At 43.2% G+C, this 144,179-nt stretch overlaps 2 protein-coding genes and 2 long non-coding RNA genes across 9 annotated transcripts; 2 read left to right on the forward strand and 2 right to left on the reverse strand.

The window, feature by feature from the left end:
- Nucleotides 1-6,417: 6,417 nt before the first annotated feature.
- Nucleotides 6,418-14,562, reverse strand: LOC131914471 (uncharacterized). The gene is made up of 2 exons (XR_009380146.1): nucleotides 14,492-14,562; nucleotides 6,418-7,034 (listed from the first exon to the last, which is right to left on the reverse strand). It is a non-coding gene; the product is annotated as an uncharacterized LOC131914471 (long non-coding RNA).
- A 115-nt stretch (nucleotides 14,563-14,677) lies between these two features.
- Nucleotides 14,678-67,084, forward strand: Topbp1 (DNA topoisomerase II binding protein 1). The gene is made up of 28 exons (XM_059268482.1): nucleotides 14,678-14,779; nucleotides 15,505-15,595; nucleotides 18,272-18,406; nucleotides 20,036-20,179; nucleotides 22,077-22,258; nucleotides 23,712-23,908; nucleotides 26,544-26,726; nucleotides 29,429-29,595; nucleotides 31,824-31,987; nucleotides 32,134-32,381; nucleotides 34,056-34,399; nucleotides 35,319-35,491; nucleotides 37,644-37,855; nucleotides 40,118-40,404; nucleotides 47,607-47,780; nucleotides 47,871-47,980; nucleotides 49,191-49,314; nucleotides 50,297-50,443; nucleotides 50,542-50,644; nucleotides 52,840-53,032; nucleotides 54,772-54,992; nucleotides 55,715-55,866; nucleotides 56,090-56,201; nucleotides 57,740-57,903; nucleotides 58,661-58,798; nucleotides 60,670-60,759; nucleotides 60,938-61,099; nucleotides 66,811-67,084. Exons 2-28 carry the CDS (start codon nucleotides 15,512-15,514, stop codon nucleotides 66,943-66,945), a joined length of 4,545 nt encoding a protein of 1,514 aa, XP_059124465.1. The 5' UTR covers nucleotides 14,678-14,779; nucleotides 15,505-15,511; the 3' UTR covers nucleotides 66,946-67,084.
- Cdv3 (CDV3 homolog) lies at nucleotides 60,700-83,467 on the reverse strand. Of its 6 annotated transcripts, none has more exons than XM_059268480.1 (5): nucleotides 83,031-83,462; nucleotides 81,975-82,051; nucleotides 77,754-77,896; nucleotides 74,783-74,942; nucleotides 60,700-61,326 (listed from the first exon to the last, which is right to left on the reverse strand). In XM_059268480.1, exons 1-5 carry the CDS (start codon nucleotides 83,343-83,345, stop codon nucleotides 61,323-61,325), a joined length of 699 nt encoding a protein of 232 aa, XP_059124463.1. In that variant the 5' UTR covers nucleotides 83,346-83,462; the 3' UTR covers nucleotides 60,700-61,322. The 6 variants fall into 6 exon arrangements, with proteins under 6 accessions (XP_059124463.1, XP_059124460.1, XP_059124459.1 ...); XM_059268477.1 differs by lacking the exon at nucleotides 60,700-61,326 and adding an exon at nucleotides 71,525-73,750 and having other exon boundaries at nucleotides 74,783-74,936; nucleotides 83,031-83,467; XM_059268476.1 differs by lacking the exon at nucleotides 60,700-61,326 and adding an exon at nucleotides 71,525-73,750.
- Nucleotides 83,468-86,267: 2,800 nt separating this feature from the next.
- Nucleotides 86,268-100,161, forward strand: LOC131915333 (uncharacterized). Its single transcript, XR_009380318.1, has 2 exons — nucleotides 86,268-88,815; nucleotides 99,743-100,161. It is a non-coding gene; the product is annotated as an uncharacterized LOC131915333 (long non-coding RNA).
- Nucleotides 100,162-144,179: the final 44,018 nt, after the last annotated feature.

Here is a 144,179-nt window from a genome sequence, read left to right on the forward strand (position 1 = left end):
AGCCCTTCACTTTTGAGACATGATCTCATTATGAAGCAAAAACTAACCTCACATCTATAAGTCTCCTGCTTCAACCTTCCCAGTAGCTTAGAGATGTGCATCACCACACCCAGATTGATTTTATAGCTATACAAATATTCATGTTGTCTAATATTTTAAATCTGAGTATAGATAAGTATTGTCTTTTATTTATCTTTGTGTGTTTGAGTGTTTTGGCTATCTGTGTGTCTATGCACCACATACGAGCCTGTGGAGGTCATTGGATCCCCTGGAACTAGAGTTACTAATGGTTGTTAGCCACTTTGTGAGTGCTAGGAATCAAATCCGAGTCCTCTGGAACAGTGACCAGTGTTCTCTTAACTGCTAAGCCATCACTTCAGCCACATATGGTCTTTGAAGAAATTCATCTAGGGGCTGAGGAGATGACTCGTCAGTTAAGCACTTCCTGTGCAAGTGTGAGGTCCTGAGCTCAGATTCCTGGCATCCGACTTAGACACCCAGGCAGAGGGGCCAGAGAAGTGGCTCCGAGGGTAAGGACACTGGCTGCTCTTCCAGAGGACTCAAGTTCCACCCTCAGGGAAAGTTAGAAACGGAGATTTAAAAACACAGAATTCTCTTTAGCTGGGCATGGTGGTGCACGCCTTTAATTCCAGCACTTGGGAGATACATCTCTGAGTTCAAGGTCAGCCTGGTCTACAGAGTTCCAAGAAAGCCAGAGCTATATAGAGAAACACTGTCTTCAAAACAAAACAAACAAAAACCCAGGCATAGGGGAGACTGTGATTCCAGAGCTGGGGAGGCAGAGATCTCCGGCTCCAGCCAATCCCTGGCTCAGTGAGAGACACTGTCTCAAAAAAATTAGGTGGAGAGCTACTGAGAAAGACAGCCAGTGTTGATCTCTGGCCTCCACAAGCACATGCACCTCACTCGTGTACACACACACACACACACACACACACACACTTTACACATATGCACACATACAAACATACATCACACATACACACACAAGTAATCACCTACATTTCAAAGTTGCTGAAGCAAAGTCACTCACTGTATTCTCTTGAACTGTCATTTGGTTTTGTGAGCTGGGGATTGGATCCAGGCACCCGATCTGTCACTGAGTTGTATCTTTAACTACCGCCCCCCTTTCAAATCACTTTTTGTTTTAACACAGGGTCACACGAAGTCACCCAGATTGGCCTGGAATGTATGATCCTCCCGCCTCAGCCTGCTGAGAGCTTTCGCTCACAGGCTTGTGGCACAAAACCTGGTAAATGACATTTTGAATGAAAGACAATTCCTTACTATACTATATTTTCCCATTGTTGACACTGGTAACTTCTGTTTATTCCTTTTCTTTGATTGATTAGTGTTGCCAAAGTTCTATTTTATTAATTTAAAAACACACATGAATCGGGTTGGGAGAGATGCTCAGTGGATAAGAGCACTTACTGTTCTTGCAGAGGACCCAGGTTTGGTTCCCAGCACTCCTATCAAACAGCTCACAAGTGTAGCCAGAAGTTTTCCTGTCCCGCCTGGTCCCAAGAAAACACACAAAGGCTTATATTAATTATAAACTGTTTGGTCTATGACTCAGGCTTTTTGTTAGCTAGCTCTTTCATCTTAAATTAATCCATTTCTATAATCTATGTTTTGCCACGTGGCTGGGGCGTTACCGGTCTGCTGACATGGTGCTCCATGAGCAGTGGCCTGGTGTCTCACGTCAACAGAATTCTAAGTTATTAAAACATTTACATGCCATATTCTGTAGGTCTATGAAGTGTTTGAAGATTACCTATCTATCCCACATATATTCCTGTATATCTAGAAAACCTAACTAACATGACTATAAATATGACAAGCATGGGTGACTATTAACCTATAATTCTTAGCAATCTAAATAACTTAAAGACTAAGGCTTCACATTATAAAAATAAACAATCTGTAAACAGATGTATAGTATAGGGACAATGACCTCGAAGTTGTGACAATATACAAAAATATCTTAATCAGAGGTAGAAATGTATAGTGCAATATGACAACAATATCCTTGATATGTATCAATATACAAAATATCCTAAACAGAGGTAGAACATATATACAGTATGACAAATATAATTTTACATTTGTATCAATATACAAAATATTTCAAACAGGAGTAGGAACATATGTACAATATGACATACAGTTTTGTATTTGTATCAATATACAAATTATCTTAAACAGCAATAGAAAAATAATTTCACATTTGTATCAATATACAAGAGTCCATACCAATGCAAATTATCTAAAGCTGATAGTTACTGATTAGTTTACAAGTAGATACAATAATCTACCTTATTCCCCTGTTTTCTTATTCAAAAGAGTATCCTGAGTCTAAACTTTATAGTTTCACCCCCAACCCTAATACAATTTATAACCAACCCCTAACAGATGACAATTATTCATAACTCTGAGAAAACAAAACCTTTTGGGAGAGGGGGTGTCGTTTTCTTAAAATTGCTTTCTGCTATCTAAGGGGAGACAGTATCTCTGTGGGATCCTGTAAGAAAAGTAAAACAATGGTTAAGTCTCATGAGGACTAGCTGTAACATTTGTAGCCAGTCTCAGAGTAGTGGGTAAAGCTTATGTGAAGTTCTGGCTAGGGGTGTAAGATGATGGATTATCTTAGCCACCTTGAAACAGTCCTGAACAGTTTGTAGTCCAGAGATGATCTATGAGTGGTGTTTGTCCGCTCAATGTCATCATTATGAACCAGGTAGAATCATTGTTGTGGGGCCCCATCTTCCTTCTGGAAATTTACTGTTAATTGTGGAAAACTTGAACATTACTAATATCAAAATGGAAAGTTTACATTTTAAGATGGCACGATATGTAAAGAAAGGCCCTAAAGAATCAAGAATAAGCATGGAGAGAAATAGAATCTTGACAACAATAGTCCCTACATTATTGGCTTTATTCTGTCCCATACCAGGTGGCTCTTCTTATATGAGGCAGAATCTCTTAATTTTTTCTTTTAACAATATGCTTGGGTTTAGAGGAGAAAGCCACATTCCAACTCCAAAACGAACTTGATTTATAATTGAGTCAGGACTACAACTTTTCTAGAGGTAAGAGATATTGATGTTTAGGCAGTGAGATATTGCCCTGTAGAGTATATTGGTACTAATAGGTCTGATTATTTTTTTGTTTGTAAATTTTTTATGGATATCCTTTCTTTCTTTTATAGACATCTAGAGGTCCAAGGCCTTTTGACTTCTTGAAGATGGGTATTTCTATTATCCTGAAAAGACAACAAACAGAACTCTGCCCTGACCCTTGTTTGGTGAGTTTTCCTTAAAACTTGTAGAATTGTCACATAGGTGGATGAGTGTAGCTAGAGTTTTCCTGCCTGGCCCACGGTCAGGGCAAATCTCTCTCACCCGCCAGTCCCACAGCCACTCAGACCCGATCAAGTAAACACAGAGACTTTTATTAGTTACAAACTGTATGGCCGTGGCAGGCTTCTTGCTAACTGTTCTTATATCTTAAATTAATCCATTTCCATTAATCTATACCTTGCCACATGGCTTGTGGCTTACCGGGATCTTACCATGCGGCTTGTCATGGTGGCGGCTGGCAGTGTCTCTATCTCAGCCTTCCACTTCCCAGAATTCTTCTCCTTGTCCCGCCTATACTTCCTGCCTAGCCAATGGCCAATCAGTGATTTATTTACTGACCAATCAGCAACACACTTGACATACAGACCATCCCACAGCAGATGAGCTATCACTTCTCTTTATCAAGAGGTTTCTTCTGTTCGAATTGAATTTTTATTAATTTTGATGGTATCCATAGTTTTTCTTCTCCTGTGGAAACAAAAGCTAAACCCCTTCGCCAACATAGCACATATCCTGGTTTCCATTCTGAGGTCCCACATCTTTGAAGTACACAGGCTGATTTAGCTCAGTTCTTTCTTTGGTTGGTTGGTTGGTTTTTTGTTTTTTATTGTCCAATGTCTCTCTGCAGCTGTTGCTCCTTTCTCATCAGCATTAAGAAAATTCAAGGTTAATAAGGTATTATCTTCGGAGGTTTTTGTTCCCCCTTTCTGTTTATAAAGCATTTCTTTTAAAGTGTGATAGATCTTGGGACTGAGCGGCTGCAGGACACAGGAAAACTTCCGGCTACACACAAGTGCCTGTAACTCCAGTTCTAGAGAATCTAATGCCGTCTTCTGTCCTCCACAGGCATTTATCTGCACTCACATAGTGTAAAATTCAAATAGGCCCACACACATACATGTAAATAAAAATAAAATAAATCTTTAAAACAACAGCCCCCCACACACACACACACGAAAAAAATTTTTGGCTTTATTGATTTTTCTGTATTGTATACTCATTCATGTTATTTTATTGATTTTTGCTTTATTGACTATCTTTGGATTTTATCCTTTCTCTAGTTTTCTTTTTTTGGGGGGGGCGAGGGAGGGGGTGACAGGATCTTGCTGTGCACTCAGTCTGGCTTGGAACTTTCTGTTCTCCTGATTTAACCCTGCTTTGAAGAAGTAACCTTCAATATTCTAATCCTGGATTGGATTACGGTGCCTGACTATGATGCCTGATACGGGACTCAAACATTTGTTGAAAAGGTGAATAAATGCACATCAATGTCCCAAAAGTAGGTTGAGCAATTTCTTCCACAGGCCTGTAAGCAAAAAACACATAGGTCCATGGGTGACCGTTCCTCCTAGAGTTAATGATCCACCTAAAGCTAATACACTCCAAATCCATAAGGGCCAAAGTACCTGCTAACCTGAGTAGAACATGCTCTGAAAATGTCTCACGTCCAGGGACAAACTCATATAGCAAAGGAAGGACATCCAAAGGGCTAAAGTCACTTCATGGGCACAGGCTGTCAGTCATCAAATGGAAGGTCAGAAAAGCTGGACATCGTGGCTTGTGTCTGTAATTGCAGTACTTGGGAGGCAAGAGAATTAAGAGTTCAAAGGCAGCCTTGACTACATAGTAAGTTGGAGGCCAGCCTGGATTATGTGAGACTCTCCAAAAAAAATGCCAAACCAAACAAAAACAAAATCTGGAAGGTTAAAAGAAGAAATAGTTTTAAAGATTTTGTGCCAAGGGTGATCTTTGGGAACGTGTTATTTGTGTGTACCAGGCACTATGATAAATGTTTTCTTTTCTTTTTTTTTTTTTTAAAGATTTATTTATGTATACAGCATGTATGACTGCAGGCCAGAAGAGGGCACCAGATCTCATTATAGATAGTTGTGAGCTACCATGTGGTTGCTGGGAATTGAACTTAGGACCTCTGGAAGAGCAGTCAGTGCTCTTAACCTCTGAGCCATCTCTCCAGCCCGATAAATGTTTTCTTAATGTTAATTTGTGATAAACGCATAAGCAGTATTTGATTTTTTTTTTTGCATCCAGGAGGAAAGGGAAGCAGAGAGGTTAAGTAATGTGTCCAAGGTTCAATGAGCAGTATGTCAAAGTGAGCACCTGCTTCCACAGTTCATGTTTTTGCACATGTGGTCTTGGGCATTTGTCCCAGGAACAATTGTACACCCTAACTCTAACTCTAATCCTAAAGGGAACCTGTTTCCAAAGTTCCTGAGGAATACTGACTTTTATCTAATCTCCAGAAATCCTCCTACCATCCAGCTTGAATTAAGCCAAGATTGTCATTTCTGAACATATGCAGTCCCTGAGAACTAACAGCAACCAATTCAGAATAGGTTACATTGGCACCAGCTGCCATAAGATTTGCCAAAACCTCAGTGGTTTAATGGAGCAGTTGACTTCTTACTGTATAGCTCAGTTGGCAGCCACGGTGGTGATTCTTGGGGGTGGAATCCTTTCAGTCACCTGGAGATCTAGACTCAGAAGTATGACATTAAAAAAATTAATGTGTGTGTGTGTGTGTGTGTACAACTTGTGAGAGTTGGTTCTCTCTCTCCAATCTATGGGTCTGGGGATTGAACTCAGATTATCGGGCATGGGCAACAAGTTGGCCTTACCTATACCTATTGAGCCATCTCACTAGTCCCAGCTTTTCCATTTTTAACATGCATCAGTGTGTTATCTAGAATAAATTAAAAAAATGTGGGAGATGATGCAAGAGCTTTTTGTGGATCTAGAAATGATAAACATGATTCCTACATGTGTTCTATTGGCAATAATTCAGTCATATGGCCTTCATTTAGACAAGCTATTCTCAACCTATGGGCTGTGACCCCTTTGGGGGTCAAACAATCTTTTCACAGGGGTTGCTATCAGATATTTACATTATGATTCATACCAGTAACAAAATTAGTTATGAAGTAGCAATAAAACTAATGTTATGGTTGGGGGGTCACCACAGCATGAGGAACTGTATTAAAGGGTCACCACATTAGAAAGGTTAAGAACCACTGACTGAGATGTAAAGTGGATTCATATTGCTTATTACCATCAAAAGTCCCTGCTAGCTCACTTAGGAAGTGAGTTTTCAGTTCCCTTTTCTAGCCACATCTGTACTCTTTAGAAATGGAGTCCCTGGCTGACAATCTCTTTCTGGCTCAGCACAATGTCATGAAATAGAAGCTGCTGAGTAGCAATTTCCTCTGTATTGAAATAGTCCTCCTGTAAGATGCAGGATGTTCATGAAACTTAGGAGTCTCAGAAAATGCACAAGACTTACAAGGCCCCTCCACATGATAATATAAGCTCCACATGATAATATAAGCAGTCGGCAATTGCTAGGGAGGAAAAGGCTCCTTGTAGTTGCCTGCAAGTTGGACAGTAAGCTCCAGTGGATTCATGAGTCATCACAATGGTGGGGTGGGCCTTTCAGTGATACATCATCTGCCTTTGAGTTGACTGTGTTTCTGCAAATAACCCCAAGTTTACCAGGCTAACTTGGGTGCATTCATTTCTTTGATCACCCCTTTCTCAGATAAATAGACTTTTTCTTTTTTCCTTTTTCACATTTCTCTGGGAGTAGTCACGTAAAAAGAGCACAGGTTTTGGATCTTTGTTTTAGTTCAGGTCCCCCTGCAAGAAAAAGAAAAGACAATAACTTTTTTTTTTTTAAAGACATGGTCTCCTATAAGCCCAGGCTGCCTTTGAATTCACTATGACACTGGATTTCTGCTCCTCCTTCCTTCATCTGCCACACCTGTGACGGTGTCGCCCGTGTGACAAATGCCGATCTGGTGGTCTCACAAGGAAGGCGGGCACGTGTCTCTCGAGGCTAGGCCCCTGGTGGTTCCCTGGCAATCAGCCTGAGCAATGGTTCCTGGATACACTGTTCCCTAAAGACCAGCCTTCCGTGGATGGTTGGCAAGACTCCTGCTTCTTTCTTCTTTCCTGACAATAACAACCTCCCTGTGCCTGGACTCCCGTAGACGCTCGCTTGACGTACCTAATAACTCCTCAACTGTTACACCGGCACTGCTCCCAGTGATTCAAGCCCTTGGGCAGATAACACAAAAAACCCCTACTTCAGTGAGGGCCCTCATGGATGGATTAGAACAGAAAGAGCTAATGATTCAGGTTCCCACAGATCCTAAGGAAGAAAATGTAAAAGTAAAAAGATTGTTAGGTAACCCTCACTCAGCTCATGCAAACTCACAAGAAAGAGAACTTAGGAAACTGGCAACCCCCACAAGAATGGTTGGAAAGTACATTCAATACCGTATTAATGGGAAATGGTGGACACCCCCTCGTTGAAATCCCAGAAGTAGAAATTACTTAGATCCACCCCCTTTTACAGGGGCTTATGACTATGAAGGGAATTGGTTGGGTAAATCATGGGGGAAAAGAATGTTGTGGAATCAGTTGCCTTTTATGGAAAGGCTGGTTAGAAGCAGAAAGGTATGGTGTACATATGATAGGCAGACAAGGTCAGCTATATTAAGGGGTATAGCACCTGTGCTAAAGAGGTGGGCTAAGGCTCTTGGCGAGGACTTTGTAACTGTCTTTAATAAATTACTAGAAATGAATTACCAGTGCGTAAATCTGGCTCTTAGGATTCAGGCCACAGCATGTCTCTGTCTGAAAGGATTAATCATTCTGAAAAACACATTGTATGACCACAAAAGATTGCGTCTATTCCTTTTGCCCCTGGACTTAGTTCCTTGTTAAGATTGTACAAAATCTCAGCCTGATGTTCAGTAAATTTGCAGCAGTTTCACAGCATACTCTGGTGTCTGTGTCTGTCTGTCATCGCCGAATCCCAATTATCCTGAAGACCTTCACCCCGTTCTCCCTTAGTCTGGTGGCCCTACTGAGACCCAGTCCGCGGCACTCATCTCCAAGTGCTGGGACTGCAGGTGTGCACCACCACAGAGGTTTAAGCGACGCTTTGAGTAGTCGAATCTGGGCTTTGTGCATGCTAGGCTACCAACTGGGTATACCCCCAGCCTCCAAACATACTTTTAACACGAGATTTGTGTGTTTGTTTTGTTTTTTGAGACAGGGTTTCTCTGCATAGCTCTGGCTGTCCTGGAATCTACTCTGTAGACCAGGCTGGGCTCAAACTCCGAGATCTGCCTGTCTCTGCCTCCCGAGTGGTGGGATTAAAGGTGTCTGCCACCATAAGATTTTTCTAGTGGTTAATTTGGTAAGTACAGAACCATAGGTTTAAAAAAAAAAATGGGGAAATGAGACAGGAGGAACGGCATCCAATGTGTTAACAAGTCAATTACCACTGTCAAGACTGAGGCTTAAGTCCACTGGGGAAACTCTAGGAACCAGAATAAGTAATCCCATTCAAGGGGCACACAGATAAAGGTTTTATACACCTCCCTGTCAGCTATTTCCCATAGGTCATACATCCTCCAGACATCTGCTTTGTCATGCAGGCAGCACCACAGACTCCTCATGCCAGAGAACATCTTCATGCAAAGACACACTTGCGGGCTGGTGGAAATTTCCTGACATGTATGGGAAGAGTGTGGTGGTCCAAATGAGAAATGCCTCTCACAGTCTTGGGCATTTGGGCAATTGGTCCCCAGTTGGTGGTTGTGTTAACTAGTTTTATGTCAAAAGGGAACCTCAGTTGAGGAAATGCCTTTACCAGATTCGCTTGTGGTCCATGTTCTTGATGATGATTGATGTAGGAGGGCCCCGCTCACTATGGGCTGGTAGTCCTGGGTGCTATAAGAAAACAGGCTGAGCCGGGCGGTAGTGGTGCATGCCTTTAATCCCAGAACTTGGGAGGCAGAGGCAAGTAGTTCTTTGTAAGTTCGAGGCCAGCCTGGTCTACAGAGCGAGATCCAGGAAAGGCGCAAAGCTACACAGAGAAACCCTGTCTTGAAAAATAAAAAAAATAAAAAAAAAGGAAACAGGCTGATATACCATGTTGGGGCCAGACCTAGCCCTTCCCTCCTGCATCAAGGCTAAGTAAGGCATTGCACCATAGGGAATGGGGCTACCCAAGGTTATGACTAACATAAGAAAAACTATATACAAAAGTACAATAACTATATACACTATATACAAGTAATAAATACCTAAACAATGTCTAGTCCATTTGTATTTGACAAATTCAGAGAAAATAATTCCATTATCTATCCTATTTTGGTAAGTCCAAAATGTATCTAATTCACTTTCTATCCTAATTAATCTTCAACTATAACTAACTAATCTTCAACTCCCTCAGAGATCCAAGAAGGAAAATAATATTACCTAACAAAAATAAAAACAGGAAGTGCATGCAAGCAACTTCCAAAAAATTTGTGAGTTGACAGAAACAGCCAGCTGCCTGGACAGTCACCTGAGGTTTCTCCACAGTGTTGGGGCATCATCTTCAGCCTATAGGCTTAGCGTATCTGACAGACTCATTTGTGAAGTAGGATGTACACAAGGTCAATAGTTCGACCTCACATTGGGTGAGAGCAGTCTATGTACCAGAAACACCTGAATTCCACTAGTGTCATGTCATGATTCAGGATTTTAAATTCTGGAAATTGTTGATGTTTTTTTAATTCAGCTGTCCATTCTTCTTGGCTGTGTATATGTGGCTTCATCTCAGCATCCCGTTCTTCTTCACATCCCTCTATTAAATGCCAGTCTACTATTGAGAGGCGTGAGCTTAGTTACTCTTCAAGCCTTACTCTCTATGAGGAGAGGACGGGGGTGGGATGGGGGTAGGTGGGAGAAGTGGGAGAAGAGGAGGGAGGGGGAACAGGGGGTGGTATATAAAAGGAAAATCTTTTTTAAATAAAAAATTATATATAAAAATTTTTTTTAAAAAAACTTTAAAAAAGCAAGAAAACAGGCTGAGTAAGTCACAGGGAGCAAGCCAGTAAGCAGCACCTCTCCATGGCCTCTGCTTCAGCTTTTGCCTCCAGTTCCTGCCTTGAATTCTTGGCCTGACTTCCCTGAATGATGGGCTACAAGATGTATGATTAAATAAACCTTTTCTTTTCCGAGTTGATTTTGGTCATGGTGTTTTATCACAGCAAGAGAAACCCTAAAAATGGGGGTGCGGTTGGGGGAGGTTTAAGTGGTGCCCTGTTGAGGGTCAGATCGACTGAGGCTTTCTCTGAGGCCATGATGTACAGAAAAGGAACACGCTTGGCAGGCCCAGTAATGCCCTGGGGCCAAGGCCATAAGGGGATCTGTGGCTTCAGTTCCTGAACCCAACTCTTCCCACTGTATGGGGCTATGGTTATCAGTCCAAGGCCACTGTGTACTCTGTAATGTTCTTGAGATACCCTGTGTTCCCCTTGTGCAACACTGTTTGATTAGCTTCCTGTTGACTTCATCCCTTGGTATGACAGTTTCTGCAGACTTCATCCCATTTCTTCCCTGGAAATAGTATATAAGACTCTGTACTTTTTAATAAGCTTGCTTTGCACAAGACATAGCTTGTGTGAGACCTCTTGACCCCAGATTTTCTATCTATCTTCTTTATCTTCTCATCTAATGGCCACCTCCCACTTAGGACCCTGTCACTGAAGAATGACCTTCTGGTCCAGGTTAATGCAGTCATGCTTGGATGAAGTATGCCACTGGGGTTTGGACTTTAAGAATAAAAAGACTTGGGTTGGGGATTTAGCTCAGTGGTAGAGCAATTGCCTAGCAAGCGTAAGGCCCTGGGTTCAATCTTCAGCTCAAAAAAAAAAAAAAAAAAAAAGAATAAAAATACTTGCCTGCATGCAGTTTGCTCTGTCTTGTGTTTAGAGTTCAAGATGTGAGTTCTCAGATGCCAGCTGCCATGTGTTCCTACCATTATGGACTTTAACCCTCTGGAACCATAAGTGCAAATAAATTCCTTTTGTAAATTGCCTTGTTTCTGTGTTTTCTCACAGGTAACAGAGAAGTAATACAGGGAGTAAGCATGGATCAATCATGGTGACTCATTACTGTGTCTAAGCACTTGCTAGGCTGAGATAGGAGGAACAGCATAGGTTCAAGGCCAGCCTGGATTACATAATGAGTTCCAACCCAGCCTGGCTATGGAGTGAAGCTGTATAACATACACCCACTATAAAAAAAAAATCAAAATGAGGAAGAAGAGGAGGAGGAGGAGGGGGAAGAGGAGAAGGGAGATCTGGAGAGGAGAGGAGGAGGAAGAGGAGAAAGAGGAAGTGGAAGAGAAGGAGGAGGAGGAGGAGAAGAAAATGATGATGATGACGATGATGATGATGATAGCAGTAATGGTAAAGGTAGAACATTAGGGTCTTCTCCATGGTCTCTTCCAGAATCCAAAAATAACAAAGACTAAAGCTATGTTTTGTGGGATGATTACAGGGATATACCTCACTTTTTACTCAGCTCAGAAAAGGGGCCCTTACTCTTCAACCATATCTTTCCTACAGACATAGGCTGTAATGGTCATTACTCAAAAACCTCTCAGGTTTCTCTTTTTAGGACCTAGATGCAATCAGCTTTTCTAACAATGCAACACTCCACATTTTTGGATTTTAAAATTCTAACTTATTTAGTTATTGCAAAGAAGCCTTTCTTTTCTGAGTGTGTCCCCTTCTTATAATACCCACTTAAGTACAGCCAGGAGCAATCCACACGTGCTGCTGGCATTCTACTCTACAGCCTTCTCCCTGGGGTTCTCATAATCAGTAGGCTGTGCTCTATGTCTCAGCTGGCTGAGGCCATCAGTTTAAATAGATGCTAAGCCACCCAAAGTTAGCTCTAGCAATAGAGGCTGTTTGCTAAGTTCACTTGTATTTATACATATTCACTTAGAACACTGGGAATTTAAATATAAAACCCCCGTAAGTAAAACAAACAAACTCCTTTTAGCTATGTGCACTCAAAAGTGCATGCATGGACAGAGGTCAAAAGTCAACTTCAGGTATCTTTTTTTTTTTTTTTTTTTTCCCCCCGAGACAGGATTTCTCTGTGTAGCTTTGCACTTCTCCTGGAACTCACTTGGTAGCCCAGGCTGGCCTCGAACTCACAGAGATCCGCCTGGCTCTGCCTCCCGAGTGCTGGGATTAAAGGCGTGCGCCACCACCGCCCGGCAACTTCAGGTATCTTTGCCTATCACTGTCTCTTTTGTTTTTTGAGACAAGTGTCCTGCTTGGTTTGTTTTGTTTTGCTGTCAACTTAACACAAGTTAGAGATATCTGTGTAAGAGGAATCTCAACTGAGAATTGTCTGTAGACAGGTCTCAATGGCATTTTTTTGATTCCTAATTGATATGGGAGGGCCTGGGGTGGTGCTACCCCAGGGCAGGTGGTCCTAGGTGGTCTAAGAAAGCAGGCTGCGTAAGCGATGGGGAGTGAACCAGTAATCCTGTTGTCCTTGGCCTCTGCTTCAGTTTCTGCCCCAACTTTCCTCAGTCCTTGGTGGGCTATCAAGTGTCTTATAGATAGGATGGCAGCTTCAGGACAAAAGCCCATTTTAACCATGAACTGTGGCTTTTTTTCAGCTCTAGTAACTGGAAGCGAGGTCTCATGTATCTCAGGATACTTCCTGCTTAGATAGGACACACCCAGTTTAATATGGTGCTGGAGATGGAACCTAGGGAATTGTGTATGCTAGGTAAGCACTCTACCAATTAAGCTATATCCTTAGCCCCTCAACTCTAATACTTTAAAAAAGTCTTCTTCTTCCCCTCTGAGCTTGTGTTACTAATTGCCATTCATCTTTGTTAATGAAAAAATGTAATGATACATCTAAAGCAGGACCATTAGGGTCACTACAGTGATTAGCAACCACAGGGATGGGATTTTGTACTGAGGGCAAGAATTTGGGCTCAACCCTGAATATTGTGTACTTAAAAGAATAGAGTTGGGTGGTGGCTAATAACTCAGCATTTTATCAGTAATTTCATCCTAGAGACTTTTAAGAGGTAACATGAGAAGTGGGTTGTAGCTAGAACTTAAGAGGATTCTTTTTTGTTTGTTTTGTTTTTCGAAACAGGGTTTCTCTGTGTAGCTTTGGTACCTTTCCTGGAACTCACTCTGTAGCCCAGGCGGGCCTCGAACTCAGAGATCCGCCTGCCTCTGCCTCCCAAGTACTGGGATTAAAGGCGTGCACCACCACCGCCCGGCTCCTAAGACGATGACAGGCCAGAGTGGTCAGACATCGCCTGGGGATGGTGGAAGATGAGAAGAGCCATCAGTTATCAAGAGTGGAGGGATCTAAATGGATTGTAGAGTGAAGTACACAGGTATGCCTAGAACCTACAATTTGGCTAAGTTAAGATTCTTTGTCACAAGATGCCAAAAATACACGTCAGAGAAAACACGTCTTCTTTAATAAAAGGTGTCGGGAAAACTCGATATTCTTCTGTAGAAGAATGAAACTAGATCCTTATCTCTTATCCTGCACAAAAATTAACTCAAAATGGATCAAAGACCTTAATGTCAGACCTGAAACTCTGAAACAAAAATAGGCAAGGACTTTCTGAATATGGAGGACCCTTGTTGCTCAGGAAATAATATCAACAACCGACAAATGAATGGGACCGCATGAAGTTAAAAGGCTCTGTATAGCAAAGAAAACAGTTAATCGAATGAAGCATACAGAATGAGAGAAAATCTTTGCCAGCTACACACCTGAGAGAGGACATCTAGAATACACAAATAAAAAGTCTGAACACGGAAATCAAACAACCCAAGCAATAAATGAGCGTGTCTTTCACCACCCTGCCTTCTTTCCGTTACAATTTTTGGCCATGGTAAGGAGTGACTGTATTCTCACGGAGCAGAGAAACCCAACCAATCAGAGGAATCAGAAAGACCTTGACCTATTCTAATTATCCCACTTACAAGCTGCGTGATAACGAACCTATCACTTCCCTTCCCTTGGCCTTAATTGGAACACTTCAAAAGTGGAGCAGCCGCTATTAGCTTCAGGAGTGTTTTCCCGTGCACTGCCCGGCACGCTGGGGAGCATTTGCCGCGGGACTCCGAGGCCCGCCCGTGGCCTTATTTCTGCACGTTCTGGACTTCTGCTCATCGGCCTGCAGCCCCTCGCCCCTCGCCTTCGGTTCCCGCCCGGCCGAGACCGCAGAAAACAAAGCCTAGGCTCACCGAGCCTGTCCCTGCAGACATCGCGTGGAACGCCCCCTTCCGACGGCGCCACTTCCCATCGCGGGCCCTGGTGACGTCACTTCCTCCGGAAGAGGTGTTGCGTCCGCCCGGTTGGCGCGAAAGTCGGTTCCCGGCTTTGGCGCTTCCGGGTTCTGCTGCGTTAGCTTGGTGCTGGGGGCGCCGCCGGGGGCGGGGGCTGCGCGCCGGGCTGGCGCCCGACCCCAGCCGCCGTCCTGCTGGCCGCGCGCCCCCCGACTTGGTGCCCGTGGGCCCTCAGGCTCCCCCGAGGTAAGCGAGCGCCCGCTCCTCCTGGCCGGCTGGGCGCCCGGCGTCTCTTGTGGCCTTCGCGGCCCTAGTAACCGGCGGGTGGGCCTCAGACCCCCGGGAAGCCCCGGCCTGGACGTTCCACGAGCCCGCCCTTTCCCTGGGAGCTGGGGACAGTCGCGTGGGCCCTTCGGGCGAGCGTGCATAATCTTCCACAGGGGCTGCTTGCGTTTCAAGTCCGTTGACTTAGGAGCAAATCTTGCGGGCCGTGGGTACCAGCCGCCGCCGCCCTCTCCGTCGTCTTTAAGTCCAGTGCAAATTAATGTCATTTCACTGAGGGGCCCACACCAAGGGCCTCACTATATTCAGTCAGGGACGTTAATCTTGTTAGCTGATTTGCAAAGATTCGTGTTGCTCCTCCTCAGCCTTGGACTTTGCCCACATTCTGGGGTCTTTTGCAAACGTCTTCAGTGAATCCATGAGCAAAGCCAGATGTCTATTTCTTAGGCACTTTTGCATGCAGAAGAAAATAGTTGATTTGCAGGCCTGGCTGTGGTGGTCCACGCCTTTAATCCCATCTCTAAGAGGCAGAGGCAGGGGGATCTCTGGGTTCGAGGCCATCCTCTCTGTAGATAGTCAGAGCCACATAGAGAAACCCTGTCTCAAAAAAAAAAAAAATTGATTTGATTTGAACATTTAATTTCCTACCTAATTTATTTTTGTTCTTATTGACTGCCTTATTCTCACAGTTCAGCAATGTCCAGAAATGACCAAGAACCGTTTTTTGTGAAGTTTTTAAAGTCTTCAGAAAATTCAGAATGTTTTTTTAAAGCTCTTGAGGTAAGAATAATTGGATATGTCTTATTTGATGATGTGAGCTCATTTTTCATGTTTCAAAAGTTTTTCATTTGTTGGATTTTATATCTTAGAAGTTGATATTTTAATGAAATTTTGCTACAGAATGTGCTTAATACAGATATATCATTGTTACTTAATTTTTAGCTAATGTAAGTATACCATTATGTATTTTGGGGGGCGGGGATTGAAATCTATTATGACAATTGAATGTTGACCTGCAGTTCTGTGTGTGTGTGTCTGCATTTATGTCTCGTCAAGGTTGTGTGGTTGTAGTGTACAGAATCAGAGGTGGGAAAGAGTGTTATGGAATGCTAAAGAAGTCATGTAGGTCCTTAGGTGCTGGTGTGAAGCCTGACTGTCAGTGAACGGGCTTTTATCTCCGTGCATCATATACATAATGGTACATAGAATTCAAAAACAAGAACAAAAAATCTGCTTCTCTTAAGGCTATGCACTAGTGTCCATCCCCTCTTGTGTGAATTGGGATGTGGAAGAAAGCAATTATTCATCCTAAAAGGAATACAAGAGAAATTCTGCACAGCTTTCTACACAACCTGGCTGTTTTGTTCTTTCGTTCTCCCCAGAGGCCTAAGGAGAAAATAGAAAGCCCCTACTATGTTTCAGTGATCCTCTTAGCAAATCAACTCTTTCACTTTTTCCTCAGTGTTTGCTGTGCCCACGGCCTTGCTTTAGGTACATTAGGAGATGCTTGCAGACAATCTACATCATTAAACATTCGTGTGTGTTTGTGTGTGTCCATCCATCTATCTGTGTCCGTGCCCCTGTCTGCCTGTACCTGCATGCCATAGTGCATGTGTGGAGGTCAGAGGACAACTTTAAGGAGTTGCTTCTCCTACCATGAGGTCCTCAGGATTGAACTCAGGTCCTCGGGCTGAATGGCAAGCACCTCAGGTAACTGCTGAGCCATCTAACAGGCTCAAAACATTCATTCTTACAGGGAAGAAATAAAAATATGCATACTTCTAAAAACACCAATGTTCTTTTCCTTCATAAAACAGATCCAGGGCTAGAGGAAGTGCTAGTTTTAGAAAGCAGGAAAGCACTTTAGAAAACGTGAGAGTTGTTTAGTGGTATAGTATTTGTGTGGTGCGCATAAAACCCTGTTTTTGGTCCTCAGTGCTGCAAAACCCACCATGATCACAAAAGGTATCTTTGAGGAAGTGACATTTAAGCAGACCTGATTGAAGAATTACTTCAGGTGAAAACCCAAAAGAAGAGTATTCCCTGCACCAGGACCCAGGGAGAACCTCTAAGTGAGGGCATTAGCCTGCCCCAGGTATAGGGTATGGGGCTGACTGGAATTAGCCGGGGAGGTAGACAGAAAAGAGAAGTCTGGGGAGATAGGTGAGGGCTAAGTTTTACGGTTTTGAAAACTCATAAGAAATGAAGATTTGGGTCTGATTCCCGAGACCTTTCTTTTGGCCATAGCAGTCAGTTTGCCATCATGACAAACACAAAGGGAAAGAGGAGAGGTACCTGGGATATGTTTTCTAGGTATTTTTCCAGAAACATGGAGTTGGGGACTGGAGATAAGGCTGAGGTCCCAGCCTTCAAGTCAGTAGCACACAACTGCTTTTAACTATAGCTGCAGGAATCCGAGTTTCTTGTCTAGCCTCTGAGGGCATCTGCACACATGTAGTTGACATACACACTTAAGTTTGTTTTTAAATAAGAAGAAAACATGGAATTGTTTCTTTACCATGGATTGGATTGAATCTGGGTTTTGTGCATGCTCCACAAATGTTACTGTGGCAAATTTAGAGGATCAGTCTACAGCATCGCTTACCATGCTGTTGGCCTTGTACACAAGCAAGTTAAGGGCAAGATTCTTGCTAAAAGGATGTGTTCGTAGAGAGCACATTCAGCACTCTTAATAGCTGAGACAGCTTACTGGGACCAGTGAAGGAAACCTATCAGCCAAAAGAAAGGGAAGCCAAAGAGAAAGGCACCAGGGTTGAATCTCCAGCCTGTTCCACTGGGAAGAAGCCAGTATTGCTGGAGCAGTTCCCTGTAACTTCATGGCTTAATGTACAAAAAGAAGCAAAAGACCTGAACTATTAAAGATGCAGATTTTATTCTGAGTATGGTGGAAAGTCATTAGAGAGCTTTGAACAGAGAGTAGCATGATGTGAATGTTGGTGTTGGAGGCATCAGATATGTGTATGTGTGTATATGTTAAGTGTCTGCCTGTGTGTGCACATGTGAATGATAGAGGTTGATGTCTGGTGTGTTAGTTGCATTCCACCTTATTTTTTGAGACAGGGTTTCTCACTGTTGTAGAGCTCAGTGATTTGCTAGGCTGGCTGACCAGGAACCCCCTGGAATCCTGTCCCTGCCTCCCAGTGTTGGGATTACAAGTACATTCCTCCACCAGGCTTTTTATATGGGTGCTGGGGATCTAAACTCAGATACCCATGCTTGTACAGTAAGCGTTTTACCCACTGAGCCATCTTTCACTAATTTCTGTGTGAAGAATAGATTTGAGAGAGGAGACCCATCCAGAGGTGTCTGCAGTGGTTTAGGTGAGAAATAATGCTGTAACAAGGAAAGGGCTGAATTTGAAATGGATTCTTAAGAGTTGGTAGGACTTACATGTAGGGAAGTAACTTCTATTACATTCTTCATTTTCTCTTTCAGTCAATAAAAGAATTACAATCAGAAGATTATCTTCAGATTATTACAGAAGAAGAAGCATTGAAGATAAAGGAGAATGACAGGTCACTTTATATCTGTGACCGTTTCAGTGGGGCTGTTTTTGATCACCTTAAACAGGTTTGCTGTTTCTAAGATGCTTACTTGGTGATGGTTTTGCTGCTTCTTCCTCACTCTTTTTTATATGTAGTGCGTGCATGCGTGGGTGTAGTGCTGGAAATTACCTGGTCTCATTGCTTTATGAATTCTTTACTGATCATGAGTACTATGAGTACATTGAGATTCCTCGGGCTTGGAGTTCTTAGATTCTGAACAGCTTTATTGGCTGGTGCTTTGTATGAAAAGCATACTTGAATGTTTCTCAGTTGTTACAGCATTAGATTATTGCATTAAGATCATATTTCTTGGGGCTGGAGAGATGGCCTAGTGGTTGAGAGCACATACTGGTCTTCAGGGGACCTGAATTTGATTCCAAGCACCATGTCAGATACAACTGCTTGTAATGCCAGCTCCAGGAGGACTCAGTACCTCCAACCTCCCAAGCGTACCTGCACAAAATGTGCATATACCTACATATAGACACACTACATATGATTAAAAATAATAAAAATAAATATTTAAAATATTTATTTTATATATTGTAGACGAATTTCTAAGCTGTCTTATTAAATAAAGAACATGGAGCCAAATACAGGGGTGAAAGCCTTAGAGATCAGGGAAATAGTGAGAGCCACCAACCACCTTACCTCACTAGCTCTGTAGCTTCTAAATGCCATGACTTCCTGCCTACACAGGCTTTTATTGCCTTGCTGTTCTGCCCTCTCATTGGCTCTTGGCCCAGCTACCTCACTTCCTTGTTACTGCCTGTCTGTACAGACCTCCAGGTATCTATGGTTGGTACTAGCATTAAAGACGTGTGTTAGCACGCTTGGCTCTGTTCCCTAGTGTGACTTTGAACACACAGAGACCCTGCCTGCCAAGTGATCGGGTTAAGGGCGTGTGCTACCACTGCCTGACTTTTGTGTTTACTTAAACCGGCTCTCTCTTTCCTCTGCTCTCCAGGCAAACTTTATTTATTAACATACACATAAAATATCACTACAGTATATAAAGGTTTTTACCTGCATGCATGTAAAATACCTGATGCCCTTGGAGGTCAGAAGAGGGCATTGGGTCCCCTGGAACTGGAGTTATAAATGGTTATGAACCACAATGTGGGGGCTGGGAATTGAACCCAGATCCTCTGGAAGAGCAGTTAGTGCTCTTAACTGCCGAGCCATCTCTCTAGCCCTAAAATATAATTTAAAAAAAAAAAAAAAAGATTAAGTTTGTTTTAGAGACTGAAATTTTAGGCAGTGGTGGCACATACCTTTAATCCCAGCACTCAGGAGGCAGAGACAGGTGGTTCTCTATGAATGAGTTTGGGACAGCCTGGTTAACAGAGTGAGTTCTAGGACAGCCAAGGCTACACAGAGAAACCCTGTCTTGAAACACCCCACCCCACCCCACCCAAAAAAAGAAAGAAATTTTGACAGCAGTTATGGATGAAGGGCTCTTGTGGTTTTGCTTTTGAGTGTGTGCATTAATTTAATGCTCGTTGTGCCTGAGAAATTGTGTGACGGTGTTTTTTTTTTCCCTTCAATTCCCAAACAATTGGCGGTTTCTGCAGTAGTGTCAGCCTCTATGAATAACTGGTAAATGTTCCAAATTTAATTTTGTGATGTTGGTGATCTTTTCTCTAATTTATAGCTTGGCTGCAGAATTGTTGGTCCTCAAGTAGTCACATTTTGTATGCACCACCAGCAGTGTGTCCCAAGAGCTGAGCATCCAGTTTACAATATGATTATGTCCAGTATAACTGTCTCTTGTACAAGCCTGGATAGAGACAAAAGGGTAAGTCCTGAGAGGAGCAGTGCTGGCTCCGGACCTGACTTCCCTGGGCTGGGAGGTCACTTAAAGACCGCATGCATGCATGGTTTTTACCACTTCACAGACATCAGTGCATGGTTCCCAATGGGTTTGGTTTGGTTTTGAGATTATAATATAATTACATTATTTCTTCATTCCCTTTCCTTCATATCTTCCTGTATACCACTACTTGTTCTCTTTCAAATTCATGACCTCTGTTTCTCATTGTTGTTATATGCATATATGTATATACGTATGTATTCCTAAATGTTACATGTATATTTTTAGAACTAACCATTTGGTATTAGATAACCAGTTGGTGTGCCCTTCCCTGGGGAAAGTGGAATATATTTTATAGAAAAGCTGGTTAATTGGAGTGTTTTGTTTTGATTTAAAAGAAAATTCACTTTTTCTTCTACAGTCAGTAAGCTTGGTTTTGAATCAAATTTTCCAGCACAGAAAATCTTTAAAGAAAGGATTCTGAGCCAGGTGGTGGTGGCGCACGCCTTTAATCCCAGCACTCGGGAGGCAGAGTCAGGCGGATCTCTGTGAGTTCGAGGCCAGCTTGGTCTCCAAAGCGAGTTCCAGGAAAGGCGCAAAGCTACACAGAGAAACCCTGTCTCGAAAAACAAAACAAAACAAAAAAAGGATTCTGATCTGGGTGTAGTGGTTCATGCCTTTAATCCCAACTTTTGAAAGGCAGAGTAATGAGTTCCAGGTCAGCCAGGGCTACATATAGTAAAGCTCTGTCTCAAAAAAAAAAACAAAAGAGAAGAAAAAGAAGAAAGGCTAGCTAGGCATAGTGGCTAACACCTGTAATCCCAGGACTTGTGAGCCTGAGGCAAGAGGACTTCTTCAAGTTTGAGGTTAGCCTGGGCTACATAGGTCAGCCTACTTCAGAAAACAGAAAAAGCCACACAAAGCATATTTTTGTATAGTACATAGAAATGTGAATATAGCATTTAAAAATGTAATGAGAAACAACATAGTTTTAAATTATGGAGTTTAAAAGAATAAATACAGTCACTTTTTAATGGTGATAATTCTTTTTTTTTTTTTTTTAGATTTATTTATTTGTTATGTATACAGAAGAGGGTGCTAGATCTCATCACAGATGGTTGTGAGCCACCATGTGGTTGCTGGGAATTGAACTCAGGACCTCTGGAAGAGCAGCCAGTGCTCTTAACCTCTGAGCCATCTCTCCAGCCCTAATGGTGATAATTCTATCTGAAAATGTTTCTCTAGGTGACTGTCATTGAGTGTACTTAAACTTAAGAAAGCTATGATGTTATTAGCAATATTAATCCGTAAGACCACATTGTTATAAATGTTGGTTGATTAAAGTATTGTTAAGCAGTATCTGACTGTTCAAGGAAACAGTTATTTTCAGGGTTCTTTTTTTTTTTTGTTTTAGGGAGAAGGCTATGGATTAAGCCCAGAGCCTTGTGCATGGTAGGCAAGCATTCTACTACTGAGCTACATCACCAGCCTACAAATTTTAAATTTAAAATTAATACATATCTTTTCAAAAATAATTTGGTTAACTGTTTAATTTTTTTTTAGTGGTAAAAACATTGGTATAGTCAGGCTAGCAACAGTTACTTATGGGGGGCTGGAGAGATGGTTCAGCACTGGCTGCTCTTCCAGAGGACCTGGGTTTGGTTCCTAGCACCCACTTGGTAACTCACAACCATCTGTTATTCCAGTTCCAGGGGATCTGATTCCCTCTTCTGACATCCAAGGGCACCAGGCATGCACATAGTACCTAGACACACATACAGGCAAAACATTCATACATATAAATTTTATACAAATTTTTGTATTTTTTAATAGAAGAGCTATTGTTTTCTTTCTCATTAATATATTTTCTTTGGGTCTATAGGAAGAAGTTCATAAATATGTACAGATGATGGGTGGACGAGTGTACAGAGACCTTAATGTGTCAGTCACTCACCTCATTGCAGGAGAAGTTGGGAGCAAAAAATATCTAGTTGCTGCTAATCTGAAGAAACCCATTTTGCTTCCTTCTTGGATAAAAACACTTTGGGAGAAGTCACAAGAGAAGTAAGACATATTTGTATGCTTTGTATATTTGAGGAAGCGATACATTTCGGTTAATTTGGCACACTCTTGGTTTTTCCTGGGGAACCTTTATAGTATCATCTCTGGGTTTATTACTGAGAGACAAAAATGGGATCATTGTTCATTTCTCTAGTGACAGTAGAAGAACAGAGTCTATAGGTGCTTACTATCACAGGATGCCACTATCAGGGAAGACAAGCTGTAGATTCAGTGGAGCAAGAGGGCAAATGCTTTGATAATGAAATTGTTTTCTGCAGCAAATGTGTCTAAAATAATTGAGGAAATCAGTTTGGCTTTTGTGTTACACTGTGCAATACTGTGCTCCAGTGTTAAGATGGAGGCTAAATTAGCTGCTTTGGCAGCCCTGTTCCCTCCTGTGGGGTGGAGGGGAGTAGAGATAAGATTGAATATATATAGATGTAAGCCATTAGCTGAGATGTGATCACTCATTGTAAAGTGAGCCTATTTTATGCACTGGCCTGGACATTAGATGTATGTAGGGATCAGAACAGGACAGGAGTTTCCTTTATGGAGTTCGGAGGTATAATTATGTTTTCTCTAAAATTTGGTTTATAGTTACAAGTCCAGGTATCTGAATTATATCAGCATTCTGTGGCATTTTTCTGCACTTTTTTTTGACACCATTCAGCATATATTCAGTATGTTTCCTAGCTAGTACTAGCCTGATGAAATGAGCATGTCTGTCTATTGTGACAACAAAATAGCTGTGACAATTTTGTTGGTGCTTTGCCAGAAATCATTACTTTTACCTATCAATGCCGGGCGGTGGTGGCACACACAACTCGTTTACAAAGTGAGTTCCAGAACAGGCTCCAAAAGCTACACAGAGAAATCCTGTCTCAAAAAACCGGAAAAAAAAAAAAAAAAAAAAAAAGTAATGAAAGAGCCAGTGGTGTTGATGGCGCATGCCTTTAATCCCAGCACTTGGGAGACAGAGACATACAGTTCTCTGTGAGTTTGAGGCCAGTCTGGTCTAAAGAATGAGTTCCAGAACAGGCAAGGATACATAGAGAAACCCTGTCTGGAGGCCACCTACCCATCCCCCCCCCCCAAAAAAAAAGGAATAATGGAAGAATTTAAGTGTGTTTTATATCAGGCATCCAGTGAACACTAGGTTTTTAAGTGGCGATTCAGTCTTACAGTTCTGCCAGATCTCCCCATTATTAGCAAGGACTTAGGGTTGATCGTGCTTTCTTTGAGAAGGTCTGCAGACTGTTGCTGAAATACAAGTGTTTATAGAGACATGGAAGTGAGCTGGATGAGCAGTTAGTGTAATCCTCAGTGTCAGTTTTTCTTTCTCAAAAAATGTTTGTAAATCCTAAAAAGAAAAAATGAAAAAGGAAAGCAATGATATTTAAAACTATGTGAATATTCATTATGTTTAATTTTCCTTTTTACCATTTATTTTCTCCAGGAAAATAACCAGATACACTGACATAAACATGGAAGACTTTAAGTGTCCTATTTTTCTTGGTTGCATTATCTGTGTGACTGGCTTAAATGGTGTACACAGAAAGACAGTTCAGCAACTCACAGCTAAGCATGGAGGCCAGTACATGGGGCAGCTGAAGATGAATGAGTGTACACACCTCATCGTGCAGGAACCGAAAGGTAAAACTGCTTTAGAAGCCGTCAAGTGTGGAATTCCCGTTTTACCACTTCAAATCTCCATAGACCACCTTGTGCTTCTGACATGTCATTGCCCTAGTTTATCTGTTTTTTAACCCCCTAAATTCTTGCAAAAAGATAGTTTGGGTCACAGTCTAGAAAAATTAAGCAGCTGTCCTTGTGTTTATCCAGGACATGGAATAAGTGTAAAATATCAAAAGCTTTTAGTGATGTTTCATCACCTGACTTTTAGACCTTGACTGACTCCACAGTTAACCAAATAATTAACCAAGTAATGAATGACAAGAAAGCTAATATGTATAATTAAGTGCTGTTTCTTTCTCGTGACTAACTTCAGAGGCTTGATTAGGTATTTAACTTAGTGGGATAAATTGGTTTGACTTAGTAACTAGGATTGGGGCAGAGGTAGGACTTCGGTAAGGATCAACCCAGGGCCTTATACATGTTAGACAAATGTTCTACCACTGTGCCACATTCCCAACTTGTCTATGAACTAGAATTTCTAACTTCAAGATATACTGTACAGATTATGAGGTAAGCAAAAGTATAAAAAACATTACTGATGAGAATTCTTTAAAGTTACTATGGTTTTTGATATTTCAAGAACTTTATTCTGGGGAATGGTTTTACTAATTCTGCTAAAATCCATATAAATGAATGAGAAGAGTTGATGGGTTTTATTAACCCCTATTGTATTTGTATTTTTACTATGCTACCTTGTTAAGTAGTAGCATTTGAGAATAATTGTTAGTTACTTGATTATTGTCATTTGGTCAGGAGGTTGGTGCAGCAATTATGACTAAATGGTTGCTGTGGCTTTTATCAATCTGAATTATCTGTTGACTGTTTCTTGAGGTAGGAGAGATTGAGCCTAGGGCCTTGTTTATGCTAAGCAAGTTCTCTTCCATTGAACTATGTCTCTAGTTCTTTTGTTAATTTCTGCTGGAGACAGGATATCATCAAGGTTACCTTAGATTTGCGATCTTCCTGTCTTATAGTCCTGAGTAGCTAGGATATAGACTTGTACCAACAAGCCTTGTTCCATTGACTCTGGAATACCAAAACAGAACTGGGTGTCATAGGTGGTGGAGGCAGGATGATCAAGAGTTTAAGGCTAGCCTGGGCTTCATGGTTTGTCTCAAAAAAAATCAAAATACAAACAAAAACACAACAAAAAAGTGAAAACAAAAACAAAAAAATGCCAAAATGTCCTTTGGCATTACATATTGACTTCAGTTTTTCTGTGATACTAATTAAAAATACATTGTAAAAGTTCTTTACTGGAGGCCGGGCGGTGGTGGCGCACGCCTTTAATCCCAGCACTCGGGAGGCAGAGTCAGGCGGATCTCTGTGAGTTCGAGGCCAGCCTGGACTACCAAGTGAGTTCCAGGAAAGGCGCAAAGCTACACAGAGAAACCCTGTCTCAAAAAAAAAAAAAAAAAAAAAGTTCTTTACTGGAGCCAGGCAGTGGTGGCGCACGCCTTTAATCCCAGCACTTGGGAGGCAGAGGCAGGCGGATCTTTGTGAGTTCGAGGCTAGCCTGGTCTACAGAGTGAGATCCAGGAAAGGTGCAAAGCTACACAGAGAAACCCTGTCTCAAAAAACCAAAAAAAAAAAAAAAGTTCTTTACTGGAAAAAAATTTCAAATCTCCCTGTTCTTGACTTTGGCACTTGTATAGTCTAGTTAAAGATAGTATTATATTGCATACACTTATAGTGTCTGCAGTAATATTATGTGGGTGTCTTTTTTGTTTGTTTGTTTGTTTTGTTTTTTTTTTGTTTTTCAAGACAGGTTTTCTCTGTGTAGTTTTGGTGCCTTTTCTGGAACTCATTCTGTAGACCAGGCTGGCCTCGAACTCACAGAGATCCGCCTGCCTCTGCCTCCCGAGTGCTAGGATTAAAGGCGTGTGCCACCACTAGCCCAGCATGTGTTCTTATAATGTGGAGCATGGTGGTGTACATCTTCAATCCCATCACTTGGGAGGCAGAGACAGGTGGATCTCTGTGAGTTCAATCTGATTTTGGGCCAGCCAAGCCTACGTAGTGAGGCCCTGTCTCCAAAGGGGGTTAGCTAGAAAGATGGCTCAGTGGTTAAGAGCACTGGCTGCTCTTTCAGAGGACCCTGGTCTGATTGCCAGCATTTACATGGCGGCTCACAACTGGCTATAATTCCAGCCCGAGGGGATCCAAGGCCCTCTTCTAACCTCCTTGGGCATCAGGCATGCGAGTAGTGCACAGACATAGATGCACATTTGACAAAACACCAGATAGATTAAAAAACAATTATTTATATTTTATTCATTCATTCATTCATTTATTTGTTTAGGATTTTTTTGAGGCAGGGTTTCTCTGTATAACCCTAACTGTCCCAGAACTTGCTCTGTACACCAGGCTGGCCTCAAACTCAGATCTCTCTGCCTCTACCTCCAAGTGCTGGGATTAAAGACATGAGCCACCACTGCCCAGCAAATGAATAATTTTTTTAAGGTAAAAGTGATTACTGATCATCTTTAATCATTACTTTTGTTTCAGTTAAGTTTTAAAAAAGAACTAATATATATGAACTAATATATATAATCTAAATATTTCTGTATTTCTCTTGTAATGAACACAACAGGACAAAAATATGAATGTGCCAAGAGATGGAATGTGCACTGTGTGACCCTGCAGTGGTTTCACGACAGTATTGAGAAAGGCTTTTGTCAAGATGAATCTATATACAAGGCTGGACCCAGAGCAGAAGTAAAGACAGTGCCTGATACTTCAACTCCCACTGCTCAGAGTAATGCAGCAGCCGAAAGTAAGTCTCCTCAAGATTAAAATAAACAGTTATTTGTCCACGTGACAGTTGATGTATTGGACTGGGGATGTAGTTTGGTGGGAAAGCTTTTGTCTTCTGAATGCAAGCCTGGGGTCTTAGTCCTAGGAAAAAGTGAAGAAGTTGATTTGCTAAGAGGACCATTGAAATGTAGTGTGGACTTTCTATTTTCTTCCTGTGCCTCTGGGTAGAACTAAATAACAAAATAGCCAGGTTGTGTACAAAGTGGTGCAGAACTTCTTTTGTGTTCCTTTTAGAATGAGGGATTGTGTTGGTTGTTTTCACTCTTTGCTCTTTTGGGGGATCTGCCACCCAGCTCCCAAATAAACACACATAGAGGCTTATTCTTTCTTATAAATGCCTGGCCTTAGCTTGGCTTGTTTCTTGCCAGGTTTTCTTAACTTTTAAATTATCCCATCTACCTTTTGCCTCTGGGCTTTTACTTTTCTCTATTTCTGTATATCTTTTCTTTCCTTCTTATTCCATGTCTGGCTGGGTGGCTGTGTGGTGGGCTCCTGGAGTCCTCCTCTCCTCCTTTTCTCATTCCTTGATCTTTTTTCTCCTATTTATTCTCTTCCCCATCTATCCTTTCTCCTGCCTTGCTATTGGCCGTTCAGCTCTTTATTAAACCAGTCAGGTGTTTTAGACAGGCAAAGTAACACAGCTTCACAGAGTTAAAATGCAACATAAAAGAATGAAACACACCTTTGCATCATTAAGCAAATGTTCCACAGCATAAACAAATGTAACACATCTTAAAATAATATTCCACAACAGAATTGCTTTCTTCTACATCTTAATTCACACAAGAGAGGAATTAAGAACACCAGTGAAGCTGGGTGGTGGTGGCACACCCCTTTAATTCCAGTACTTGGGAGGCAGAGGCAGGCCGATCTCTTGAGTTTGAGGCCAGCTTGGTCTACAGAGTGAGTTCCAGGACTGTTACGCAGTGAAGACCTATCTTGAAAAGCAAAAAAAAAAAAAAAAAAAAAAAAAAGAAGAAGAAGAAAAGAAAAAAAAACTACTAGTGAATAAATAGCCTTAGGAGAAATGGGTTTTTCTGTTTGGTGGGTTGGTTGTTTTTCAAGAAAGGGTTTCTCTGTGTAGCCCTGGATGTCCTAGAACTCCCTCTATAGACCAGGCTGACCTGGACTTTAGAGATCTGCTTGCTTCGGCCTCCTGGGTGCTGGGATTAAAGGAATGTGCAACCATGCCTGGCAAGAAATGATATTTTGAAAGATTCTGTGTATTAGTATGTGTATGATACGTAAGAGTATGTGCATGCCTGCCACAACACAGCCTGTGGAGATTAAAGAACATCTGTGGCCAGGCAGTGGTGGCACATCCCTTTAATCTTAGCACTTGGGATGGAGGCAGAGGCAGTCGGATCTTTGTGAGTTCAAGGCCAGCCTGGTCTGCAGAGTGAGTTCCAGGACAGCCAGGGCTGTTACACAGAGAAACCCTGTCTTGGGGGAAGAAAACACACACACACACACACACACACACACACACACACCACACACACACCACACACACACACCACACACACACACACACACACCACACACAAAACAATGTGAAGTTGGCACTCTTTACCTTTATGTGAGTTGGGTTCTGAGGATTGAACTCATGGTATCAGGCTTTCATATGCCAAGTGCTTTATCCCATTGGCCATCTTGACAGCCCAGGGGACTATTTTTATAACTTTGCTGAGTCATGTACTAATATATATTTTTCTTTTCTTTTTTTTTTTTTTTAAAGTTTTTTAAGATAGGGTTTCTCTGTAGCCCTGGCTGTCCTGGTACTCACTCAGTATACCAGGCTGGCCTCCAATTCAGAGATCCGCCTGTCTCTGCCTCCTAAGAGCTGGGATTAAAGGCAAATGCCACCATGACCAGCCTATATTTTCTTTATTGATATACTGTGATGGTTATAGATTATCATTGCATAATTCAGGGTGTGTTGTTTGTTTGTTTTGGTTTAGCATGGTAGCACTCCTGTATAAGACCTGGGAGGCTTAAGCAGGGGGATTGCCATGAGTTCCAGGTTGAGAACCATTTGTGTAGATCATAGAAAGACCCTGTCTCAAAAAACGAAACAAAACCAAAAATTTCATGGTATAGCAGGTAAAGTGTTTTGGTGTGAAAACTGGACATCCTCAATTCCTAGAGCCCAGAAAAGGTGGAAGGAGCAAACCAACTCCACAGCCTTGTTCTTTGATCTCCATAGGAGTTCTGTGACAACCACGCACCTACACCCACGCGCCATACACACAATAATATAGATACAACTCTTTAAAACTTAAAAAAGAAAGGACATCCCCCTTTGTGATGGTCTGTTTGATGTATCGGTCAATATTAATCTCTCTTTATTTTAGAAATGCCATTTAGCAAAATTGTCAATAATTTTTTTCCAAATGCAATAATCTTGTACCTTAAGGCCAGCAACTGCCTTTTTATGGGGTATAAGCCACTTTAAAGAAACATTACTTATTTTCACTTTAATAATGAAAGAAACTTAATTTTACTTTTCATGCTTTGTCACCAAGATTTCAGTAAAAAAAAACCCTCTGAATCTTTGTAATTTGTTCATACCTCTTTGACTATAGGAAAAGATAATTTGTAAAGAAGCATGTAATGACTTGTTTAACCTCATGAATTTATCATTTCTTTTTATATATGTAGGTCGTACTCTGGCAGATGTCAGCCATATATCCAACATAAATGGCAGCTGTGTAAATGAAACAATGTTCGGTTCAACTACTAGCAAACTTGAATATACACTTGAAAACCTAGAAAATCTGGACATCAGTGTGTTTCAAGCACCTGAAGATTTGCTAGATGGCTGTCGGGTATGTCTGTTGTATAACATTCAGTAAATGCTAATAATCTTTAGCCCTGAGTTTAGGGCCAGCTTGGGCTACAGTGAGGCTCAGACATGCACACACCCTCAGCCTGACTCTGAAGACCCCTCTTAGTCGGACTTGCTGTACGTAAACAAACTCTCTACTGAATTAGGAGGCTGGCACTCACTGTGCTCATACTGTGCCTGTGAGCCTGTGCCTCGGATGTAGCTTCATCTGTTGTACATCAAAGTTCATTTTACTTCTTAACTCTGCTCTGAAATCTGACCAGTTACATTAAAATATTTCACTTGTAGCTATCATTTATTATTTATAATAATTATTATTTATATATAATATTTATAATACCACTTATCATTTCATGTTACATTGTTATTTAAAATATCACTTAATTCCCATGAATAACTAAAGTGGCTATTATCTTGAGGGTAATACTTAGAAGATTCAGATCCTTTTTCAGGGCCATGCAGGTGAAGTGCTTTTTGCTAAGCCCAACAACCTGAGGTTAGCCCTCAGTACCCCATGTGGTGGAAGGAGTGAACCCAATCCCACAAGTTACCCTGACATGTGCATGTGGTTTGCCCACACATAAGAAATAAATATAAATTTAAAATATAATAAAATGCTTTCCCAGAGTCCTAGACATGCATTACTGTCACCTTAAAGTCTGCCTTCTTAATTGTGTACAAGGCCTTGGGTTGAGTCCTCAGCAATAGAAGGAAGAAGATTTGATTTATAAATTATTTCTCTGTTCAGTTACTCTTGGGTTTTTCAGATGATTTTTAGTGTGTGCATATAAGAGTCATGATGGAAACATCGTATCTCCTAGACCCACATACTTCATAGAGTGCTATTAGTAGAGTGATTAGGCCATGCATTCATTCTCAGAGCAGGCAAAGTTAAATTGTGTTTTGTTATTAAGGGCCAATTATCCTTCTAAGATTTATCAACTTACTGGTGAGGCAGAAAGGTACTTTGTGTAATTTTTTTTCTCAAGTCTTAGAATATACTAATTCTAATGTGACTTTGAATTTTTCTTTCCATGTAGGAAGCATTTGATTCTTAATTTTTGTTAGGATTTATTCTAGTAATAGTGATGATTTGGGATATATGGAAATAGAATGCCAGTTTTTGAACTTTTTGAAAAATGGAAGTGAAAAAAAATTATATGTTTAATTGGCTTAAACATACACCTTTATAGTTTAAAATCCCTGTGTGCATATTTCTTCAAAGCATTGTGCTCAGCTCTTTGACTTGCTGTTTTTGTTGAGATCGACTAGATAGAAATTTCAGGAAAGATAAATATTACATTTACAAGAAGTCATCCCTTACAACTTGAGAAGCTATCTTCATGTTAGAGATACCTCTGCCACCCACCAAACCTGATGACCTGAGTTCCAGTCCTGGGCCCATAGGTGGAAGAGAACTGAGCCACATATGTTATCTGACACATGTGTGCACGTATACACACACACACACACACACACACACACACACACACACACACACAGAGTGAAAATCTTTTAACAAGATGTGCACCAACATTTAGAAGATGTTGAAGTCTGGTCTTTTTTTTTTTTTTTTTTTTTTTTTTGTAAATTTATTTATTTTGTATACAGTGTTCTGCCTGCATGTTTGCCTGAATGCCAGAAGAGGGCACCAGATCTCATTATAGATGGTTGTGAGCCACCATGTCGTTGCTGGGAATTGAACTCAGGTCCTTTGGAAGAGCAGTTAGTGTTCTTAACTTCTGAGCCATCTCTCCAGCCCGAAGTCTGGTCTTCTAATTCATTTGAGGCTTCAGACCTCCTTCAGGTTTCTACTGAAAGATGCCAGTGCTGTGGGACTATAAACAGATGTTTAAAAATATCAGTTTCAGGCTGAGGAGATGGCTAAGTGGGTCAGTACTTGCTGTGAAAGCAGAGGGGCTGGAATTTGGATCCCCAGCAACCATGTAAAAGCTGTGAGTGATGATGTCCAGCACTGTGTGTGTGTGTATGTGGTGGGGGAGGGGGGTGGGGGGATATATTAGTAGATCGAGGGGGTTTGCTAGCTGTCAGTATGAGTGTACATGAATTAATTTCAGAATATATTTCACTCCTTACATATCCCAAAATATGTGTAAAGTGTCTTATTTACACATAGTGGAAATAGAGTTCTTGTAAATTTGTTTCTGTTGAATATGTTAATCCAAAGCACATCTTCTTTGTTTGCAGATATACCTCTGTGGTTTTAGTGGTAGAAAGCTAGATAAGCTGAGAAGGCTTATTAACAGTGGCGGTGGAGTTCGATTTAATCAACTTAATGAAGATGTAACTCATGTAATTGTGGGAGATTATGAGGATGACCTGAGGCAGTTTTGGAGCAAATCATCCCACAGGTCCTGTCAGTCTTTAATTCATACCACTTTATTCTGGAATGATTTGGGTTAAGTTTGCATGTCTGTGCAGCTGTGGGAATGCATGGTAAGAGGGATAATGGTCTTCTTCACTTAGACCAGAGCTTAACTGTGTGCTCTTTTTGTAGGCCTCACGTAGTGGGAGCAAAGTGGTTGCTGGAGTGTTTTAGCAAAGGATATATACTCCCCGAAGAGCCATATATCCACACTAACTACCAGCCAGCTGGAATTCCTGTTTCAGATCAGCCTGCAAACCAGACAATTGTCTTAGAAAAGAGCAGCACGTTCTCTAAGAAAGATTTTGCTCCTAATGAGAAGCTCCAGCAAGCTGATGAGGATCTGCTCGCTCAGTATGTAAATAATGATTCCACAGTAGGTAAGAAATAGTTGATTAGCATTTATAGTTAGGAAGCAATGTATACATGTGTAATATCTGCCAAGTTTTCTGTGAACTTTTTTATTTATTATTTTTTGGTTTTTCCAGACACAGTTTCTCTATATAGCCCTGGCTGTCCTGGAACTCACTCTGTAGACCAGGCTGGCCTTGAACTCAGAGATCCACCTACCTCTGCCTCCCAAGTACTGGGATTAAAGTTGTGTGCCAACACTACCTGGCTTCTATGAACTTTTTTATTTCCAAAAAGTTTTAGATTTGTAACTTTTTCTAACCAAACAAGGCCATCAGGCTCAGAATCATTTAATCATGACTGTCTCGAGCTCTCTCACAGTAGCTCTATGTTTGGTTTGAGTATGAACTTGTTTGTTTTTTTTTTTTAAATTTGGGGTGGGGGAGCGTGAGCATGCTGGTGCCTTCATAGGCCAGAGATGCAATCCTTGTGGAGCTAGAGTTACGGACGTTTGTGTCTACTGTGGATGCTAGGAGTAGAACTCAGGTTCTTTGTGAGAGCTGTACATGCTCTTAAGCACTGAGCCATCTCTGGGGCATCTGTGTGTTCATTGTAATCGCAGAAGCTTGTAACAAATGCCCTCTGACTGGGATATGAGAAGTCTGTCATGCTGTCTCAGCATATGGTCTTGTTAATGTGGTAAGGTAGATTACCAGCATAGAGTTATGACTAAACTTTTTCCTTTTTAAAGTGTATTGTGAAATATTTGATATATCAAAAAGAATATTGTGATGAATGGTCACATTGTCTATTTATGAAAGTAGAGCATTACCACTGTGCCAAGAGCCTCCTGTGAAATCCGTCCTGGTTTCTTTATAATTTGTGTCATGTGTGGGTGTCTAGATATACATGATATATATCTCTCTATATATGATTCTTTGATTTTGTATCTAGGTTATTTACTTGTTTATTTATTGTAATGCTAAGGTGTGACCCAGACACAGGCTCCATCATTGAGCTGTTACCCTCTTTATTTTTAGTTTTAAGGCCTAGTCTGGCCTTGGACATCCTCCACAGGGCACATAGGCTTATAATATCAACTGCCTCAGCCTTCTGAGCAGTTGATGTTACAGACTTTGTTCCACTAGGACCAACTGTATCTAGTTCAAGTTACATAAAGTATATATACTTTATAGTTCTCTGTTACCCCTGTAACATGTACAGTTTCTAGTTCTTAGAGAATCATAGTTTTTTTAATTGTGGGAAACAAAGATTTTGGTTATTTTCCTAATTTTATTCAGTGGCACTTACCTTTATTTCCAGCATTCTGGAGGCAGAGGTAGTAGGATCTTAAGGCCAGTATAGCAAGCTCCAGGACAGCCAGGACTAGATAGAGAGACCCTGTCTTAAAAAAACAAACAAACAAACAAAACCCAACTACTAAAAAGACATGTTTATTAGAGCATCATAATTTTCAGACCAAAATTGGGTTTCTGCTCTAGTTTCATACTTAGAACAGACATGACAGTTGTGTTTTAAATTGAAGATGCCGTTACTTGTAATATTCGTCCTTGAACTCAGGGAGATCCATCTGCTTCTGTTTCCCAGTGTCGGGATCAAAGCTGTGCATTACCACACTCTGTGGAAATAAGCTCTTAAGTCTGGTAATTGTCAAATAGAGACCCTGCCTTTTTCTTTTCCAGTTGAAGCTATAGAGCCTGAAGTTGGGCCTTACAGTGATTCTACTCAAGTTGAGCCCTGTGATGACTCCACCCACATTTCTGTGCAAGTGGAAGACCAGTCTTCAGTCAGCCATTGCCTCCTTGATGGCTCTGCAGTTCCTGAGGAAGGCTTATTTAGCCAAAAGAGCTTCTTGGTTTTGGGTTTTAGTATTGAAAATGAGTGTAACATTGTAAACATCATAAGAGAACATGCTGGAAAGATTGTGTCCCTTCCCAGCAGAATTGTTGCTGACTATGCTGTGGTTCCTCTGCTGGGGTGTGAAGTAGAAGCAGCTGTGGGAGACGTTGTTACAAACACATGGCTGGTAAGAAATGTTGACAGTCGAAATCCAAGACTGAAGGAGTTTTGGCGCCAAGGTCTTAATGTGTACTTTTGAAGCAATTCAGTTTGCCTAGCAAGATGGCCCAGTGGGTAAAGGCACTTGCTGTGGAAGCCTGGCAACCCGAGTTTGCCCCAGAACCCATGCTGGAAGGAGAGAACTTGCCAAAGTCGTCCTCTGGCTTCTCTGCACAGGCTCTTCTCTCCTTCTTTGTCACATGTCCTTTCACATTCACCTTTGTGCACTTTGTTGTGTGTGTGTGTGTGTGTTTGCATGCACATACAATAATTTAAAAAAATGTAAAACTCTTCAGCTTCTTGGTCCTCATCCTGTAACTCCAGCTCTGGTGACCTGACACTTCCTTCTGACCTCCACAGGCCCTGCCCTCACATGCACAAACACACACTCTCACACATACATACACACATTAAAAATAAAATACCTTTTAAAGAATTTAGAAGTCCGTTCTTCTTGGTCCTAACACTGACATACGGAAGTTGCTGTCACAGGGCTGTGTCAGCAGGACTCATTGTCAGGAGGCCTTTGTAGCCTGTCTCACCTCACACTGTTGATCCTTCTTCACAGCCGATGCACAGCATGCACTTTTTAAATGTCTCAAGAGTGAAGAGAAAATGTTAAACTAAAGTACTGATACAGGTGAAATACAGAGTAACTTCCAATTGCTCTAGCAATCCATCTTACTGATTTAATATGCAAATATAAAGATCTAATGTCTATGTATCTCTCTGACTGTCATTTGGAATGTGCTGAGAACGAACATACTGAAGACTGTTAATGTGGAGTTCCTTTTTCTTTAAACAACAACTGCTAGGATTGTAACTTGAGCCTGTCTTAACCACTTATTTCTTACTTACAGTAGCTTTCTTGCTTTTGTTTTCCAAAGGTTACGTGTATAGATTACCAGATACTAGTTGATCCCAAGTCGAATCCCCTCTTCACCCCAGTGGCGGTAATGTCGGGAATGACTCCTTTAAAGGACTGTGTGATTTCTTTCAGTCAGTGTGTTGGAGCAGAAAGAGATTCCTTGGTATTCTTAGCAAGTCACCTTGGAGCAAGGTATGTAATATTTTTCAGTCTGTCTGTTACACACACACACACACACACACACACACACACACACGGTGTTAGGCATCAAGCTGAGGGCTTTGCGCATGCTAAGAGGGGCTCTACTACAGCATTCCCAACCACATCATGGTTTTTGTTTTGTTTTGTTTTGTTTTGTTTTGTTTTTTTTTGACTTAATGGAAAGTATTGTAATTACATTTGGCCAGGGTTTTATTTGTTGTGTGGTTGATGAGTAGGTATTGTGTCTATAATGGCTCCGGGAAGCAGAGGGATGTATACTGCTAGATGGATGTCTGGCAGACTTTTAAGGCTGTAGGCATTGATTTTTTTTTTCCCTTGGCTTAGTCACCATGAAAGGGAATGATTAATAGTGATCTGTGGGCTTGTCTAAGCATTGTGCCTTTCAGTGTGCTGTAAGGATATTTCCTCTTTCTTCTTCTACCTCTTCTTCCTCCTCTTCCTCCTTCTTCCTCCTTTCTTCTTTTTAATATGCATCCATTGCTTCTCTTCTTTTCAACCAGAAATGCAAATGGAGCACGTTGCAAGGAATGCAAGGAACACTTTGGAAATAAAGGAGTTAAAAAGTTACCTGCAAAATCCTTCAGTAGCTCAACCTCCCTAATTGGTCATTACATAGTAGCATTTGAAAAAAAGTAGAAATCAGGTATATCAATACATATCAATTAACCAACTTCATATTTAATGGGAAATATTTTTAAATTAAGAACATAAAGAGCATATTCCTTCAGATAGTATACTCAACATTCTGGGAGGAAATGATGGCCAAAGGTAGAAGTAAAGACAAAAAGGAGGTCATGGGTTTGACTTCAGGTCAAAAGGCATTAAACAAGAAAAAGAAGAGTCCTGTACGTAAAGAGTGCGCCCATGGAAGGTAAAATGTCAGTGTACCTAGTAGAGCATCTGTGTCTTCCTAGGACAGTGGTTCTCAACCTTCCTAATGCCGCAACCCTTTACTACAGTTCCTCATGTTGTGGTGACCCCAAACTAGAATTATTTTTGTTGCTACTTCATAATTGTAATTTTGCTGTTGGTGTGAATCGTAAATATTTTTGAAGATAGAGGTGTGTCAATGGGGTCATGACCCACAGGTTGAGAACCACTGTCCTAGGAGCCCAACAGGGAGAGGAGTCAACAAACATTGGAGACTTGGAATAATAACACCCACATTTAGGGTGGGTCTTTCAATTTCTCCTAACCTCCTGGAAACTCTCTCATTCTCAGAGACATGCTCTGATGTTTGTTGCTGGTGATTCGAGTTCCCTTCAAGTTGATAATCAAGATTAGCTATCACCATAGCACATGGGTTGGTGTGTTAATGTTAAATAGGAGCCTGAAAACTATTGAAAATAGTCAAACAGTATTGGAAGACAGGAAATCGGCCTTAAGACCCAGAATCAGGAAAGACTGATGGTTTCAGTTTTAAGTGCTGGGCTCATTTTCTGCTCATTTTCCCTTAATGCTCTTCACTCTTGACTAAGTCACTTATTTTCCTTTTCCCCTTGCCTGCAAAACACTGAAATTTACAAAAAGTGAGATAATCAATTCAGATGATGTGTGAAAATGCTTTGGGAAGTTATAATGAGTAAAAAGATAGGTATTTATACCATTACTGTGCTCCTAAAGTTGTTCCATACTCCTTTTGGTAGGAAGGTATAGATGGTGTTCAGTATATGTGCTGCTCTCCTGAAAGGACCCATGTTCCCTTCCCAGCACCCATGCTGAGCTGCTTGCTCTGAGTTACCCTGTGACTCTACTTCCAGGTGATCTGATGTCTTCTGGACTCCACAGGCACTTGCACACATATGTACATGCACACATAGGCGCATGCACACATGCATAATAAAAAATCTTTTTAAAAAATCTATCACCTTTTCATTAGTGTATGTTTTCTTTGGGGGGCGGTTTCAAGACAAGGTTTCTCTGTATAGACCAGGCTGGCCTTGATTGAACTCAGAGATCCCCCTGCATCTGCCTCCCTCCGGGATTAAAGGCGTGTGCCACCACAGCTTGGAATATGTTTTCTTAAAGTTAACTAATCCCGCTGTTATAAAAGAAACTTTGTTCTTAGTTTGTAGGCTAATTTATATGTGATCATTTGCTTTCCTTTCCATGTAAATTTTAGTGTTCAAGAATTCTTTGTTCGCAAATCCAGTGCAAAGAAAGGCATGCTTGCCAGTACACATCTTATAGTGAAAGAACCAATTGGTTCTAAATACGAAGCTGCAAAGAAGTGGAGTTTGCCGGCAGTCACTATTTCATGGCTCTTAGAAACTGCTAGAATGGGGAAGAGAGCGGATGAAAGCCATTTTCTGGTTGACAGTGCACCTAAACAAGGTTAGAACTCTTTGTTTTTATGTGTTTTACAACTTGATGGTTGCTGAAATAGGAATGTTCCAAGACTTGCTTTGAAAAGTTCTTTTGTTTCTGCTGTTTATGGTGAGACCTGTGAGTCTTTGTTGTGTGTTTGTTATTGATGGCCAGATGGATGTGCGCTCTTAGCACAGATGCTTAGTGTGTACTGTATCCTGTGCTGTCCCTGTGATCTGAAAGCTAGTAAAGGACACACCCAGGGTTTCAGTGTTGAAGTAGAAAGATGTGAGCATCTATCTTACTTAGTCTTGATAAGTTCCTACCATGGCTCACACTAGCATGATGTGTAGCTAATGTGTTCTTGCTGCTTATCTGGGCTTTTGCGTGTTCGCTCAAGATGACCTAATACTTGCCTACTATCTTAGTTACTTTTCTGTTGCTGTAATAAGATACCATGACCAAAAGCAGCTTGGGGAGGAGAGCATTTATTTCATTTTACAACTTGTAGTCCATCATCTAGGGAAGTCGGGGCAGGAACCTAAAGGCAGAAACTGATGGGGAGACCATGGAGGAGTGCTGCTTACTCCTCGTGGCTTGCTCAGCCTATTTTCTTATACCATCCAGGGACCATCTGCCCAGGGATGGTACCACCCACAGTGCATTGAGTCCTCCCACATCAGTCATCAATCAAGAAAACACACCACAGGCTTCCCAGGCTTTATGTCTAGTTGACATAAAACCAGCCAGCACATCTAGCTTCCTTTTATCTTTAGCTAGACTGTCCGTTCCTCTGGGAGAGACACCTTCTTTGACTCCGCAGTTACAGTCCTATCTCATTTTTGCACTTTTTTTCCTTCGAGGATTCTCCTTGCCTGGAGAAACTGGTTTGCTTTCCTTCCTCCTTCAAACTGTAAACTCTGTAAAGTCTTGTGAATTCTTTATTTTTATTGTCTAGTAATGGGCCTGCCATGAAGTAGCCGAAAGTGTTTTGCTAAAGTTGAGCAAAAGTAGTAGAGGTGGGAGGGTCCAAGTAGCTTCTAAGTGGTAGTGTTGCTAGGCAGACTGCAGAGGCCAGTCACCATCTTGGGGAACACTCCGAGCTGTTGCCTACTAACCTAGACAGACTAGACCTGTTTGATTGCCACAAGGATTGGAATTTTCTTCTTACTGTGTCTTTCTTGACTGGGTGGATAATAAACTTTTTTGTTTGTTTGTTTTTTGTTTTTGTGAATGGGTTTATAATTATCTATTTCAGTTAATGTGTGTGTGTGTACAATTCAATACATATATTACATTTGTGTACACATATATTTATGTATGTGTGTTTATTTGTATTTGTGTATGTGATATTTGCGTGTGCATAACTGTGTGATCAGAGGTCAACATCGTGTGTCTTCCTCTATCATACTCCACCTTTGTTTTAGAGACAGGGTCTCTCACTGAACTTAGAGCTCACTGATGAGGTGAGCTTCAAGGATCTGCCTGCCCCCACCACCAGTACTGCAATTACAGGTGCACACCACTGCACCCAGCTTTCATGTGGTGCTGGGGACCTGAACTCAGGTCTTTGTTCTTACAAAGTATGTACTTTACCCACTGAGCCACCTGTTCAGTCCTCAGCATATATTTTAATATCATCTGGAAGCCGGGATTTATAGTGCCCGTCTGAAGCCCAGCACTTGTGAGGCAGAGGCAGGAGGGTCCCTTAGCAGGTATGTCCAACCTGTGGCCTGTGCTCTGCAGTCATACGAAGATGGCTTCAAGTGCAGCCCAACCCACAAAAAATAACTGGGTGGGTGGGTGGTTGATTGGTTGGTTGGTTGGCTTTCATTTGGTTTCTTAAGACAGGATTTCTCTGTGTGACAGCTCTGGCTGTCCTGGAACTTTCTTTGTAGACCAGTCTGGCTTCGAACTCACAGAGATCTGCTTGCCTCTGCCTCCAAGTCCCAGCTGTTTTTTGTTTGTTTGGTTGGTTGGTTGGTTGGTTGGTTGGTTTTTTGTTTGTTTGTTTGTTTCTTAACTCTGATTGTTGGGTTCTCTTGGAAGATGACAATGTTTTATGGCAGTGTCAACGGGTTAGGCCCACCTGCAAAAGTATATGAGACCTGTCTCCAAAATAAGTTCATCTGGTTTGCTTCTTGGAAAGTAGGAGTATAACTTTATGGTTTAAAGTGTACCAAGACAATATGTGGAACCTAACAAAACATCAAAGTGTCATTTTGCCTCATTTGAAAGAAAAAGCTGATATTAGTGGTTTGTTTGTTTCTTTTCATTTTCAATCTATAGAACAAGTATTAGAAACTAAGCTGCCAAATGTAATGAATCCAAATCCAGACTCTCCAGGACATCCCAACACACATCTAGAAATGCACAGAAAAATGGCTGTTACACCTTTGGACATGAACCGCTTTCAGAGTAAAGCTTTCCATGCTGTTGTATCTCAGCACTGTAAGCAGGACTCAGTCTCTTCGGCACTTAAGAAGCCACTTAAGAAGGAACCCTCCTTACACCTGGACACACCATCGAAGTTTCTGTCTAAGGACAAACTTTTCAAGCCATCTTTTGATGTGACGGTAAGGCTTGAAGGAAATGGTACCAGTGCTGATCGTTTTACAGTTTATAAAGGTAGAGCCTCACGTTGTGCATCACCACCAAATTTTGTAATGTAAAGTCTTCCAAGGATGTTGATAAATAAGTGCTCAGAGTTGAGATAATAGCTGTGTCTATATATAATGTGAAGTTAGGGCCCTGGGTTCAAGTCCCAGATTGCTACATGAACACAGCTCTAGGTAGATCATTTAACCTCTCTGAACATCACTTTGAAATGAAATAGTACAATGAAATGGTTTTGTAAGCTTTGAAATAGAGAACGTGTTGCTGCCTTTCTGAGGTACAAGTTAAATGTACCTTGGGCTGGCTTTCTGAAAGTCCCTCGTGTCACCTTAACTTTCCAGTCCTTCCTCTTAGAGGAGATAGGTGGTGTTTCTGTCTGTTCTGAACAGTGTGGTCTGTCACCTTTGGAAATTTATCCACAAATCAAAGGCTAAAAAAAAAACATTTTCAAATAGTCTACTTTTAAGTCCCCAGACATTCTTTTTCTATCTTTCATTTGGGAGCTTTTGCCTTCTGAGTAGCTGTTGAAGTCATTGCCTATGGTTTCTATATCCCTGAACCCATTTGCCTGTTGATAGTTTGCTTATAGAATATTAAGAAATAGCCAGGCGGTGGTGGCGCATGCCTTTAATCCCAGCACTCAGGAGGCAGAGCCAGGCGGATCTCTGTGAGTTCGAGGCCAGCCTGGTCTCCAAAGCGAGTTCCAGGAAAGGCGCAAAGCTACACAGAGAGACCCTGTCTCAGAAAACCAAAAAAAAGAATATTAAGAAATAGTATGTTAGCTGGGCCTGGTAGTACTGCCTATAATTCCAGTTACTTGGAAGCCAAGGAGGAGGATCATAAGTTCAAGTCTTTTCTAGGTTACATACTGAGTTCAAGGTCTGCCTCAGAAAGTACTTTTGTTTTTGTTTGTTTGTTTTTAAAAGAGCGTTGTAGAGGTAGATCCGTAATAGAATAGTGGTCTGGCAGACATGAGAGGACCCTGGGTTCTAGCCACAGGAAAACCAAGTACATTTTAGGTATTTTTATTACTGTGTTTAGTAGCAGATGATTCATCTTCCAAAAATAAGTATTAATTGATACCAGGACAATTTTTCCAGGTTAATGTGTACCTTTAATCTTACCAATTCTGGTGGTTCTTTCTTTTTTTTTTTTTTTTTTTTTTAAGATTTATTTTATTTATTATGTATACAATGTTCTGCCTGCATGTATGTCTGCAGGCCAGAAGAGGGCGCCAGATCTCATTACAGATGGTTGTAAGCCACCATGTGGTTGCTGGGAATTGAACTCAGGACCTCTGGAAGAGCAGTCAGTGCTCTTAACCTCTGAGCAGCCCCAATTCTGGTGGTTCTTAAGACAAAATGGTTTCTTTAGAGTCCTATGGTTTTGCATGAAATCCCTTTCAAAATTCTGTGATTAGTGCTCTGCCCCATGAGCCTTAAGCAGAGGAAAACCACTCTCCTGGTGCTGTGACTTCTGGAGTCAGGCTGACCCTGCTTTGTGCTGCCTTGTGACAGCATGTGAACTCTGAGCTTCACCGTTCCTTTCCTGAGATCATGTTAAGTCATGAAATGAGTCCAGACAACTTTTTTTCTTTCTTTTTTAGTTTTGCAAGACAGGTTTTCTCTGTATACCCTTGGCTGTCCTGGAACTCGCTCTGAGACCAAGCTGGCCTTAAAGTCAGAGAGATCCACCTGGCTCTGCCTCCCAAGTGCTGGGATTAAAGGTGTGTGCCACCACTGCCTGGTTCAGACAACTTAAGTGCACAGTTCATAGACCCCTTAAATGGTAAATAAAGAAAAACAATACTCTGCTAAATGAAATAGTGTACTGACACTATGTTCAGATAGAGTTGCTAATACTGTGTACCCTTCCTGATGCCCCTTCTTAATATTTCTAATTCATAAAAGTAGCTCCCCTCCCTACAACTTCTCACAGTTGTGTTATGCTTGTTTCTGGCTTTTATATAGGTAGTGTTATAAAGCCTGTGGTTTGTCTGTTTAGATCTATTTATTATGTATACAATGTTCTGCGTGCAGTGTATGTTTGCAGGCCAGAAAAGGGTATCAGATGTCATTATAGATGGTTGTGAGCCACCATGTGGTCGCTGGGAATTGAACTCAGGAACTCTAGAAGAACAGCCAGTGCTCTTAACCTCTGAGCCATCTCTCCAGCCCCCAAAGTCTGTTTTGTTTTCTGTTTTTTTGTTTTTTGCATTTGTTTGGTTGGATTTGTTTAGCCTCTATTGTGTAGATTTGCCCATGTTCTACTTAACTAATTAATTGGCTTATCATAAGATGGCATTTTATCTAAGGTGTAGTATTTGATACATATCTAATATGAAAGATCTAACTTCTTGATAACTTAAATCCTTTGTATCCTTTTCTAATAGATGTTTATTTACCTATCCTATATATTAAGCGAGGTTTGCAAGATTCTTGTGTTGGTAATTCTTTTTCTTTGGAAATCTTACATGGTTTTTGTTTTTAGTAAGTAGTTGCTATGTTAGTTGGCACACTGACATGCATGACTTGCCTTAGTCAAAATGTAGACTGTGGCTTTTGATATTACAAACTGCCCTATCCTGTTTAATGCTTTTTGGCTTGAGGGCTGTCTCCTCTGGTTCTAGGAATTTAATCTCTGCTGTCTTATCTCTAAGATCTGTCATATATTATTTGGTAATTAGTTTATACTTGCATTATATGTATTTATATTATGTGTTTGCTTGATATCCTCTTTTTTTAGGTTTTAAGACAGTTTTACTATATAGACAGCTCTGGCTGCCTTGATATGTAGAACCACACTGGTCTTGAACTTGAGGTGCTCCTCCTGCATCTGCCTCCTAAGCGGGATTAACACAGTAGTATATACCTGGCTGTGTTAATACTGTCAGTGTGTTCTTATTCCCCTTCCTAATCTTTTGTTGTTGGTTAGTTTTAAATCATACTGGCTTTCACTCTGAAGCAATCATTCTTCCAGTCCATGAACATACCCTTGTTGGGGAATATTCTTGTTTTTCATTTTAAGTTATCACATACTGGTGAGTTTCACAGTCTTTACTCTGCTTTGTGTGTTTGAAATGTTCGCTGTCATTTTTGAAGCTTCGCAAAGCTTTGGTAGGATCTTTTTTTTGGTAGATTCCTTAGAGTGGGTGTGAGTAGTTCTTGCTTTTGAACATTAAGAACTTTTGTGGCATTGATTCTTTAATATACTGTTTGAATCAACTTTTCTGGTCTGCAGTTTTCCCTTGAGTTTTCTGAGCATGCTGCTCTGCTCTACCATGTATGTCTGTTTGGCTGTGTGTGTGTGTGTGTGTGTGTGTGTGTGTGTGTGTGTCTGTCTCTATAGTTTCCAATAATTTTTTTATTTTAATTAAAATATTGCCCGCTTCTTTTCTACCTTCTAGTCTCTCCAATATTTATTCTTTCCAACTCTTCCTGTGTTTCTCCCTCATTCCTTCTCACGTTGGTGGACTCTTTTTATTATTTTACACACACATACAAACACACAGAGAGACATTTTACACATAAATAGAACCTGCTGAGTCCTTTAGTATTGCTTGTGTGTGTATAATTTCAGGGCTGACCACTTGGTGTTAGACTATCAGTTAGGGAACTCATCTCTGGGAAAATTAAATCTCCCTCTTTCAGCAGTCAGTTGCCTGTAGTTATCTGTCCTAGGAGTGAGGCCCCCAGGAGATCCCTCCCACATTGCTTGTCTACTTAAAGATTTATTTATTTATTTATTTATTTTGTATACAGTATTCTGCCTGCATGTGTCCCAGCAGGCCAGAAGAGGGCACCAGATCTCATTACAAGTGGTTGTGAGCCACCATGTGGTTGCTGGGAATTGAACTCAGGACCTCTGGAAGAGCAGTCGGTGCTCTTAACCACTGAGCCATCTCTCCAGCCCCTGCTTATCTATTTATGTTGTGTTTTTTAGGTCTTGTAATGTTAGGCAGCCATGTTGCTGAAGTATCATGGATGTAGCTTCCCTGTTGTTTCTAGGAGACTCATGCTCTCATCAGACTTCTTTCTTTGTCCTTTGACTCTTTTTTTTTTTTTTTTTTTTGGTTTTTCAAGACAGGGTTTCTCTGTGTAGCTTTGCGCCTTTCCTGGATCTCGCTCTGTAGCCCAGGCTGGCCTCGAACTCACAAAGATCCTCTAGCCTCTGCCACCCGAGTGCTGGGAGTAAAGGCGTGCGTCACCACCGCCCAGCGTCCTTTGACTTCTACGATCTTTTCTTTCTCTTTTCCATGAGGTTCCCTGAGCCTTGGGACTTGGTACACCAGGATCACCTGATCCTTGCATTTTGACCACTTGTGGTTTTCTGTAAAGTCTCCATCTGTTGCAAGAGAGATTTCTTTGATGAAGGTTTCTGTAGGTATAGGTTAAATCTTTAGAAGGTAGTTAGGGGTTGTGCTGGTCTAGTGAAGTGGCTGCAACAGGTTCTTCTCTAAGATCCACGATCTCACTAGCCCTCGGTAGTTGACTAGATTTCTAGTGTCAGGCATGATTTCCTGTAGAGTGGGCCTTAAGTCCAGCTAGACACTTGTTGGGTACTTCCAAGATACAGATACAGCTATTGCATCTTTAGGGATGTCTTGATATGCAGGTTGTTGTTGTGGTTCATAGGCATCACAGCTGGGAAGGACTATTGACTGCTTCCCTCTCTTGGCAACTGCATAGCACGCTCTGGTACTATGAAAGCTAGACTTGGGAAGGGAGGCTTTGATGTCAGATCCAGCTCAAATGTTCTGAGAATTATGTGGTGTCTTCAGCAGTGGCGACTTAACTTCAACCTCTAGGAGGCAACCAAGGGCAATAACAATAGCATGCAGTGCATGTTTTTTATAATTTCAGTATCCTGAACACTTCAAAGGCTCCTTTTGTTCTTATATGTTCCAAATGGCATGCAAAGGTAGTTGTGTACTACTTAAAGATTGTTAATCAAAATAATTGGTTTATTGGCATAGTTTAAATAAATTTTGTTGTATTTATAAATTACTATGCTGGTAGTATATGAGCACAGTAAAATAAAAGAGAATGAGCAAGACACCTGAGTGATGGTAACTTGCCCTCAGAGGACTGTGGGGTGCTTGGGAACAGGATGTATCTTACGGTTTTTTGTTTTTCTGTTATATTCTATTAAAAAAGAAACACAAATTAACCCAACTGCTTACTTGAATTATAAAAGTAACACGATTTCAGTATGAAAAGAAGCAACTGTATATAGATCTGACAGTAGTAATAAATTGTAATAAATTGTAATATGCAGTGTATACAGGCATCATACAGAGAATGAGGCACCATGCCTGGCCCACAAAACAAGACTATTTTAATATCTTAAAATCTGATTTTTTTTTTCTTTAAAATCATTCATGAAAAAGATTTTCAAGTCCAGATTAACACCTTGCTAGCCTGGCATCAATAAGCTACATTGAACACCAGAACTCTGTAGATAGAGCATTGTGTAAACTGTAACTTTCCTTTTCATTTTTTTTGTTTGAGTCAGGGTCTCATGTAGCTCAGACTGGCCTCAGTGTTAGTATATGGTCAAGGATGACCTTGAATTTCTGATCCATATATGTGTTCAAAGGTGTTGATCACTTGATGTGTGTGATGCTGGAGTATGTGTCCAGGACTCTGTGCATGCTAGGTGCACTCTCCCACCTGAGCTGTGTCCCAGCACAAAGCATAAGCATTGTGCTGATAACTAGCTAGTAAGGCCTTACTCTTTGGCTCTTTGTTAGTCCCATCTGTAGCTGAGGCTTTCCCACTCATTCCTTCTCTCCTCTCTAGCGCGTCTGAATTTCTGAATTAGTTTCAGAGGTGTATGGAACTGTCAAAGCTTAGAGTTGAGGTGGCAGGTGGTAAATCCTCTCCATGGACTGTCCACGTCTCCACATGGCATCTTTTATTTGATCTGGGTGTTAAGGTTTTTGAACTCACATTCCTGAACACTTTTGTGATTCACATCTTTTGTGATCTTTTCTTTTTGACGTGTGCCACTTTTTGTTACCCACATTTACAGTAGAAGGAATGTTCTCAAGAACTTGGTTTTGAACACGTGTATCTTTGTGTTCAGTCATACAGTCCTTGGTATCAGCATGAGGCTGATAAGAGTGGCTTCCTTCCCTGGAGTCTGCAGAAATCCCAGATGAGAGCATCTGTCTGTTCTAGAGCTATCACCACCCATTGTCATGAAGTACTGTTAGAGGACTTTCCCCAGTGGTGCTCAGGAGCACCTGTCTGTAAAGGTTTTAGCCTCCAGTGCAGTCCTGGTTGTCATCCATCTCTGTTGGCTGTTTGGTTGAGAAGGAACCAGTTCCTGCATGGAGCTCTCCATGTCTAGTTCTTGGCCTCCCCTCCCTCTGAGCCTGTATTTTATACCTTTGAAGATTTTTTTTGTTCTTGGCTCATTCTGACTTTTTTTACTCCCTCGAGACAGGGTCTCATTGTATAGCTCTGGCTGTCCTGGAACTCTGTAGACCAGGCTGGCCTTGAACTCACAGAGATCCGCCTGCCTCTACCTCCCAAGTGCAGAGATTAAAGGTTATGCACCATCACCACCCCAGCTTCATTCTGACTTTTTACCTAGTCTTAAAATTAGTTTCTTTCTTGACCATCCTAGCTTATTTGTTTCCTTCTGTGTTCTTTTTGGTTTGGAGTTCTTTATGTAATTGCAATTTTAATTCTTAAGTAAATGTGGCATGCATTACTGAAACGGTAAGTAAGTTTAATGATTTTATTTATCTGTTCTTAAAACCTTTATTTTTGTGTGTATAGTTATTTTACTTGCATGTATGTCTATGCGCCCCACATGAATACCTGGTAACCACAAATCCAGAGGGTGTCTGATCCTGGAACTGGTGTTACAGTTGTAAACCACCATGTTGATGCTGAGGGTTGAACCCAGTCTTCTGGAAAGGCCACCAATGCTCTTAACTGCCAATCCATCTCTCCAGCTCCTTCTTCGGTGCTTGGTGAAAATATGGACTTTTTCTTTATAGTATAAAAATAGAATTGACAGTTGATTGTTTTAATTTTGGGGAGAAAAAGAGTAGGTCAAAGATAATCTCTTTCCTCTCTCCTTTCTTTCCCTCTTATTTCCTTTTCTTTCTCTTTCGTTGTTTCTGCCTTTTTCCTGTCCCTAAACACAGGATGCACTTGCAGCCTTGGAGACCCCAAAAGCTGCCACCCAGAAGAGGAAACTGAGCTCACCACTCTCTGAAGTCATCGTCAGAAACTTGAAAGTTGCCTTGGCCAATAGTTCCCGAAACACCAGCACTCTTTCTGCCAGCCCTCAGCCGAAGGGTGACGACCATTTGGAGGAGGTAGACTTGGTTTTCTTATTAAGTGGAAGATGTCACTAATGCATGTCAAAGAATCATAACTGATCTGTTCCTTTATTTCTCCATGTACAGGTAGAGACTCCACAACCACTTGACAAAGTTGTGGTGTGTGTGAGTAAAAAGCTCAGTAAGAGACAGAGTGAACTGAATGGGGTCGCAGCCTCACTGGGAGCAGAGTATAGGTAGGCACAACTTTATGTTGGTGGTACCAGCTGCAGCTCAGAGGGAGCCCAAAGCCTTGTCTTCCCTTAGGAGGAAGTCTTGGTTTTGCCTGCTTGTGTGCACTGTCTAATAAAACCTCCAATTTAATTTAGCATAGCCTTTGAAAATACTCCCCATGTAACAATTCATTCTTACATTTTACACAACTAACACATATTGTGAAGCTGGTTTATGTTAGTACTCTGGAAGCTTGTGACCCATGAATGATCAGCATAGTTGAATGGAATTCTTACCTTCACAGAGTTTAGTCAGTACATCTGGGACTGACTGAATTCATTCAGTCATTCTTTCGCTCCTTTCTTTTTTTTTTCTTTCTTTTTTTTTTTTTTTTTTTGGTTTTTTCAAGACAGGGTTTCTCTGTGTGGCTTTGGCTGTCCTGGAACTCGCTCTGTAGACCAGGCTGCCCTTGTACTCATAGAGATCTGCCTGCCTCTGCCTCCTGAGAGGCATGCGCCACCACCGCCTGGCTTAAATTTATTTCTATCTTAATGATTTTCTGTGAGTAGTACTGACTACTGTAGCAAGCCCTCCTAGAGTAAGATGCCCATTGAAAATATTTCAGTTTGTTTTAAATTTAAAAACATGTATCTTGGCAGGGTGTGGTGGTACACTCCCATTAATCCCAGCACTTGAGAGGCAGGAGCAGGTTAATTTCTGAGGGTGTGCATAGTGAGTTCTAGGATAGTCAGGACTACAGAATGAGATCCTGTCTCCAGTGTTTTCTTAAGAGACATAGTCTCAGGCTATGGTAGAGTTCTTGCCTAGCATACACAGAGGCCTGGGCTCAGTTCTCAACACGGAGACACTTTGTGATGGAGCAAATAAACAGGGTGGTAGCCAGTGCCTGGACAATGATTTAAGTGCTTTAAATTTCATTAATTTGAAAATACTTTTTGTTATAATTAAAAAGTGATACACATTATAAAAGAAAGTGGAAGAATTTTTAAAAGTATAAAGAAGATAGTAATATTTTGAAAGTGTTCTTCTGTCATGTTCCTACACTGTATACCTGAAAATTGAATCATTGACATTTGTCAGGATGCAAAACCAACCATTTTACTATTCTTGCCTATCCTCTAGTTCTTGGAGTTTTGTGTGTCAAGAGTATTCTGTTTAGAGTGGACTGCTATTTGCCTTAGTTAGTCCTTTTGCCATATTTGGTTGTTTCAGGTGGAGTTTTGATGAGTCAGTGACTCATTTCATTTATCAGGGTCGGACAAATGATAGTAATCGAGAATATAAATCTGCAAAAGAAAGAGGGGTACATATTGTTTCCGAGCATTGGCTTTTAGAGGTAAGAAGTGTTTTTCCCCCTCCCTTCCTGGTCGATTGAAAATGTACGAACATTTCAGAGCACAGGCCAGTTTCAGTGAATGCCAGTCGGTTTGCTGTTGGGTTCCTGTGGCAGCATGTGACAGCAAGTGCCCACTTGGTGGCTGGGAGGTGAAAGAGAGATGGCAGGAAGGGTCAGATTCTGTGCTCCCTTCCAGGACACACCCCGTGGGGTCTGTTGGACACCGTGTGGACTCTGCTTATAACATAAGGGCCTTTGGGGACTCTTCCAAGATCTGAGCTGTACATAGGTCATGCCGCGAGCATTATATTTCTTTAGCTTCAGAACGTAAGATCTTTATTGCTTAAATAGTTACCAAATTTTAAGTGAATACTTTTAATCTGATTCCTTTCTCTACTGAAAATTATATGAAGAGTGAATAAAATAAATGGCTTGGAAGGTAAAGGCTCTAACCACCAAGCATGACTGCCTAAATTTGGTTCCTGGGACCCACACAGTGGAAAGAGAACCAACTCCCACAAGGTATCCCTGTCTTCCACATTCCACATGTGCACCACCCCTCCCTTCTCCCACAACATAAATAGAAATATAATTTTAAGATTATATGAAAACAAAAGATGAAAAAAACGTATATTTGAGGAGAGTTGATTTAGCATGCTGATATACTGTATAGCTATGCTTCTTTTCTTGGTAGTGATTGATACCTTGCTAAATACAGAGGCCGAATTAAGAGTTTATACTTTAGTGGGCATTACATATTAAAAGTTTGGGCGATTTGTTACCTGTGTAGTTATTTGATTTATTATTATGTGTGCACGGGTGTGTGTGGAGGTAATTCCACTCCTTCCACTTTATGTGGTTCCGGGGAGTGAATTAGGTCACCAGATTAATGGGTGAGGATGTTTCCTGCTCAGTCGTCTCCCAGGTCCCAGTTTCTTATTTACGCGTAAACTGCTTTCTGAAACTTGCACTTGTATTCCAGTGTGCTCAAGAGTATAAGCATCTTCCGGAATCTCTGTATCCGCACACCTACAATCCCAAAATGAGCCTGGACATCAGTACAGTGCAAGACGGCCGGCTCTGTACTAGCCGGGCACCCTCGGCCGGCTCTGCTTCCAAGGACGATGAGGTAGGTAGTGTGGAGAGGGCCCCTCCTAAGCCGGAAATAGACCTCTGTGAAAGTGTGCAGTGACTGTCTGAGAAATTGTAATTTTTCTCTTTGAATAGCCAGATCATTTGTCTGTAGAAGAAAATGAGACAAACAGCGTGGTCACGAATAACGAAGAGTCGGCACTGTTGAATGGGGATGGAAGAAATGCTTGTAAAGGAGGTAAAGACACTTTTTCACTTTTTGCCCCCTCTACTCCCCAGAGTTCCTCTATGAAGCCCTGGCAATCCTGGAACTATAAGACCAGGCTGGCCTTGAACACAGAGGTCCGTTTGCCTGTCTCTGCCTCCCGAGTGCCCACAGCAATCTTCACATTTTACTTTTGAGAACATTTGTTTTGACTTAGAGCCCCAGCTGCATTTGCCACTAATAAGAAAGCTGGGTTGGCCTTCTAGTTTTGAAGCCAGACACTGACTTCTCTAGTTCAGGAGCCCTGGAGAGGCATCTCCTTGCAGTCCAAGGCAGCTGTTAAGTGTAGCCATGTGCAGCTTCATGTCAGTGATAAGCTGTGTGCTCACTGGAGTAGCGCTTTTGAAAATTCCATCCAAGAATTTTCTCTTTGCATTTATAGCTTGACTGCGTAGGAGACATGCTTTGACCTAAGTTAGCGTTCATGCATGCCTTTGTCACTCAGCTTAGTCATTGCTAGCTTTACTTTAGAGGTAGACAGGGGTGTGTGACTATTCTTTTCACTTGAACACTTAAGCCATTGTGGGATATTAGTTGAACTAATTTTACTATTACTGTTTCTTGGGGATTGAGGAGGTCCTGGGAATGAGAGACATGGGGAGTAACAAGTCAGAGTGTACACACAGCGTTTAAGTGTGGCGTTTGTACAGGTATGGTTCACACAGTAGTGACATCTCTGGTCACTGGTCACAGGTGACCACACAGATAGAATTACTAGGAAGAGCTGGACAGTGGTTAATACCTAGTTACCACAGCCTTCAGTTTGCTTTAAAAAAAAGCAGTGCTTTAATGTTTTGTTTTCTGTTGCTATAAAACAGTACCTCGAACTGGGTAATCTAGAAGGAAAGGAGACATTTTTAGCTCAACTAGCCTTAGAGAGTGAAATCTAAGCTTGATCCATTTGGACTCTGGTGAAGACCTTCTGGCTACATCACATCATGGCAGGAGTATTTATCAGCAAGTGGGCGAGTGTCTTTACATGGAAAGACTGGAAGCAAGTTAGATAGGCTTACTCTTGTCATAGCAACTCACAACAGCTAGCCTGAGTTCCCTGAAAACTACATTAATCAATTGTGGGCCAGTGTTCCTAATGATCCAGCCACCTTACACTAGGCTTCGTCTCTTAAGGGTTCTACCCACTCCACCACACCACCCACCAAGCTTCAACCCACACATGTTAGGGTGTGCACTCAAGCTATAGAATAATATTTGTAAAGTGTGATAATGCAAGATGTGTCTGCACAGGAGCTGCTCCAGTCTTAGTTTTAATTGGTAATGTAGTATGTGGCACACAATCTGTCCTGCTTTATTTTACTGTCTCTTCTTAATTGGCATTGACTGGTTATTTTGAAATTTTTGGTAATTCAGATAGTGCTGCACTGATTACCTTATTTAGATATATATGTTCTCTTTTAATATATTACTCTCTGGCTTCTCCTTAGCCATCCTGCCCTACTAGAATTTTCCTTCTGACTTGCTATTCCATTCTGTTCATTCCAAAAATACTTGGTGTCTAATTCTGTGTCTAGTCTATAATGGAAAGGAAAGGTAAATATGTTGTGGTCTGTGTTTTCAAACATTAGTGAAAGCTTGGCTAGTGCTTTACAGCAGTAATCCCAGGACTTGAGGCTGAGGCAGGAGGGGAGTTCAAGGCCAGCCTGGACTGTGTGGCAGGACCCCGTCCCCCAAAGCAAATAAGCAAGTAGAGCTATAGAAGACAATCAGGTACAAACAGATGACTGTGTGAATCTCAGTGTAGTTTGCACAGTGAGAAAGGGTCAGAAGCAAGCAGGGAGCTCTTCAAAGGGACTAATAAGTATTCCTCCAAGGGAGTCCTCATTATTTCAGATACAGTCCTTATGGCTGCCTTCGTGTTTTGTAACATTTCTAGCCGTACATTCCTACACAAGTATTCAGTAAATATCAACCAATTTTTTTGTTCAACCAAATCTAGACCAAATAGTATAAGATCTAATTGACAAGAGAAGTTTATAATGGGGTATGGTGATGCATGTAACCTCTGCACTCTAAAGACAGGAGCAGAATGATCACAAGTTGAGGTCAGCCTGACTACACACTGGGAGCCTCGATTTAAAAACCAGCAAGGGGGAGAGAGGAGAGGGGACAGATGTCTCTTGACTGATAATGACTCCTATATTTGTTTCAAGCTCTGACACAGACCTTGGAGATGAGAGAAAACTTCCAGAAGCAGTTGCAAGAGATCATGTCAGCAACCTGCATCGTGAAGACGCAGGCGCAGAAGACTAGCCTGTCAAGAAGCAGTTGTAACAGTGCTTCTTCAACCCCTGACAGTGCTCGTTCTGCTCGGAGTGGCCGGAGTCGAGTCCTGGAGGCACTCAGGTTTGTGCTTGTCAGGCAAGGGTGGCTGGAGGGGATGAGAGCTCCTGTTTGAGACACCTGGTCACTTAGCTTGGTGGGCTAGGCTAATTGGGTTGGTTTGTTTGTTACTTTTTGCAGTAAAGCAGAAGTTTAGAATTTTAAGACCAGTGAAGGGGTTTGTGTTGGGCTTTTATTAGCTCAGACAGTATGCGTTCTACCCGGGGTCATCTTTGTGTTCATCCTCTGCTCACTGGGTGCTCCTGTCTGCTCGCTTAGGCAGTTTGCTGCAACTCTTGCTTGGAGGTTATGATTTTGGGGTCCACTTTTCCATTTGAAGTACACTCAGTGGGCAATCAGTCCTGTTCTTTAGTGCTCGCCCTGAACACTCGGGGTGTACAGAGTACTTAGGTTTAAACATGTATTATGAGTGTGTGATGTGTATGCATGGTGGTGCATGCCTATAATCCCAGCACATGGAAGCTAGAGGGAGGAAGATCAGGAGTCCAGGATCATCCTTTACTACAGAGCAAGTGGGGGCCAACCTGGGATACATACCTATATTTAAAAGAAAATTTTAAATGCAATTATTAAACCTAGTAACTCCAGTTTTCTAAACATTACCATGTTTCCCTAACTTAGAGAATTAAAACAATCCCATTTTTAAATGCAGCAGTTTGTAGAATTAAAAAAAAAATGATATTGAATTTTTTTAAAAAATATAAATATATAGACAGTCACTTTAAAGTTCCAGTAGAGGAGGCTGGAGAGATGGCTTGGTTAAGATCACTGGCTGTTGCTACAGAGGACCTGGGTTCAGTTCCTACCACCCACATGGCAGCTCACAATTGCCTATAACTCTACCTCCATAGGTTCTGACACTGTCATACAGACATACATGCAAGCAAAATACCAATACACATAAAATAAAAATGAAATAGAGCCAGGCAGTGGTGACACATGCCATTAAGCCTAGAGGCAGGCAGATCTCTGAGTTCGAGACTGACCTGGTCTACAGAGTGACTTCCCAGGAGAGCAAGGGCTACATAGAGAAACTCTGTCTCAAAAAAACAAGATAAATAAATAAAAGTAAAAATAATAAATCATTTTTTAAAATTTCCAGTAGAAATATTTTAAAAATAAATTAGCTGGATGTGTTGGTGCATGCTATGCTGGCTAAGTTTTTATAAACTTCGCACAAGCTAGGGTCATTTAGGAAGAGGAAACCTCATTTGAGAAGATGCCTCTATCACATTGGCATGTAGGTAAATTTGTGGAACATCTTGATTAATGATTGATGTGGGAGAGCCCATCCCACTGTGGCGCTACCTCCACTGGGCGGGTGGTTCTGGGTTGTATGAGAAAGCAAACTGAGCAAGCCGTGAAAAGCAAGCCACTAAGTAGCACTCTTCTCTGGTCTCTACTTCAGTTCCTGCCTCCAGGTTCTGGTTTGAGTGACTTCTTTTAGTGATGGGCTACAACTGTGAGCTGAAATAAACCCTTTCCTTGCCAGGTTGCTCTTGGTCATGGTATCTTATCACAGTAGTGAAGGCAAACTAGGATGCATGCCTGTAATCGTAGCACTGGAGGTAGAAGCAGGATCACCTTAAGTTAAAGCTATACTCTCCATGAAGAGACCCTGTAGCAAAAAAAGAAAGATCTCCTAGATTGATTCATTCAACAAATATGCATCTGTACTACTCACCGGTTTTATACACTTGGATTCAGTAGTGACTGTTAAATTGTCTCTTTTTATTCCTTAGGCAGTCTCGACAGATAGTGCCTGACATCAACACAGAGCCCTCCCAGAACGAGCAGATTATTTGGGATGACCCGACAGCAAGGGAGGAGAGAGCAAGGCTCGCCAGCAACTTGCAGTGGCCTAGCTACCCCACACAGTATTCTGAGCTTCAGGTTGACATTAAAAAACTGGATGATTCTCCTCCTCGAGAGCCTGTGTTCCGTTCAGAAATTGCTGAGCAGGGTAATAAGAAAAACCTGTTTGTTTGTTCTATATGCATGTTAACCCCTTAAAGACACTGTGGTTCCCTGTATTGCACATGCAAATGAAAACAACTTCAGTACTGTATCAGTCAATTGAGAAATCTTTTTTGATCTTCAAATGTAGAAATTTATGATCAGCCATTTTACAAACATGGCTCACACAGCACTTCTTTCCAGCCTCTTTCTGTTTAGTGTTTGCTTTTCTCCCTGTAACTCATTTGTATTGGACTCTCTGAATTCCACCCAGCTTATAATGTGTTTGTTCTTTGGCTTTTGTGAACTTCCTGGATTTTTTTTTTTTTTTTTTGTCATTTCTTCACACTGGGTGATCATCTTCCTGTGCTGGATGAAAGGAAGGGTTCACAAAACCCAGATAATACATATGCCCTTTCAGAGTTATTTAGTTGCATTTATTTTTAACTTGGAGAAGTTGGCTACTCTCTTCTACATGTATTGCTTGTTTTTGAGGCAGGGTTGCACTCATGCAGGTCTCAAACCTGAGATTGTCTTGTCTCAGCCTCCCGAGTTGCTGGTGTTACTGGCAGACACCACCATGCCTCACCTCACTCTGTTATACTTTTGCATTGCAGAGTTCATGGTTCATTTGATTTTGGCCAAGACAAATGAGAATAGTCTCTAGAATTTGTTCTAAATTATATTTGTACACTGTCTATCACACTGCCTTGTTTCCCTCACCCTCAGCCTTGTGTGTGACTGAAGCTCCAGAGCACCCAGTGTCTGAAGAACCAGAAACTCCAACAGCAGATAGGCGCCATCTCTTCCCCGGGCCTGAGGCCCCCAGCATTGCTTTCCCCCTGCCCAAGCCACCTGTGCCTCCACAGCCTGCAGACAAGGTGTGCTGATCCTGGCTAGGGTGGTGGCGACTTTGGGTGTTATTGCGCTGGAGTAGGACTTTGTTCTCTGCGTTAGATTCTTCACTATTGAAAATGGAATTTCTTTGATTGAATTACAGTTTGTATATTTGGTACCTTAGAAGAATGACTAAAATGTCACTATAAAATAGCTGAAAAGAGTTTTAAAGTTAATTTCTTCTAAAATAAAACTATTGCATTCTAGATTGAAACAATGGAGGAGAGTCAAGAAAACCTTAAAAAACAGTATGTATTCCAGATGTCATCACTGAATTCTCAAGAGAGGATTGATTACTGTCACCTGATTAAAAAACTAGGTACCAGTATTTTACATTTGTTTGAAAAATTTTTTCTTCTGCTATTTTTTTTAAATGTACTATTATTACAACTTATTGGAATACAGATGCAGTCATATTTCTATTGTATGTAATGGGGAGATGTTGAAAAAAGAACATGGGTAACTTATTTAAGCCCACACATTGAGTCAGCATTAGGGTTTTGATTTCATAAAGATCTAATCTATATCTACAGTTACTAGATCATGGGACCTAAGCATTGAAAGATTTAGCTGGGCCTGGTGACTTGAGTCTCCCAGCACTCAGAGTCTTCCTTCGCAGTAACATTACCCTTATTCCTAGCTGTCAGACTTTCCCTCTGACCCCTGGGAGAGGCAAGCTGGAAGACCTGATGTATTGTAGCTGGGCTGCAGTAGGAACAGGAAGTGGGCCACCACACTGTCTGGTAGCCTCATGTTGGGGAACAAGAAGAAATAGATGAAATCACCTTTAATTTAGTGTATGAAAACTATCACTCAGCATTTAATCACATAAAACACCAGTGAAATGTTTTGCAGGGGATTTTTGTTTTGTTTTTTATTTCTTTGAAATAGCCCCCTGAATCTACACTAGCTTTTTTAGATCGTTACTCTAAAAGACCTGGATCTCACAGCTTGACATAGCAAAAGAGACCGTCAGAAATGACAGGGCCGAGCGTGGGTGATCCCAGCAGCTGGGAGGGAGGCTAGAGCAAGAGGACCTCAAGCTTGAGGCCACTGGGCTGCACAGTGAGACCCTGTTTGAAAAAAGGGGGTAGAAAGTGCTGGAAAGATGGCTCTGGGTTAAGAGCACTGGCCGAGGACCAGGATTCTAGTCCCAGCACCCACATCTTGTAACTCCAGTTCTAGGGGATCCAATGCCCTCTTCTGGCCTCCATAGGTACTGCACTTGTCTGCTACGCAGTTAAACATGCAGGCAGAACACCCATACACATAAATAATAAAAAATAGGTTTTTGTTTTTTGTTTTTTGTTTTTTGTTTTTTTTTTTTTAAGTAAAGAATGGGACTGGGGGTAGTGTAGTACAGTGTAGAATACTTGGTACATGCATATGAAGCCCTGAATTTCAAGTGTACATGAGTCAGCACTGGAATTTTGATTCTTATAAAACCTTAATCCACATTTCAAATCACTAAGTCATGGTATGCTAAAAGCAGGCATGAGAGGTGATAATTTTTTTCTTGCGGGGGGGGGGGGGGGTGTTCCGAGACATGGTTTCTCTGTGTAGCTTTGCGCCTTTCCTGGAACTCGCTTTGTAGACTGGGCTGGCCTTGAACTCACAGAGATCCGCCTGGCTCTGCCTCCCGAGTGCTGGGATTAAAGGTGTGCACCGCCGCCTGCTGAGGTGATAATTTGAAGTGAATGTTACTTTTACATGATATGTCAACTTTTTAAGTTGTTCATCTTATATAAGTAATTTTTAAGCATAGTTGAGATGACATGATTTTCTAGAAAGATGGTAAGAAACCTAGTAAAGTAGAGGTTTTTCCTATGTATTCACAAAATGTTTTCTCTACACAAGGTGGGTCAGTGATTGAGAAGCAGTGCTCAGACCCCAACTGCACACATATGGTTGTAGGGTACCCATTGCGCAATGAGAAGTACTTGGCCTCCATGGCAGCTGGCAAGTGGGTGCTTCATCGCTCCTACCTGGAAGCTTGCAGGACAGCTGGGTGCTTTGTGCAGGTGTGTATTCACATTCCTAGGCCGGCTTGTTCTCTTGTAAATGTCTGAAGAGATCCCTGCTCGTACACTTACCATGCAGATCATCTAAATGACCACATGTGGTCAGCTAGACTATACCAGCTGTGTAAGGATTTCAGTAACAAAACAGAGTTTACAGACTCAGGTTGCTTTATTCACATTCCTTTTTCTTAAATGTTTTGCTTGGCATACAAAAAGGAGTTTCATTGTGGCCTACTAACTTTTTGTTACCTAATTTGTCAGTGTTTTTTCTTGAAATGATACTAACATGAGAAGGTTTCATGTAAGCTTTTTTTTTTTACTGTTAGCTCCTTCTGTGTTGAACTAATTGTTGCAAACAGGCCAGCACAGTAGTATCTACCTTGTAGTTTCTGAAGCTTCCAATCTGAGTTCCTTGGGAATTGCCTCTGTTTATGTCTCCTCTGACTGTGCTCCCATGAAACCAAGTATCCTGAATAGTACTAAGTGGCCAAAATACAGCTGCCTGGCCAAGGGGTGTGATGCTGGGAAATGAATTTCTGGTTTTAATTAAAAGCCAACTGTACTTGATTCTTAACATAAAACCAAATGAATCTGTATTTCCTGTGTGTTTACAAAATGTTTAGTGTTCTCTGTATCTAACAGTTGAACATACAGCTTTGATCTTAATAGACTGAAGGCTTCTTAGGGCCAGAAACCTGTGCCTAGCACAGTGCTCTCTGTTAGAGGAACCCAGCAGTTCACTGGCCCGATTTTCTAGGAAGAAGACTATGAATGGGGAAGTCGCTCCATACTTGATGCTCTCACAGATGTCACTGAGCACCAGCAAAAACTAGCACTTGCTGCAATGAGGTGGAGGAAAAGAATCCAGCAAAGACAAGAATCAGGCATTGTTGAGGTATAAACATACATAATTATATGGTGATTACATAGATACTACAAAGAGGATTCAGTATTATGACTTGTTTTAAAGAGAATATGCTTGACCAAGTAATTCTAATTATCTTTTATTCCTTAATTGATATGTTTATTGTGCATTCTATGTTAAGCTAAAATTTGTGTTGTAGCTGTATGGGTGCTACATGCTTTTAACTCCAGCACTTGGGAGGCAGAGGCAGGAGGATGTCTGTGAATTCCGGGACATCCAGGGCTCTGTGGAGAGATCCTGTCTCAAAAAACAGTATTGTGTTATACAGTAAGATATGGGTCTTCTAAAAGTAACTTGTCTTTTCAGGGTGTAGCATCAGGAGTTCTAAGCTGGATCCACAGATTCTCCCAAAGGAGTCTGAGACCCAAAGTGTTGGAGTAGGGAAATTATGTCCTTTTTAAAAACAAATCGCTAATTGAAAGCTAGCATTCCTTTAATTAAATCTAGGCAACAAATCACAAGACTATTAATAGTTATGATTTTATTTATTTTTTTTTTAGCTACCATACAAGATCTTGAGTTCTGTAAAGAATTTTTACATATACATATACATATACACATACCCTCTTACTGTCCCCATTACCCCACCCCCATCCCCGTCTTGCTGGTCCCTTTTCTCTTCCCTATATAGTCCCTCTTCTGCTTTTGTGTCCTATATTTTATTTCCTAACCTTAAAGTCTTTAAAATTTTGACTTCACATACAGAGAAAACATATTGTTTGTCCTTGGTCTGACTTAGTTACTGAAGTGATGCTCTCCAGTTTTATCCATTTCCCTGTGGATGGCATGGTTCCATTCTTCTTTATGGCTAAATAGTCATCCTCCATTACATGTTCTGTGTGTTATAGGACAGCATTCCCTTAAGCAGTATGTAGGGTTCCTTTTCCCCCGTCTTTGCCAGTGTTTCTTGTTAGTATTTTCTGATGATAGCCATTTTGGCTAGGATGAGATAGAATCACAGTTTAATCTGATTTTCATTTTCCTGATGGCTAAAACCCTTGAACAATTTTTCAGGTACTTATTTGTCCACATATATTTTCTTTATCTATGTATATGAGAAGGTCAGAAGGGTGTCAGACCCCCTGGAGCTGGTTATAGGCAGTTGTGAACTGCCTGTGTAGATACTGGGAATCAAACCCTGCCCCCTGTGAGAACAATATGCTCTTAACCACTAAGCCATCTCTTTAGCCCTTCGTTTGTATTTATTTTGAGAACTTTAGTTCATTCCATTTGCCTGTTGACTAATTGAATAATTTGAGGTGGTTTTTTGTTTGGTTTATTGACATTAAGTCCACTGTAGGGTACTCCTGTAATCCTAGCACTTGGGAGACAGAAGATCAGTTCAGAGCCAGCCTTAGCTACACTGGGACTGAAAATTAGCCCAAGTTATATGAAACCTTGTCCTTTTTTTTTTTTTTTTTTAAGAAAAAAGAAAAGAAAAGCTAATGAGCTAGAGAGATGGCTGGGGTAAGAGCACCTCCTGTTTTTCCAGTGGACTCAGGTTTAATTCCCACCACCCACAAGGTAGCTCACAGTCATCTGTAAATCTAGTCCCAGAGGATCCGACACCCTCTTCAGACCTCTGCAGGCACTGCACGCAAATGATACGCAGTGTTTGTGTATATACATACATACATACATACATACATACGTACGTACGTACGTACGTACATACGTACATACATACGTATATGCAGACAAAACACTCATACACATTAAAAAAAAACTAACAAAAAGTTACTTATTGACATCAAACAACTGAAGATAAATTTATGCCTCTGTATTTTGAATTGTTTAGTATATTAAAGTTACATGTACCTTTTTTTTTTTTTTTTTAATAGGGAGCATTTAGTGGCTGGAAGGTTATTTTACGTGTTGATCGGCCCCGAGAAGCTGGGTTTAAGCGTCTTCTTCAGGCAGGAGGAGCAGAGGTTTGTCCTGGATTAGTTTACTGATGTCCTGGGGGCAGGTTTGCACGAACTTGTCCAGCAAGGTTTCTGTGATGTCTCCAGTTCCTTCTGCCTTTGGAAGGCAGTCCTTGAGTGCATACTATACAGCTGAACCACTGTGGAGCAGGAGGGACTTAAGATACTTCTCTTTTTTCATTAGGTGCTACCTGGTCATCCAGTCCCTTTATTTAATGAGGCTACACATCTTTTTTGTGACTTCAATAAACTGAAGCCTGATGACTGCAGAGTTTTCATGGCAGAGGCTGCTGCCCAGAACATGGCCTGCTTGAAAACAGAATATATCGCTGATTATCTCATGCTGGTTTGTCACATTCTCTTCTCACCTTTATTGATTGTCATTATTGTTGTTGTTATTTGTACAGGCGGGGTTGGCACATGTGTGCCAGGCTGAGGATAACTTGCAGGAATTGCTTCTCTCCTACCATGTAGGTTCAGAAGATTAAACCCAGGTCATCAGGCTGGTAGCAAGTGCCGGTATTTGCTGGTCATTTTGCTGGCCCCACACTTATTTCCAGAGATTGCTTCTATCTGTAGATAAATAGCCACACATCAAATCCTGGCTTGCTGCTAATTGAATTGATAGTCTAATCTCTATTCAACCCTTTCTACATTTGACCTGTGTCAACATTATTAGCATGAAATTTAAATATGACAAGTTAATGAAAACCTGAGTAATTTAAAAAGTTTTACAAGTTCTTTAAAATATTGGGCTTATTATAAAGAAAGCAGAGAGGCCAGAGAGATGGCTCAGAAATAAGAGAACTGGCTTCCGTAGAACTCAGACTTGGTTCCCAGCAGTATCAGAGGCTCACCCTGTCCCGCTTCAGACGTCATCTGTCTAGTTTTATGAATGAAAACAATCTACTAGTACAATTTGTTTTAAATGATAAAAAGTTGAATGAATTGATTCTATTTAAGGTTTTTTTTTTATTTTTTTAGCATGAGCACATGCATGCACGCTCGTGTGGTGTGGTGTGGTGTGGGGTGTGTGTGTGTGTGTGTGTGTGTACATTTGTGCATATGTGCAGATGCCCATTAAGTTCAGAAGACAGAGTTTCACCTCCCAGATCTGGAGTTATAGGTGGCCGTGAGCTGCCCAGTGTGGATGCTGAAAATCAAACTCGGGTCTCTGCAAGACCGTTATGTGCTCTTAATGAGCCATCTCCCCAGCCACAAATGAATAAATTTTAAACAATATACTTGCTTCCTAGGTCTAAAGTTAACATTTACTTGCACAGTTAACATTTTAATAATCTGCTTTATTATATCAGTTCCTTTTTCTCATTTTTTATGCATTTCAGAGTTGCAGAAATAGAACATGCATTTCCTCAAACACTTAGCATGCATATCATTAACTGGAATCCAGTATTTATTGTTCTCTTAGAAGAGCTATTGTACAGTGAAATTTGTAGATCACAGTTCATTATGTGAGTCAGTGTCCTGATAGATGAGTTAGCAAACCCTTTCAGTATCCAGAGCATGACCATATCTCAGCAAGCATTCTCTGTCCCAGCCCCACAGCAATAAGCTTATTTTATTTGTCCCCAGAATATATTAATCTTGCCTGTTTGAGAGCTTCATGTACGTGCCATTAGAGAACATGTACTATTTGTAGCAGGCTTCACTTGGCATAGTGTCCAGGTGATGGTGCATATTGATGGCTCATCCCTTTTTATCACAGAACATTCTGTCTGATTAGAGCACCTGGACAACTTCCCTTTGGGTTTTTTGATAAAAGTACTGAATACATACAGGTCTCTGTAGGGTGTACTTTTCCATTAGGCAGTAATACAAGTCCTAGGTTATATGTATACATTTAGTTTATGTGATTAGTCTGGCTTAAATTTGCAGAACATCTGCTTCTGCCTCCTAGTACTAGGCTTACATGGTATTCATTATTAGGCCTTTTCTAGAAGAGATTTGGTGCTACTTTACACCACCATGCAGTTTTACAGTCATTTGACTTTTAGCCATCTGGTAGGGTTATAGTGGAGTAACACCATGCCTTTTAAAGAATCAGTCTTTTTGTCTCTCGGTCTTAAAACAGTTATCCTGTCTTGGCCTGCCAAGTGCTGGGATTACAAGCATGCATGTATCACTATGCTTGGCTTAAATTTCTATCTCTTGGTAAATACCTTTTGTAAAATGATTGTGTATTTCGTATCCTGCCTTTTCTCAAGGCACCAATTTATTCTCTAGTATTGTTCTTCTAAAATTTTTACAATTTTAGCTTTTACTATTTTGTTTTACCTTATTTTGTGTGCACATGTGTATGGGTATTGTCAGAGACCAGAAGAGGGTGTCTTATCCCCAGGAGCTGGAGTTATAGGTAATTGTAAGCTGTCTGATAAGGGTGCTGGGAACCAAATGCTGGTCCTCTGCAAGAACAGCGAGTGCTCTTAACCCTTCAGCTGTCTCACCTGCCCCATAGCTTCTGTTTGCCTGTGACCTATCCTAAATTAATTGTCCTTTGTGCTGTGAGGTAGGAGCTAGAATTTCCCCCATATAAATAGATGTTCACTATTCATTGCTTCAAAGGGGGCTTTAGCACTTGGATTTTACAAGAAAATCCACACCTGGCTGGAGAATTCTGTCTTGAAGCGCCCTCTACCTGATGTTCACATAGCCGCCTTAGAGCTCTTTTCACTGTAGAAAATCTTCAGTATGTGATGTTATATTTAAAATGAACTTCTTACACTTTTTCTTTGTGCACCCCCTCCAGTCTGCTTGGAATAGATATACTAATGTACATAAAACCTAAAATTCTTGCACAGATCTCATATGTAATCTACTTTATAGCCCCCACAATACATTATTTCTCTCTCTCTCTCTCTCTCTCTCTCTCTCTCTCTCTCTCTCTCTCTCTCTCTCTCTCTGTGTGTGTGTGTGTGTGTGTGTGTGTGTGTGTGTGTGTGTGTGTGTAAGAGAAAGAAAGATTGGGAATAATTAATTGCAGGACCTTCATACGTGCTGAGCTCATGTTGTACCATTGAGCTACATCTCCATCCTGCAGTATTTATTTTACCCTTAGCAACGACTGATGTTATGTTCTATAATTCTTGTAGTCATATGTAATGCTGTATCAATGAAATCCATAGTTTGTCTTTGGGCATGTTGACATAAGCCTGTAATTCTGTCAAGATGGAGACTGGGGCAGGAAGATGAGAGTTAAAGGCCATCATGACTACTAGCAAGTTTAGGCCAGCCTGAGCTACACAGTGAGGGCCTGTCTCAAATCAGGCAAGTAAACAGGACACATTGAGTATAATATGTATCTTTTGGGATTGTCTTTTTCATCCTGCAAACTCCCAGGAGTTCTCTCCAGACTGCTGCTTTTGTCCTTTGCATAGCTGTTACCAGGGCAAATGAAGTTTGGGTTTCTGTTGAGGCATTTTATGAAGAGAGTTTGTGGTTTGTTTTCTGTGACTGAGTTTTCATTTCACTGGAATTATGCATTTAACTGCCTGAATGCTTTTCATTAAGTGCTTCTTTTAAATTTCTTGATACTATTTTAGTTAGAATTTAGACATTTGAGTTCTTCAACTAGTGTTTGGAAGGTAGACACATAATTTCTTGTAGCCCAAGCTAGCCTTAAACTCACTGTAGCTGAGAATGACCTTGAATTTCTCAGTACTGGGATTATAGGTACACAGCACCATGCTTAGTTGGCAGTTCTTGGGATCAAACTCCCTGTATGCTAAGCAAGCACTACAGCCCAGCCCCAGCCCACATTTCCCACTTCTCACTGAGTTGCTTTTTTACTGTTGAACCTTGAAGATGTTTGACCTTAGATAATAGCTCTTGCTGGATTTGTGGGTTTTGTTGTTGTCTTTGTGGTTTTCCCCTCCCAGTCTGTAGCCTCTTTATTCTCTTAGGGTCTGTGGCAGAGAAAGAGTTTTATATTATATAAGCAGGTCTGACTTAACATCGTTTTATGGATTGTTGGCTTTGTTGGTCCTTTACCTAGCTAGTTTTAGGCCTTAGGGCCATTTTCCCTTCTGGAAGTCTTTTTTTGTTTGTTTTTATGTACAAGTGCTCTGTCTGCTTGTACGCTGCATTACAGAAGAGGGTATCAGATCCCATTATAGATGGTTGTGAGCTATCATGTGGCTGCTGGGAATTGAATTTAGGATCTCTGGAAGAGCAGCCAGTGCTCTTAACCATTGAGCCATCTCTCCAGCCCACTTTTGAAAATCTTAACAGTTTCGTGCTTATGATTAATTTCAAGCTAATTGCTTTCTGATATTTGAATCAGAAAAGTAGAGAATATTCCTCTATAAATGCCCAGTTGTTCTTAGCCCTGTATGTTGGAAGAACTGTCCTTTGTCTGTAGATTCGTGTGTACCTTTGTGAGGATTCAGTTGGGTATATTTTGAGGGATAGCATGTAGATTGTGTGCCAGTGATGGGTCTTCCCTCTGGTAACATATTTTTGGTTGCTGGGACTTCGTTAGTAAACCTGCTACAAGTTCTCAGTACTTTTTCAGGGTCCTTGTAGGTATTTTAGTTACTTTTCCCTTTTCTAAAGCTCTCCCTTTTACATGCATCTAGGATAAGCTTGTTTACTTTTTTTTTTAAGGGCTAGGCATTGGCGTTAGCATCACTGTGATTGGTGGTTTTGATGTATGGAACAGTGGGTGGATGTGGCATCCAATTAGATCTCAGTTCTTCACTGCATTGGTGATTATGAGAATAGCTTGTCAGTTTTAGATATACACCTGACTTTCACTTGCACTGTGTAGTCTAGGGTAGCCTTGAAAACTATTCCCCTTCAACTATCCTCCAGGCTCTGCTTAAGTATTTTTTTCTTCAGCATGGGCTGTTGTTTGAGTCACATCCTAGATATCATATGTAAATTGTAGAGGCACTAGATCCTGGCAATTTCCTTCAAAGAATACAGTTTATCTGCTTGCATTTACTTAGCAACCACAACAGAAGCAGCTGAACTGTCAGTTCACGTTTTAGGTTTAACTCATGTCTCCTTAGCACATACATGGTTTAGAGGCCAAGCAAAGATTTGGCTGGACTCCACAGACTGTTTAGTTATGGTTTCCAGCCTTGGCTTTTTTTGGGGGGGTGGGGTCTCAATCTTGATTTCTATGGGATTGTATTATTTTCCCATCTGGTTCTTCAAGCCATTAGAATTTTAGCCAACCTGTGTCACACAGACTAAAAACAACAAAAATAGGGAAATTAACCCGTACAAGTTTTCTAGGTATGAACTGCCATATATCTATATCATTTGCTTGATTCATTCTCCAGCATCTGACAGTTACTGCTTTTAATATATTTTTGTTAGAATTTAGCATTGCTACCAGAGGAATGATTCAATCAAAAGGCAGTTACTGGGGCTGGGACCTGGCTCAGTTGGCACAAGGACTTGAGTTCACTTTCCAAAATCCAAAAAGGCAAGCCTGGTGGCTCCTACTTGTAATCTTAGCACTGGAAAGGTAGACATAGACTCAGTTCCAGGCCAGTGAGTGGCCATCTCAAAAGGTGGGTTTAGTATGATGGTTCAGACCTTCCATCCTGGCATTCAGGCAGGGGGACCACTGCAAGTCTTCCATCCTGGGACACAAAGTACATTCTAGGTCAGCTTGGCCTACAGAGACCTTGTCTTCTTTGTTTTTAAGGTTGTGGTGGGAAGGCTTGGTTATTTTCTGGTGTTTTATTTTTGAGAATGTCTTTGGGAGTCAGGTAAAAGGGCTTTAATGTCCTTGTTACCTGCTAGTTATTTATGTGACAATGGTTCTCAGCCCTTCACACTTTAGTAAAGGGGGATGGAAACGCCTATCTGGGAGTATAGAACCCCCCCCCCCCAATTCAATCCATATTTTAACCTAAGAAACATTTAGGATAGCTACACTTCACCTGAGCTTTGTCCCACAGGGACTGGCAAACCTTGAAAGAAACTGGATATGCCTCTTTTTTCTTATGAAAAAGCAGATGAATGAAATCCATTGCTTCATTATCTACAAATTTGAAATCTGAAAATCTCCTCTTCCTATCCTAGGAATTGCCTCCTTGTGCAGATAATTACCGACTCTCAGAAGCTGCTTTACTCCAGAATAAAGAGTGTGGGCCTGGATTACCCCAGAAGAGGAGGGCTCCTGCAGAGAATGTCATCAAACGGTCTCGAGTTCACTAGCGGTTTAGCCACCAAACAACCAATGTTTTCTAGTCTTAGAAATGGTTATAGGCTGATGATAGTGTGCTTGCCTAGAATGCATGAGGCCCTGGGTTCGATCCCCAGCAACACAAAATGAGAATTTCAGTTACAACCTGAACATTGTGATAAAAGACATATCTGAAGGACTTTGCTTCAGAACATAATGATCCTGGGAACTTGATGCTTTTAACACCTTAATTTGAATCACTGAATATTGACTGTTCTAATAAAAAGAACTTCACTAGCTTGTCAGGCCAAACTGAGTGCATAATTGTTTTTCTTGTAAATATCTGAGGCTGTCATGGTAGTTTTAACAAGGAGAGATTTTTTGTTTCAAAATGTCGTAGTTCATAAAAGTGACAAAAGTTATCAATTGGGGTTATTTCACATTTTCCCTGATTTCTTTTATATATATTCTTGCCATTTTACCTCTTTTTAACAGCCTAAGCATGGGGTTTAATAATGAAGCTGGGGCTTTAAACTTAAATGTGTATATATGTAAATGTGTATGTATAAACGTCTATGTTTACCAAATGTGAGCACCAAAACTTAGAAAATAAAAAAATAACAACTCATACTGGTATTATTTGTTCATTTAGCTCTGCTGAAGCAGTAAGAGATTGCCAAACTTACTTTAAAAACTGAATTGCTAATTACATTTGTGATTTTTCTAGAATTAAGAAAACAAGAACAAATATTTGTTTTTGAGACAGGGTCTTAACTATGTAGCCCTGTCTGAACCACCTCTGCCTGCTGGGATTCACACCCAGCCAATGTTCTTTTTTTCTTTATCCTATATATCATTTCAAGTCTATGTATGTATGTATGTATGTATGTATGTATGTATGTATGCTGGGCATGATGGCTTACACCTATAATCCCAGCATTCAGAGTGAGGTAGGAGGGTCATTGAGTTTGAGTCCAGCCTAGGCTGCAAAGTGAGTTCCAGATCAGCCTGGGTTGGAATGAGACTGCTCAACAAAGCAAAAGCTAGAGAGATCAGAGGTAATGAGCATGTAACTCTTCTAGAAGGACCTTAGTTTGGTTACCAGCACCCTTATCAGGTGGCTCACAATTGCCTGTGCCTTCAACTTCAGAAGCATCTGTTGCCTCTGGGCTCCGTGGGCTCCAGCACAACTGATTCTGAAAGGTGACAAGAGTATGTGTTTCAAAATAACATGTTGAGCTGGCCCAGGTTACACAGTCACATCTTTTAAAAAGCCAAAAAGCCAGGGGAGATGGATGGCTTGGCTCAGTGGGTAAAGTGCTTGCTGAACCAGCATGAAGACCCAAGTTTAGCCCCCTAAACACAGGTGTAGGGTCCCGGAATCTAAACAGGGATTCTCTGGCTTGTCAGTCTAAACAAATAGTTCAGTGAAAGACCTTATCTCAGAAAGTAAGGTAGAGGGGGGCTCAGAGGTTAAAAGCACTGTCTGCTCAGCAGCACATGGTCGCTTATAGTCATCTTTAGTCCCAGGAAGATCCAATGAGCCTCTTCTGCTCCCATGGGGACCTGGCAGCACCCAAACATGCAAGCAAAAGAACCATATATATTAAAAATAATAGTAAATGTATAACAACTTTGAATACAGTGTGTGTGTGTGGGGGGGGAAGCACAGGGAAATGGCCCAGGCTCAGCGGGTAAAGGTGATCACCACCAACCCTTGACAACCAAGTTTGATTCTCCAGAATCCACATAATAGAATCAACTCCCTGCAAGTTGTCTTCTGACTTCACATGTATGACACCCACAGTAAATATTTTTAAAAAGCCGGCCACCAGTGGCACACGCCTTCAATCCCAGATCTCTGAGTTCGAGGCCAACCTGGTCTACAGAGCAAGAGCCAGGACAGGCACCAAAACTACAGAGAAACCCTGTCTCGAGAGTGATAGGAGACACTTGATCAGCCATCAGTCTCTGGCTACCATGTGCTCACATATACGTACACCACAGACTAAGTATTTAAAACAAAACAAAACAGCTGAGGATGTACTTTAGTTGGTAGAGTGCTTGTAGACAAGAAGCCTAGGTTCAGTCCACAGCACTGCATAAAACCAGGCATGGTGGCTCAGGCCTGTAACCCCAGCATTTGGAAGGAGGTAATAGGATCTTAGGGTCCTTGGCTACAGCAAGTTTGATGCCTGCCTGGACTACATGAGATCTAGTCTTAAAACCACAATAAGAGGTGAGACAAAGCATTTTGCAAATCATCTCTTTCATAAGGTACTAAAAGCACAATTTAACACAAGGAATCTGAGTACCTTTCTTTTTAAAAATGCAAGGGCAATACAGGAGATGCCAATGCCACTAAGGATACTTCACCCTGCCCAGGAGGGTTAGAATCACACTCCAAAACAAGCAATGGGGGTGAGAAGCAGAACCTTCACACACTGCTGGCAGGAATAAACACATCCACTTAAAAAGGGTTCCATAGTTACTATGTGAACCTAGTGGTTTTATCTTTAGGTATGTACCCCCAAAAAAAAAAAAAAAAAAGCCGAAAGCATGCTAAAACTAAAACTTGTACATGACAATTCACGGCAACACTGAAGCAGAGTGGAACAAGTTAGATGCCCACTAAGATACATGTTACACTCATCCAACTGGCTTCATTGACAGGCCTCAAAAGCATGTTAGTGAAATGCCAATCACAAAAGACCACCTGCTGTGGGATGTTCTGTATGCTGTGAATGTGTTGCTCTGATTGGTTGATAAAATGCTGACTGGCCAGTAGCCAGGCAGGAAGTATAGGACGGCTTTCATCCCTGTATTTGGCTCTGTGTTCCTTATTTAATAAGACTGTTTAGAAATTCATCTATAACCACCTATTAAACACTCTTGTTCATCTGAATGCTCAGAAGAGAAAAACCCAGACTGCCTAAAGGGGTGAGCAATGAGGCAGGACAACTTATAGGTAAAGCATTTCTTCTGTGTTGAAATGCTTGGGAATGGAGAGCTTCAGTGGGCACATGGCTTTGAGCAAACCAAGAACATCTTCAGCTGGGGAGTTGTCATGTTATGTACCCATGGTTAGCTTGCAACAAACATGCTATGTAGATTAGATTGGCCACAAAAATAGTACCTTCCTGCCCCTATAAGCCAAGAGCTGAGGTTACAGATACAAGCCACTATACTCAGGTAGCATGTACAAGGTCAGGATCTCAAGGCAAGCCTTGGCAACAGAGCAAGCTTGAGGGTAGGCTATATTCATGAAAGCCTGTCTCTAAAAAGCCAATGGAAGCTAAAGCCTGATACCTGCTTATAATCCTAGCTACTTAGAAGGCTGAGGCAGGAAAGATCTTGAGTTCAAAGCCCACCTTTGCTACACAGACACTATTTGCAGATAAAAAGGACTAAGGATGTTGTATGTAGCCTGTTCGTAGAGTACTTTGCCTGGCATGTTTAGAGCCTTACGGGTCTATTTTCTATTTTAAGAACTGGAGCTCCATCAGTGGTTAAGAGCACCTGATGCTCTTGCTGAGGACCAGATTTCAGTTCCCAGCACCCTCGAAGGGAGGTTCATGCCTATAACTCCAGCTCTAGGGGTCTAACTCCTTTTGGTCTCTAAAGGCACCTATACACAAGTGGCATATATTCACACAGGCATACATGAATAATCTCTTTAAAAAGCTACAACCATATACAAAGAGTAAATATAAATAGTAAATACAGACTCCATTGCCAAAAATGACTTACAATATACCTCAACTTAGAAATTTCAGACCATTATCTTGAAACTGCTGCTGTTTTGAAAGATATGCAAGGCTGTAGAAATGGAACATCAAGAGCAAGCAATGGCTGCTCTGGACCCAGGTTTATTCCTAAACCCACATGGTGGCTAACAACCATTTGTTAACCCCAGTTCCAGGGAATCCAGGAAATTCTTCGACTCCTCCAGTACCACTGAAACACACATAAAAAAGAACTAAAACTGTTTAAGCTTTGCATAAGGAGCTCATAGATGGCTCTAAAGTAAAACAGTTGCCAACACAAACATGAGGATCTGATTCCAATTCCCAGCAGATTCCTAGAGCTGACAGGAGACCCTGCTTCCAGTCTGACAATGAGTTCAAGCCCTGGGATCCAATTACGGAGAGAATTGCCTTCTAAAAAGTTGACCTCCATACACATGCAAACACACAGAAATAATTTAAGGAAAGATGGAACATGACTGAGGAATATACCCAATGCTGATCTCAACTTCTGGCCCACACACTCCATCTTCTGCCCTCACTCAAAAGCAGAGACAGGGAGAGGGAGGGGGGGCACACTGGGACGACACGAAAACTTTCAGTTTATAGGATAAAAAGGTTTTAGATTCCCCTTTGACATAACAAAGTTAACCAATTCTACTGAAGCCTCCAGAGAATGGTTCACCATTTTTCCATAATGAGTATTGCAGACTTGCAGCCATCCTCACCTACCTTTAAGCTTCTACAGAACTCAACAAACAAGTGTACTCTTGTAGAGAACAGGGTCACCATCCCCAGAAGTGGACCTGACACTGTTCTCTATCCTCAGAGTTTAGGCTAAGGGGTATCAACAGAAAGTATCACATTCTACCATTCATAGATTTACTTTTTATTCAATGTTAATGTTACAGAGTTCTTACACTGCCGAACCATGCCTGAGAACCCAAAGAAAGAAATGGTGCAATGGACAGCCTCATCCACCCAGACAGTGTATTAAAACTTGATTCATGTGCATTTTGATAATTTCACAATCTTAAAAATTTATAACAAGACTTGGAATTTACATCTGCTGCAGGTCTTCAGTGTTCCAGTACAGTATACCATTAAACAAACCTCTTCACATGTCTCTGTTCACTTCTCAAACCCTAACCCCAAACAGATTTGGGGGTGGGGGTGGGGGGTGTAAAGCATACTTTAAGCGAAGTATGTGGCTCAAGGTGAGAGATTACTTGTTAAGGTTTCTGGTGCCCAAATAAGTCTTCAGTTTGACCAAGAATCTCAAACTTCTAGTCACCCAACGTGCTCCTGGCTGACTCAGATCACGCCAATGTTACTGCCCAGAATGGCATGCAGTCTGGTCAGGAAACACTGGCCTACACCTCCTCCCGCTTCCTACACTGCCGCACTCACTCACTGAACTCAAGACCTATTCTCAAGCTAAGAGGGCTTCCCTCATTATGTTTCACTCCTGTCTCAACCGCATTTGGCAAAGGGACTCATTACAGACAAACCCAGGCACTGCCATCATGCAGTCTCAGTTGCCAATATAGAGTACTTGTACTGAACCATTTCTAGTGACACAGAAGTAGGTAACTGCCAGACTATTTCACTAGGTGGAAAGGAACACAGCAGTGACCTCTTTAAGGTCAAGTACTACTGCAAAGTTCAACTGTAATTACTAAGAACAGAAGTGTTCCATCACTGGCTATTCCCCTGCCTTTCCAAGTGATCATCACAAACATACTCCCAAGATGGACAAAAGCTGGCTGGAACAAGGAATGTATCTACACAATTGCCAGTATCTTCAAATTTGGAGTACACACACAGATTTCTTATCAGACACCAAGCAAGATTCATGAAACAACTTCAGGGTGTTGGTGAGGTTTTGCTCCTGTTGCTTTGAATTGTTAAGACAGTTCAGTGAACCCCTCCCTACCTGAGCAGACACCACTCCGTCCACAGCAGTTAAATTTAGACCTGATTAGAGGAGGCTTGAGCAGCACCTGGAGTGGAGCCTCTGGCATCCACTGCCCTTTCTATCAAAGGCGATCTGGTTCCACCTAGGGATTGGCAAATTCACAGGGCATTTCACAATTCCAATGCCTCATTCAGGCTATTTCATCACACAATATGCTGTTAAAGAACTTACTCCAAGTCAAAGCAAGGCCTTAATGTGGAACAGAACAAGCACTATCTGAATAAAAAGGTATTCAAAGAAACAAAACTATCCCCCACCCATTTCCCATTTGGTGGATCCAAGTTTGGTTGAATTGAATCTGTAGTCACTTCATCCTACAACTAAAAACTTAAATGATAAATCATAGCCCCACACAGATGATCCACACACATCAGTTCAGACAGCGGCTTGTTCCGGGCAGTCTGATATAGCCACAGCCTACAGAGTATTCCTCAGGGTGGGGCACAGACAGGCGAATTAAGGTCACTTGACTCTTCATCTTCTACAGCAGATCAGAACCCAGACGGCTGACTTCTGAAGGCTTGCTGACAGGAATCCAGTAGAGTTGGTTTCAAGGTTCACACCGACACTAATAGCTGTAACCTTATGCAGAAGTTGTGATCCACATGAAATCCACAATTAAGTGCAGCAAATCTGAGGTAGTCAACCTTGCGAAGGCTCAGTCTCTGAACATAAAGATGTTTGAAATGACCACTGGCTGCAGGTTTGGTTTTATATGCAGAGCAACTACGGAAACACTGCTGAATCTAATTCACAAATATTTAAGACAATGAAAACACCCTAAATCCAACACACATCAAGATCAGTTGTGACTCTTGAACTTCCATAGTGCAACAGGGACAGTCACTGGAATCGAGGTCTTTCACTCAGTCACTGTAAATCCAGAAATCAGACGCTGAATGGCTGTTCTTGGTGGTTAGCTGTGGTCTAGTTATCTTGGAAGGCTTAGCAAAGACCATTGCTTAACTGTACTGTGTGTGGCTGTACTTCTGATTTTCAAGCACAGCATACTGGTTGTCTAGCTGAAGTTTAAGGGCCTGGTTTTTTGAAACCTCCTCCCTACCTCTATTTTTGTGTCTTACTACTTCAAAGCTCTTCTCCATTTCTTTATCCCTAAGGGAAAAGAAATGTAATCAGTAAATATTTCTTCTTCACTGGGGAATTTTGAAAGTATTCTTCCTTGAATTTAAAAAAAAAAAAAAAAAGACCCCTAAGAATAATCCTGGACAGGAAGGGAATACAAAATCCTTTATCAAACCATTTTAAGGCTTCAATTGAACAGAAAACATGTAATACTGTACTGAAGCTCTGAGGTCCCATCTTCTGAACAGAGTATTTTGGGACCAACTTGAGGACAACCAGAAAGAAGCTGTATAATGACATTCCTCCTAAGACTCACTTCTAAGTTTTAGCAGTTAGTAGATAATACATCTTTATGCATAAGGGTAACAATTTTCTCATTCAAGTAATGTTCTCATCATTCAACGATTTCTCCTCCCTTTTGCTTTGGGGGAGTGGTCTGATTAGATCAGGTAAAGAAAGATGTGTGTGGCACGTCACTGCCCTCTCAGAGTCTCCCACACATCTGAGGACAGAGGAGAGAAGCAAGTCCAATTGGAGGTCTAAATTCAAGCCAGCTGTGCTCTCAATGAGGCGAAAAGGCTGGGATTTACTTTAAAGCCACCCAAAAATGTTTCCATCTGATGCCATTTACATTTCTTCCCATTTTATTTACTTTTGAAAATTCATGTCCCTAAATAAGATGTAGATGTGCCATATGTGGTCATTTAACTTCAGGTAGCATTCATTTTAAGTACCTGCTGAAATAAGATTATTTTTAGTATTACATCTGTAAATGCCAACATCTTGCATCTACTTCCATTTATTGGGAATGCAATGACAAATGCTTTTACATTTCTAGTTTCCATATTTAAAAGGAACATAAGCCAGTAATAATGTACTTGTAAGAACTAACTAAATGCAGCTGTGACAGAAACAAAGCAGTCTGTCTTTAGCAGCTGTTTTCTTGCCCTTTCCAAGAAGGACCCCCACCCTCCACCCTCTTCCTTCCCTCCTGGGCACCCAAGTCCCACCTGGTTCCCAGCTGCCTGTCAGAGAACCTAACTCATAACTCCACATACTTACTTCCGGCTCTCTACGTGCTTGGCAGTGGACTGCAGGGATGGGAACTGTGTGTCACTGTATATTTCTGGTGGTCCTTGTGGCGTTTTCCTTGTTGTGGTTAGCCTGGCCCCAGGAGGCCTATATACACCACTAGGCATTGCCGGCTCCGGGGTTTCTGTAACTAACAGATAAACCATTCATTCAAATGTTTGACCTTCTAGTAACATCCTCCAGCACTCCTGACCACTTAACAATTCTGAGAAAAGCAACCCCTGATTTAGAAGGAATTTGGACTAGACAACAAAAGCAAAGTTCTGTGAGAAAACATCTCAAAGTAGAAAGCTGCTCATTTCTAAGGCAGTAAGTGCTCTAACCTCTCTGGGAATAATTTTAACATGTCATGTAAGCCTGAGTGTGTTACAGGCTTGAGGGAGGGAATCACCTGGCTCGGGAGGTCCTCAAGTCTTCAAGAAGTTACCTTTTGGAATACAATACTGTGCCCCCTGGTTTTTCTATCAGTAAATGCGACATTCACTTTCTTTACTTGGAAAATGGTATGAACAAGTTATCTTTTTTTTTTTTTTTTTTGGTTTTTCGAGACAGGGTTTCTCTGTGTAGCTTTGCGCCTTTCCTGGAACTCACTTGGTAGCCCAGGCTGGCCTCGAACTCACAGAGATCCGCCTGGCTCTGCCTCCCGAGTGCTGGGATTAAAGGCGTGCGCCACCACCGCCCGGCTTGAACAAGTTATCTTATATAAAGAATTTATTTAATAAAATGTACATGTAGTATTTTAAATTCTAAAGATGATTAAAAAAATAGGCAATCCTTATCTTTATTTCATTCTCTAAGATCATTGGATGTTCAGTTTTTCTATTAGGTTACAAAACAGGGAAGAGCCCCCAAATAGCTTAGAATCTTCTACTAAGACTTAATTGAGGGGGTCACAATCTTCCAGGTTTTTCCTATATTCTCCAACTGATCCTCAATACAGTTTAAAGTAGTGTTACTTTTCACTTTTCAGAAACTTTCAGAAGTTTGATAGCCTACACCATGAAAACACAATAAGCATCCCCATAATCATCTACTAGCTGAAATACAATGTTTCCTACAGGCTTAGATTATAGCAGAGGGAAAGCTTATGTGCTTATTTAATGAGTATCTATCTAAACTGCACTTGGGATACAAACACTCAACAAAAATTGCTGGGAGTGGTGGAATATGCTTGAAACATTGGTACTTGAGAGGTTGAGAGAGGAGGATCGTGAGTTCAAAGCCAGCCTGAACAACTCAGACCTATCTTCAAAAAAACTGAAACAAACCCCAAATTATCTATGACCCTTATATTCCAGTCATTAGCCACATGTAGCTTGAAAAGAAATATATTATTTGTCTCTGTGGGTGGTGTGACTTGTGGAAGCAAATACCAAAGCATTAAGTGTGGAGGTCAGAATTAGTTCTCTTCAACAGTGGATTCTGGCCATTTAACTCTGGCTGAGCTGTCTTCGGATTAGTGAAAATCTTGCTTATTTGCTCATTCATTCATTTTTGAAAGTCTCCACTTTGTAGCCCTGGCTGCCTCAACTCAAAGACTCCTGCCTCTGTGTTCTGAGTGCTGGGATAACAACACATGTAGTTATTTTAGATGAGTGAAATGAAATCTAGATTTCAGTTCCTCCGTCACATTAGCCACCTGCTAATACTCAACAACTACACATGCCTAGTGGCCGCTATACCACCGCACTCTTTCATCACCTCCCAAAGTCTACTGGGCAGTTCGTTCTAGACAAGACCAAAAAAAAAAAAAAAGGGTGTGTGCGTGCGTGTGTGCGTGCAGAGATGCCCAGAGTGGACAATAAAGAAAGAGTTGGCCGGGCGGTGGTGGCGCACGCCTTTAATCCCAGCACCCGGGAGGCAGAGCCAGGCGGATCTCTGTGAGTTCGAGGCCAGCCTGGGCTACCAAGTGAGTTCCAGGAAAGGCGCAAAGCTACACAGAGAAACCCTGTCTCGAAAAGACAAAAAAAAAAAAAAAAAAAAAAAAAAAAAAAAAAAAAAAAAAAATTTAAATTAGAAAAGTTGCCAGGAAAGCTTATACCTGTGTAATCCTAGTTTTAAATTGGAGGGGGTGGTGGTGGCATGAGGTCATTGCTGCTACACCAAGGAATCGAGGCCAGCATGAGCTACATAAAATGGTGTTTCAAAATAAACAAAACCCTAAGATTTCTTTCTTAGCTGGAAATGCAATGCAGCTCAGTGGTACATTTGGCATGTGCAAGGCCCTTAGTTCAATTTCTAGCACACCAAAAATAATCAAAAACTTTGGGCTGCAGAGATGGCTCAGTGTATCCACTAGCATTTGTTGAGCAAGTGTAAGGACGAGAGAGCACACCCATGTATAAAAGCTAAATAGGCAGGGCAGTCATCCGTAATCCCTCACTAGAGGCAGAAACAGGATTACGGAAAAACAAGCTGGCTAGCTAGGCTAACTGCAATTAGGTTTGAGTTCCTGCTTCCTTGAGACCCTAGCCTCAACAAATTAAGCAGACAATGTTAATGACAAGCTTCCACCCACCCACCCACAAGCATGCATGTACAAATATGCAAACACACATGCACAACACACACAACATGTATGTCCCTAAGACTTTTTTTTAGTTCCAAAGAACTTTTACTCCTTTCACAAAGCCCTGCTGAGAATCCAGGCTTCAAGACCTAAGGGTAGCACCAAGGATATAATTTAGTGATAGCACGCTTGCTAGCAGGTGAACTACCTGGCTTCATTCCCTAGCACCAAAAAAAAAAAAAAAAACTCTGACAGTCTACCAGACAAAATTATGCCACTCAATTTTTATATTCCTTCCATTTAGGTCTTTAAAAGGAACAGATACGTCCAGATTCCCCCTCTCCTAGAAATGATAAGGTTCCCACCCCCACCCACAACAGGCACATACACCATATTAAATTAGCTCTTTCGGAAAGGAAAACAGAAGATTACCTATTACTGGAGCAGGAGGCGCTTGTACTGGAGCTGTTTTATTCCAGGGACCTGAAGATTTTTCTACTCCACTACCACCTCCACCTTCTTCCCAGTTATCTCCCGGATCTTCTCTCTTTTCATTATCATCATCTTCCTTTTCACTGTTGGAAAAACAAACAAGTACATTTAACTTCCTAAGCCCTGGCAGTAGATGAATGTACCACCACAGAAAGCATCTACAAAAGGACATTTTTTTTTTTTTTTAAAATATGGTCACACTACACAGCCCTGACTGCATGGAACCAGATGTAGACAAGGCAAGGCTAACCTAGATCTCAGAGAGATGCCTTTTTCTGCCTCCCTCTGCTGGGACTAAAGTTGTGCACCACCATGCCCAGCTAAACTTTTTAGGGGTAATGGGAATGTGTAGCCGTTTAGTCAAAGCACAATTTTGAGAATCAGTTCTCTCCACCATGTGGGTTCTGGACCTGCAAACCCAGGTCATCAGCTTTAATAGCAAGCACTTTTACCCAATGGGTCATCTTGCTGGGCCCCCAAAAGGATATTTCTATAAAAGCAAAATATGTCCTAGCTGTTAAAGACAAATTTCTTCTGGCTTATCGGGCTTAAGTGTTCTTTCTGGGGTTTTTGTTTGCTTGTTTGTGGGGAGTGGGTCTAACTTGAATTCTCTTGTACACTACACAAGTATGCTAAACTAAGCCATACTTCAAATCCAAGACAAATTTTTTGACCTCCTTTTTAACTTGACTTTATGAGGCAGGGTCTCAGATAGTCCAGGCTGGCTTTGAACTCAGTACATACCTAAGGATGGCCCTGGCTGATCTCCCAAGTGCTGAAAATAAAGGTGTAAACCACCACACCCATCTTTATTACAATCCTTAAAGACACTACCCCCACTAGTTAGAAGTAACCACAATATTTAAAGACCTTGAAAAAAAAACAAAACAAAAAGTAAAAAGACCAGAGTTCAAATCCCTGGCACTCATCTGAAAGCTAGACATGGCCACTGTAACCCCAGCACTGCAGGCAGACAGTGGATCCTAGGGGCTTACTGGCTAGCAAAAGTGGTGAGATTCAGATCCACTGAGAGACCGTATCTCAGAGAGCAAGGTGGAGAGAAAGAAGATGTACTCCTCTGGCCCTCAAATCCAAGTTTATGTATGGAAGTGAACATTCAGGCATACACTGCCAAACTCCAATTTGGCTTAATAGCAGCATCAAGTCATATCTGTTTTTAAGGCAACATCTCTCCCAGTGTAGCTAAGGTTGGTCTCTGATCTTCTCATGATCCTCCTGCCTCAACTTCAAACTCTGGGATTATACATCATATTCAGCCAGGACACTATTTTTCTCACCCCATCCCGAGACTTTTAATAACTAAAATAATCACCAATTTTAAAAACACACCTAGACTGTAAACTCTTAAAGATCAGTGCAGGCTTCTAGAATGGCCACTGAAGGTCAATAACAAGCTGCTGCTAAGAACAATGAACAACACAGCAGAAAAGCTCGTCTACTTTAGAGCAAACTATACAGTGCCCACCTCAACAGCCCAGTGGACTGCCTCTACGTCTCAAACAGAGCGGCAAACAAGAAGCACTTGGGAGGTAAAGGCAGGAGGATAAGGAGTTTAAGATCAGTCCTGACTGTATATGGAGTTTACTAGCTTAGATATAAATCCTGCCTAAAAAGAAAAAAAAAAAAAAAGTTAATCAAGTTAGGGCTGAGGCTATGACTCAATGGGCGAGCACTTGCCTATGGTGCATGGAACCATGTGTCTGACTCCCAGCACTACCACCAAAGAAAGAGAGAAGGGGGAGGGGAGGCTTGCCAAAATAAGCTGGGCATGGTAGTACATCATACCTATATCCTAGGACTCAGAGGGCTGAAGCAGAGAATCAAACCAATTTAAGACCAGCCTGAGATACAAACGCAAATTCCTGACTCCAAAAAAGTTAAAACAGATACAGGCAAGGTGTTTATATTCTGTTGGAAAAACAGTTCAAATATTCTCCCTACCTTAACAAAATCAAATTTTATACCAAATAAACTTGAAGCCTTTCCCCCCACTTCAGAAAGTACTACTTTTGCCCCATAAGTTCAACATGGCCAAAAATTACCACTCAAGTCTTCCAGAACAAGAGCAGCCCAAGAGCCTAATTTTACCACAAGACTGGACCACATCCAGTCTACCAACCACCCTAGATAGAAGGAATCTAAACTCCTTCCATATTTATAGATCAAGCCCCAGAACAAAGGAAACAGGAATATCTACTACTTCTTCTAAATTCTGAGATAGGGTCTCACTAAATTGCTCAAGGTAACCTTAAACTCACTCTAACTCAGGTGGGCCTCATTTTTCTTAATCTTCCTGCCTGAGCCTCCAGAGTAGCTGGGAATTAGGGCTTGGATCACCAGGCCCAATGGAGTATTTTCTAAAATACACTCTTCAGAGTCTATACTGATCTTGCAGAGGATCCAAATTCAGTTCCTAGAACTGAGACAGTTCACAACTACTTGGAACTCCAGCTTCAAGGGACCCGATGCCCTCTTCTGGCCCCCTCATGCATCTGCAGGCACATGTACATACCTCAACCCAGACACACATAATTAAAATAAATCTTTAAAAGAAAAAAAGGGAAAGCAAACAGAAAACACAAAAGAAGCCACACCAAAAAGATACTAAGTTCCCTGACACCAAAAGGAATGTTCACTTCGGTAAACTCAACACGATGGGAGAACATCTAGGAATATTAATGCCTGGATAGTATAGACATTAATCGTACATTAAAATACTAGCTGGTCTTCCAACGGAAGTTACTTTAAGGTTATAAATACTATGATCTAAATTTCAAAAGACAGTTTAGAGTTAAAAAATACTTCCTCAACTCAAATATTTCCCATATGGTCACCAGAATTCTCTACAAATTGGAAGCTTCTAATCATAGGCAATTTAAGATAATTTTGTTTATGTAAAATAAGTCAAGGATTTTGAATCTTAAAACAACAGAACCCTATACTTACCTTTTCTACTTAAAAATCTTTCAGAACACCTCACTTTAGAAAAGACCTAAAACTACCACAGACTGAATCTAACAATGCAGGCTCTCAACTTAAAGTCTCAATCAACCAATCGTACTTTGAAAGACAAGAAGATACTTCAGAGCCAGAATCTGTAGCACGGCTCTGTAGGTTCCTGGTAGCTGAGGGGATGGGATAAGCCTTCAAAAGGCGATCCTGGGATACACAGGTAAGTGCTTAGGATCTACAATCCCATTCCTCTGGAATCCTAAGGGATTCCTGTGCTGTGCGCTAAGACAGTGGTTATTCTCGGGGAAGAGGGCAGTGAGAAAGCAAGGCTTCAGGAGAGCAGATGTTCAAGTTCTTCACTGGGGGTGGAGCAGACAACACGGTCTCACTGTGAATACAAATCTCTCTCTGTCTAGAATTACCCTACATTTCAATCGCAAAAATATATTACTGTATAGAACAAGAAAAAAATTATTCTTTATGGGGGAAAAAAAAGTAAGGGGCTGGATAAACGGCTCAGTGGTTAAGAGCTCTGACTGCTCTTCCAGAGGTCCTGAGTTCAATTCCCAGCACCCACAAGAAGCTCAAAACTGTCTGTAACTCCAGTTCCAGGGGACCTGGCCCCCACAGCAAAACACTTAGAAAGAGAGAGAAGTAAAAGAGAAAAATTAAGTGTAAGCACAGCACTTAGTTTGGTGGTGTATTTAGGTGTAAAGGATAAAGAGTTCAAGGTCAGTGCTGGCTCAGTGCTCTCCCAGAGGACCAGGTACAGATCCCAGTACCCAAGCACACAGCTGTAACTCCATTCCCGAGGTTGCTGAAGACATATACACAGGTAAAACACTCATACGCTTAAAAAAAATAGCTCAAGGTTATCCTCGGCTACACAGTAATTTCTCAGAGCAGTATGAGCTACAGGAGGATCTATTGGGGGAAGGGGTGGCCACCGAATACTTAATACTGTTAAGTGTTAAAAATTAAAAATGACAAAATCCATTTTAGTCAACTCAAGTAAAGATCCAAACAGCTGCAAGTAGGGAAACTCTCGCAGGATTTGAGCTCGCAGCTAATTTAATGACACCAGGGGACTGCCTTTGCTCAAAACCAGGCGAGTTGGGCCTGAAGAAAACTGTCCGATACTTTTATCTCCAACAGGGCTACCTAATCCCACTTGTAATCACACCCTACCTTATTTGCATTGCCTGAACTCTTAGTCCGCTGTAATCAACCTCTTTTTGCTCAAATTCTTTCCACTCATCTTCATCCTGTGGAAGAAGCAACATCCGATTAATTAGAGTTCTTGGTTAACAGGTTTCAGACTAGGAAAAAAGGGATCAAGGGCCATCAGGATTCCTCAGCTGGTAAAGGAACCTGCAAAACATCTGATTAACTTGAGATTTTGATAAACAGGTTTCAGACTAGGAAAAAAAGAGACCAAGGGCCACCAGGATTCTTGAGCCGGTAAATGCACCTGCAGTCAGCCCTGGCGACCTGAGTCTGATTCTCCAGGCCCACATGGAAGGAGAGAACTCCCGAAAGTTGTCCTCCAACCACCGGAATTCGTAGACAGGAGCGCGGGCAAACACACAAATAAGAAAATGTGATTTTTTTTTTTTTAATTGCAGGAACTAGCGACATAAACCTTTAATCCCAGTACTCGGGAGGCAGAGGCAGGAGGTTCTTTGTGAATTCCAGGCCAGCCAAGGTTACACAGTGAGATCGTCTCAAAAAATAAAAAGGATCTAGCGGCTGGAGTGTAAAGTACAGCCTGAGTCCTAGCAAGATCCCGACACGTGCCTAGTTACCAAACGCCCTCTCTGCCGCCGCTTTTACTTAAAACTACAGGGAAAGTGGGGGGGGGGGGGGAGAGGAATTAAGCGAAATTCCACAACTCAATTCCTAGCTCCATGTGGCCACGGCTGGGAGAACAAGCCACGCTTTCACCGGCTGCACAGATGAGACTTAAAACACCTTAAAAAACGAAATCCAGCCCCAACTAGGCTCAAGTGCGGCGGTGGCGGCGGCGGTGGCGGCGGCGGTGAGCACGTCACTCGGGGGACCGCGGCCCGGCCCAACCCCCGTGGCCCGGAGGGCGCGGCGCGCGGAGGACGGCGTGGACGGGGGCGACAGGGCCAGCCCCGGGGGCCCCCCGAGCCCGCCCGACGTGCGAAGCCCGAGTCACGTGGCCTCCCGGGCCGGCGGGGGCGGGCACGTGCGGTCGGCCGCCGGCCTCCCAACCCTCACCTTCGTTACGGCCTTGCCGGCGGAGCCCGAGCTCCCGCCGTCGCCCGACCTCGAGGTCCCGCCGTCGCCCGACCTGGCACCGGAGCCCGAGCTCCCGCCGTCGCCCGATCTGGCACCGGAGCCCGAGCTCCCGCCGTCGCCCGGCCTGGCACCGGAGCCCGAGCTCCCGCCGTCGCCCGGCCTGGCGCCCGGCGCCAAGCTGCTCCCGCCCGCGCCGCTCGCCGCGTTGGCCGCCCGACTGCTCCGCTCCTTCTTCTTCTTCTTGTCCCTCTTGGCGAAGAAGTTGTCCAGGCTCCGCTCCTCGGTCTCGGCCATGGCCGCGGTCCGGATGGGTGGGGCCGGCGGCGGACGCGGCGCTCGCGGTTCGGAGCTCTGGGTCAAGGCCGGCTGTGCGCTCAGGCTGCCGGGTGCGGCGTCGCCTCGGCCCCGCGGGGTCGCCGAGGGGCGGGCGGCAGGGCAGCCGGCTCCCCCCGCGCTCCGGGGAACGGTGGTATGCTCCTCGCCGGGGCCGCGAGCGCCGAGCAGGGTCGCGCCCGCCCCGCTGCCTGAGCGACGAGGAAGGCGCGCACCGGCGAGCGCTCGGCTAACGACGGCGCGTGCGGGAGGAAGACGCGCGGGCCTGAGGAGGGGAGAGGGGACGGGGAGGGGAGGGAGGGGAGGAGGGAGGGCGGGCCACCAGCAGAGAGAGGCAGCGCCGCGCCTGCGCGCTCGGTTCCGCCCGCCGCTGTGGGCGCGCCGAGGGGGGGAGGGCGGCGGGAGGATACGGGGGCGGAGCTCCGGGGAGAGCCAATCAGACGCCGGGACGGAGCGCTTAGGTGACAATCCGTTCCTCCGACGGGGCGGTGCCAGGCATGGGGGCGGGGAGAAGCGGGTATATGCAAAAGAAGTGACGTCCCGAGTGACTCCCGTCTCCGATTGGCCAGGGGTTTTGCCTTGAGGGCGGGCATTTGGAGGGTTGGTGACTTGGCTGAAGAAGAGAAGCCGGAGGGGGCCCTGTGTGCCTTGGTTGCGCGCATGCGTAGGGTACACGTGCGTCTGCTCGCCAGGACTGTGGCCTGGTAGGCGTTTGAACTTTCAGGAAAGAAAGAGATCATGTTAAGCCAGCTGTGTTCAAGCTTGTCCCTCCTGCCCTGCTCTTTTCTGTACTTGCACCCTCGCTGGTCCGGCACCTATTTGCTTCTGAACAGGATGCTTTTGATGAGCAGTGGATTAGCACTTGTAGTTCCATTTGTGGAAGGATCTTTAATAAGCCAGTAGATATATGAAAGGGGACTGATTTTTGAACTTCTTCCTGGACTAGATGTGTCTACCAGGGTCAGGTTAGATAAATCTAACCTTCTAACGCTAGCTAGCTCTTGTGAGATGGAGAATGGCTGGCAATGTGATTTAGTGGTACAGAGTTTAACAGACACATTATCAGCGCTGGGTTCCATCCACAACATCACAAAAGAAAACACACACATACACACAAAACCTCTTCTTTTCCTGGGCCTGTACCCTATCTGCACCTACTGATATATCTCTGGCCCAGAAAGCTTTTTGTTTGCTTGGGGGAAGTTATTTTCTTGTGAGACTGAGTCTCATGTATCCCAGGCTGCTCTGGATGCCATCCATAGAAAAGATAATCAATGTATGATCTTCCTACCTCCACCTCCCAAGTGCTGAGAGTACAGACATGCACCACCCTGCCTATGTTATGTGATGCTGGGGATTTCCGTTCTTGCTACTCAGGCTCCCTCCCAAACTGAACAATGACCCGACACAGATTTTTTTTTTAATACATTAATCCACCTAGAAATCCTCCTGCCTTGACTGGAGTTTTGAGTAGTAGCTACAGTTTAACTTTGGCTCCTATCTTGGATCTGAGAACAGAAAGGGAACGACCACAAGACAGAAATGAGAACCAAAAATACTCCGTTTCCACCTAACTTGACTTTGGGACCCTGAGAATCAAATGTATGCTTCTCTATGAGAAGTGTGGTCTAGGTATGCTTAACTTCTGCTTCCTCTTAGGGGGAGAGGAGAAAGCTGTGACAACCACTGAGGAAATGACTCAGACCTAGATCTGTAGCCCTGTGGGAAAGAGAACCCCGCCAGCAAGTGGAGAGATGCCTTTTCCATACCAGTTCCCCCTTGTCTTCCCTTAGAAGTCCTACCCTAGTCATGGCTATTGAAGATCTTAATTCTGAATATATCGAAGGCTACATCAAGGCCCTTGTCTCAGGGTTTCTATTGCTGTAACAAAACACCATGACCAAAAGGCAAGTTGGGGAGGAAAGGGTTTATTTGCCTTACACTTCCACACCGAAGTTCATCACTGAAGGAAGTCAAGGACAGGAACTCAAGCAGGGCAGGATCCTGGAGGCAGGAGCTGATGCAGAGACCATGGAGGGGAGCTGCTTACTGACTTGCTTCCCGGGGCTTGCTCAGTCCACCTTCTTATTGAACCCAGGACCAACAGCCCAGGGATGGCACCACCCACCATGGGCTGGGCCCTCCTACATTGGTCACTAAATGAGAAAATGCCTTACAGCTGGATCTCGTGGAGGGCATTTTCTCAACTGAGGCTCCTTCCTCTGATTACTCTAGCTTGTGTCAAGTTGACACACAAAACCAGCCAGTACGGCCCTATAGCTGTAGCCAACAATAAGCAGACTTTCTCTCTCTCTGTGTTCTCTCTCCTTTCTCTTTTTTTCTCCTGTTTGTTGGTTTGTTTGTTTGTTTTTTCCAGACAGGGTTTCTCTGTGTAGCTTTGGAGCCTGTCCTGGAACTAACTCTGTAGACCAGGCTGGCCTTGAACTCACAGAGATCCTCCTGGCTCTGCCTCCCCAGTGCTGGGATTAAAGGCGTGCACCACCACCGCCCAGCTGTTCGTTTTTGAGACAGAGTTTCATTATGTAACTCTGGCTGTCCTGGAACTCAGATTCACCTGCCTCTGGCTCCTGAGTGCTGGAATTAAAGGTGTGTGCCACCATACCTGGATAATAAGTGTACATATCCATCCCTTCCCCACCCTCCCAGGATGGATCCTAGGTGACTTCCTTTTATGACACCACATATCTATCTTCCTGTGGTATAGGCCAAGTTCAACACTGCCTGACACCACCACCTTTGCTTAACATCTCTTACCAAAATTTCTTTCTGCTCTACTTGTCCCTTGTCGTCTTCTTTCCTTCTCTTTCTGCCCTTTCCTGTGCTTTCTCTTTCTTTTTTTTTTTTAGACAGAGTCTCATGTATCCCAAACTAACCTTGAACTCCCTAGGTAGACATAGCCAAGGACAATCTTGGGCCTCTACCTCCCAATTAGCTGTTTTTTTTTTTCTTTAAGACAGAGTCTCACTACGTGGCCCTGGCTGGCCTGGAACTCAGAGATCTTCCTGCTTCTGCCTCCCTCTGCTGGGATTAAGTGGGTCCCCTTTTGGGACCACCACTATTTTTTTTTACAAAGTTTGCTTCGTTTGTCCTAGACAACCACTTTACCAATGGAACCCGAGCCCTTTCTCCCTTTTTAAAAAAGATATATTTATTTTTATTTTATGTATGTGTGTGAGTGCATGTATGAAACTATGCACATTGGATCTCCTGGACCTGGAGTTACAGGTGAGTGTGAACCACCTGGTAATGGGTGGTGGAAACTGAACACAGGCCCTCTGCAGGAGCAATAAGTACTCTTAGTCACACGGTCACCTCTCCAGGTGATTTCTCTCTTCCTTGATAAGGTTTTGATGTGTAGCCCTGGCAGGCCTTTAGTTAACACTCTGCCTCCTGTCTCCAGAGTGTTGAGATTATAGGCCTACACTACCAAATCTGTAGTGTATTTTTGTTGTTGTTGGTAGTGGTGGTGGTGTAGATAAATGTGTAGATGATGCACCCGTATCTTCATTATTTCTTTGGAAGACAGTGGACACCCTCAGGGGTCCAGGCCTCAAGTATCATCTACCATGTTGTACTTCTTCATTTGGATAAGTATATATGTGATAAATGCCTTGGCATGTAGGTAGAGGTCAGAGGACAACTTGCAGGAATCTAGAGGATCAAACTCAGGCTGTCAGACACGGCAGCAAGCACCCTTATCCACGGAGCCATTTTGTCACCCCATCTTGTTTTTAGGGGCATAGTTTCTCACCGGGCTTGGCGTGCACTAAATCAGCTGGTCAGGGATCACTGGTGACCCTCCTGCCTCTGCCTCCTCAGAACTAGGGTTACAAGGGCTCCTGTAACCAGCCGAGAGGAGAGGGGCAGGGGAGACTCCCAAGGGACCAGTTTCACACTGGAAAGACGAACTACAGGTGACACAACTCAGAGATGCCGGTCTCTCTATTGGCCTGACCTCAATCTCTTACACATGATGGAGTTTGGGAAGCATGCCATCAATCACACTGCAAAACTCAGGAGGGAATTCTGCTGTGTCAACCCTTGGAAGCAGTTCCTTCTCCGTGTTTGCTCAAGGCATCGATTCCTTCAGGACTATCATGTATAATTGATGGGGACCCACTTATTTGTATCTAGGTCTTGTCTTCCAGATTATTAAAGACTTGAAGGCAGGTATTACTCAACTTTGAGTATGGCACAGTGTCTCAAATATAAGTAAATGCGTGTTTCGTAAAGGAAGAGAGTGGGATAGGGAGATGCCTCGGTCAGCAACTTGTCTTGAAAGCATGAGGACCCGAGTTCAGTCTCCAGAACTCACATAAAAAGCTGGCTACACAGGACCCTGAATCCTGCCGTGGGCACCCCCTTCATCCTCATCTGGCCCCCATCTCCAAAGCATCCTTCAACCCTTGCAGGAATCTTCACATCCATCTTCCAGTGTCCAGACCTTCTCCATCTTTAAAGCCAAACACATCTTCTTGTGTCCTTGCTGCTGGGAGAGAGGAAGTGGTGACTGAGGCCATTCCAAGGTGTTTCAGCAAGTCTGGGAGGGGTTTTGTTGTTTGTCTCTTTTTAAGACAGTCTCATGTGTGTATAAAGTGAGGACATGACCCCTCGAAGGCATGGTTGAAAGGAAGGTCTTTACTGTGGATATGAGGGAGAGGACACCCCGAGGCATCTGGAAGAGTCCAGAGCAGAGAGAGGAAGTAGACTGAACATGGCCATGAGAGGAGGCAGGAGTGGGAGGAAGAAGGAGGGGCAAGAGGGGCAGAGAGAGAAGAGCTGGGATGCCAGCATGGACTCTGTAACAGATGTTTGCAATGCTGAGCGAACCTGGAGGCCAGCATGTGCATTGGTATGCTAATAGGTACCACAGTTAGCCATTTGTCTCGAGTTTCTTGTGGACCTGACAATACATAGCCCTGGCTGGCCTGGAATTTGCTATGTAGATCCAGCTAGCCATGACTCTGTCTTCTGAGTACTTGAACTTAAAGGCATGTACTACCACAACAGGCTTCTTCAAAGGTTCTTAACACTGTCCAATCATGGACATTTTCTCTCTGGGTCCTCAGAATGCCCAATTTGACGGACGTCAGTTATCCCCCATTTACCAGGGTCTGCTGAGCTCTGATATTCTGTGAGTTCAAAAGCTAGCAAAAGGAAGCTGAGCAGCCCCATTGTTGCCGGGCTCTTTTCTGCTGAGCTATTTGTTCCAAGTTCCATTCTGCTCCCTCGGCTGGACATTCCACCAGTGCTCAGCTCACAAGAATGCAGCACACCCTGGCCAGACAGCCCGGCAGGAAACAGGGTGGCCTGGATCCTTCTTTCTAACATCTGTGAGGCGACTACCCCTGAGCAGTCTCCTTTTCCAACTGGCCTTATGGGTCTCCTCTTGGGGGTGGAAGTGGGGAAGGTGAGTGCTTGTGTCTCTCCTGAGGTCACCACTGGCAGAGTGTGTATCTGACCTTACAAAACCTTGGGCCCTCTTTTTTTTGGTGTGTTTGATGCCCTGCTGATAGTCCCATGATTTCTAAGTTATTCAATCACTTTCATTCATTCATTCATTCATTCATTGGTCTAAAAACATTTTATCAGTGTTTACTATATTTCCAGGCTCTATGTTAGGAGTTAAGAATAATGGAACTAAGCCAGGCGGTGGTGGCGCACGCCTTTAACCCCAGCACTCGGGAGGCAGAGCCAGGCGGAACTCTGTGAGTTCGGGGCCAGCCTGGGCTACCAAGTGAGTTCCAGGAAAGGCGCAAAGCTACACAGAGAAACCCTGTCTCGAAAAAACCAAAAAAAAAAAAAAAAAAAAAAAAAAAAAAATGGGATTAGAGGAATAGGTCAGTAGTAAAGGCCTTGCCTAACATGTGTGAGGCTCTGGGTTTGATCTGGAACTTGAATTCCTGATCCTTCTATGTGCTGGTAAATTTTTTTTTTTGTCGACCTGACACAAGCTGGGGTCACCTGGGAAGAGAGAACCTCAGCTGACAGGATGCCTCCATCACATTGGCCTATAGGCATGTCTGTGGGGCATTTTCTGGATTAATGGTTAATGGGGGGGGGGAGCCCACTGTGGGCAGTGCCACCCTGAGCAGATGGTCTCAAGTTGTACCAACATAAGCAAGCTGAAATGTGCCATGAGGAACAAGCCAGTAAGCAGCATTCCTCCATAGCTTCTGCCTCCGTTCCTGTTTCTGCCCTGCTTGAGTTCTTACCTGGCTTCCCTCGGTGATGGGCTGTGACTGGGCATGTGAGGCAAATACACCCTTTCCTCCCTCCCCCAGTCACTTTCGGTCACAGTGTTCATCACAGCAATTAAATGCTAAGCAGGACACCATGCCTCCACCTTCCACTTATGGTTGTGTGCCACCACACCGGGCTTTCTGTGGTTTGCTTGTTTGGTTTGATTTGGTTCTGTTTTCTCCAGGCTGGCCTCAAAGTCCTGGGCTTGAATGACCCTCTTAGCTTGGTATCCTGAATAGCTAGGACTGTAGACATACCTGGCTGTTTAACTGTCTTAGAACTAACTAAGAACTTTTTTTTAAAAAGTATGTGTATATGTGCTGGCTAGTTTTGTATCAAATTTGACAAGCTGAGGTCATCAGAGAGGAGTGATCCTCATTTGAGAAAATGTCTCCATAAGATTAGGTTGTAGGCCAGCTTGTAGGCCTGTAGGGCATTTTCTTAGTAATTGATGGGGAATGCCTAGCTGTAGTGGGTAGCCATTCCAGCTTTGACCTGGAAGTTCCAACCCCCATTGAGGCTTCGGTAACTGTCACGCCTACAAGGCGGGGCTGAGAGAGAACGATGAAGACCCGAGATCCAGATGTGCAGGCTCGCTTGGTTCCTGGACCCTGGACGCTGGAGGTAGACCGAGCAGAGTTCTCCAGAGAACACCACCTGACTGTGCTACACCTTTCCCAGACCCTGTAACCTATCCCTTCACTTGTAAGTTACCCCACAAAATAAACCTCTCTTTTAACTACGTGGAGTGGCCATAATAATTTCACCAATACCTAGCCTATTGTAGGTAGTGCCATCCTTGGGCTGGTGGTCCTGGTTTCTATAAGAAAGTAGGCTGAGCAAGCCATAGGAGCAAGCCAGTAAGCAGCACTCCTCTATGGCCTCTGCATCAGCTCCTGCCTCCAGGTTCATGCCCTGACTTTTTCCAATGATGAACAGTGATATCAAAGTGTAAGCCAATACATGGTGTTTCATCACAGCAATAGTAACCCTAACACGTGTGTGTGTGTGTGTGTGTGTCTGTCTGTCTGTCTGTCGTACGCACATGTGTATATCAGTAACTGGAAAGGCTAGAGGAAGGTGCTGGATCCTCTGGAGCTAGAGTTTCAGGTAGTTGTGTGTCAGCTAATGGTAGGTGCTGGGAATCAAACCCTAGTCCTCTGCAAGAACAAGCATTCAATGCTGAGCCATCTCTACAGCCCCAGATTCCACATTTGTTTTTGTTTTGTTTTGGTTTTGGTTTTTGATACAGTCTCACTATGCAGCCCAGACTGGCCTTGAACTTGTGGTCCTCCTGATCAATGAAATTCCAAAATTGTGCCACCATGCCCGACTAGCCCAATTCATTTTGTTGTATAACAGGTGGAAGTTGGAGGATGAGAGGATGCCGGAGGATGAGAGGATGCTGGAAACTAGACAGGAACAGATAGGATACAGTCACAAGACCAGAAGCATTTCCTACCACTGTCCAGGAAAGAGCAGCATGAATTGAAATTGGTTCTCTCGCAGACCAGCCTGCTGAGAGACAGAGATGAGTCACTGGGCCCCACCCTGGCTTGGATGAAAAGGGCCTCCCACTGTCTGCCTTGCTTAACTCTCAGGATACACTCAGTAGCCAGCCCTTGGATGACTGACTGCTCATGCTCACTGGATTGCTAATATTGAAAAGGTGCCCCAGCAGCAAGGCACTGAAGGCTAAACCCCAGCTTAACACAGTCACTATGTGATTGTAATTCAGCTCCTATGCATTAGATTATTGGGGGTGGAGAAAAACCTCTATCCTGCAGGATATGGGAAACTTACTGAGAAAAAGCTACTAGGGGTGGCCTCTTTGGGAGCCAGCCAAAATGACTGGCACCATGCAAGGTCTCTTGACTTAATCACTTTGATACTAGAGTGCAGAGGGTATAATTACATTGTCATGGCAGGATTATCCTGTCCCTGACCCCTCTGTCCCTGTTTCTTCTTCATGACCCGACAGAGAGGTGTGAGATTGTCTGGCATTTTCTGCTTCTGACTCACAGCTTCTCCAATTCTGGTTACCAGGTCAGTAGGTCAATGGCATTGTCATTTTTTCCCCCCTGAGAAGATCGGGGAAGGGCCAGGAATGGAAGGACATAGAGAAATCTTCCTATGCTCAGATGAAGGCAAGTCATGTACTGTGTCTCGGCCATTGTAATTCAGCCATCTTGAGGTCTTGGTTAGGTTAGCACAGGTTATATAAGGCACACAGTCACGACCTTTCAGAGTGCTACTTTCATAGGCCCAAGTTAGATTCATAGCACCCACATAGCAGCCTACAATCCTTTGCGACTCTGTTTCCAGGAGACCCAAGGCCTTCTGGATACACACACACACACACACACACACACACACACACACACACTCACAGAGAGAGAGAGAGAGAGAGACAGAGACAGAGACAGAGACAGAGAGAGACAGAGATATGCACACAGCATGATAAAACAAAGGTACCAAAGAGCTCTTTCCATTTAGTAAGTGCAAATAACAATGCATGAACAACCTTTCTATTTTCTTTTTCTTTTTTCTTTAATTGAAACAGGGTCTCACTACATAGCACTGGCTGGTCTAGAGCTTGCTGTGTAGATCAGGCTGGACTTGAACTCAGAGAGGCCTGCTTGCCTCTGCTCTCCCTCTGCTGGGATTAAAGGCCCCCTCACCTGGCCCTCACTTTTTCACTTATTTTTTCTTTCCTTTTCTTTCTCTCCCTCCCTCCCCCATCTCTTCTCTTCTCTTCTCTCTCTCGCTCTCTCTCTCTCTCTCTCTCTCTCTCTCTCTCTCTCTCTCTCTCTCTCTTTAACAGAGTCTTGTGTAGCTTGAATTGGTCTTGAACTTCTTTTCAATCCCCCTGCCTCCACCTCCTGAGTGCAGGGATCACAGGTATGCACCAGTGATTTTGGCCTTTGATTTGTTCCTTAATTGCCAACAAATGTTTACTGATGTTCTCTGGGGGGTGAGGGGGGAGCAGGAGGGGGGGGGCTTTATTCATCCAGAAGGTGTTGTGAAGCCAATGATGAATAAAAGTCAGGGGTAGCTGGGCGGTGGTGGCACACGCCTTTAACCCCAGCACTCGGGAGGCAGAGCCAGGCGGATCTCTGTGAGTTCGAGGCCAGCCTGGGCTACCAAGTGAGTTCCAGGAAAGGCGCAAAGCTACACAGAAAAACCCTGTCTCGAAAAACCAAAAAAAAAAAAAAAAAAAAAAAAGTTAGGGGTAGAACAGATCAAAACATAGTCACCAAAACCTGCTTCCATCACTAGCAGCAGGGGCCCCGACGGTAGGAGTGCCATCCTTTGGCTTTCCTGCTTGCTAGGCAGAGCTGAGTGGTCTGAAAGTCCTCCCCTCAGTGTGTCCTCACAGCTCATGAGGCAGATGCCTTTATCGGCCCTACTTTGCAGGTGAAAAATCCTGAGACAGAGAAGTGACGTGACTTGTTTGGAAAAGACAGAGCTGTGACTTGGCTAGAGCAGACTCTGTTTGAAAGTGTGCTCTTGTGAGAGTCCCTGCAAGGTCCTCTTTGAGGCCAGTGTCACTGTGGAGGCTCCTGAGCACCTCCCTACTTCCTGCTTCCCCCTCTGCTTGGAAGCAGGCAAGTTGTTCTCCCTCTTGGTACAAATAGAGATGGCTTTGTTAGCCGGTAGCCAAGTCATGGGTTTGAGGCAGGGCAAGGGTAGCCTTGGGTAATCATTTGTTATCCTGCTGGGAAATGGTTATATAGGGGATGGAAGTGTTTTTGAGGACTGTGGCCCAGTTCCCTGGTTGGATTTCAACCTTGATAGGATGGTTCTGAGCTCTGGTTCTCACTCCTGGCCTCAAGCCTCCCCATACAATAGAAAGCCCCCGGGAAATGCCAGGATAGAAATTGGACATTTCTGAGGCCATGTTGTGTAGGCTCCCTTGCTTACTGGCAAATCTCATCCTTATCTTTTGATTTTTATTTTTTGAGGTAGGGTCTCATGAAACTCACGTTTGAATTTCTCACTTTGAATTTCTCAATCTTCCTGCCTCTGCTTCTGAGTACTGTGATCCTACTCTATCACCACACCACACCTGGTTTGTGTATCTCATCTTTATGGGCATCTTCAGGTCTTGGTACTGGAGGAACAAAACTTGTGTCATGCATTTGGGAAAAAATGACTTATATAAATCAATAGACCATAGTGACATATATTGAACCTGTAAGTCTCAGTAATGTGTGTCAATCAAAGGTTCTGAGGAGGGTGTGTCTCTAGCCCCCCTCTTACTTCAGTGACAGAACATCTAAGATCCCAACCTTCTCCCCCTGTTTCCCCCTGAATTAGATCCCAACCTGACCCCCAGATTCCCAGGCCTTCACATTCCCCAGGACGGCTGGAGCCTCCCATCCTGGATATAGAAAAATATGAAGCCTGAAAACTACCTCTCTATTTTTTTTTTCATTTTTAACCTTTATTTTTTATTTTATATGTATGGATGTTTTGCCTGTGTGTATTTATGTGTACCACATGTGTGCCTGGTCCCCTCAAAGGTCATAAGAGGATGGACCCCCTGGAACTGGAATTATAAATGGTTGTGAGTCTCCATGTGGGTGCTGGGAAGTGAACTCGAGTCTTCTGCAAGAGCTACAAGCACTCTTAACCACTGAGCCATCTCTCCAGCCTGTCTTTCCTGCATTTCATTTAGTGTTATGGACTTGCTTTTTGCGTCTCTGCTGAACCCTGACTACTCTGCTCATACATTTATCTATGAGATTCACAGGAACACATCTGAAGATTTAGTAGGAGCAGAAGGATCGTGATTTTGAAGTTAGCTTGGGCTGTATAATGAGTTGGAGGCCAACTCCAGGAGTCAGTTCTCCTTTCATTATGTGGGCCCCAGGGATCAAACTCAGGTTAGCAGGCTTGGTGCAGAGTGCTTTTACCCACTGACCCTATCTTACTGACCCTCTTTAAAAATTTTGAGACAAGAGTCTTACTATGTAGAGCAGGGTGGTGTCAAACTCACTTTGTAGCCCAGGCTCACTTCTAATGTAAGGACTTCCTAACAATCCTAAATGATGTCATTGATAAGTACTTTGAATCCCTGGTTATGGGTTTCTCCACTGATGCAATAAGCCAAATCAAGCCAAATTAATAAGACCAGGTTTAATCTGGGCGAAGAGGAGAAATTGTGTGGTAGGTCTGTGGACCAGAGCTTAAATACCTAGTAGGCACCGTATTGAGCAGCTCAGGGGGAGGAGCCGCCGCTTGGCAGGCTTTCTGAGGGACAGGGTTTGGAGAGGGAGGGGGGAGGGCTGAGGTGGAGCTTCCAATGGAACAGTCATAAGAAAATTTCCGTCTCTGTCATTTCTGATAATGTTCCAAATCCAGCGGTTGTCCCAGGCAGCAATGTTGTCGATATGGACAGTACAAACCATTGCATCTATGAGTCCAGAAAACTGTGCAAAAGTCCCTCAGCTCCAGGACACACTGTATCCATCTTTGGATCTTTGCACACAGCCTTCTCCCTTCCAAGAACATCATGCCCTGTTCCTACCCATCTGTGGAAGGATACCATTCTATTTATTTATATTTCTGAGGCAGGGTCTATGTAGCCCTGGCTGTCTTGGAACTCACTATGTAGACCAGGCTGGCCTCAGACTCACAGAAGTCTGTCTGTCCCTGCCGCATCTATTGGGATTAAAGGCATGCCTCCCAGTCCACTGCTTCACCATGGCTTTAAAATTGTTCCTTTCTCTGAGTGTCTCTCTCTTCCTCCCCTTTTTGTTGGAAAAGTCTCCATCATAAACAGCTGTAATTAACACTTTCAGGGGCCGGAGCAAAACTGGAACATGGGCTCCTGTTCAAAATTTAGTAAGAATTTCAGGTTGGCCACAGTGGGATACTGAATCAGGTGTTCAAGTGTGGAGCCTGGGGGAGAATGGCCTCGCTCCCTATCCCCATGTAACTGAAAGTTTTTTCTGTGTTCCCGCCTGGTGGACTCGAGGTTCCACAGCGATTCAGACCCAAATAAACACACAGAGGTTTATATTAATTAAAACTGCTTGGCCATTAGCTCAGGCCTACCACTGACTAGCTCTTACACTTAAACTCAGCCCATTTCTGTTCATCTATATGTCACCAGTGTGTACCATGGCTTTACCTGTGTGCCATTACATGCCACTCCCTGGATGGCAGGCTGGTGTCTCCTCTGATTTAGCCTTCCTTTTCCCAGAATTCTCCTCTCTGCTTGTCCTGTCTATATGTTCTGCCTGGCTACTGGCCAATCAGCTTTTTATTTATCAACCAATCAGAGCAACACATTCACAGCATACAGAACATCCCACAGCATCCCCAGGTACCTTCTTTTGCCTCAGACTGTAGGCTAGGCTCTGAAGCTATAGTTGCCTTCCCTCCCCAAGTGTCTGTCCCCTGGTGCCTATCTATGCTATCCATATTTGATGTAAGGAACGGCAGGATTACAGCACAGCCATTGTCTTGACACCAAAGTAGGCTTACTTTGTCTGCCATAAAATATGCTAATCATTGAAGTAGCAAACTTTGTGAAAGAGAATGTGTTTATATAGTACCAAGCAGGTGGAACAGTAGGCCCCATCTCAAGTCTGCCTCCCAAGACTTAGATGTGAAGGTATTTGTGGTATAAACAATGCAATTGTGGTAAGGTAATTGGAGTGATGAGTAATGTGAGCAAGAGTAATCATACTCTGTGCTTATTTATAAGATTCATGTTCAAAAAGGCAGCGTTAAGGCTGAGTGTGGTGGTGACCATCCATCCATAGTTCTAGCAGTCTGAGGCAGGATAATGGAAGTCAAGACCAGCCTAGCTATATAACAATATTCTGTCTTATACAACAACAATAATAAGAGTCAAGGTTGGTGGCAAATGCATGTAATCTTAGCACTTAGGAGATAGGGGCAGGAAAATCAGGAGTTCAAGGCCAGCATCAGCTGCACAGTGAGTTCGAGGCCACCCTAGACTATGTGAGATTCTATCTCAACGAAGCAAAACAAATAGCAAAAGAAGGGGCTGGAGAGTTGGCTCAGTGGTTAAGAGTGCTTGCTGCTCTTCCAGAGGACCTAAGTTCAATTCCCAGCACCCATCATCTATAACTTCAGCTCTAGGGGATCTGACAGCTTCTTCTAGCTTCTTCAGGCACCAGTGACACACACACACACACACACACACACACACACACACACACACACACACACAGAGAGAGAAATGCATACATACACATAAAAAATGATAAAAGAAAGCAGCATGACCTGAGGAGTCACATGCCTCTAATGTCAAAAGTTGTTCGTCAGGGCTGGAGAGATGGCTCAGTGGTTAAGGACACTGACTGCTCTTCCAGAAGACCTGTGTTCAATTCCCAGCATCCACATGGCAGCTCACAACTGTCTGTAACTCCAAGATCTAATGCTCTCACACAGACATGCAAGCAAAACACCAATGCACATAAAATAAATAAATTAAAAAAAAAGCTGTTCATCAAACACTTGCACAGGATGTAGCTGAAGTAAAACAAGGTTACTCCAAATTCCTGGGTTTGCGGGGGAGGTGCTTAACCAATGGCTACGGTAGTGACCATACACAGAGCTGTTGTCTATAGCAAAACTGTTGGGGTGGGGGGTGTCTTATACTTAGCTAAAGTCCATTGTGAAAACAAGTGTCTAAAAGCAAGTGAAAGCAGAAGGTTCTGGGTCCCCCCACCCCTCCCCCATGCCCAGAGTGGAAGGTTCAGGGTCCACATACACCCACCCCCACCCCCCCTCCCCGCCCATGCCCAGAGTGGAAAACTGAATAGACCTGCATGTGTTAAATCGCATTTGTCATTTAAAATCCCAAGCCTTGGCTGGGTGGGGTGGTGCAAGCAGCTAGATGTGGAGGCAAGAGGATCAGGAATTTAAGGTCAAGCTGAGCTGCAGAGCAAATCAGAGGCCAGCTTTAGCTACATAAGACTATTTGGGATGGGGGTGGGGAGGGAAGGCCCAGAGACATTAGGGGACTTGGTGTATGTGGGTGGGTGATCACTCTGCCCACAAATGGAGGAAGTAGGAATTGAGCCCCAAGCCTGGTCTACTCAGCTGGAAAATCCAGCTTCCTTACACCCTCACACATCCCTGCACCACCTGTCTTGTCTACATTCCACTATGACATCATATGTGGTTTTCCATGTTGCTACAAAGCCTTTGAAACCCTTCCTTTACATTTAAGGCCCCACATTAGTCCAACTGTCATCTTCATTCCATTCCCCTGGTGTGAGTTATTGACATTCCTCCAACCCCTTTTCCGAATTACAAGGAATTCTGCATTGAGCAAGTTACATCAGGTTGGTTGAGAGGGAGGGAAGCCATCTGCATTTGGCATCTTTCTGGCCCTTCCTGGCTCACCTTCCCCCTCCCACCTGGAGGCCCTGGAAGAACCTGGTTACCCTATCAGTGAAGAAGGAAGCTGTTGTGTCAAAGGGTGGGGTAGAAGGTGGGTGGGAGAAGCCAACTCCTTTGGAATTCACATGCCATTCAGGCTGAGTTAATCGCCCTTAAGCAGTTTAGCCAGATCTCGTCAATCTTTTTTTTTTTTTTTTTTTTTAAATTTATTTATTTATTATGTATACAGCGTGTATGACTGCAGGCCAGAAGAGGGCACCAGATCTCATTACAGATGGTTGTGAGCCACCATGTGGGTGCTGGGGATTGAACTCAGGACCTCTGAGAGAGCAGTCAGTGCTCTTAACCTTTGAGCCATCTCTCCAGCCCCCAGATCTCGTCAATCTTAAATAGCTTTGACAGCCAGAAAAATTAAGATCATCCCAGGATGCTTACTAGTTTTGAAAAGATTATAAATCCTCTATCACAAAGAGACCAGGTGAAGGATTCGTAAATCCTGTTAAGAATTTTAGCCCTCAAAGCTGTGCATGGAGTTGCATGCCTGTAATTCCAGCACTCAGGAGGTGGAGGCAGGAGAATCTGATGCACAAGGCTATAGTTAGCAACATAGCAGTTCCTAGCCAGGTTAGGCTACATGAGACCTATCTCAAGTGGCAGAAATAAAATAAATTTAAAATTTATCTTTATCCTAAGGGTAATGGTCTCTATTGAATTTAGTCTTTTTTTTTTTTAAAGAGAAGGTCTCACTCTATAGTGCAGGCTACTCTGGAACTCATGGGGATCCTCCTGCCTCAGCCTCCAAGGTACTGGGGTTGAAGGTGTGTGGCACTACACCCAGCTCCCACTTAATGATTTTAAGAAAGAGGAATTGTGGCCTGGTCAGATTCTTGGGTCTCGCAAGAACACCTTGATTGGAAGGTACTTGAATCAAGGGAAGGGAAGGTAGAGAAGGGACATAGGATTCTAGCCAAGATAACTGGGCGGATAGAATGTAAGCAGGAATATGGGGACTCATGGGAGAGTCCCCTCCCCCCTTTTCTCTCTCTTGTTTGTTTTTCGAGACAGGGTTTCTCTGTGTAGATTTGGATCTTATCCTAGAATTCACTTTGTAGCCCAGGCTGGCCTTGAACTCACAGAGATCCACCTGCCTCTGCCTCTCAAGTGCTGGGATTAAAGGTATGCACCACGACGGCCGGCCAAGAGTTCTCTCTTTTGGACCTGGTCAGTTAGGGGTGATCTAAGGCAAAGTTCCAGCACAGCTATGATTTGGGGAATCATAGCCAGCTTCTAGGAAGGTCCTTGAGCAGGACTCTTGTGGGCTGACCACTCGATCATGTAGACCTGGGACCAGTTGGTAAACCCTTACAGATCTGGCCAGCCCAGAGAACTGAGTGTTCTGAGAAGCCACAGCGGGCTCTGCAGGAGAAATGGGGATAGGCAGGAGGCCCCACAGGCTGTGAAGATGACTGAACCCGAAGACTTCTGATCCCCCTTGTTTGAGTTATGACGTTAAGTCCCATGAGCTCCTCAATTTAAGGATTCAGATGGATTTATTCACTTATTTGTGTTTGGTGGTGCTACAGCTCACACTCATTTGCTTGAGACTCCTCTTAATTCCCTCTGGCCAGGTCCACTTCCATCTCTCTCCCCCACCCCAAACTTCATGTCCTTTTCTTTTTGCTAATAACTTATTTAGCCTACTTTAGGTTGTCCATATATTCTGCTGGGATCATCCCACTGGAGCATGGTTGAACTACCAGGAGCCACACCCTTAAAGGAAATTGACTCTTCTCCTGGAAGCCATCAACTGTGCACAGCTCCTCAGTTAGGGGTGGGCTCATGAATCCCCTCCCCTCCATGCTAAATGTTGACCAGCTTGATCAGCGGACTGTCAGAATGCCAGGGTTGGGATGGGCGACTGACTGAATTCATAGTCTTGGCTTATTTTTTGTTTTTTGACCCTGTAGCCAGAATGGTCTGGAACTCACTATTAACCCAGTCTGGCCTCAAACTCACAGTTATCCTACTGCCTCAGCTTCTTGTGGTCTGAATGTTCAGATCTGTAGGCATGAGTCGCCACACCTAGTTCCTCACTGCTTTAAATAAAAAGCTTATTAGCAAACTATGGCAGAGTAATATGGTCCTGTTGGCATTTCAAGTTTTTTATATCTGTGATCACTAAGACATAATAGAGAACTTCAGGAATGCTCCACTAGAATCAGAAGAGCTACTTCAGGGTGTGGTGTTTGCTGAGTGACTGGTTAGGTCATCTCTGCTCTGTGTCTCATTTCCTGCATCCATAAAGTGTAGGCAGAAATGGTCACCTTGTAGGGTACTGTGAAGATTTCATGTACAAGTGCTCATTCCCCAGTGATGGAGAAACAGAGAAGAAGGAAGGTGTTGGAATAAAGAAGATAAACATTAAATCTTTCCTCCAGACCCAGGGAATGCATAGCCCAGGGGTAGAGCACTTGCTAGAACATATATATGGCCCTGGATTTAGTCACCAGTGCCAAACATAAAATCCTTTTTTTTTTTAATGAGAGGAAGGATTTATTTTGCCTCACAGGTTGAGAGGGCACAGTCCACCATGGCAGGACAGGCATGGCTAAGTGCATGTCAGCAGGAGCATGTGGCTGGAATTTCTCATGTCTTGATTGCCTAGGCAGCAGAAATATGTATTATCATCATCACCATCATCACCATCTATCATCATCATCACCATCATCAAAGCAAGATCTTGATAAATAGTCCAGGATAACTGAAACTCACAATCCTTCCGCTTCAGCATGTGCTCAGCAGGAAAAAAAATGTTCTTGATCCCACTACTTATAACAACTCCTAGGCCAGCAAGATGGCTTAACAGGTAGAGGTGCTTGTGTACAGGCCTGACAAGTTCAATCCTTGAATCCCAGAAGATGGTTGAAGATAATTGACTCCCAAGAGTTGTCCTCTGACTTCCACAGCGCGCGCGCACACACACACAATTAATTAAAATGAAAAATAGCAGCTACCAAGAATTCAGAAATTGCTCTTTGCTATGATGTTTCAATTGTCTTTATAAATCCTTGCAATAGCTCAGTACAAATTGGGGAATTATTACTATCTCATTGTACTAATGGGATTAGCAGAGGTTTAATAGCTTGCCCCAGGTATCCTAGAAAAAAGGCCACACCAGACTATCTTATAACTATATTATCTAGCTATGTAATCCTGGTAGTTCCAAGGCATCTTTCTTTAGTATCTAAAGCTGTGCAGTGGAGAAAACTCTGAGGTTTGTAGAAAATTTATATGAAGCAATTATGGCACAGAGGTAGGCAGGTGGGCAGGCCAGCAGGAGTGGGCATGGTGCTGGAGCAGTAACTGAGAGCACATCTGACCTGAAAGTTTCAGGCAAAAGAGGAGACTGGGCCTGGTGTGGGCTTTTGAAACCTCAAAGCCCATCCCCAGTGATACATCTCCTCCAACAAGGCTACACCTTTTAATCATTCTCAAACAGTTCCAATGACTGGGGATCAAGCTCATTCAGATCATCACAGTCAGTGTTATCGACTCATGTACCCTTCCAAGAGGTTGAGCCCCTAACTACCTGGTGCCTGTAAATGTGGCTACAGTTGAAAATAGAGTCTTTGCTGATGAAGTAAAGTCTCCAGGGTAGAAAAATGTGGATGCAGATAGACATGCACACAGCAAGAGCTTTGTTCCAGGGTGCAGGAAGGTATTGGGGAGTTGTGTTTCAACAAGCCCAGGGAAACCAAAGGCTGTTGGCAAAATACCAGAAGTCCAGAGGAAGGCCTTGCATGAATTGTCCTTCCCAGTCGCAGAAGAACCAGTCCTGCTGACACCTTTGTGTTGGAAGGGCAGTCTCGGGAGCTGTCAGAAAATTTAGCCCTGTTATGTTTTTTTCTCCCCTTTACAGGTAAGATTCATGTACTACCACCCCCAGGCCTCCTTGTTACTTAGCTTCTCTGGGTTTGTAGGTTGTAGCATGGTTCTCCTTTACTTTACATCTAGTATCCACTTATAAGTGAGTACATACCATGTTTATCTATCTCGGTCTGGGTTACCTCACTCAGGAAGATTATTTTCTAGTTCCATCCATTTGCCAGCAAATTTCCTGATGTCATTGTTTTTACCAGCTGAGTAATACTCCATTGTGTAAATGTACCATATTTTCTTTATCCATTCTTCCAATGAGGGACATCTAGACTGTTTCCAGTTTTTGGCTATTATGAATAATGCTGCTATGAACATAGTTGTGCAAATGTCTTTGTGGTATGGTGGGGGTCCTTTGGGTATATGCCCAGGAGTGCTATAATGGGATTAAATCTCTAGCAATCCACAGAGTCTATTTAATGAGCAAAGGAATTTATTTGGGGGTTAACTCACAAGACAGAATAAAGAAATTTGTCGTAGGATCTTGGAAGGGTGAGGCATGGTCCAATGCTGTTCTCTGGTGAGCTCTGCCCTGGTCTGTTCCAGCATCCAAAACCAGGAGGTAGCAAAGAGAGTTTGTATGTGCATCCCAGGTCTTAAGGATCCCCCAGCGGCCACACCTCAGGGCCATGTACCTCAAGGTCATAGTCAGGTGTAATAGTTTCCTGCTACCTCACTAGAGGCGGTGCTTCAGGGCATGACTCAAACAACCACCCACTACAGTGCTATAGCTTAGTTTTGAGGTACATTGATTCCCAGCTTTCTGAGAAACTGCCATACTGGTTTCCAAAGTGGCTGTACAAGTTTGCACTCCCACCAGCAATGGAGGAGTGTTCCCCTTGCTCCACATCCTTTCCATCATGAGCTGTCACTTGTGTTTTTGATCTTAGCCATTCTGACAGGTATAAGGTGCAATCTCAGAGTTGTTTTGATTTGCATTTCCCTGATGGCTAAGGATGTTGAACATTTCTTTAAGTGATTCTCAGCCATTTGATATTCCTCTGTTGAGAATTCTCTGTTTAGATCTGAACCCCATTTTTAGTTGGCTTCTTTGATTTTTTGATGTCTAGTTTCTTGAGTTCTTTATATATTTTGGACATTAGCCCTCTGTCAGATGTGGGTTTGGTAAAGATCTTTTTTTTAATTAAAAAATTGTTTATTCATTTTACATACCATAGATCCCCCTCTTCCCTCCTCCTGCCCCTCCAGCCTCCCCCTCCCATTGGTAAAGATCTTTTCCCATTCTATAGGCTGCTGTTTTGTCCTTTTGATAGTGTCCTTGTTAGGGTCCTTAAGAAATCCCCAAAAGACCACCAGTAACGATGCGATTAACAAGAGTGTTTATTATACCACATGCATGTGGGTAAGCTCCTTTTAAGCACAGCTAAAGGAATTTTAAAAGCAGTGTGACCATTCTACTTAGGATTGGCTTATACAAGTAGCAATCATATTAGTACATTTCTAACTGGTTAAGGCTAGCAGGAGTGAGTAAGCTAAGGCTATAGCTTTCCATTCTGGGGTGAGTCTGGACAAGTCCCAGGCTTCGTCCTTATTTGGTTATTACTTGTGTGGGGGGAGGGGTTTGGCCCAGGCCTAATATGTGCAGGAACTGAGGCCTAGTTCTTAACTGAGTTATTAGGGCCCTGTCATGGTACTTGCCTGGCCCTCTCATCCTTTGCCTTACAGAAGCTTTTTAGTTTCATGAGGTCCCATTTGTTAATTGTCAATCTTAGTGCCTGCTAGATTGGTGTTCTGTTCAGGAAGTTATCTCCTGTGCCAATGAGTTCAAGGCTATTCCCCACTTTCTCCTCTATCAGGCTCAGTGTATCTGGTTTTATGTTGAGGTCTTTGATCCACTTGAACTTGAGTTTTGTGCAGGGTGATAGATATGGATCTATTTACATTCTTCTAAACATCCAGTTAGACCAGGATCATTTGTTGAGGATGCTTTCTTTTTTCCATTGTATTATTTTGACTTCTTTGTCAAAAATCAAGTGTTCATAGGCATATGATTATGCCAATGCCATGCAGTTTTTATTACTATATCTCTGTACTACAGCTTGAAATCAGGGATAATGTTACCTCTGGCAGTTCCTTTATTGTACAGGATTGTTTTAGCTATCCTGGGTTTTTTGTTTTTCCATATGAAGTTGAGTATTATTCTTTCAAGGTCTGTAAAAAAAAATTGTGATGGAATTATGACAGGGATTGCACTGAATCAGTAGATGGCTTTTGGTAAGATGGCCATTTTTACTATGTTAATTCTGCCGATCCCTTCCATCTAATATCTTCTCCAATTTTTTTGTTTGTTTGTTTGTTTTTTGAGACAGGGTTTCTCTGTGTAGTTTTGGTGCCTTTCCTGGAACTCACTCTGTAGCCCAGGCTGGCCTCGAACTCACAGAGATCCGCCTGCCTCTGCCTCCCGAGTGCTGGGATTAAAGGCGTGCGCCACCACCGCCCGGCCTTTTCCAATTTTTTTTCTTCAACGACTTGAAGTTCTTGTCATGCAGGTCTTTCACTTGCTTGGTTAGAGTTACCTCAAAATATTTTATATTGTTTGTGATTATTGCAAAGGGTATTGTTTTCCTGATTTCTTTCTCAGCCTGTTTATCATTTGTATATAGAAGGGCTATTGATTTTTTTTTTAGTTAATTTTGTATTCAGCCACTTCCCAGTCCTGTTATTTGAAACCACTCAGTTTGTGACACTTTATAATGACACATGGCTTTTGTCTTTGAGACACTATCTTGCCATGTATGCCCTGGAACTCCCTCTGTGGACAGGTTGTGATCTGTCACATGCTGGCTGTGATCTTCCTGCTTCTGCCTCCTTAGTGAAGGGATTACAGGTATGTATCATTGTCTTAGTTAGGGTTTCTATTGCTGTAAAGAGACACCGTGATCACAGCAACTCTTATAAGGAAAACATTTTAATTTGGGCGTCTTACAGTTTCAGAGGTTTAATTCATTATCACCATAGTGGGACATGGCCGTGTGCAGGCAGACATGGTTCTGAAGAAGGAGCTGAGAATTCTACATCTTGATCCAAAGGCAACAGGAAGTGAATTGAGTCTATACTGAGCATGGCTTGAGCATAGGAGACCTCAAAGCCCACCCCTACAGTGTCACCTACAGTGTCACACTTCCTCCAACAAAGCCACATCTCTTAATAGTGCCACTCCCTATAAGCTTATTGGGAGCCAATTACATTCAAACTACCACAATCACCATGTCCAGCTTCTGCACATATTAATTGCATCTCCCTGACCCCCACTATATTTCCAACAAATTTTATTTTGCTTTTGTTTGAGATAAGTCTCATGTAGTCTAGGATGACTTCAAACTAACTAGTTAGTAACTGAGGATGACCTTGAACTCTCCAGCCTCTACTACCTGAATGCTGTGATTATGTGTACCTCCATACCCAGCTACAAATTTGTTGTTTGTTTTGTAATGAATGGATCAAGAGGAAGTTAAACATGGCTGGGATGATGGCTCAGTAGATGAAAAGCTGTGAAAACAAAGAGGACCTGAATTCAAATCCCAGCCCCTACTTGGCTGCTGCTTGTGCCTGTAACCCAGTGGTGAGGAGTTGGGGAGTGGGGGTGAATGCAGGTGGATCCTGTGAGCTGGTTGGCTAGCAAGCCTGGCTGAGATGGTGAACTTCAGGTTCAGTAAGAGACTCTGTCTCAAACAAACAAACAAACAAACAAACAGACCTCCAAGTGCACTGCATGTACATGACAAACCTACTAGTGTACATGTAATTAAAAATAAATCTAAAAAACAGTAAGGTACAGAATGACAGAGGAAGATAACCCACATACTCCTCTGAACGCATGGACTCACGTACGCTTGTGTACATTCCCAAAACCATAAAAGGGGCAGAAAACTGGGGAGATGGCTCAGTTGATAAACTGCTTGTTGTGCTGCTGTGTGTACCTAATTTTGACTCCCCAGCACCGGCATAAAAAACTAGGTGTGGTGGTACACACTCATCATCTCAGTGCTCCCCCACCCCCCAGGCTCACTGGCTAGTCAGCTTAGCCTAATCAGTGAGTCTCAGGTAGAGGAGACTCAAAAACAAGGTAGATGGCACCTGAGAAATGATACCATAGATTGGCTGACCTCTGACCTCCACCTGTATGCACATATGCACACACATAATCATGCACACCAACCTACAGGCACACACACTGGGGAGGGGGACATGATGCTAAATTATTTTACTTATTATTTTATAGGGAGGACAAGCAAGTAAAGATTATGTTCTGTACAACACATAGTGACGATTCAAAATGGGGGTGCCCTTTTAGCAAGGTTTCCATCTCTGCTCTTTGGGATTTAGTCCTTGTTTTGGGGTGGATGTGAACTGTATTCTAATCTACTATGTGAATCTCAAGTGTGCACAGCCCCCTTCCCTTGAGGGTGTTGGGGTTCTCTGAGGGCGAGCAGCACTGTAGCCTGACTCTGTAGACAAGAGCCATCTAACATGACGCGATGAAGTGGCACCAAGGTCAGCTCTGCTGGCGTCCCACATGTCCCCTTGGGTCACTTCCAACCACCCTCATGCTACTGTGGACAGGGGGAGAGGTCTAACCTCAGCCAAGCTGTTCAGGTGCTGAGGGAGGAAGTCACACTGGAATGGTGAAGTCTCAGACACCGTGGGTTACAACTGGAAGCTTTTGAGAGATTCTCACAACCCTCATAAAACATCTGCCTGCCTCGGAGGCGCCTTGTTATTGTGATTCTTATTTGGCACACAGAGTCCCTGTTGCTGTACTCGAGGGACCCTTTCTAACTGTTTAAGCAACTTAGGTAGGCACCTCAGGCCTTGAGGGAAATGAGGTGCCTGGAGTGGAGAGAGGGCCTTGTGGGCCTCACGACCCCTGGGGATTGTGGCGGATGCTCAGAAAACAATTACACTAGAGCAAGCTTCTCCAGCAGCAGCCAGGGCCTGCCTAGCTCTGCTCACCCAGGAACACGAGGAACAAACAGTGCTCCCTTCTGCTGGGGGGAGAGCTTTAAATAGAAGAGTATCTTAGCTGTTCCAGATAGAGTGAGAACAACCCATTTATGCCCTCTACATTATTCGATGGGAGGCTGCGATCCATCTACATAAAATGTCGATTATCACTTAACAAATTAGTCCCAAATTTAGTGCCACAAAATCACAGATACTTACTATTTCCTTGTTTCTGAGGCTCCTTAGGTGAGGAGTCTTAGGGACTCTCATGGGACTACAATCAGTAGAGACTCAATCAACCCAAGGCTTGGCTGGGTCGGAGAACTCACTTCCAAGATGGCTTCCTTGTGCTGCTGGCTGGGGAATTCTTCTACTCATGCTTGTCTGGATGCTTCTGTTCCATACCACATGGGCTAGGGTGAGCAACCCTCTGGGCTGATCCAAGACTGAGTGATTTCTCAGGATGTAGGAGTTTCTATGCTAAAACCAGGGTGTAGGACCTGGAAACCTCAAGACTAGTTGGACACCCTCTATGAGCTGTTCCATGAGGCTGTTCACAGCATGGGATGGTGTGAAACAGTGACCAAGGTTAAAAGTATTTTATAGCCTTACCTTGGAAGGAGCATATCATACCTCTGAATGTATATTTCTGGTACATTCCATTGGCCCAGCACAGACCAGCTCTGATAGAAAATGCAAAGGTCTAGAAAAAGGGCATGACTATCAAGAGGTGGGGTTCATGGAGAACCATCTTTGAGGCTGGCCACTATGTTATCCTAAAATTAGATTATAGTGTGTGTGTGTGTGTGTGTGTGTGTGTGTGTGTGTGTGTGCGTGCGTTTGTATTTCTCAGGTTTCAGGTTTCCTAGGCTGGCCTCAAACTCATGGTGGCTTTGAACTCCTGATCCACCTGCCTCCACCTCCCTCATGCTGAGATTACAGGTGGGTGTCACCAGGCCTGGCTGGAATTATTTTTTAAACATCTGTATCCGCGCATCATTTCTCTGCATTAACAGGTCTCAGTGTGGTGGCCCTTCCATTCCGGATTAGGTTGTTTGAAGCTGCAGGCATCTGAATCTCAATGGGAGTGGGATCCAAAGTAATTCCCTCAGCAGGCTGGCAGCTGCTGCTGTGGTCCAAGGAAAGCCTTCTTTCTCCACATGTAGCTTCTCCATACAGAACAGCTGTGTTCTGATGGCTCTGTCAGAAGCAGAAGCTGCCCGCCTTCCTGGGATCAGATGGCCTTCAACTTATTGTCATACATCCTCCTCCAAAAGATGTCATAGGTCAGCCCTGACCGAGGGCAGGGAAGTTAACCCTGCTTCCTGCAAGGAGGGGTGTGTGTGTGTGTGTGTGTGTGTGTGTGTGTGAGAGAGAGAGAGAGAGAGAGAGAGAGAGAGAGAGAGAGAGAGAGAGAGAGATTAGGTGAGGAATTATATGAGTATACCATACTTTCTAAAGTTCATACTTTGGGGTCTTTCTGGAGAAATGCACAAAATCCTCAAGGCTAAAGGCTAGCCATACACTCTCACGATTCCTGTTTATGGAGCACCGTGTAAAGGGCTTCATACACACACACACACACACACACACACACACACACTCATCCTATTTTCATTGAATTCTCCCATCAATCCCATGAGGAAGGCTTTCTTTTCATTGGGTGGATGGGAAAACTGCACTTCCACAGATTAAGTAACTTGTCTAAGGCCAGAGTGCTAAAGATGAATTCCAAAGTAGTGTTTTGAAGCATTCTCTATTTTTTTTCACTTTGTTAAATTTCTTAAACTTATTTAAGGAACTTTCCTTTGTAAATGAAATTATAAGAAGAATTTATGAGATTATATTATTTGGGTTTAGGGATAAGAGAGGAATGTTAATATAATTGTTCTATTTTGTTTGGGTATTTTTTGTCCTTTTTTAAAAGTTTGTTTTGATTTGCATTTTTTGGGTTTTTTTTGTGGAGGGGGGAGTTGAGACAGGGTTTCTCTGTGTAGCCTTGGCTGTCCTCACTCTGTAAAATCAGGCTGGCTTTGAACTCAGAGCTCCACCTGCCTCTGCCTCCTAGGTGCTGGGATCAAAGGCATGCACTACCACTGCCAGGTGTGTGAGTTTTTTTGTTTTTGTTTTTGTTTTGTGTTTGTGTGTACATGCTTGTGTGTGAGAGAGAAAATGAAGTTGGGTGGGTAGGGAGGTTGGGAAGAACCTGAGAGGAATCGGGAAGGGAAAAATAGGATAAAAACGTACTGTAGGAAAAAAATATTTTAAATCAACAAGTGGGGGCCAAAGAGATGGCTCAGTGATAATGCATTTATTGTTCTGGCAGAGGACCCGGGTTTTATAAATGGATGTTTCCATCCCAACCACCTGGTCCAAAAAAAAAAACCACACAGAGGCTTATTATATAAATGATAGGCCAATAGCTCAGGCTTATTACTAACTAGCTTTTACATTTAAATTAACCCATTTTTATTAATCTATGTATTGCCACATGGCTAGTGGCTATACCTATCCTCTAGCATCTTGCTTCCCCAGTGGCTGGCTCTCATCTCTCTTGACTCCAGCCTTCTTCCCCTCAGCATTTTCAGTTTGACTTTCCTGCCTAGCCCTATTCTGCCTTGCTATAGGCCAATCAGCTTTTTTTATTAACCAATGAGAGTAATACATATTCAGAGCACTGTTGAAGAATATCATCTTAATGTGTGTTATTTTTGTTTATGTTGCATTTGTTTAACTCTGTGGAGCTGTGTTACTGTGCCTGTCTAAAACATCTGATGGTCTAATAAAGAGCTGAATGGCCAATGGTGAGGCAGGAGAAAGGATAGGCAGAGGCAGCAGGCAGAGAGAATATATAGAAGGAGAAATCTGGGAGAAGAAAAGAGACGGAGAAGTGGAAGAAAGAGTAGCCAGAGAAGGAGGAGGACTCCAGGGGCTCAGTCACCCAGCTACACAGAAAGTTGTAGCTGGAGAATTTTTCTCCAGCTCCCATCACCAAGTCCTGCCAGTCCCGGAGCCCACTTATAAAATAAACACACAGACTCTTACATTATTTAAACTGCTTGGCCATTAGCTCAGGCCTATCATTGTCTAGCTCTCACTCTTATATTTAGCCCATTTCTATTAATCTTTACTTTGCCACGTGATTCGTGGCTTACCGGTACTTTACATCTTCCTTGTCTCAGCAGTGGCTCCAGCGGGTCTCCCTTTCCTTCCTCCTTCCTCAATTCTCCTCTCTCCTTGTCCCACCTATACTTCCTGCCTGGTCACTGGCCAATCAGTGCTTTATTTACATAGAGCGATACCCACAGCAGAAAGTCATGGAGTAAGAGTAAAATTTACATAAGTAAGAGAGCAGGAAAAGCCCAGAGGCAAAAGGTAGATGGGATAAGTTAAGAAAAGCTGGCAAGAAACAAGCCAAGCTAAGGCTGGGAATTCATAAGTAAGAACAAGCCTCTGTGTGTGATTTATTTGGGAGCTGGGTGGCACCCTCCACCCCAAAAGCCAAAAAACAACCAATAACAGAGCATACAGAAGGATTATTCCACAGCAGGATTGATTCCAGCACCCACATAGTGGTTCTCAACTGTCTATTACTTCAGTTCCAGAAGATCTAATGCTTTTGCTTGGCCTCCACAGGCACTAGGCATATATGTGGTACAATACACACACACACACACACACACACACACACACACACACACACACATTCAAGCAAAATGCTGACACACATAAAAGAAAAAAAATTTTAAGCAACAAATAATTAGCGGATTTTAAGACAAGGCCTTGCTATGTAACACAGGCTAGCTTGCTGTTCACTACATAGTCCAGACTACACTCAGTCCTACCTCTTTCTTCTGGAATGCTGAGATCACAGGCATGGGTACCTCTTTAGGACACTTGCTGTTAGAATTCTACCTCTCCAGTGCCAGCCACTGCACCGTGGGAGGTCCACACATGCAGGAGGCCAGGTATAGACACACCTCTTCAAAGCCCATGTCCCAGCTGATGGCCATCATCAATTAGCAGCCATATGAAGAGCCACATTGAACTTCTCAGTCTAGGTAAGTAAAGTCCTCAGATGCTACAGCCCCACTGATGTCTCTCAGCCTGCATAGATGAGCTGCCAGCAAAGAGAGCAATAAAATGGTGTACAAGGTTTGGGCAATATTTGTTATGCAACAGTGGACAACCACAACCAGATATTTGTGCTTTCTTGGGTGAACCCCAGCAGCCTGGAAAAGGGGGAGGGTGCTGTAGATGATTGGTTGATAAATAAAACACTGATTGGCCAGTAGCCAGGCAGGAAGTATAGGCAGGACAAAGAGGGAAGAGAATTCTGGGAAGTGGAAGGCTGAGGGAGAGAAACGCTGCCAGCTGTGATGAGTAGCAAGATGTAAGTCATGAGCCATGTGGCAAGGTATAGAATAGAAATGGGCTGAGTTTAAGTGTAAAAGCTAGACAGTGGTAGGCCTGAGCTAATGGCCGAGCAGTTTAAGTAATATAAGCGTCTGAGTGATTATTTTATAAGTGGGCTGCGGGACTGTGGGGGGCTTGGCAGAACCCGGAGAGAAACTCTCCAGCTACAGGGAGGTTCCTGCCCTGGGAAGTGGTTGAAGTCGGGAACCTTTCACTGTTCAAGTGAGGCCAGTGCACATGGGAAGCTGGGTCTACCTCTGACATTTTTCCCTGTTCCCCAACCCAGCTGAGAAAACTTCATCAAGTCACAAGACTGGGAGGAGAAACTTCGTGTAAAGGAATTAACAGAAATCCGGGCAAGATTCCCAAAGTGAATGATGTTGATTCTCGGCACAAAGGAGGGCTTTGCTACTGATGGTTGAACTCACAGAAACAGTCATTGCCTGTTTGTGACAGACTCGCTATTTTTGAATTTTTCTAATTTCAGAAAAGTGACCATAGCAAATGTTATTTAAACACTGAGAGCCCTTGGAAATGTCTAAACAGTGTACACAGCTCCTGAGGGGCACAAGAGGGTCCTTGTCCGGGGAGACTGGTCTACACAGCCTTATACACAGGAATGGTGCCAAGAGGACCTTAAGTTAGCCCTACTTGGCTGTTGGATCCCAGCTCCTTCCTGGTATGAAGTAGGCCGAAGGGACCCCTAATGTCTCCAGAGGAGAGCAGCTCTTTAGCCAATGTGAATCTCATTCATTTACTCTCCAGCCCCTCACCTCTCAGCTTTCCCAGCTGAGTGGCTCTCAAGTTTTAGGGCACCCACATGATCTGGGGACTATATAAAGATGCACATTCCAGCACTCTCCCTGACAAGAGTTCCTTCCTACTGGTCTAGGGACCGTTTTCATCAGCTTCCTTTTGATGACAACCAGGTGATTCCTTGGTACCAGGTTGATTTCACATCTGCTGATTTGTTTGGATATTTATTTATTTATTGCTTTGTTCTGTTTTGTTTATATTCAGCTGGCCTCAAACTCTCAGAAGTCCTCCTGTCTCACCCTCTCAAGTGCTGGGATTATGGACTTGGGTTACCATGCCCAGTTTATAGAACTCTTAAGCTCTGACTTACATTTGAATATGGTGGCAAACACTCAGGAGGTGGAGATGGCTACATAATGAAACCCAGTCACAAAACACAGAGGGAGCTGGGCAATCTCAGGCCTTCACTGAAGCACAGAACCGATGAGAAGCCCCTGATCCTACCTTGGAGCAGATGGGATCTTGGTCCAAGCATCTACATCAACAAAACCGCCTGGAACAAGAGTTTATTTTATTTTGCCCAAAGCATTTCTCACCTCCAGCTGAGCAGGTTTTTTGTTTTGTTTTTTTTTTTTTTTTGGTTGTTGTTGTTTTTGTCTTACTCTAGTAGGTTTCTGAAATTTCATTAGAAGAAAAGAATTGAAGAGTTATGGCTTAGCTCAGTGCTGGAGTGATTGCCTAGCAGCTCAAAATGCTGCAATCAATCTCCAGCACCATGGAAAATAAAATAATATAAAGTAAAACAAAATAAAAATGAGCCTAGGATGGTAGCACTCACATTGTTTTTTTTTTTTTTTTTTTCCTTTTGAGACAATTCTCTAGCCCAGCTGACTTCACACTCACTATGTAGTGGTGGCTGACCTTGAACTTCTGATCCCCCTGCCTCTACTTCCCAAGTACTAGGATTATAGACATGCAGTGTCATACCTGATTTTATGTGGTTCTAGAGATCGAACCCAGGGCTTTGTCCATGGTAGGTAGGCACTCTATCAGCTGAACTGCTTCCTCTGTGGTACTTTACAGCTCTTAGAAGATTGTCGGGGCTGGCAAGATGGCTTAGAGGTTAAGAGCACTGGCTGCTCTTCCAGAGGTCCTAAGTTCAATTCCCAGCATCCACATGGTGGCTAACAACCATCTGTAATGAGATCTGGTGCCCTCTTCTGGTGTTCTGCACTGTATACATAATAAATAAATCTTAAAAAAAAAAAAAAAAAAAAAAAAAAGAAGATTGTCATGCCGGGCGGTGGTGGCGCACGCCTTTAATCCCAGCACTCGGGAGGCAGAGCCAGGCGGATCTCTGTGAGGCCAGCCTGGTCTACAGAGCGAGATCCAGGACAGGTGCAAAGCTACACAGAGAAACCCTGTCTCGGAAAAAGAAGGAGGAGGAGGAGGAGGAGGAGAAGGAGGAGGAGAAGGAGGAGAAGAAGGAGAAGGAGGAGAAGGAGAAGAAGAAGATTGCCAAGAAAGCCAGCCTGGGCTACAGAGCAAGACCCTGTTTTCAAAAACAAACAAACAAGGAGGCTCTGTTTGATCCCCTGTGGCTGGGGTTGGAGGAGAGATAGTGAATCTTATCAGGAGGTTAGGGCAGGATACAGGATGTTAATTGTGCTCAGAAACTCAAAATCAATGTGGGCAACACAATGAGATTCACTCTCAAAGAAGAAAGATACAGTTTGATTACTAAACTCTCTTTCCTCTGCTAAAGCAAAACCTAAACCAAACCGAAACCAAACCAAACAACCTTCTGTAACAGCAGGACAGAGAGAGACTGGAGCCCCCAAACCCAAAGCTGGAAACATCCCATGTCCACCACCTCATTAGTTGATAAGGAGAAAAACATGGGCATATTTCTGTAGCAGGATATATGTCTTGTCTATGCATTTGTTCTGTTAAGGCATATCTCAGGTTGGTCTTGAACTCATGATCCTCCTGCCTTATTATCTTCAGCATTTGTCTATGGCATGGACCACCATAACAGTGGGATGTTGTATGTTCAGTCATAAAAACTAAAGGACCACTGATTCCTGCTACAATACAGAATAATTTCATTAGTGCTGTTCCAAGTGAAAAGAATCAGATACAAAAGGCCACACATTGTTGTTGATAGAAACACCCAGAACAGGCACGGTTGATTGAGACAGAAGGCCAGCGTTGCTGCCTTGAGGGGGGTGGAAAATGAGAAATGATTTCAAATATGTAACTTCTTCTGGAGATAATGAAATGTTCTGGGTCTAAAGTGTGGTGAAAGTCACCCCACACTGTGAATGCACTGTGTTGATAATGGTACTTTTTTTTTTTTTCAAGAGAGGGTTTCTTTGTGTCGCCCTGGCTGTCCTGGAACTAGCTCTGTAGACCAGGCTGGCCTCAAACTCACAGAGGTCTGCCTTCTTCTGTGCTGCCACCCCCCACCCCCCACCCCCCACCCAGTGCTGGGATGAAAGGTGATAAAGGTACATTTTAATAATGTCTTACCACACTTAAATTCCACTAACACAACTATTTTGCCTTCTCCTGATGAAGAATTGGAGATCCCCCAGCCTGTCAGAGATCAGGCAGGGTCACTGAGTGGAACCTACCACAGCAAACTGCTTCACTTTCTCAATCTCACCCCAACCCTAATAACCCTGAAGGAAAAACAAACAAAACCAAATTTCCTGCCTTTCTGTGAATTGCACTTCCAGACCTCCTTACCTCCCAGGCAAAGGTCCACCTTGTTCTCTCTCAGAGAACCTGAGCAATCCTCCTTTTGTTGGCTCCAGAGCCTGTTCCCTTCAAGTGTGGAATGAAACACATCTATTTCGAGCTTCAGATCTAAGCACATGCCACAGCCGTCCAAGGTAGTTGATAAGGGCTGCGCTGATCCGATACCTTGCATTGCAGACATTCCTTAGTTTCCCAGTGGGGCAAACAGCCTGGAGGAGCTGATGCTGGTTTCCGGGCTGGCTAGGATTAATCCCAGCCAGATGTATCAGCGTGCGGTTGGCTGTTCTCTGACTTTCGGACAACATGAAGCTGTTTCACAGTTGGTAGTTGGTGGAGACTTGTTGGTAGATTGAGTGTGGTGGCACAAACCGTAAATTCGAGCATGTGTGAGGGTGAGGTAGAAGGATTAGGAGTTCAAAGCCAGGGGCTGGAGAAATGGTTTAGTGACTAAGAGCACTTGGTGCTCTTTCAGAGAACAAGGGTTCGAGTCCCAGCACACACATGGTGATTGACAACCATCTGTATCTCCAGTACCAGTGAGGCCTTCTTCTGACCTCTTCCAGTACCAGACATGTAGTATACATACATACATGCATGGAAAACATTTATACACATAAAAGTAAAATAAATAAATCTAAAAAATAGTTCAGGGCTAGATGTATTTATAGAGTGAGTTCAAGGCCAGACTGAGACGCTGTGTAGAAATGATAGAACTAGGAAGATAAGGGAGTCAGTCAAGGGCTTTCTGCGTAAGCATGAAGACCTGTGTGATCATCAGAACCTACATAAGATGGTCATGGTGACACGTACTTGTAATCCCGGCACTGGGAAGGCCAAGGCAGGCAGATCCCTGGATCTCACTCACCAGCCAGTCAAGCCTACTTGGTGAGCTTTAGGCCAATTAGAGACCCTGTTTCAAAATGCAAGGCGGAGGTCCACTGAGGAGTGACTTCTGAGGTTAACGTCTGGCCTCTACATTGATATGCACACATGCCACCAGCACATACACACACACACACACACACACACACACACACACACACACACAGAGAGAGAGAGAGAGAGAGAGAGAGAGAGAGAGAGAGAGAGAGAGAAGAGGGCTGAGGATGCAGCTCAGGAGCTAGCATTGTCTAGCATGAGTTGCTGAAGGTTCAGTGTTGTTCAGCCTTGAGGACAGTGTGTGGCATGCAGGGAAGTGTAGTATGAGAACTGAGAGTCGTGTCTGGTCACAATTTCCTTTCGTTCGTTCGTTCCTTTTTTTTTTTTTTTTTTTTTTTTTTTGCAACAGCTCCACATACACCCTAGCCTGGCCTGGGCTCAAACTCAACCCATAAAAAATGTCCTTGAAGCTGATTCTCTTGCTGTCACCTCCTAGTAGATTAGTGCGTCACCATGCCTAGCCTGGCTACTTTCTGAGACAAAAACATTCACAATCCTGGGATGGAAGTGGGCAAGAGAAAGGAAGGGCTCATTTGCTCCCAGCACCACCCCCACCTCCCTCACCTCCCTACCCCTCTCACTCCCCCACCCCTCTCAACCCCCCACCCCTCTCACCCCCCACCCCTACCCCTGGTCTCAAGACTTTACCCAGGCTTTTGCTTGGTTCCCGCTCCGACCTTCCCTTAGTTATAGTCTCAAAACTCATCACTTTTTTTTTTAACCTCATTAGCATACAAACTGGCAATGGCAAGATCCAGGAAATCTACTCTCCGGAAATTTACTGAACTGGAAGCTGGGAGACCTGGCTGAGAAGGAGAAGTAGTTGCATTCACCAGCGCTGAGGCTAGCTGAGGACGGGAATGGTGGTGTGGAGTCCCGAGAAGGTGGCTATCTCTTTTCAAACACAGCAGGGATGAAAGGGGACACTGAGGCAGACTGCAGAGCAGTAGAGTCTGCACTTTCTAAGTCATCATTTGGGACAGAAGGGGAATTTCCATAGTGAAATACTGTACTCGTGGTGGCTATTTGGAGCTAGGGGTCGAGGCCGGTGGTGGTTGGGCCTTCTTGTTTGGGGCTCTTGTTTATTTGAGACACAGTCTCATGAAGCTTAAGTCAGCTTCAGATAAAAGATGTAGCCAGAGATGACCTTGAACTCCTGATCTGCTGCCTCCAGTTCCCGAGTGCTAGGATTACAGCCCTGTGCATCACAGCCCGGCCTGACCTTGGGCGGCTGTGTGTGGTTTCATCACTATGTGGACGGAGGGATGCCTCATCTCCCAACCCAGGCTGGCCAGCCAAGAAAGGTCTCCCAGGACAAAAGCATTGAAAAGACACTGCACACTCTGTCTCTCATCAGAGATTATGAAATGTACAGCTCTGCTCAGCACTCCAAAAGGTCTTGCAGGAGAGAAACTTGCTTTGGTGTTAGGTAAGCCAATGTTTCCCAAACTCATTTGACCTCAGACTTCCTTTGCACCCATTTTCCATTCTCCCTTGGCCTGGGAGAGCCAAGGTCTTAATTATCTTTTGGGAGACACGAATTCTACCATTAAACTACCAATACCCTCTAATTTTTGGTACTGGAGACTTATGAGTGTTGGCAAATATTTTGCCACTGTAGTACACTCTCAGTCCTATTATTGTTATTATTATTGTTGTTGTTGTTGTTGTTTTAAGATGTATTTATTCATATGTATGTGTGTGAGTGCCTGCCTGCCATGTACGTGCAGGTGCCCACAGAGGTCAGAAGAAGCCACCAGAGCCTCTGGAATCGGAGTTAGAAGAGCTTGTGAACTGCCACACGTTGGTGCTGGGAACTAAACTCTGGTCCCACGAAAACGCAGTAAGAGTTCTTAACCACTGAATCATCTCTCCAACCCTCTTTTTATTTGTGTTATTTGGAGACAGGATCTCACTAAGTGCCTAGGCTAGCCTTGAACTCACTCTGCAGTCTGGGGAAGCATTGAGTTTGCAGTCCTCCTTCATCAGCCTCTGGAGTAACTAGGATTTCTCGTCTGTATCTACACCAGAGTAAAAGCCAAGTTTTTTTAGAATTCATTAGGAACCCAGGCATAGGGGTGCATACCTTGAATTCCAGCAGAGGAAGGCAGAGCCAGGTAGCTAGATCTCTGAGTTGGAGACCAACCTAATCTACAAATTGAGCTCCAGGGCAACCAAGACCCTGTCTCAAAAAAAAAAAAAAAAAATCGCTTGGGTTCAGAGTGGTGGTTTTCATCTGTAATTGCATCATTTGGGTGTATAGGGTAAAAAAATGGACGGTTTGAGGCCGGGCTCCACTACATAGTAAGATCCTGTCTCAAACCTAAAAACTAAAAAAGCAACAAACACAGTTGGGGATGGTGGTGCATACCTGTAATCCTTGTGTGTGGGAGAAGGAAGTCAGAGGGTCAGGAGGTCAAAGGTGGAGGGTCTGGAGGTCAAGACCAGCTTCGGCTACTGTGGTGGCTAATATTGCCAACTTAATGAAATCCCAGATCACCTGGGAGACAGGCTCTGGGCATGCCTGTGGGGAATGATCTTAACTAGGTTAATTGAGCTGAGAAGAGCCAGCTACTGCAGGTGTGGCTGGACTGCCTAAGAAGGCGACCATGAGCTGAACTCTAGTATTCATTGCCCTTTGTTTCTCTAGAGCAGCGACCTCCAGCCCCAGCTGTCACTTCCTCACCGCCCGCTCCCGGCTGTAGCCTCAAGCCAGGGGCCAGAGTTCGATCCTTCTTCCCTAAGCTGCTTTTGTCCAAGAGTTTTACCTCAGCAAGAAGAAAAACTAAGATGGCGGCATAGTGAGCTTGCGGCTACGCTGAGCTACCTTAGACTCTGCCTAAAAAACAACAAAATTCTGTACGGCTGTGACACCCAACGCTCGGGGTAGCTGGGCCAGCGGTGCAGGGAGCAGTGAGGGCTATTCGGGGCAGTCTAGACCATGTGGAGTTCTGGCGACGATCGTTTTGGAGGGACAATCATTTACTGCAGCTGTCAGAGACCTTCACAGAGTTGTTGTGATCCTCACCTCAACCCCATCATCCCCATTTTACAAAGACGAAAAGGGACCAGAGAGGTGAAGTTGGGTCAGCATGCAGCAGAGCTAAGATTCAGGCAGTGAACTGACTGATATTCTGTCTGTTATACCATCTCCCTGATACACTCATTTATTTATTTATGTAATTTGTGTGTGTGTGTGTGTGTGTGGGCCTGTTTGTGTGCATTCATGTGTGCATGTGTGAGAGAGTGTGTGTGTTGTCCATGTGGGGATGTGTTTATGTGTGTATGCTGTCTGTGTGGGTAGGTGTGTGTGTATGCATATGTACATGTGTGTGGTGTATATGTGTGTGTGTTTTGTCCATGTGGGCATGTATTTATGTGTATGATGTCTGCGTGGGCATGTGTGTGTGTGGGAGTGTGTTTATGTGTGTATGATGTTTGTGTGGGCATGTTGGGGGCATGCAGAATGGTCAGATCTGAGGAGTGGTTCTCTCCTTCCACTTTTAGTGGGGTTCCTGGGGTCACTCAGGTCATCAGCCTTGCCTAACAAGTGCTATATCTGTTGAAGTCATTTGCCAACCTATAAGTTACATTTCATGGCACAATTTCCAGAGACAGCATTCCTTTTCTGCTCTTGAGGAATCCCAAAAAATCCCACTAAAGATGCTTTGGACCAAAGTGAGACATTTGGATGTTAGAAACCAAGCAGGCAGCTGAAAGTATTTGGCACTTTGGGCAAAGGAGGAGTGCGGTGTTTTGAATGAGAACAGCCCCCATAGGCTCATGTCTGTGAATACTTAGTCACCAGGGAGTGGAACTATTTGAAAGGTGTGGTGGTATTTTGTTCCCCAAAATATTGTGCACGCTAATAAACTTATCTGGGGTCATAGACAGAACAGCCACAATATTAAACATAGAGGTTAGGCAGTGGTAGCACATGCCTTTAATCCTAGCATTCCAGAGGCACAAATCCCTCTGGATCTCTGTGAGTTCAAGGCCACATTGGAAACAGCCAGGCATGGTGACACATGCCTTTAATCCCAAGAAGTGAGCCTTTAATCCCAGGGAGTGGTGGTAGAAGGCAGAAAGATATATAAGGCGCGAAGACCAGGAACTAGAAGCATTTGGCTGGTTAAGCTTTTAGGCTTTTGAGCAGCAGTTCAGCTGAGACCCATTCAGATAAGGACTCAGAGGCTTCCAGTCTGAGGAAACAGGATCAGCTGAAGAACTGGCGAGGTGAGGTTAGCTGTGGCTTGTTCTGCTTCTCTGGTCTTCCAGCATTCACCCTGATACCTGGCTCAGGTTTGTTTTTATTAATAAGGCTCTTCGCCAGGTGCACGCCTTTAATCCCAGCACTTGGGAGGCAGAACCAGGCGGATCTCTGTGAGTTTGAGGCCAGGCTGGGCTACCAAATGAGTTCCAGGAAAGGCTCAGAGTACACAGAGAAACCCTGTCTCAAAAAAAAAAAAAAGACTCTTTTGAGATGTGGCCTTGTTGGAGGAAGTGCGTCACAGCGGGGTGGGCCTTGAGGTTTCAAAGCCCAGGCCAGGCCCAGCATTGTTATCTCCTGGCTGAAGATCAAGCTCTCAGCTGCTGCTCCAGTGCCACGCCTGCCATGCCTGCCGCCACACCCTACGCCACGATCAGAATGGACTAAACCTCGGAAACTGCCTGCCGCCACACCCCACGCCACGATCAGAATGGACTAAACCTCGGAAACTGCCTGCCGCCACACCCCACGCCACGATCAGAATGGACTAAACCTCGGAAACTGTAAGCAAGCCCCCAGTTAAATTCTTTCAGAAGAGTTGCCTTGGTCATGGCATGTCGTCATAGCCGTAGACCAGTGACGTAGACAAGAAGACTGGAGAGGATACAGTGCATTCTACTGTCAGGAAGCAGTGCAGGCGGATCCAGTTGGTATTCATATCATAAAGTCCAAGTTTCCTTTCCCAATGTTGCCATGTGAGACGGTGGTGGCAGGTCCAGCTATCCCAAGACAACAGGAGGAGGGCTGCCTCTCTTAGCTTGTCTTTTCTTCAGGAGCCAGGGAATCTCTCCTAAGAACTCCCTTTCCTCTCCCTTCTCATTAGTTAGAATTGTATCATGTGACCACTCCTAAACCAGCCACTGAACAGGAGAAGAGGATTTTAGTCATTGGCTTAGAACATTGAGGTCCTGTTTTCCTTTGGTAGGAATCACAAGATTTGGAAAGAAGGAGAGCACCAACTCTTAGGTAGACAGCCAGCTAACTGATTCTTTTGTGTGTGATACAGGAAGAGGATGGACTGAGAGCAGCTGGTACCCTATTATCCACCACGCCCTTATTATTATCTTTTAGAGTTTTATGTGTATGAGTGTCTTTCCTGCGTGTGTATCTGTGTACCACATGTGTACCTGGCACCTGAGGAGGCCAGAAGAGGATGTCAGATCCCCTGGAATTGGAGTTACAGATGTTTGTGAACCACCATGCGGGTCCTGGGAATCCAACTCAGGTCCTCTGCAAGAGCAACACGTGTTCTAAACCTCTGAGCTATCTCTCCAGCTTCTGTGCCCTTTTGTTTTATGTTGTTGTTTTGTTTGTTGAGGTATGATATCTGACAGCCTAGGTTGGCTTTTAACTCACTGTGTAGCTAAGGATGACCTCCCAATCCTGCTTTTACCTCCCAGGCGGATGCCACCATGCTTGGGTATTTTGTTGTTGTTGACTGCATTTCTACTGTGCCCTTGAGCTTCCTCTCATGAGCTGCTCCTCATCCTGTCTGCCTCTTCATTCTCCTCTCCCTCCTCGCAGTGATTGTGTTGCTGGCCCTTTCACCAACCCTCCATCTTTAGTAAGCAACTGCTAGGGCCTTCCCTTCTCACTCCTCTGGGGAAGGGACCTGGCTGTCTCATTTGCGTCTGGCAATATCATTCAAGACAGAATGTGAGAGTTCTGAGCTTAGGTCTCAAGAAAGCACTAAGTAGCCAGGTGGCAGGGGCATGTCTATAACCCCAGTCCTTGAGATGATGAGGCTCGATAATCAGGAGTTCAGACTCATCCTTCTTAGTTGTGTTTCCAGCATGGGCTGCATAACTTCCCTCAACAAAATGAAGCAATAACAACAACAAAAGAGATCTCATTTATTTCTGTTTTTCTTTTTATACCTCTGCTGACACCATGAGTCATACATTATTCCTTCCAGCCCACTGGTCCCAGAGAGACAACGACAGACATGTGGAGAAGAGTTGCCCCATCCAATGTGCTCCAGATAAGCCCAGGCTGGAGCAGGTCCTCGTGCCAAGGAACAGGGAGCTAGCTCATGGAGGAGCAGGCACAATCTGACTGCTCAGGGTCAACTTAACAGCCAGGCCTTATTGCTTAAGACACCGAGTTTGTGATGATTTGTTATATAGCAGTAACTAACTAATACATTTCCTCTGCATTCTCTTATTTCTCCACAGTGCTCTTTTCTTCTGTTCTTGTTTTTCATCTTGACCTCTCTGCCCACTTAAAAAAATATTATTATTGGGGTTGGGGACATGGCTCAGCAGTTAAGAGCACTTACTGCTCTTTCAGAGGTTCAGTTTCCAGCACCCACAGTGGGTGGCTCACATACTCCTGCATACTCCTGTAATTCCAGCTCCAGAGGGTCTGATACCCTCTGCTGCCTTTCACCTGCGCGCGCATGCGCGCGCACACACACACACACACACACACACACACACACACACAGACATAAATAAAATAAAGTAAATCTTTAAACATTATTTACGGACTAGAGAGAGAGCTCGTTGGTTAAGAGCACACACTGCTCTTACAGAGGACCCAGATTTGTTCCTAGCACCAGGAACAGGTGGCTCACGACACCCTGTAACCGCAGCTTCAGGGTACCTGGCACCCTCTTCTGGACTCCACACTCACACGTGCATATCTCTTCCCCCATGTACAACATAATTAAAGATAAAATAAATCTTTAGAAAATTATTGTATAGAAGACAAACAAAGCCAGGTAGTGGTGGTGTATGCTTTTTTTAAATTTTATTTTTTCATCTTTTTCATTTTTCTTTATTAAGAAATTTTCTACTCACTCCACATGCCACCCACAGATCCCCCCTCCTCCCTCCTCCCACCACCAGCCCTCTCTCCCAAGTCACCCCACATCCCCACATCCCCACAATCAAGGTCTCCCATGGCAAGTCAGCAGAGCCTGGCACACTGAGCCTAGGCAGGTCCAAGCCCCTTCCCACTGCACCAAGGCTGTGCAAGGCATCACACCACAGGCACCAGATCCCCAGAAGCCTGCCCATGCGCCAGGGACAGATCCCGATCCCCCAAACAGTTTGAGCCAAACAACTGTCTTCCGTATCCAGAGGGTCTAGTCCACAACTCCAGAGAGGCTAGCTAACAGGGAAAGACCCTAGGAGGGACACATGGATGACTCTGTGAAGGAGAAGTGAATGAGATCTACATGAGCAGACTGGGTGTCGGGGGGTGGGAGTGGCAGAGGGCAAGGAGTGGGGGATGAGAACATAGGGAAATGGGAGGCTCAAGCTGGAACAGGGACAGAGTGGGAGGGCAGGAAGGAAGATACCATGATAGATTAGGACATCATGGGAATAGGAAGAGGCAGGGTGCTGGGGAGGCTCTCAGGAATCCACAAGGATGACCCCATCTTGGTCTGCTGGCAGTGGTCCAGAGGGTGCCTGGACTGGTCTACTCTGGTGACCGGTCTAGTGAATAACCTAGATGTCATCATAGAGCCTTTGTCCAGTGACAGATGGAGGCAGATACAGAGATCCATGGCCAGGCACCAGACTGAGCTCTGGGAATCCAATTGATGAGAGAGAGGAGGGATTCTGCAGGCGAGGGACATCGAGATCATGATGGGAGGACATGCAGAGATGACCGGCCACACTAGTGGAGGCCCATGAACTGTGGACTGGTGACTGTGGAGCCCCCTTGGGACTGGACTAGGCCCTCTGGATATGGTGCACACTTTTAATCCCAGCACTCGGGAGGCAGAGCCAGGCAGATCTCTGTGAGTTCGAGGCTAGCTTGGTCTACAGAGCAAGATCCAGGACAGCCACCAAAAACTACACAGAGAAATCCTGTCTCAAAAAAACCAAAAAAAAAAAAAAGGAAGACAAACAATAGTGAATCTAAAACATAGGAGTGTAGATGTAACTCACCGTCTTATTAAATAAGAAACACAGAGCCGATTCAGAGAAGAAAGCCAAGAGGTCAGAGCTAAGAGCCTTACCCTTCCTGCTTCAGCCGAGAGCTCTCCAAAAAGGACCTACTTCCTGTGTGTATGTCTTTGTATAGTCTAGCTATTCTGCCTTCTCATTGGTTGTAAACCCAAACACGTGACTGCCTCGTCACTGCCTGTATGTACAGCCCTGCAGATCCTCTATGGTATTGAGATTAAAGGCGTGTGTCTCCAATGTTGGCTGTATCCTTGAACACACAGAGATCTACCTAGCTCTGCCTATCAAGTGCTGGGATTAAAGGCGTGTGCCACCACCGCCACGCTCTTGCTATGGCTCTAATAGCTCTGACCCCCGGGCAACTTTATTTATTAACATACAATTAAAATCACATTTCAGTACAAATAAAATACCACCATATAGGAGGGGAAAATTAACTTATAATTCAGTCATGTAAAAGCAATTGCTTTCATGTTTGTGTTTGGTTGCTTGTTTAAACTTTATTTACTTAAAGGGTTATTTTTAAGTTATATGTATATGTGTGTGTCTGTGTGTGAGTTTGTGTATATATGGCTGCAATGACCCACCATGGATTCCAGAAGAGGATGTTGGATCCCCTAGGGCTGGAGTTACAGGTAGTTGTGTGTGGTGATGTTTTGTCTGTGTTCTCACAAATAAAGCTTTCCTGGAGATCAGAGTGAGGAGCAAGCCACTAGAGGCCAGGCAGTGGTGGTACACACCTTTAATCCCAGCACTTGGGAGGAGGAAACAGGAAGTGATATGGCTCGGTAGAGACAGGAGCTCGGCCCTTTCAGGTTGGGGATTTGGTAGAGGTAAGAAGTCTCTCTAGTGGCTGGCTCTTTTACTGATCTTTCAACATTTACCCTGATATCTGGCTCCAGGTTTTATTATTAAGACCAATTAGAATTCATGCTACAGTTGTGAGCCACCTAATGTGAGTGCTGGGAACTGAACTCCAGTCCTCTGCAAAAGCAGTCCAGTGTCTTAACTCCTGGGCCGTTTTGCCAGCATCTCAGCCTTTGACTCTTTTTTCTCAGTGCTGGGAATCAAACCCAAGCCCTTAAGCATGCTGAGCACATGCTCCTCCATTGAGCTGAGCTCTCTCTAAGAATATATATATATATATATATGTGTGTGTGTGTGTGTGTGTGTGTGTGTGTGTGTGTGTGTGTGTGTGTATGGGTAGTTCACCTGTGTGTATGTCTGTGAACAGCTTGCCTGGTACACTCAGAGTTCAGAAGAAGATATCAGATTCCCTAGAATGGAAGTTACAGATAATTGTGAGCCGCCATGTGGGTGCTGGGAATTGAACATGGGTCCTCTGGAAGAGCAGCAAATGTTCTTAACTACTACATCTTTCCAGCCCCAGTATATATATATATATATATATATATATATATATATATATATATATATATATATATATATATCTTCTTTCTTTCTCCTCCCTCCCTCCCTTCCCTTTTCTTTTTTGAGAACAGGTTTCTCTAAGTAGTCCACACTGGCCTCCAACTCTATGCTTTTGTCTCTTTCTCCAGAGTTGTGGGATTACAGTCCAATGCCATCATACTTGACATTATAATTTTTAAAATTTTGTGTAGTGCTGAAGATCCAACCTATGGTCTTTCTTTCTTTCTTTCTTTCTTTCTTTCTTTCTTTCTTTCTTTCTTTCTTTCTTTCTTTCTTTCTTTCTATTTCAGAAGTTTTCTCTGTGTAGCTCTGGCTGTCCTGGAACTCACTCTGTAAACCAACCTGGCCTCAAACTCAGAGATTCACCTGCCTCTACCTCCCAAGTGCTGGGACTAAATGTGTACACCACCACTGCCTGGCATCATGGTCTTGTTCTCGCTGACAAGAGTTCTACCACTGAATGTTGCGCCCCACCCTGGCTTTCTACTTCTTATATAGCAAGCTTCATGTGTGACTTTTGTCTCCTGGTTTTATTTAATGGTAAACAGAAAGCACATCTTCCATTTTGCTGCACAGTTTATTTCATGAATCAGATCTTCCTGGTTCCCACTGTATCCTAAGTGCTGGCTCAGGACTGACAGTGTCTTTATTTCTGTGAACATCTGCAAAAGTTAATCTTCTTGGGTATTTTCCTTTTCTCCTGAAAGAATTCACTTTCCCTTGGATTTGAAACCAGGCTCTGATACTTGGTTATTGTTAAGGGCTGAATCTGAAATGTCCATCACAGCTTCAAATTTCAAATACAGGTGTGGTAGACTTTTAGGAGGTGGACCTAGCTGGAGGATTTAGGCCACCCTGGGGTGGGTCTTTGAAGGTTACACACAGCCCCTAGGCCTGCCTTGTTCTCTCTCTGGTCTACTGTGATGTAAATAGTGTCTGCCTTGTGCTATGAGCTAAACTAAGCTCCTTCACCATGGCCTTCTTGCTATGGTGGACTGAGACTCTCCGAAACTGGGAGCCAAAAGTAGTGTTTCTTCTCTTACATTGTTTCTACCAGGTGTCCTGGTTACAGTGACACAGAGATAACTAATACAATTATGTGACCTTGGGATCTCTGGCCTCAGCTTTCTCATCTATAAGATGGGACAGTAATCTTGTAATTTCCTTTCTCCTTATCTTTATCCTTTCTTCCTCTTCTCTCCTCTCTCTTTCCTTCTATAACTTTTTTTCCCCCAGAGGCAGGTTTTCTCTGTGTAGTCCTGGCTGCCCTGAAACTCGCTGTGTAGTCCAGCCTGGCCTTGCCTGCTTCTGCTTCCCGAGTGCTGGGATTAAAGGCGTGTGTCACCACACACTGCCCTTCTTTAATCCTTTATCTCTTATTTTTTCTCATTTATGTTACCTCAGCTGCTTGTATTAATTTTCTCTGAGAAGACCTCTGAAACTCCAGGTGCTGAGTCTGGTGGCACATGCCTTTAATCACAGCACTCTAGAGGCAGGGTCAGGCAGATCTCAGTGAGTTCAAGGCCAGCCTAATCTACAGAGCAAGTTCTAGGACAGCCAGGACTACACAGAGAAACCCTGTCTCAGAAACACCAAACAAAAGAACAGAACAAAATAAAAGCTCTTCACTGTGGGCGCTCCTTAAAGTAGCTTCAGAGGTACTGATATTTTTTAAAAATAATAACCAACAGAGAAAACAGCTGCTAATTAAACCTGTAACAACCACAGTGTTCTGAGCTCTGCATCCCGAACAGGGCAGTTTCCAAGGTGACCAGACTAGTGTGTGTGGCTAGGTGAAGCCCTGAGGTTATGAGCTGCCAAACTCATAAACCACACAGGCTTCCTCTGAGCCACGCGCTCCACACAAGGCGCCAAGCAATCTAACAGCCGAGTGTTCCAACAGCATTTAACGATCAGCGTGTCTATAAATAGAAGCTGGGAACGATTTGGAGCGATGTTAATATATGGGTTTAGTCCTGGAGTGACTAAACCTTAAGTTGTGTTGATCTCAGAGAGCCATCAAAACTCTACTGCCATGAACAAATTCTGCAGTTGTCTACGGCAGCTGCTTCATCCCTGTTGAATGTGTCCTTGTGTGTATAATTTACTAACGTAATAATGGTGTGCTGTTTGCAATTTACAGAGCGTCGCCACACACATGTTCTGTTTGATTCTTGAAAGGCGGGCACTATCACTGCGATTCAAGGGAAGACCAACAACTTGTTTCCACACATCTGTACTCGGATCCGGGAAGGCACGTGGACAGGCAGATGGCAGTGTGAGGGGGTGACGGTAGCTAGACAGGAGGCCCCTGAATTGACCCTCCCCAAATACCCAATTTTTTGTTTTGTATTGTTTGAGACAGACTCACCCAGCCTATGATTACCCAGTTTAAAGATTTGGGGTGTCAGTTCCTCTAGCTTCCTCTCTGGCCCTTTGGGGTCTAGCACCATGAATTTTCCATTAATTACTTGGCACTAAAAGTGATTTGGTTCAGGGGCTAGAGAGATGGCTCCATGGTTAAAAGCACTTAATAGGGCTAAGCGGGGTGGTGAATGCCTTTAATTCCAGCATTTGGAGGCAGAGAGAGGTGTTGTTTCTGTGAGTTCAAGGCTGGCCTAGTCTACATAGTGAATTCTAGGATAGCCAGGCCTATGGTGAGAGACTCTGTCTCAAAAAAGAAAAGTAAAAGCATTAATGGTCTTGCAGAGGATATGAGTTTGATTCCCAGAACCCACAAGATAGATTACCACCCTGCAACTCCAGCTCCACGGAATCCAGCACCCTCTTCTGGCCTCCTGGGCTGCCAGGCATACATACAGCACACTTGCATACATTAGGCAAAACTCTCATACACACTCATATACATAAAAAATGATTAGGTATAGTTTTTTTTTCAAATTTTTATTATTTTTCATTTGTGTGTGTGTTGTGTGTGTGTGTGTGTGTGTACATATGTGTGTGTGCATGTGTGTACTCAGGGGCCAGAGGTATTGAGTCCTCTAGAGGTAGCGTTACAGGTAATTGTAAGCTACTTGAAATGTGTGCTAGGAATTGAACTCTGGTTCTCTGCAAGAGCAGTATGTACTCTTAACCACTGAACCATCTCTCTATCCTGATTAGTATAGTTTTAAACTAAAGGAAAAAGGGGAAAACCTGCCTCTTCCCAGATAAAATGTTAAAAGTTGCTTTTTCTGAATGGGTTAATGTGACAAATGCTTTCAATGATGAGTCATGTCTAATTCTTATTTTAGTTACTAGATCAGCCAAGAGCACCATTTATTACCATGACCAAGTATTCATCATGCCAAATCATATATGTGCTTTTGCTTGACTGATAGTGTAGGAGGCTTGCTTATCATCACCAAAACCACATGTATATGGTGTTGTTTCACTGTGATTTTGTGATGGTTGTGACATCACTAAAGGGTCTAGTTTCCTCCTGTTGCTATAACAAATACCATGACCAGAAGCATCATAAGGGAAGAGACTGTTTATTTCAGCTTTTAGGGTATAGTCTGTCATTACAGGAAGCAAGGGCAGGGACTCAAACAGAAACCATGGAGAGGCTACTTTCTGATGTCTTACAGGTTGAGGCTTAGCTGGCTTTCTCATACATCCCAGGACCTCAATCCAGCCCAGGGAACTGTGCTGCCTATAGTGGGCTGGCTCCTTCTCCATCAATTAAGACAGTCCCTGACAGGTACACTCACAGGCCAGTCTGTTCTGGGTAATTCTTCTGTTAAGACTCCTCTCTCAACTCTAGGCCCTGTCCAATAGACAGTTAAAGAGAACTAGGACACTAGGAGATAGAAACCTTTCCCCCAGTGGTAGAGATGGAACCAAGGCCTTCATACACATTAGGCAGATGCTCTACTGTGGGGTTTTGAGGGATGGGGCTGGCCTCATACAAACTATAAGGGCGAGCTTGAGCTCCTGCTTCAACCTTCCAAGTGCTGGATTTACTGTGTTACCACCGCACCCAGTGTGTCCTTTCCTTGAATAGGAGGGGTTTTTTTTTTGTTTGTTTTTGTTTTTTCAGCTCCGTTATAATCTTATAGGAATCCCTTTGTACTTTTGGCTCATCATTGATGGAAATGACATCATGCAGTGCATGGCTGTCCTGACATATGAGAAAAGATTTGTTAGAGAAATTGGCTCATGCAACTGTAGAAACTGAGAAGTCCCACAATAAACCATCTGCAAGATGAAGAGCCAGGGAAGCTGGTACATACTCAGTTCAAGTCCAAAGATTTGAGACCCAGGAAACCCAAATTATCTTTTAGAGGCCAAAAGGCTGAGAACCTGGAGCTCTGATATCCAAAGACAGAAGACTGGCCTCTCCCAGTCAGAGGAGAGAGAATAAATTTACCTTTTCTCTGAAATGATTTTCTCCAGTACCTCAGTCAGTCATCTGATACGCAGTGGGTGAGGATGTTGTCTTCACTCAGCTCATGGAGTCGAATGCCGGTCTCTACAGAGACTTCCCTGCAGACATACCCGGGAATAATGCTTGGCCAGCTGTTGTGGATTGGGTGTTATATTAGTTATTCTGTTGTCATGATAAAACACTATGACCAAAGCAACTTATAGAAGTCAGGATTTATCTGGGCTTATGGGGTGGTAGGCCATCATAGCAGGGAGGCCCGGCAGCACGCTGCAGGCATGGAAAGAGCAGCAGGAAGTGGAGAGCTCACCTCAACTGGGAGCATGAAGCAGAGAGAGGGAATTGAAAGTGGCACTCTCAAAGCCCACCCCCAGTGACACACTTCCTCCAACAAGGCCACACCTCTTAAACCTCTCCAAACAGCACCACCAACTTCAGACTGAGTATTCAAATATCTGAGCCCTCAGGGAACATTCTCATTCAAACCACCACCGATGTAAAATGTGCCCATGGCTGTTGTGGAATATTATTTTAAAGTGTGTTGCATTTTTTCCCTACTGCTTTTGTTAACAATTCAAAGATGTGTTTGATTAAATAAAATGAACCTGCGACCAGGAGGCTGAGTCAACAAGTAGCTGACAGGAAGTGGTCAGGAGGAACCACATGGAGCAAAAGTTTTTTAAGTGGGGGATGAGAGAAGGATGCTGGGTCTTCTGCAAAGGGAGAAGGTTGGCTACTTGCTATTCAGCCTCTCTGAGCGAGCAGAATTCCACCTCTATCTTTGAATGTAAGTTTTTTAGAGGGAGAGAGAGAGCTAGATAAAAGTTTCCCTTAGTAGCTTTGAAAGAGTCAGTGCCGAGGGATCAGAATCCCCTCAGGCTTCGGCCCTTGCGGCCTAACTGCTGTGGTGGCAGTAGAGTTGCAATCTCTGATTACGATAGCCATTGCTTAAGGGGCAGCTACTGTAAATTGAAAAAGCATACAAACAAACAAAACAAAAACAAAAACAAAAAAACCAAACAGTTAACACGTAGCCACATGTGTTTGGATACTTGGTCTTCAGCTGGAGGATTGGTTTTGGAGGTTGTAGAACTTATATGAGATGAGGCCTGACTTGGCAGAAGTGGGGGAGGGCTTTCGAAGATTATGCTCCCTTCTGGTTCCAGCCTGAGGTCTGGGCTTCCTGATTCACTAAGATGTGAGAAGCCACTGCCATGGACTGGGCCATTTCCTCCACCACTCCTCTTCCACTGTGACGCACTGAAACCGTGAGCTAAAGTAAATCTCTCTTTTTTTTTTTTTTTAAGATTTATTTATTTATTATACATGCAGTATTCTGCCTGCATGTGTCCCTGCAGGCCAGAAGAGGGCACCAGATCTCATTACAAGTGGTTGTGAGCCACCATGTGGTTGCTGGGAATTGAACTCAGGACCTCTAGACCTCTGGAAGAGCAGTTGGTGCTCTTAACCACTGAGCCATCTTTCCAGCCCATAAAGTAAATCTCTTAAAATGTCTGTCATGCCTTTTGTTACGGTGACACACCAGCTATCTGGGTGTCCCCCCCTCTAGTCAAATGGACACTAGCATCCATCACCACACAAAGTCACCCCAGACTGTGAAAAGGTCAAAGGTCAGGTCACCAAAGACAGAGTGACTGCCTTTTCATGAGGTCTAAGCATCTCTGCGACAGAAGACCCAATGGCGACCACATAAACAGGAAAGAATTGTCCTCAGTAGTTGCTTGGCTCTCCACTTGGGCAGTGCGATGGCTTATCTTGGTTGTCTAATCGACACACCTGGGAAGTGGGAACCTCAGCTGAGAAATTGCCTCCCTTAGACTGGCCTGTGGGCATGTCTAAGGTGCACTTTCTTGATGGCTGATTAAAGTGGAAATGCCTAGCCCACTGTGGGTGGCACCATCCCTAGGCAGGTGGGCTTGACTGTGAAGTGAGCCTCTGAGTAAGCCAGGTACAGTGTTCCTCTATGGTTTCTGCTTCACTTCCTGCCCTGACTTCCCTCAATGACCGAGTGTGATTTGGAAGTGTAAGCCAAATAAGCCCTTTCCTCCACAAGTTTTTTGTGGTCATGGTGTTTATCACAGAAATAGAAAGTAAAGCAGGACAGGCAGTAAATAGAGGCAGTAACGTGTGGCAAGGGAGGTTCTTTGCCTCAGGAAGGACAGAGAAAAGAAGAGACTGGACCGGGTACAACCTTCAAAGGAACAACAGCCTTTGCAACCTACTTCCTCCAAGTAGTTTCTAGCTCATATTTCCCATAATCTTCCAAAATAGTGCCACCAGCTGGGAACCCAGAACACATGAGCCTGTAAGGGACATTTCATATTCATAATAATGTGGACAAGGCCATTCTCAGGGAGGGGCTGAGGTGAGCCATACTAACATTCCAGAAAGTTTTCTACAGGGTGCAGTAATGGTGTGGAAGTCGAATATTTTTCTTTTCAAAATTGCTCAGGTGATCTGGCTGCAGCAATGCCTAAACCAGTCAGAGTAAAGAAGCACAGAGCACTGGGCTGTGGCCAGCCAACGCTGTGGTCAAGGGTTATATAAGAGTCTTAAGTTTCTGTTGTTGAAAGAGATAATTAAATGTCGGGAGTCAGGCAAGGGCCCCCCCCCCCCGAAGGAGTGTGAACATATTCATAGAACAACAACAACAACAACAACAAGACCAGTAATAGAAAGTACTGTCTTCCCAGGTGGGAGACTATAGCACAAGTGACAGAAGAGGTCTGTCGTCCCCGTCTGTGGGGACCTCTATGGTCACTGTGAGTCTCCTGATTTTGCTGAAGAAGGCTGTTGTAATTGGAGAGAAATAAGGGCTGGAGGGTTGGCTCACATGTTAAGAGCACTGGCGCCTCTTCCCGAGGAACTGGGTTAGGTTCCCAGCACCCACATGGTGGCTCACAATTGTCTGTAACTCCTGTTCCCAGAGCACTGCACACACAAGGTGCACACACATACATGCAGATAAAACAGCCATATACATTAAAAATTAATAAATAAAAATGTTAAAAAAAAAGAACAAAAGATCAGGACCTTTTCCTTTTCAGTTCAAGAATTTCCCAGCATTTTGTGCAGTCTTGAGGCAGGGGGAAAGGCTTGGACTTGGCCTCTACTGGATGTGCCTCCCCATGGGAGGCCTCGCCTTCTTGTGGGTGGGAGAGGGGGGTGGGTTGGAAGGGGGAGGCTGGGGGGGGCAGGAGGAGGGAAGAGGGGGAATCTTTGATTGGTGTGTAAAATGAATGAAAAAATTTTCTTAATAAAAAAAGGGGAAAAAAGAATTTCCCAGAAGCCTGTAAAACTGTTGGAATATTTACAATGAAAGTCGGAAACCCTGATAATTTGGACAGCCACATCACTACCTCGACACTAGAGAAAAATGAGTAAAAAGAAAACTTCATAAAATGCAAACCAAACAATCATTTTGTTATTTTAAAGATATAACATCTATTTATCTCTTTATTTATGTGTGCCAGGGCACATGCGGAGGAGCAGGGGACAAGCTGCAGGAGTGCAGACTTCCCATCCATCCCGTGGGTCCCAGAGTTTGAACTTGGGTCATCAGACATGGCAGCAGCAAGCGCCTCCCTCTATCTACCAAGCCTTTACCCAGCACCTTGCAATTATTTTTTGAGATAGAGTTTCAAGTGGTCCAGGCTGGCCTTTGCCTCACACATAAGCTGAGTATGGCCTTGAACTCCTGATCCTCCTGCCTCTACCTCCTGAGTGTTGGCATTGTAGGCTTGTGCTTCCATACCCAGTTTATGTGGCACTGGGGATGCAACCCAAGGCTTCGTGCATGCTGGGCAATCACTCTACCAACTGAGGTACATGCCCAGCCTGTGAATTTTATTAAGCATGTTTTTATACCCCATCTTAAGGACCATGACAAAGGATGAGAAGTCCTGGTTTTATTCAAGGCAAAACCATAGAAAAATCAAAGCTCTTCCTAGATTCTTTCCAGGAAGCAGATACTTTATTAAACCAAATTCTGATGTCATCTTTCTAAAATAACAGGTTCCAATCCCATTTATTTCAGTGTAAGGCAGATGATGAAATTGATACTTAGTTGCAAATATTTCTATTGCTTCATGTCTCTACCTTATGCTTGCACCCAAGAACTGAGAAATATTGACTGGTATTATTGAGAAGCACAAGCTTTCTCAAGCTGAGGGCCACAATATATTGAGAGTTAATAAGATTTGTATATTGAACCTCAAAAAGAAGTTTAGTCAATGAAACAGATCCAAATAGTGCAATTGTACGTATGGTATGGATAAATATTGTTGTATGGAACCCTTGATTCACCTATATTTTGTGCTGTATATAAATGTATATAAGCACTGCACTATCAGAACATTTATTGACTTTAAAAAATCATAGGTCACAATCAACAATGCTTGAAACACAAAATAGTGATCAACACAGGCTCTGCAGTTATACAGCCTGGCCCCATCACTCTCTAAAGGAATGATAAGTTACCAGTGAAATGGGAATTATTAGAAACCAGCTCCAGGCCAATTCATTCAGAAGTTCCAGGAAGACAAGGGGCTCAATGACTGGGCTCTCGATATTTTTAGAAGCATTTTAATGACGCCTACAAAATGGCTCCCCAGGTAAAAGTCTCTTGTCTCGTCAGATGACCTGAGTTCAGTCCCAGGACCCACATGATAGAAGGAGAGAACCTATTTAGTTAGAAAATTGTGCTCTGACCTCCCCACACAATGTAACATGTGTATACTGCCCCAGCTAAAACAAATAAATGTAAAAAGTAAGAAAATGAAATCAGAAGGAAAAACCCCAAAACTTTAGAACTGGAGATATTTTGATTTTTTTTTGTTACATCATAAAAACACAAATTTTGTAAGATCCAAGAAAATCCGATGACCAAGGCCTTCAGTCTGGGTTATGAAGGCAAGGCAATCTGGCTGGCTGCTGGTAGCCCTTGAAGACTTTAAACAGATCACAGAAGCATTATCTGAGCTTTTCGGGAAAGTGGAATTGGGTGTAGACTTTCCAGGGGACACATAGTAGGGCTGGGATTTTGAAGCTAGAGTCTAAAGGTCGCCTCTTTCTGCACATATATGAAGCATTTGGGGAGGGAAATCCACTAATTCACTAATATAAACATACGCATAGCACAGTGCAAAATATGAGATTTGCAGAAACAAAAATTTCAGGATAATGATTACAATTTTCGAGAAGGTGGCTTCCTTTGGGCTACGACCCAAGTTTCCTTTTGAGTCTACTTACGTTTGTTTCCTCTGGGGACTGTTGGTAGGAAAGCTGCAAGGCTCTGGGTCAGGTGAAGCATGTCACCCACTAGGGAACTCTTTCAATCTCTTACTGTGTATATTCCTTATTGCCCTGGCAGGGCCAGAGACTTACGTTCAAAAGTAGTTTCTCTAGATTGTCCTCCTGTTGCTTAGGCTCATGTTTGAAAACTAGGTCCCTGGATAGTGGTTCTAGTTTAGAACCTTTAGGAGATGGAGCCCTGCTGGAAGATGTGAGTCACTGGGTGGTGACGGCGGTGAGGTGGTGGGGGTGGGGGTGGAGGGGTGGGGAGGTGGTGGTGGTGGTAGTGTGTGTGTGTGTGTGTGTGTGTGTGTGTGTGTGCGCGCGTGTGTGTGTGTGTGTGTGTGTGTGTGTGTCCTTAAGGATTCATAGCTCAGCCCCACTTCCCCTTGATCTCTATTCTGCTGAGATATGATGAGGCAAGGTATCACAGCTACACATTCCTTTCACCATGGAGCCCCTAGCTGTCATAACACCCCCAACTATGTAAACTGTACCCCCTTAATTGTGAGCCAAGATGAATACTTTTTTCCTTTTAAGTTATTTTTCTCAGATAGTTTGTTACAGCAACAAGAAAAGTAATAACACCCCCCATCCCCAGTCGAAGCCACAAAAAGTAGCAGATGTTTGTAACTTACTTTACATCTATTGAAACATACTGCACTGGATTTTTCTATTGTCAGCTTGGTTAAACTGGCAATTATATTTCCAGAATTTCTCTTCCTGTATAGCTTCAGGTTACCATTGGCCAAAGAGTAACAAATAAAATTTGAGAGGCAGAGTGCAGTAGCCATCCTGTCTCAGAGTTTCATCCATGATTAGATAGAGTGACTTGTGGTACCTGGCAGGTTCCAGCCTGTCCCTACCCTCCCTCAACCTTGTGACATGCCTTTCTCCTCAAAGGCTGATCCTGGACACCGGGAGAAACCCCAGGAAGATTGACCAGATCCTTGGCCATGGACCCAAACCAACACAGTCAGATGTTTCTCACATGCTTCTCTGTCAGCTTCTCTTTGACCTTGACCGTAACATGTGCTCTTAGAGGAACAGGTTATTGACCATGATGTCATGCCTCTTTCCCACCTGCACATCTCAGTTCTTCCATCAGGCCTAGTTCCAGATCCCTTTCTCCAGAACCCCTCAGAGTTTTGCCTTGCTGAGCCTAGTCAGCAGAGTGAGTTCTAGGACAGCCAGGGCTACACAGAAAAACCCTGTGAACAAACAAACAAACAAACACCCAAAATAAAAAACACCAAATGAGAGGGCTGGAGAGATGGCTCAGGAGTTAGGACAACTTGCTGTTCTTGCACAGGACTAAGGTTTGGTTCCCAGCACCCACATGGTGGCTCACAACCATCAGCAAATCCAGCTCTAGGAGATCCAATGCCCTCTTCTGAACTCCATGGGCACTAGGTACTCATGTGATGAACAAACATACATGTAGGTAAAACACTCACATACAAAATAAAATGAATAACTGTAAATTTTCTTTCTAAATTTGGTAGACCTACATAGCAAGAACCTGTCTCTAAAGTTAAATAAGAAGGCTGGAGAGATGGCTCAGTGGTTAAGAGCACTTGTTACTCTTTCAGAGGACCTGGGTTCAGTCTCAGCACCACATGGTGAATCACAACCATTTGCAACTCCAGTTCCAGGAGATCCAATACTCTCTTGACCTCTGTGGGCAAAGGGTCCACATGTGATACTCATACATACACACAGGCAAAACACTCACATATAAAAATAAATAAATCTAAAACAACAATAAAATAAGGCATGAAGGGTGGGGATTAAATTCAGTCTGGTACGTGGCACACTCAGGAATCCCAACAGTCAGGAAGCAAGGGCAGAGAGCAGCCACGTGTTTGAGGCCAGCCCAGTCTGTATAATGAGTACCAGGCCATCATGGGTTATTGAGAGACCTTGTCTTCAAAAACAAAACACAAAAACAAATACAAGAGTCTGAAAAGTTGACTATATTGCTATATTTTGTTTTCTGGAATAGTAACAGGTAAACCTCTTATTTAAAAGAGATGGTTTCAGCCTGGTGGTGGTGGAAAGTTCTTTAATCCTGGCACTTGGGAGGCAGAGGCAGAGGCAGAGGCAGAGGCAGAGGCAGGTGGATCTCTGAGTTCAAGGCCAGCTTGGTTTACAGAGCAAGTTCCAAGACAGCTAGGGTTACACAAAGAAACCATGTCTTGAAAAACAATAAAAACAAAACCAAAAAAAGATGACTTTCAAGAATGTGGTTTATTCTGTTGTTTATGATTTTGCACACTACATAAAGATCTATGTAAAAATTGTTCCTTCAGAATTCAAAGAGAGGAAAGACTGTTGAATCTTCTAATACTGGAGCAAATTCCTTTGTAAAGCAAGAGGAGGCATGACTCCCTTTTTACTTCCCTGATTAGCTTGACTACCAGGAACCTCAGACAAGTTTCTTTTGGTTACATTCTCTAGTCCAAAGCCATGTTATTATTGCATTTTAAAAAATGTATATGTGTGTGTGTTGTATTATATATGTATGTATATGTAACATGAATTACTAAATGGTCTTATTAATTAAAAAAAAAAACAAACCTGAACCCAGATATTGGAGTGAAACCTGAAAGATTAGAGAAGCAGAACAGCTAGCCACTAGTTCTTACCTCTATGAAATCCTCAGCCTAGAGAGAGTGAGTTCCTGTTTCCTCATGCCTTATATACCTTTCTCTGCCCTGCCATCTTACTTCCTGGGATTAAAGGCATGTGTGCTCAAGCAAAGGCATGAGATCTCAAGTGTTGGGATTAAAGGTGTGTGCCACCACTACCTGACTCTGTTTCCAGTGTGGCCTTGAACTCAAAGAGATCCATCTCCCAGTGATAGGATTAAGGGTGTGTGCCATCACTGCCTGGCCTCTATGTCTAATCTAGTGGCGGGCTCTGTCCTCTGACCCCCAGATAAGTTTTATTGGGGTGCACAATATATCACCGTATGTATATATGTATGTATGTATGTATGCATGTATGTATACATGTATGTATGTGACTGTGCAGGTGTATATACTCATAAGAACACACACAAGGCTAGAGTAATACCATAGGTGTTTCCTTTATCAGTCTCTCCTTACTGCCTTGAGACAGTCTCTCACTCAGTTGGAAGCTGCCTGTTTCTGCTAGGCTGGCTAGCCAGAGTGCTTTGGGGATTCACATGCCTCTTATTTCCATTCCTCAGTACTAGAGTTATAGGCATGTGCAGTCATGTCTGACTTTCTATGTAGGTGCTGGGGATTCGAACTCAGGTCCTCTGCTTGCAGAGAGAAATTGATCTTGCTCATTGACCCATCTCTAGTTCCATGCTGTTATTCTCTGCCTGATTCCTTTAAGAGTTTGTACGGCCTTGGGAAAGTCTCTTTATGGATACCTCAAGTCTTTTGATCTTTTTATGAACCAGCTGGCTCTTGCCCCATCCTTTTCATGTGGAGGCACCCTAGAAGGAAATTATTTGATATCTGAATCAGGACACCACTGTTTTCTACCCCACTGAAGAAACTAATGTGATTCCTACCAAAAGGAAACTAAGAAGAAGAGAGAGATTACGTTTCTGCTTGGAATATAAAGAGAGTACACTTTCACAGAGACATAAAAATAAGGTTGGTATGGGGGCTAGAGAGGTAGCTCAGTGATTAAGAGCGCTGGATGCTCTTGCAGAGGACCCAGGTTCAATTCCCAGCTCCCACATGGTGGTTCATAACCATCTGTTACTCCAGTTCCAGAACATCCAATGTCCTTTTCTGGTTTTGTTGGACACTAGGCATATATGTGATTCACTGACATATACACAGACAAAGCATTCACACATACAGTTAGGGTTTGGGGCTGGAGATGTGACACATTGGCAGAGCAGTTGACAGGTGTGTGCAAAGCCTTGGGGTCCTTACCTGGCACACACACGTGCAAAGATAGATGAATTTGTTATAAAATACACCAGAGATGTGCATCGCCTTCAGGATTGGTCACTTACAGACAGCTATTAGAAAAAGCTCAGCAGTTTTCTTGTACACAGCCAATAAAGAGTTCTCAGAACCATATAATGACTCTTCTTACATGTTACCATAGAGACGACGGCCAGTTCTGTTGGGTACATTGATTTTTAAATTTTAGATAGTAGTTCAGCTACTCTGTGTGTGTGTATTTTTCCCAATACGTGGATAATTTTATTTTTTCCAATTAAAAAGTATAGTTATGTTATTTGTAATTAAATGATTTATAAAGACAAAACTAATATAGCAAAAAAATAAAAACAACAAAACCCCAAATTCCCATTTGTAAAGTTGAAGTCTACAAATTTAATCATAATAATTTTATCCTCAGGCTACAGAAAAATAGATCAATATTAACACACAAAATTTAATCAGAAATCCTAAAGGGAATTCAGGCTGACCCCAAATAATGTGAAAAAAAGTCAAGAAAAGCTCACTCTCATTTTATTATAGAATAAAATACTTGGGCAGCACATGACAGTTTTATTTATTTATTTATTTATTTATTTATTTATTTATTTATTTATTTATTTATTTATGTGTCTGTGTGTGCACAGAGATCAGAGGACAACTTTTGGGAGTTGGTTCTTGTTATGGAATATTATTTTAAGATGTGTTACATTTGTTTATGCTGTGGAATATTTAATGATGCAAGGATGTGTTGCATTCTTTTATGTTACATTTGTTTAACTCTGTGAAGCTGTGTTACTTTGTCTGTCTAAAATACTTGATAGGTCTCATAAAGAGCTGAATGGCCAATAGGTAGGCAGGAGAAAGGATAGCTAGGGCTGGCAGGCAGACAGAATTAGTAGAAGGAGAAATCTGGGAAGAGAAGATAGAGGAGCAGGAGAAGAAGGAGGAGGACACTGGGGGCCAGCCACCCAGCCACCCAGCCACCCAGCCACCCAGTCACCCAACCACACAACCACCCAGCCACCCAGCCACCTAGCCACACAGCCACACAGCCAGACACAGAGTAAGAAGTAAGGAAAAGGAGGCAAAAGGTAGATGGGCTAATTTAAGTTAAGAAAAGCTGGCTAGAAACAAGCCAAGCTAAGGCCGGGCATTCATAAGAAGGAATAAGACTCTGTGTATTTATTTGGCAACTTAGTGGTAGGCCCTCCAAAGTGCAAAGAGCCAAAAGAGTAAAAAAAACAAGTACAGGTTCTTGCCTTTCATCTTGTTGAGGCACAGTCTCTCTTGTTTTTGTTTTTTATTATTAGTCTTTTTCACACAATATATTTGGAGCAAATTCTTTCTCCTACCCAAACTGTCCAGATCTTTCCCACCTTCCTACCCACCTAACTGCTTGTTCTCTTTCTCAAAAACAAAACAAAGCAAACAAAAATCAAAACAAACTAACAACTAATAAGACAAAAAATTACAAAAACAAAACAAAATGAAACAAGCCGGGCGGTGGTGATGCACGCCTTTAATCTCAGGAGCCAGGCAGATCTCTGTGAGTTCGAGGCCAGACTGGGTTACAGAGTGAGTTCCAGGAAAGGCTCCAAAGCTACACAGAGAAACCCTGTCTCAAAAAACAAAAACAAAAACAAAACAAAACAAGAAAAGTCCCTCCCTAAAAGCATGGAATCTGTTTTGTGTTGGCCAACAAAACCTAGGCATGGGAGGGGGTGTCCTGGAACATATGATTATACCTGGTGATGCTCCATTGGAGAAAACTGATTTTTTCCTTTCCCAGTCACTATTAATTGCAAATAGCTTTTTGGTTAGGGGTGGGACATTGTCTCTACCTCCCCTTCTCAGGGATGGGACTTTGGTTTGAACCTATGCAGGTCTGTGCATGCTGTCCCACTTGTTGTATCTGGAAGACACTGTTGGATTCATCTACCACCTCTGGTTCTTACAGTTTTTCTGCCTCTTCTTCCACATAGATCCTGAGATGGGAATGGAGGGGCTTGACGAAGACATCCCGCTAAGGACTGAGCGCTCCCAAGTCTCTCACTCTTTGTACACTGTCCAGTTGTGGGTCTCTGTGTTAATTCCCATCTACTTCAAGAAGAGGCTTCCCTTTGAGAGTTGAGTGAGGTACTGATCTAAGAATATAGCAGTATGTCATTAGGAGTCGTTCTTTGCCACGTTCTAGCAGAATAATAGACGTAAAGCAGCCAGTGGTATTAACCGCTGAGCCATCTCTCCAGCCTCCATCTCTCTTGCTTTTGCTTTGATGTGTACTCCAGACTAAGTTGGCCCGTGAGTTTCCAGCAGACTCCTACCTCTGCCTCCCATCTCACCAAGAAGTGATGGGGTTACAGATGTAGTCACTGCATCTGGCTTTTTACACGGTTTCTAGGGATTAAACTCAGGCTTGTGAGGTAAGCGCTTGTATTTGCTGAGCCACCTCCCTGGCCCCACATCCCAGTTTAATCACCAGTAAAATAATAAGACAGGATGTAGTAGCCAGGTGTGGTGGTGCACACCTTTAATCCCAGCACTCAGGAGGCAGAGGCAGGTGGACGGCAGTGAGTTTGAGGCCAGCCTGATCTACAGAATGAGTTCCAGGACAGTCAGGGCTACACAGAGAAATGCTGTCTCAAGCAAAACAAAACAGAAACAGAACAAAACAAAAAGAAATGATGTAGTAACTAAAAGTATTCTAGCAAATGCAAGTGCACATACATGCATATACCCCCCCACACACACACTATAAGTAAAGGCATTTTCTATGTTACCAGAGCCCCAAACACTGTCTTTACAGTAGTAGTTACTGAATGAGTAATTAGAACGCAAAAGGCATGCAAAATTAGCAATAGAGGAGAAATTAGCATTCTCAAACAGGAGCATACCCTTCGCGAGTGTTTTGCATTATGAGAACTCATACAATATTAATTTAATAAGATACTTGACATAGTAAGTTAAGACAAGACAACGGTTAAAAGGGGCATTGTAGAGATGAGGAAAATTAACCCTATTAGTTATGCAACAAATCATATAGTTGGACACTGAATACACTTGGCTGGAAGCCAAATTTTAGTGGAGAGTCTTGAGATAATTATAGTTGTGCAAGGAAAAGAGAGAAAAATAGTGAATTGGAGAAATGATGGCTAGTGAAGACAATTCTTTGATGGCCTTGAAGTAAAGACTGCTGTGGGATGTTCTGTATGGCAAATGTGTTGCCGATTAGTCAATAAATAAATCACTGATTGGCCATTGGCTAGACAGGAAGTATAGGCGGGACAAGGAGGAGAATAAAGCTGGGAAGTGGAAGGCTGAGGCAGAGAGACACTGCCAGCCGCCATGATGACAAACGATGACAAACAGCATGTGAAGATGCCGGTAAGCCACGAGCCATGTGGCAAGGTATAGATTTATGGAAATGGATTAATTTAAGCTGTAAGAACAGTTAGCAAGAAGCCTGCCATGGCCATACAGTTTATAACCAATATAAGTCTCTGTGTTTACTTGGTTGGGTCTGAGCGTCTGTGGGACTGGCAGGTGAGAGAGATTTGTCCTGACTGTGGGCCAGGCAGGAAAACTCTAGCTACAAAAGACTCTAAAAGATGGAATAAAAAATATGCAGTGAGATCATACGCAAAAGTTGCCCTGAAATCGAAGAATCAGGCAGAAGGGGCATGGCATATACAGCAAAAAATGATTAAGAATGACGACAAAGGTTGTGGCTGAATTCCCCCGCCCCCTCTCTGGCTCTTACATCCTTTCTGTCCTCCCTTCTGTAATGTTCTTTGAGCCTTAGTTAGGTTGACAGAGATGTCCTACTTAGGATTGATCACTCAACAGTGATCAGTCTTATTCTTAGCACTTCGACCAGTTGTGACTCTGCCTAACTGCTGCCCACTGCAGGAAGAAACATCTCTGGTCAAGATGTTTAATCCATGGATATAAATATAGTTAGGAGACAGTGTGACAGCATGTCCATTTAGCAACACAATAGTAATAGGTACCCTTCTAGGTCCTATGACTTCCTAAGCCATGGGCTTTTGACCAAATTCATGGTACCAGGCTTGAATACACCCCCTCCTGAGGAGCATGTCTCAAATCCAATCACAAAGCAACTGGTTACTCCCATAATGTTTGTGACATTATTGCACCAGTAGGCATATTTTACCTGTCAGGTCAGTATGTTAGCATGCCTCCTTCTTTCCTCCCTCCCTCCCTCCCTCCCCCTCCCTCCCTCCCTCCCTCTCTTCTTTAGGCACCAGTCCATTGACAGACATTGGAGTTGTCAACCCTAGACAATTTATGGAATGTTTTAAGCATATGAAGAAATCTAAGGATTATTGTGTTGCAGTTATGGAATATGTGACCCCAGAACATATTGTTGCTATAGCAACTCATATTAGAACACAAAGTCATCTGTTTTTGTGTTGAGAGGGAAGAGTTATTGCTGTTAGTGGTCGATGCAGAGGGAAACCTCTTGGAAAATTATTACCAATTCTTACTTTGCTAAGCAAGAAACTGAACTGTTATTTAGATCACCCCTGAATGTCTACCACAAAATGTTGGTTTCTATAAAAAGCTTGCATATACAGTATCTGAAGAAAATTACATGTGTTGAAGGTTCCAACAGTAAAATCCTTTTAAGAAAGGGAGTTGTCGAAGGAGCTTCTGCACAAAGATTCATTCTTTCTAGAGCTAAGACAATCAATGGTTTGTTGGTGGAATTCAGCGACCTCCGTAAGTATTGGACTGGGAAAAAACCACACCCAACAAGCACAGTGATATTAGAATATTATTTTTGGTGATGGGACATGCTGTAAAGTTTAGATTTCAAATAGACACCATAAAAGGGATGGTTTTAGTCAAAGGATTAAAAACTGTTTTATTTGTGGGACTGGAGAAGTGGCTCAGTGGTTAAGAGCACTGGCTGTTCTTCCAGAGGACCTGGGTTCAATTCCTAGCACCCACATGGTGACTCACAAGCATCAGTAACTACATTCCCAGGGGATCTGATGCCTTCTTCTGACCTCCATGGACACCAGGCATGCGCATGGTACACCTATATACTAGCAGGCAAAACACTCATACACATTAGATCATAAAACA

This window comes from Peromyscus eremicus, chromosome 7, assembly GCF_949786415.1.
Source record: "Peromyscus eremicus chromosome 7, PerEre_H2_v1, whole genome shotgun sequence".
NCBI classification, from domain to species: domain Eukaryota; kingdom Metazoa; phylum Chordata; class Mammalia; order Rodentia; family Cricetidae; genus Peromyscus; species Peromyscus eremicus.

Excerpts from the sequence above, each read along its gene's own strand:
- Topbp1 (XM_059268482.1), top strand. The coding sequence starts at position 15,512 with ATGTCCAGAAATGACCAAGAACCGTTTTTTGTGAAGTTTTTAAAGTCT. Across the intron at positions 31,988-32,133 it reads TGGAGCAAATCATCCCACAG|GCCTCACGTAGTGGGAGCAA; the intron begins GTCCTGTCAGTC and ends CTCTTTTTGTAG. Across the intron at positions 55,867-56,089 it reads CTCCACAGCCTGCAGACAAG|ATTGAAACAATGGAGGAGAG; the intron begins GTGTGCTGATCC and ends ATTGCATTCTAG.
- Cdv3 (XM_059268476.1), bottom strand. The coding sequence starts at position 83,345 with ATGGCCGAGACCGAGGAGCGGAGCCTGGACAACTTCTTCGCCAAGAGG. Across the intron at positions 74,943-77,753 it reads GCCTCCTGCTCCAGTAATAG|TTACAGAAACCCCGGAGCCG; the intron begins GTAATCTTCTGT and ends TTTATCTGTTAG. Across the intron at positions 73,751-74,782 it reads AAGCACGTAGAGAGCCGGAA|GGATAAAGAAATGGAGAAGA; the intron begins GTAAGTATGTGG and ends CTTTTCCCTTAG.